The sequence below is a fragment of the Nyctereutes procyonoides genome, unplaced genomic scaffold, assembly GCF_905146905.1.
Source record: "Nyctereutes procyonoides isolate TBG_1078 unplaced genomic scaffold, NYPRO_anot_genome, whole genome shotgun sequence".
Lineage (NCBI taxonomy): Eukaryota > Metazoa > Chordata > Mammalia > Carnivora > Canidae > Nyctereutes > Nyctereutes procyonoides.
Window position 1 is genome coordinate 8,696,463 of NW_026575052.1, and position 141,668 is coordinate 8,838,130.

The following is a 141,668-nucleotide window of genomic DNA, read 5'->3' on the forward strand; positions in this document are numbered from 1 at the left end:
CACGGCTGAGAGGCAGTCAGGAGCCAACAACACACAGTAGGGGTTTGGCTGCCAGGTAGGACGGTATTACATCCAGGAAGCACCTGAGAGTTTTTAGCAGGGAAGCAACAAGACCTGGTGTCCACTGTTGAAAGGTCACTGGATCTGAGGGCAACAGGGAAGAGGGGAAGCAAGGCTAATTCAGCACCAGGGACACGAGCTGATGGGATAGACTGGGGTTCCTGTGGGAGTCAAGATCCATTATTAAATTAGCACTGACCACACCTTTGGACGGACGGAATGCAGGATGGGAGGGAAACGGAGGAGGCAGGGTGGCTCCAGGAGTCTGGGCTGAGGCAACCAGTGGTGTCATTTACCTAGGAGTGGAAGACGGACGGGAGAGCAGGCGTCAGGAACTTGGGTCTCCTCCAAGTGGGAAGCTAGATATAAGAGTCTGGAGGTCAAGAGAAAGGTCTAGAGATAGACATTTGGGAGATGTCAAGGTAGAAAGATTCCATCTACACCCTCAGGCTGGATGAGCCTACCTAGGGAGGGGACGGAGAGCCCTGGGGTGCTCCTACACGTATCCCTTTGGAAGGAGAGATAAATTCCAGAAGGGAGCCTGAGAAAGAGTGTCCAGGGAAGGAGAAAAACCAAGAAAGTGTGGGGTCCGGGGAGCCAAGTGCTTAAGGCAGGAGACAGAGAACAGCACCCCGAAACCCAGACTCCTTGATTCCCAGATCCAGCCACGGGCCCACCAGCAGCCCTGGGACCTCTCCTCGGCCCACACAGGTGTCTGGCAGAGGAGCCCAGAAAACATCAGGCCCCAGCAGGACGGACCATCCTCCCCGGACCAGCAGATGCACGCAGGGTGCAATTTCCCAGAGACGGGTAGCTCCCTCCTGCAGACTGCTGGGAGGGTCACGGAGCCTGGAAGGAGCCTCATCAACTCAAACAGAAGGTAGCCTGCGGTCCATAATGAGCTCTGATCATGGCCATAAGAAAAGAACTCTTCCTCCAACGCCATCCCCTCCTTCCCACTCCTCCCAGAGGCGACTCACCATCCCCGGGGCTCCTCCGCCACCCCCCAACTTAGCCATCTCTTTCGGGGGGGGGTCTCTTTGGCTGGGCCATTCACAGTTCACCCCAGGCACCTCAGCCTTCCTTCCCCTCCTCTGCTCATCACCATCTCCCCCGACCCCCGTCCCCCAGGGGAAAACCAAAGGAGGGCTGCAGTGAAAGTGAGGATGATGATGATGATAGTGATGAAGAGTGCCGCCGGCAGTGAGACTTCTCATCGGCCACCAAGGTAGGAGCTCTCCGAGGGGCAGAGCTACCCCTGATGCCAGCAGGACATCGGCGATGCCTATGGTCAGCAGGCACTTACCACGAGCCGCTGGCACCTCCTGCTCACTCCCTCCCGCTGGCCTAACATCATTGGTAGGGGATCCATACTCACCGTCGAAAGGCCAAGTTGTTAAGTAAAAGAATAAATCTTGGATCAGAATTCAAAACTCAGGGTGGAGGCAGAGAGACTCCAGAAATGACTGCTGACCATTGAACCCCCCTGAGTTCCCAGAGAAACGCAGGTGTGGGGCGTCCTGTGCATTGATTGGATGAGGGAGCAGAGGAATGCACAGCCCTGCTCCCCTGGGAGTCCTGCCCGGACAGAGGGACCCCTGGGTCCTTAGCTAGTGAGAGGAGCGGCCACCAGAGGCCTCGGTGACTTGAGTATGTCCCAGGGGGACTGTGGCGGTCTTTGCATTTTTGTGGCATGAGGTGGAAATTTGAAACAGTTAGGAAAGGGGAGGGAAGAGACAGAAAGGAGAAAGAAAGAAAAAGCAAAGAAACAATAAAATGTTACCATCTTGCAGGCGCCAGCCCGGGCGATGAAACCCCTAATGAGCCCAAGGTTCTGAGGAGCCCAGCACCTAATTCAAACCAGACAGATAACAGCCCCAAACGCCCCTGTCCAAGTGCTGAGAATGTGCCCCCGAAACAAGGCTGGGGTGGGTATCCCCGCCCCCAACCCTGCTGCCCATCCATCCAGCAGCCCAGCTGGCTCCGGTCAGGGTGGACGAGAGGAGAGGGGGCGAAAGGTAACTGGAAACAAGGTGAGAATAGACCCACCTGCCAGGGGTGGTCCTGTTGTGTCCTTGCCAGGGAACATTCTGGAGCATCACCCCAGGCCAGTCCCTGTTTCAATCAGCATTTCACGTTGGGGGATATAGAGCCTGCTAAACTTTTAAGGAGCTTTCCCCCCTATTCTATCTACCTTTGAGCATTTTAAGGATTTTTATTTTAGCTCACTTTTTCTTTGTTTTTTTTTTTTAAGGGGGGGGCGGGGTAGGGGCAGAGGGAGAGGGTGAGAAAGAATCTTCAGCAGGCTCCGTGCATGGAACCTGACACAGGGCTTGATCTGATGACCCTGAGATCATGACCTGAGCTGAAATCAAAATTGGACTCTTTTTTTTAAAGATTTTATTTATTTATTCATGAGAGACACACAGAGAGAGGCAGAGACACAGGCAGAGGGAGAAGCAGGCTCCATGCAGGGAGCCCAATGTGGGACTCGATCCCAGGACTCCGGGGTCACTCCCTGGGCTGAAGGCAGGTGCTCAACCGCTGAGCCACCCAGGCGTCCCAGGATTAGACTCTGAACAGACTGAGCCACCCAGGTGGCCCTAGCTCACTTTTTCTAAAAGCGCTTGCTCATGTGAATAATCAGCTAGAACTGTATCTTTGTCGCTATACTGTGAGTTTACTCTTTTCCAAGTATTTTGACTCCCTTTTAGGTGCCTTAGAAGCACGGTGGTGCAGGGGTGCCGGAGTAGGGCTACCTGGGTCTGAGTCCCAGCGTCACCAGTAGTAGCTGTGTGATCTTGGGCAAAGAATTAACCTCCCTGTGCACCAGTTTTCCATCTTTCAAATGGAGATCGTGAGAGTCTGTCGTCCAAACCTAAACGAGAGTCATCAGTGAGATGGTACATGTAAAACCCTTGTCACTGAGTAAACATTGAACAACTTAGCTGTTTTGTCTACTTTGACACATTTTATTTGTTTAAAACTCAGTATCGACTGAGCGTTTCCTGGAGTCGGGTGCTGGTCTGGGAACTAAGATAATGGTGAACACGACAAACAGGTCCCTGCCTTCCCGATGCTCCCTGTGCAGGAGGAAAGATGGGCCAGCAAAGAGATGATTACAGCGCAGGGTATCAGGGGTGAGGGGGCAAAGGTCCATGGCAGTGCACAGCAAAGGCACCCAGCCAGTCATCAGCAATCAGAGAGGGCTCCCTGGAGGAGGTGACGTCCCAGTTAAGATTCAAAGGACAAGCAGGCATCAGGCAGCACAGAGGGACTGGGTATCCCGGTGGAGGGGTTTGCAAAGGCTCAGAAGCAGGAAACACCAGGATGCTCTTAACAGCGACCAGTGCTGGAAAGTCGGGTGTGGGGACAGTCAGCTGGCCAGGCCATGGAGGGAGCCACGAGGGGCCTCCCAAGCCTCCAATGCTGGCCTGAGGAGCTTAAACACTCTTCTAAGGTTGGTTTGAACCTCATCTTTGAGCTCCTCCTTCCTCACCTATAAAGCCGGGGTGTCTCGCAAGCCGTCGGATGACGTGTCGCCAGCCCCGTGCCCCACACAGGCCCGCCACGTGGCAACAGTGCCACACGTGCAGACTGCAAGGAGCACTGACATTCCAGTCTAGCAGAATTATCGGGATGTAGGCAAGGTTCTCAGCACGTGAGAAGAGGGCACGGTCGTGCAGAACCTGGGTTCTGCAGCCAGACTGCATGGGCTCCTGTCCCGGACCCTCCCCCCGAGACCCTCCCCCCTAGAGGGGGCGAGCGACCCCTCCTCCCGAGCCTCCTCTTGGGGTCCGTTACATCGGCGCCAACCCCTCGTGATGTGAGGATGAAGATCGTGGCAAGGGCCTAAAGTGTTTCTGGCGGGTGACAGGTGCTCGGAGAAACTAAAAAGGCGGCGATTATGTGCACTTACCCATCACAACCCTACCTGCCTCTCGCCCCAGTTACACACAGTTACACAACCTTCGCCTTCCGATTACGCACAAGACTGTTTGAATAACTAGTTTATCAGCCACCAGGTTTGTTTGCTTTCAAGATGGTAGGAATAGATCCAACTCCAATCTCACCACTTTTCCAAGGTGATGAGGATCATAAACCCCCAAAAGTCATCGCAGAGTTAGCAGGTAACTAAGCACGAGTAGTTGGTAGGTAACTCCGGGTTCCCGCTAAATGCGGAGTCCTGGACATTCAGTACAAGCGGTCGGTGTTATTACCAACGAGCCCCTGCCGCCGAGCCACACATTTGAGGATGGGCTTTCTGTTTTTTTTTTTTTAAGATTTTATTTATTCATGAGAGACAGAGAGAGAGAGAGAGAGAGAGAGAGAGAGAGAGAGAGAAAGAAAGAGGCAGAGACACAGGTAGAGGGAGAAGCAGGATCCACACAGGCAGCCCGACGTGAGACTCGATCCCGGGTCTCCAGGATCACACCCTGGGCCGAAGGCAGTACTAAACCGCTGAGCCACCCAGGCTGCCCTGCCCAAGGATGGGCTTTCATATGCAGCCACCTTGAGGTGGGGTGAGGCACCCTCACTTTGCCTCGAGGAGATGGGGAGTCAGACGGGTCCCTTGGCAGCCAGCGCTTAGACCCCAAGCCAGGCTGTAACCTCTCCTTGGAGAAGCGTGGGCAGGGTCTTAATCTTCTTTACTGGCCTCCCCATCTCACTGTCCATTGTGAAGCTTATTCAAGGCCCAGAAGGGAGGACACTTGTCCAAATCACACAGGGAGAAAACAGGCTGTCTAGAGGTGTAGCTGGAGCTTCCTGGCTCTGGAGGAGGAGGGCAGAGAACAGGTGGGAATGGAGGGTAAAGGGAGGCCTCAAAGCTGGGAGGCTGGGGGAAGAGGGAGTCTGGGGAGAGGAATGAGGCTGGAGTTGGAAGGACCAGGCTGGAGTTGGAAGGACAGGCTGGAGTTGGAAGGAAAAGGCTGGAGCAGGGGGTGGGGAGGGAGGAGGAGGGAAGCTAGGAAGAGGAAGAGGAGCCTCTCCCTTCTGCCCAAGGCAACACTCCTGTTCACAGATGTGTCCTCAGCACCTAGAAGAAGGCCTGGCACCCGGAAAGTATTTAATAAATATTTGTCTGAGACCCTGAGGCAAAGGAAAGCCATCTGTTGGCCTTTCTGCCCTTGAGCGGAGCAGACCACTGGCTGGCCTTGGGGCTCAGGTGAGCTCACTGAGGTGGGAGCTGGGAGCAGATTCAGGCCTGCTTGGGGTTGAGTTTTTGGACTGGACCGTAGCTGCAATGAGTCTGAGAGGTTAGGCCTGGAGTTGGCTTAACTTGAGCTGAGCTTGAGACGGAGCTGACGTCAGGTTGAAGTGTGGACAGGGCTGGGGTGAGGTTTTAGCAGTTACAGGGGTCTTGGCGCTGGGGCCCTAGTGAGGCCAGAACAGGATTTTGAGGTGACTGCTGACGTCTAGCCTGAATTCAAGATGGTCTGGGAATGGCCCCTGGGATTCGGGCTAGGCTGGTTCTGGAGCTGATGGAGGAATAGGGCCCAGGGTCTCCTTCCCTCCACTGCCCCAGCCCCACTCTTCTCTCCACCAAGCCTGCCCCAAGGGTACTTCCTGGAGTCCTGCCTACAGCCACCAGGGCCCAAGCATGCACCACCTCTTGACCTGTGATGCAGGCACATAGACGTGCCCCAGGGGGGCTGGGCTGAGCCCCAGCTCACCAAGGACAGGGCACCCTTACAGCTCTCCTGGACAGGCCAGAAGCAATGGGGCCCTGCCCTTTACTGCCTTTTCACAAATAAAATATACCAAGTGAAACTTTTTTAAGGCAACAGTAAATATTTACCAGTGTGTGGCTTCCTCAGCCCCTGATTTATGGGGGAACTGGGCCATGGGGCAGGATTCCTAGCAGGGGCTGCCTCAACCCTGGAGCTTATGTGTTAAAGGCTTGAGTCCAGTTTCTACCCATCGGGGCTGGGCAGGAAGGTGCTGATGGGGCCAAGAGCAGCTCAGAACTCTGCCAGCTGGGAAGAGGGAACCCCATCATCTGAGTTTAGTTCCCACCTTTCTTTAGCACAGGCTTTGCAGTTAAAAAAAAGCCCAGTTTTAATCTCAGCTCTGGGACCTGTAAATCAGCTCTGTCACCTCCCTGAGCCTCGGTTTTCATATCTCTAAAGTAGGATATTCTCTCCCTCATCGAGCTGTGGAGAGGATATGCCCGGCTCAGTGTCTGACATACAAACTAGGTTTGCTATCCCTTCTTTCTTATAAAAGTTGAGAGATTAGGCTCTAGACTCAGACAGACCTGGGTTTAAATCTTGGCTTTGCCATTCATTATCTGGGGGTCCCTGAGCAAGTCACTTTACCTTTCTGAGCCTCAGTTTCCTCATCTGTAAAATGGGCAAAATAATAGTATCTATCTCATAGGGATACAGTGGTCAGAGCAAATGGTTGCAAGCAACAGAACCTGACTCTGTCGTGAGTGTACAAGCAAATTTCCTAGGAGCAAATTGGGGTCTCACAGACCTCTGGCTAACAAACACCATGCACAAAGAGTGGATAGAAAGCAAGGAAGGAGGAAGGGCAGGGCAACAGAGACCTGAGCAAGTGGGAGCAGCCCAGATGGAGGCCCCTGCAGCCACAGGGATGGCCAGGACTCCAGTGGTCCCTGGGCCTCCAATGCTCATGGCCAAACCTACATTATATGTCAATGCCCCATTTCTTTGGTTTCCATAGAGGACAGCATGACCTCCCAGCAATTCCCCAGGAATGAGCGGGGTGCTCATGAGAGGGGGTTTGGGAGGCAACCGCAAAGGTTCATAACAGGGGTCTTTGACAAAAAACTAAACACACATGGTCCACCCCACCTCCCAAGGCCTGGCACCAAGTAATGCTCCTTGAATGGCAGCCATCAGCTGTCGTGACAGCCTCTGCCAGCACAGCCCCTGCCTGCAGAGATTCCTGTATTAACGTGGCAAATGTGAACAGAGCAGGGAGTTTGGCTCATGAGGCAACAGTCTGCTCCTCAGGCAGCATGATGTGAAGGAACGAGCACTCAACCAGGAGTCCAACTCTGCTTCTCATCATCCCTCTGCCACTAATCAGCAATGCAGTCTTGCCTGGCCCTTCGCCCTCCCTGAGCTCCCAGTTTCTCAGCTGAAAAACAGCACCAATGCTACCTGCCCTGGTGGCCCTGGCACCAGAAGTTAGGAGGAGCAAATGTGATAGCACATGGGAATTTTGTTTAATGTTTTCTAACAGCTTTTAAACATTTGGAAGGTAATAAATTAACTCACATACCATAAAATTCACCCTGTTAAAGTGTACACTCTTTGGCATATTATTATATTCACAGGGTTGTGCAGCCATCACTACTAATTCCAGAAAATTTCATCACCCCCCAAAGAATCTTTATACTCCAACAACACCCGGCAACCACTAATCCACTTTCTATCTCTATGGATTGGCCTCTTCTGGACATTTCACATAGATGGAATCATGGAATATGTGGTCTTTTGCATCTGGCTTCTTTCACACAACATGTGTTCAAGGTTTACCTGTGTTGTACCATGTGTCAGTACCTCTCTCCTTTTCATGGTGGAATATTAGTCCATTGAATGGATATACCACATTTTGTTGACCCGTTCATGTAGGGTTATTCTTATTCACATTGGCCCAGCGCTGGGGACTCAGGTGTCCTCACAGGGACAGGGGTCAGCGCAGAATGAGGAGAAGGGGTCACATCTGTCTGGGGAGGTGTGTGTAGCCCAAAGAGCTCAATCTCTGGCCCTATCTGTTCTTAAAGTGCCTGAAGGCATTCCAGAAATTCTCTGGATTCCAAGCTTGGAGAATTATTGCTGCCTAGAATCTGGGCTTTCCATCACCTTTGCCTCAAACACCAGGTTGCTGTGAGCACCAGCAAGGATTTCCTGGGGGAGGAGAGATAGCTGACACAATGCCAAACCAGGCACGTGGTAAGTGCTCGGCAAATACTTGGATGGATAAATGGATTGACAGAGATATATGGATGGGTGGATGGATGGATGGGTGGATGGATGCACAGATGGATGGATGCACAGATGGATGGATGGATGGATGGATGGATGGATGGATGGATGAATTGGTGGATGGATTGGCAAATGCAGCTGGCTCTACATCTTGCTAACACCTATCTTATGCAGAGGAGAGAGATAAACTTTCTACCTGGAGAGCTATCCTAGCCCAAGGCATTCTTGAGCCACAGGACCTATCATTTATGTGCTAACTCCTATTCAGGAGTAGGAAGGATTGAGTCTAAAATCTTTGGAATTTCAAATTAAAATGATTTAGGGATGCCTGGGTGGCTCAATCAGTTGAGTATCTATCTGACTCATGATCTTGTCTCAGGTGTTGATCTCAGGGTTGTAGGTTCAGGCTCTCTGCTGGGCTCCATGGTGGGTGTGGAGCCTACTTAAAAAAAAATCTGACTGTGCTTGGTACATAGTAGGTGCTTTGTACATCGTGAGTTAATGAATGACTTAAACAACGGAACAAACCCATTTCCCACCCATTTTATGAATTAGGAAAGTGACACTCATTTATAAATGAGGAAAGTGGCACTTAAAGTCACCTGGAGACTAAGGGCAGAGTGCAGGGTGGAATCCAGACCAATTGGAGGTCCATCACCCTGTCCCCCAGAACAGGCAGGTTTCTGGCTCCTGATCTCAGTGGGGACATGTAAAATAGACAAGTCATTGGATTTTGTGTTCTCCTACCTGCAACAAGGAGATCACTGAGCTGACTACATGTCTGATATTTGTGAGAGAGTAGAGGGTGAATGTGCACACATATGCATCCTCAAGAACAGAAAGGCAAATATATCTTGTCAGCAGCCTCCACCTTTCCATTGTCCAGCTGTGGCATGTCAGGTGTATGGGACACTTGAGATAAGCTGGCTTTGACACACCGCAGATGCCTTCTTACCTCCCAGGGAGGTTGTGACAGCCGCATGTGACAGGTACAATGACATTCAACATCTGGGTAGCAGCTCATGTGAGCTAATGACTGCCTGGCACGTGGTAAGTGCTCAATGAATGGTGGCTGCTTTCGTTAAATAATCACAATCCCCCTGGCCCACACATTCGTATCAGGCTTATGCTTCTCAGTGCCACTGGACAGGAAATTGGAAGGTCTGGTTCTAATCCCAACTCCACCACGCACTCCCTGTAGGACCATGGGTGTCTAACCTTCCTGGGCCCCGGTTTTCTCACTTGCAGACTGCAGACAACCATATCCTCCTCAGAGGGCTGATGGGGAGATGACAAGAGAGATGGGCTAGGAGGGTACTTTGCAGGCTACAGGCTAATAAGCAAGGGGAGCAGACTACCATGGGCCAGATCTGGCCCACCACTTGTTTTTGTAAATAAAGTTTTATTGCAACACAGTCATGATCATTCGATCATTCACCTGTAGATTGGTTGCAGCTTCTTTTACACAATAACCACAGAGTTGAATAGTTGCAACAGAGACTGTAAGACCTGCAAGGTCTTAAGTATTTACTATCCATTCATTGGCAAGAGAAGTCGGCTGACTCTTGCTATTGAGCAATTATTCCCAGGTCTTAGCAGCACCTCCTCTCTTCCCCAGGAGCTTGTTGCAAGTATCACTCCCAGGCTCACCCCAAGGTTCTAATTCAGTAGATCTCCTTTTTGACAAGTGTTCCTCGTGATTCTGATAAAGGGAGGTCCCTAACCCAGATCCTGAAACACACTAGGGTAGACAGGCCTGGGGTCAAATCCCTGCTCCCTCACTTCCTATCTGTGTGACTGACTGTGGGCAAGGTACCTGTCACTCTGAGTCTTGGCGTCCTCATTTACAACATGAGGACAGCAATGCCTGTCCCTTCGGGCTGCTGGGGAGATCAAGCAAGAATCTATAAAGTGCTCAGGAGGGCCTGGGGGCTCAGTACTTGACAGCTCTCTTTCCTTCCTGCATCCCTGGACATGCGTTCTCCCCGAAGCCCTGGGCAGGCCTCGTCTCCCAGTTCTCTCCGAACCCTCCCAGCTGCCCTCCTCAGCCCCAGGGCAGCAGGCAGGTCCTGCTTCCCCAGCATGTGGTTAGAGGCAGCATCAGGGGGCTGGTCTGTCAGAACCTGGGGTCCTTGGCCTGTTCCTGACACCGAAACTGCCACCACCTCCATGCTGACACACTTAATCTCATAATATTTGCTTTCTGTGGCCATGATTTGCCCAGGGGCTGACGTCAGATGAAGACAATCGACTCCCCACTGGAGCTTTCAAAGAGCAAGGTCAACACCTCCCTGTCCCTGTCCACTGTCTCATCCCCTCTCCCTGTCTGAGTTTTCTAAAATGACCACATTCTGGGCGGCAAGTGGCTTAGCCAAATGTGCTGGGGTGAGACCAGGAGAATAGGCACATTCCGGTTCCAACCCGTCACTGACCTCGGGGCTACCTTGAGCAGGTCTGGACCTCTGCCTGGGTCTCCGCTGCCTCATCTCTGCCCTCAGAGCTCTGGCTCGCCGGCACCACGATTCCGTGGCTCTGGGACTCCAGGAGCTCCCCAGCTTGGAAGAGTCCAGAGTTCACCTTGCTGTCACTTCCCACCTTCACCCCTCCACTCTTCTCAAGCAAGGGAGGAGTAGGGAGGCAGAGAACAGAAATCGTGAAAAGCTAAGCCATACTTCCATTTATCTACAACCGTGCAAACAGCACCATCTTTCTCCCATGAAGATAGAAAATAAAAGCCAAGATAAACTACAAGCCTCTCAATCGGACCATCTCCCGGAGGTGTGTTTCTCTACCTCCACAAAGACCGTGCGAGCTTGGTCCCCTTGCAGGGGAAGCTACTCTGCGTCCCAGGGAGGACGAAGAGTCATGCCCAACTCCAGAGGAAGAGAAAATGACTATGAGAATTCGGAGTCCCCTCCCCTATTGAGATGTGCTTCTATATCAAGGACATTGGTTTGTGGCAAGGATGCTAGGAGGGCGCCCACACCTCCCAAAGACCACATAAAGGGCATCCATCTGAAACCTCGGCCTGGGAGACTTTAGTGAGTCGAACCATATTCCCTCCCACCTGGCCACGAGGCGATGTGGGGTTGTGTCGTGGTCGGAGGGAAGTCTGTGGCACTAGACTAAGGCTACCCCGTGGCTGGGTGACCCTGGGGAGGCCAGGTTGCCTCTGTGGGCCCGGGTTCTCCCAACTGTGAAATGCACACAATAGCAATTTGTACTTCCTAGGGCCATTGTGGGAATTTAGAGTGGCCTAAGGAGAGTGCCTCGGCCAGCTCTAAGTTCATAGCAGGCCCTTACCAAAGGCTGTTTCGCCTCCCCTGCAGTGGTTATGGAATGATTCTCTGAGGGTAACACTGCAACAAGAAATACTTACTTTGGCATAGACTACACACAAATCCTTGCAAGCACTCATACATGATCTGCCTTGATAGCATTTCTCATGACAAGCCCCTAGACATCACTGTCCCCGCTTTACAGGAGCTGAAACAGGCTCGGAGAGCAATTTACCCAAAGCTCACCAGGCACGAGTCAGTGGCAGGGCTTCATCCCCTGGCCAGTGCTCTTGCACATCCTTCCAGAGGGTCATGTCCTGCTGGCCTCATATGGCCTCCCAGGGGACAGGCCCCAGGCCTCCCAAATTTTGTCCCAGCTCAAGTGGACCATTGGTCAGGGCCAGTGGAGGGAAGCTCACCCAGAACTGTGGGGACACAGCACCCTCCAGTGGCTGCTTGCTGCAGTGAGGGACACCGAACTCCCGGGGAAAGCCCAATTTCCCAAGGGCGGCAACCCAAAAAAGAGAGGCACAGATCAGGTGCATGTTCCAGCTCCTACCCTCCCTCACCAGTCCACTAACTGCCGGGATCACTGGCTCCCTGACACCCCAAATAATCCCTCTGTCCAGGGCTCTTAGTTAAAACATCATTTTATTTTTTTTATTTTTTTTTAATTTTTATTTATTTTTTTTAAATTTTTATTTATTTATGATAGTCACAGAGAGAGAGAGAGAGAGAGAGGCAGAGACACAGGCAGAGGGAGAAGCAGGCTCCATGCACCGAGAGCCCGACGTGGGATTCGATCCCGGGTCTCCAGGATCGCGCCCTGGGCCAAAGGCAGGCGCCAAACCGCTGCGCCACCCAGGGATCCCTAAAACATCATTTTAATCTGGGAAGTAACTGCAGCACTTCCTAAGCATACGCTCTCTTTGCACAGAGGAGGTTATTGAACCAGGTTGGGGACAGCATGTCCAAGGTCACACAGGGAGTCAGGCAGCGTAGAGCCCAGAGCCCAGATCGCCTGCCTCCCCCTTCAGCTCCAGCAGGAAGCTCAGGGAGGCTGGATCCAATAATGCTGCTGCATCTGCCCCAACCCTCCCGCATCGTCCTCTCTGCTTCCTCCTCCGAGTTCCCCGCTGCCCTCTCCCCCTCACTGGCTGCCGGACGCACCAGGTAGAGGCAGACAAGCTAAGGAGTAAGAGTGACACTCAAACTGTTGATTGCTGTGTGACCTTGCACAGGTTACATAACCTCTCTGTGCCCGTTTCCTCCTCTTTGAAATGAGAAAAATAACAGTACCAGGATTGCTGCGTGGACCAAATGAGCAGCAAAGTAAAACAGATCCATAGTAACCAGCCCCCAAGCATGGTAACCCTTGCTACAGTGATTATTATTTGTTTGGTGTCTTTAATTCCCTGGCTCACAAGCTCTCCTGAGCACAGCATCTCTCACTCCGTTTCTTCTCACCAAAACCCAAGGAGGCAAATGAATCCCCAGCACCTGTAGCCCATGTCTGTCCTGCTAGAGGAGGTGGCCTGGTCAGGGACTGGAGGGCCGGCCCACGGACACAGCCCCCTTGGGGTTCAGCAAAGCCACTCTGGCCGGCGTGAGGTTGGCCAAGTTTGAATCTTGGAGAAGGGCCGGAACCCTAGAGAGTTTCTCTGGAGCCAAGAGGAGAACAGGTTGGAAGAAGCTGTCAATATCTTCCTAGGCTTCTGGAAGGCTTCCGAGGGCCCAGCTCTCACAATCCGATACCATCAGGCTCAGGCTTCGTGCTGGACGCCTTGAAAATGCCTCCTCGGTTTTTCCTTTGCCACCAGGTTTGGAGCAGCCGCTCTGAGCTGTGTCATCCTGGGAAAAGATGGGACGTCTCTGAGCCTTAGTTCCCTTGTCTTTGAAGTGGGGGTGATGATGGGACTGTACAGAGCTGGCCCTTGGCTTTGGAATAAAGTGCACAGTGCAGTACCTCGAATGTGGCACCTTGAGCTGCTTCCCCATCAGCAACTCCAAATACATTCACCCTCCTTTCTCCCAGGTTCCGCTCTCCCTCCTGGATTCCCTGGCAGATGGCAGCATCCACCCAGCCTTTGGGTTCCCCCTCCCCTCCTAGGTCTACACCTGCTGTCCTGCTGTCCTGTCGTCCTGTGGCACCCAGCTCCTGCCCGCCCGCACCTCTGCTCCCTCCCCCGCCCTGCTCTCCTTCTAGGGCTGGGTTGCAGCAAGTTGCTCCTCCTCGCTGGTTTCCTCCTTCCACCTGCACATCACCCCCTCGACGCTCACACTCCCGACCATACAGTCCCCGCAGCGGGGAGTCCAAACCGCTCAGCAGAACGGGACAGCCGAGGCCCCCCCAGCTCTGGGCCCCCCTCCCAGCCACCTCCCAGCACCTTCTACTCCCACCCCTGCCCTCTTGCTCTGGCCTGTCCAGAGAGCTCAGGTCCCCTGGCAGCACCTTGCTACCTCGTACCTCCAGGCTTCTGCCCAGGGCCACCGACATCCAGAGTGTCTCCCTTTTATTATTTTTTTAAATATTTTATTTATTTACTTATGAGAGACACAGAGAGAGAGAGAGAGAGGCAGAGACACAAGTAGAGGGAGGAACAGGCTCCACACAGGGAGCCCGACGCAGCACTCGATCCCGGGACTCCAGGATCATGCCTTGGGCCAAAGGCAGGCGCTAAACCGCTAAGCCACCTGGGGATCCCTGAGCATCACCCTTTTAGACCACACCTGCGAGCCCACTGACTGGCCTGGCCTCCCAGCCTTCCTTCATGGAGCTGAGCATCCCTCCCCCGGGTCCCCCTTGGACCTCCTTGATGTCCCTCCTCACCTGCATTTGGCACAATGACCAGTCAACCCCGGAAGTCATGAGAGAGCTCTGGTTGAGACCAACGCCCTGGGGTCGTGTCACTAGGTTGGGCTTAAGTCCTGGGTCTTTGTGATGATTTTCTGACAGGACGTGTGTAAAGCCCTAACACTGTGCCTGGGGCATAGTAGGTGCACAATAAATGGAAATCATTCTTTTTATTACTATTCCCCCACAAGCCTACAGGTTCCTGGAGGGCAAGACTTGGGTCTTCGTTATTTCTGCATCCGCAGCAACCGGCATGGGATCTGGCCCATCGGAGAAGTGTAACAGATGGACGAATGGACGTGGCTCAGAGGACAAAGGAAAAGTAAGTTAGAGCTGCCATTGGTCTGGTAATTAGGTGGTGACAAGAAACAGAGCACTTTACAAGGTGATGTCACCTAATCTTCACCCCACCATGGAGATAGAATCTATTTCTATCCCCATTTCCAGGGGGAGAAATGGGCTCAGGATGGTGAAGACACCAGTGTCCCAGACTGATGATGCTGGTGACAGAGCAGATATTCAGAGTCACCTCCCTCTGGCTACAAACCCCACGCCACGTCCGTTTTTCTGCGCTGCTTCCTTAAGGGGGGGGGGCAGTTGGAATAACAGCCAGCATCTGGAGGAAATAATCAGCAGCATGTATTGAGAGTTTGCTAAAATTGTCAGGTGTTTCACACTTATTTAATCCTCACAGGAAGGGAGGCTGCTTATCTCTCATCCCCATTCTACAGATGAGGAAAATGAGGCACAGGGAGTGGGTAACTTGCTGACAGATACAGGGCTCTTTGCTGTGGCATGAGCCATCCTGCCTCCCAGACGCTGGTGGTGCCTAACGCAGCGCAGGAGGGTGAAGCTGGTGGGGTGCATCCTGGATCTGAAAGAGAGAAACAGAGGCAAGGAGGCAGAGGTGTCTGCAGACGTTCAGGCCTCGGTAGCAGGGTGCCCAGGAAATGTCGCTGGTATTACAGTTACGAATAACATATCCTATTAGTATAGATATTATATAAGAATATACTATTAAATTACTGACATTGTTGAGGCACTTGACAGTTTTCAGAGCACTTTTGCACACACAACTAATTCTTCTTCACCGAAGTCCTTTGAGATATGTGAGGCTGGGATTTTTATCATAAACTTACAGAGCAAATGAGTTTCCGAGGAGTTAATATGAATCCTCCCAAGGTCCTAAAGCTAGTACGTGGGTCTCCCTCGGTCCCGATCTAGGCTTTTCCGACTCCTGATCTGTGCTGTCTCTCAGGCACCTGCAGCCTCTCCAAGAACCTCGATGATACAGTACAGGTGGCATTCAGCAGGTTGACGTGAGGGTTGATGGGGAGAGAGAGAGACAGCAGAGATGGATGAGAGGAGAGGATGCGGGATCATTAGAAACTGGGAAGGGAGGCTCTGCTGGGACAGGAACAAGACAAGACAATCCAGGCCTCTCTGGGGTTCTCCCTGGGCCCCAGCCTCTGCCCAGAGCCACATGCCACGCGGGCCACCCAGATGCTGGCAGGAGATGGCGCCCTTGGCTAGAGAACCGGCTGCAGTGAGCCTGCAGAGGAGGAGGCTATGGGGACTGCTGAGGAGGCGGCTGTGGTTTCCACCCTGCCTCTGCTGAGAAGGGGCATCTCTGCACATCAGCCTGGTTCAGAAGGGCCCTTTCCCGCCTCCTCTACTGAAATCCTAGATCTGTACTCAAATCCACAGACAACTGAGCCACACGGTTAATCAAGGGTTCACAGTTTTTACCAGGTAGGTGCATCTGAACATGGGGGGCATGCAGATTTTAGCCACAGTCCAGGCCTCCAAGGTATGTCTCCGGCACATGCAAAGGAGGGGGTTAGGCCAAGATCTTTCTAAAGTTTATTGAGCCCTTCTGAATCTGAATGGACAACCCTCCTCTGCATGTAAGGTTGTCAGATAAAATGCAGGACACCCAGTTAACTTTGAATTCCAGATCAATAAGGAATAATTTCTTAGCGTAAGTACGTCCCAAATATCTCACGGGACATACACCTACACTAAGAAGTTATTCCTCGCTTATCTGGGATTCAAAGTTACCTGGGCATCCTGTATTTATTTCTACTTGCTCAATCTGGCAACCCTACCTGTATTATATCATCCTCAGGGTCACCGAGGAAGAATTTGGAATTCATCTCCACTTTAACAGGCATCATAACCGAGGTTCCGAGGGGTGAAGGAACTCACCGGTGTTCACAGCAGGTGAGCAGCGGGGGCTGTAAGTCCAGTTCAGGTCTGCCCTGCTCCTGAATCCACACCCTCACCGGCCTTCTCCCTAACCAGCACGAGGGGCTGAGCAAAGAGGCTGAACGCCTCTGTTCTCTCAGGGAAGGGCCGGTTAGAACTGGACTCCAAAGGCGTGGACTATAAATATCCTCAACACGAGAGGCATAGAGGTCCCACTGCAAAACACGAACAAGCCTTCCAATCATCCAGCCGAGAGACAGCTCAGCTTTGGGGTTAAGAGGTGGGCTCTGGAAACAGGTTGTTGGATCTATCTGTTACTAGCTGTGAGACTTTGGGCACTTTACATAACCTTTCTGTGCCTCAGTTTCCCCATTAAGCATAGGAGGAAAATACTACCCATGTGGCAAGGTTGTAAAGTTTAAATGAGGTGATACACGCATGACACTCAGAACAGTGCCTGGCATTTGTAAGAGCCCCAGATTATAAAAATTACCTCCGTGTATACAGTCCAACCACTTTACTTCATGAAGGCCACACCGAAGCCCAGAGGGGACACTGCCTCACTCAAGGCCACACAGTGCATGAGTGACTGAGCAGAGTCTCAATCCCAGGTCTCCGAAGTGAAGTTTGTGATGTCGGCCTTAAAAGAAAAAGAGAAAGGAATCACCGTCCATGGCAGGCGGAAGCCCTGTTCCTGATCTTCCGATCCTGACTCCTCCCATGCCAGTTGGTACAAAGGAATCCTACTGCTTCTGAGGTCATTTATAGAATTTAAATCTTCCAGTTCTTTTTTGCCAGTACAATCTCGTAAATTTATTTCTTCTCTCCCTCCACAAACATTCGCTGGGGGCCGGCCTCATGCCAGGCACCGTTTTAGGTGCACAGGATGAAAAAGCAGGTAGATACCAAGAGACAGCAGAGTGGTTAGCGCCAGGAGTGGGGAGCCCAGGGCCCGTGGAAGCCAGATGAGGGATACTTGGCAAGGCAGAGGGGCAGGTGATAGTTGACCTGAGATCTTCAGGACAAAGATGGTTGGCCAGGTAAAGAAGAGGCCGCAAGGTTCTCCCAGACTGAAGGAATAGCATGTGTCAAACCCTAGAGGCCCAACAGGAAAATATACCATCTACCAGAGGGCCCAGACAAGGAAACCAGGGCTACATCTGGGTGAACCAAATGCTCCCCACAATACCCCTGACCTGTACAGGGTAGCAAGCCCCCTCCAGCGGGATGGTTCCCTCATGGTCAAGAAGCAGCCAAGCCAAAGAGGCTCTCATGTTGCAAAGAAACCACTGCTCACTGAAACTGCCAAGCAGGACCCCAATCGATGGCACAAGGAGGGATTGTCTTGGGTTTGGCCTTTGTGCTACTGCGGATACGAATTCCTCTACTACTGGATAATGGAACCTAGAATGGACACCAGGTGTCATTGCACCCCGAGAGTCCCCAGCAGAAAGGCTGGGGTGCCGGCTGAAGGCAGATCTTCAGCAAGTCTCCATCTGTTTCATCTTGATGCCCTCAATGCAAAGATGAATTCTAACTGCTACCAGGCCAGAGAGGCAGGCAGCCACACACTCTGAATTCAGGGTGGCTCCAGCCCTGGATTGGGGAGTTTCTTCCAACTGGCTTTGTGCTCACTTGGATCTTCCTCTGAAGGTCATTACCACCAAGGTCATCGGCAGTGCTGCATCTCTGGGAGGCCAGAGGTATTTGCTGGTTATTGGATGATATTTCTTCCAGCGTCCTAAGGGAGCCTCAGTTGTGTGAACGCCAGGAAGTCTGAAATGCCTGCATTGCTGAAACTGTTGACATCATCCATGCCCAGCTGCTCCCTCCACTGCAGGTGCTTTCTCCCCTCTTCTACTGAGAATTATTCCCTACCCCCACCCCCACTCCTAGAAGAAGATGGAGATGCATTTAAAGGGGGCATGAGTGTTTAGACAGGATCTTCTAGAATCACTGGAGCCACCCCAACATCATTCTCACTGGCTCGGGGTCTCACTTCTGGCTCTAGGCAGGTGACAGCCACAACCAGCCAGTTGATGAAGCCAAAGCTATGGAGACACGTTTGCCTCCTATCTGTCTTTCAACCTCCCCGGGTCTTCGAGTCCTGGAGCTATTCCCCCCTCCCAAACCTCTCTATCCACTTTCTCCACTACCTCTCACTCCCACCCTGGTCAAAGCCACATCATCTCAAGCCTAGGCACCGTGTTAGCCAACCTAGTAGCCTGTCCAACAGCTTCCAATCATATCCTGTGTGCTCTCTTTGCAATTCTACAACTAGAATGATCATTCTAAAGTTAGAATATGATCTCCCTGCCTGAAACCCTCCCCTTCATTCATTCAGTTGGTGAATCATTCACTTCTTCAATAACAATGTTTGGCCCACCACATGCCAAACTTTACTGATCATGCCATTAGGAACACATCAAAACAAAGCCCATGCCCTCATAGTATTTATCTTCTAGTGCATGTGCATCAAGAAATATATAACTCAGGGGCACCTGGGTGGCTCTGTTGGTTGAGCATTCAACTCTTGATTTTGGCTCAGGTCATGATCTCAGGGTTTTGGGATCGAGCCCCGTGTTGGGTTCCAAGCTTGGCACAGAGTCTGCTTATCCATCTCCCTCTGCTCCTCTCTCCATTCACTCTCTCCTTCTCTCTATAAATAAATAAATACATACATACATACATACATACATACATACATAAATAAATAAAATCTTTAAAAAAATCATTAGAAAAAAAGAAATATACAACTCAACGTGTGATAGGAAATACAATAAAGTGGAGGAGATAGAGAATGATAGGATGGCCATTTTCTAAGAGTAGTAGGGGAAGGTTCTCTGAGGACCATTTGTGTAGATACCTGAACAAAGTGGGGGCCTGGCCAGGTGAAGATGTGGAATCTCAGAGAACATGTGAAAACACTAGTTCTACAGTACATCAAACCTTGTTCTGAAATGCTAGAAACGGAGAGAGTCAGGTGTGGGTACAAAGACAGACAGACAGAAATCTAGAAGAGAATAGAGAAGCCAAAAACACGCCTGCACCTGTCTGGAGATTAGATTTATGACAAAGGGGTGGGTGGTGATCTTTTTGATAAATGGCTTGGGGTAAATTGAATATGTAGAAAAATATTTATCTCCTATCACTCCCCCTGCCCCCCCAAAAAAAAATCCAAGTGTGTTGTAGATCTTCGTGTGACAGACAAAACTAAAACTTTCAGAAGATAGTATAGGAATATTTATTCTCATGACTTAATGGTAGGAAAAGATCAAATAGCACCCCTTCTGCTTGGGGGAAATTCCATCATCTCTCTGAGCTTTGGTTTCCTCTTCTTTAAGGTGGGGGCAACATTATGCCTCTGGTTATTGTGAAGCTTAAAAAAATACCAAATATTGGGGCACCTGGGTGGCTTAGTGGTTGAGCATCTGCCTTCAACTTAGGTTGTGATCCCAGGGTCCTGGGATAGAGTCCCATGTCGGGCTCTCCTCGGGGAGCCTGTTTCTCCCTCTGCCTATGTCTCTACCTCTCTCTGTGTCTCTCATGAATAAATGAATAAAATCTTTAAAAAAAAAAAAAAGCAAATACTGTGCTTCAGACAAAGCTTGAGGCAGAGCTAGAGAATATTACCTCCGTCCCCTTCCTGTTACTCTTGCTCCACCTTTCTTAGCCACACCCTCTCTACAAAGCCTTCCCTAGGGAAGGAAGTCAGGTGGTGGGATTTCATTACCAGAACCTTCCAACCTCCATACACCTTCTTTTGTTAAAAAAAAAAAAAATGTTTCCAAATAAAATAAGGTAAAAATTGCACACATGTACCAGAGTCACTGGTCCAGGTAAGAGGTGGTTTGTAGCTGTCCAGGTGGTTTCAAGGTGAGGTTTCCAGACCACCTTTTGGAAAGCACTGTCCTGGAGCAGGAGGGAGCATGGACATTCAGGTAGGGATGAAGTTGGACAGACCAGGAGAAATGAGACACTGTAAGATGTGTTCTAAGCCAAACCTAGGTAAAAAGTGCAACAATTTCAGTGCAACATATCATAGTTAGTGAAAAATAATATCCCATAGGAGATAGTATAAAGTTTTCTGAGTACATAAAACTTAGCAAAAAAAAAAAAAAAAAGAGTAGGCTGGTCATCCTTGCAAAAAGCTAGATATTTAGAAAAACGTGTATTGGCTGCACAACCTTGAGCAACTGACTTAACCACCCCGTTACTCTGTTTTCTCATCTGCTAACTGGACATTCTACTCTACCTATTCATCGGGTTGTCGTAAGGACGAAGTGATTTTAAGCATATAAAGTGCTTTAGCATGGCTCCAGGTACATGTCAGCTATGATTGGGATCACCACCAGCACTTTTTTTATGGAGAACATGGACCCCTTTGAGACTGATGAAAAACGTGCACATGTTGCACACTCAATTCAGCACACAGTTTTGGAGGTTCATAGATTCCCTGATACCCATTCCCAGTAGTGGGGGAGGGTCATGTAGAAAGAGCTCAGAACCCTCCAGCTCCAGATTCAACTAGAGAAGCTCCATGTTCGCCTGTTTCATGCACCCACACATCGTATTTCTAGATGTGATTTCATTTGAAGAAAGGCTATTTTTTTAAAGTATGAAAAATGCTGGGGAACTTCGGTGGCTCAGTCGGTTAAGGGTCTGCCTTTGGCTCAGGTCATGATCATAGGGTCCTGGAATCGAGCCCCTCATTGGGCTCCCTGCTTCTCCCTCTCCCTCTGCCTGCCACTCCCCCTGCTTGTGTTCTCTCTCTGTCCAATAAATATGACAAATGCTCATCTTTCCCTTCTCGCTTTGAGGATGAGGCAACTGAAGGTTAGAGAGGGGAAGATAGATACACAGCCCGTGGTCATATAGTAAATTAGAGACAGAGTCAGGACTAGAGTCCAAATCTCTCATCTCCCAGGTCCGCAATCCTGCCCTCAGAGAGAAATTTAAAAGGGAAATTGGCAGAGGCCTTCATGGGTAAAAATGGTCCCATTGGAGTGGGCACAGCTCAGTGGATGAGAATATATGTCTGGGAGACAGGCCTGGGTATAAATCTTGAATCAGCCACTCACTCACCTTGAGTAAGTTTCTTAACCTCTCTGACCATCAATTTCCTCGTCTCTACAATGATTTAAAAAAAATACTAAGGTGTATCAAAAGCCCTTTCTTGGGAAGGGGCAGTGCTGAGTGTAAAATGGAAAAGGCGACTGTGTATAAACAGTTTGGCATCACTTTCAAACATGTCTTAAAACCTTCATGACCCCACATGTCTGTGTTCCTTCTGGATAAAAGCCTTGAGTGATAAGACAGTTGCTAAACAAATCTGTGAAGTTGAAGGCAAAGGTGTGCTTGATGGGAAAAGAGCATCAGGAGCCCCTGGGGAACAGGTGGGGGGAGAGCGGGGAGGCTCTGCAGGGCCTCTGCACCTGTTCCACTAGTTGTGCCCTGGATGCTGCTCTCTGGAAGCCTCCATCTGGCTTTGACAAGATAATTCTGTTGTTTTATTTATTGCTCATAAACCGCATGCTTCTGGGAAAGAATTTTTGAAACACTCTAATAATATCAACGTCATAGGATTGTTGTGGATGTAACGAGATTTATTCTGGGCTTAGCACGGAGTAAACGTTTTTTTGTTGTTGTTGTTTTTTGTTTTTGAGTAAACGTTTAATATGTGTACGCCAATTTTAGAAAGGTGAGGGCACTGTCATCCTGAAAGCAGAGACAAAAATTTTGAGGCATGGTCTTCGTCATTTGCCGCAGAACCCCAGCACTGAGCCCAGGACCTGGCACTTAGTAGGAGCTCAATAAACCTCAGGTGACTAAAGACAGAACTGAAAGTTAACCGCAAAAAGGAGAAATGCTTTTTAGGTTGATTATAAGAAATATATTGAACGGAACAGGAATATAATAGGAGTATAATGGAGAAATTTTTACAAAACTTCAGAGAATTCCTCATTCATGCAGTCAATGCACATTTAGTGTTTTCTCTGGTCCAGGCACTTTTCCTAATGTGGGGACGAGCAGTGAACAAAAGAGACAAGGTCTCTGTTCTCATGGAGCTCACCTTCGGGATAGGGTTGGGGACAGATAATGAATGACATATAATATGATATAATAGGTGCCATGTAAAATAAAGCAGAGTAAAAAAAACTAGGGACTAAGGGAGATGCTGTTATACACAGTGAAAGCCTGTCAGAAAAAAATGACTTTTGAGCAGACATATGAGTGAAGCCAGGTGAATATCTGAGGGAAGAGACTGCCACACTCAGAAACAGTTGAAAAAAGAGCAATTGCATTTCATCCAGTACCTAGGCCTCATTTTCAATGGACTGAAACAAAATGAAGACTCTTTGTAGCGCCTTGCCTGAAAGTTGAACAGAAATATCCTCAGCATGAAAGGCAAACCTTTAGTTAATCTGTTTTTGTTGTTATTGAAATCTTAAGTACCTCCTTTATCGCAGATGGCTCAAAACCTGCAGGGAAAGAGATACTTTCGGAACACAATTCCAAATGAAAAACAAAAAAAAAACCCAGCAATGATAATGGCCTCACAAGAAATAACTTGAAATTGTGAGTGTGCTGCTTGATGAGATTAAACAGTTGGAGGCAAATGATGCAAGCCCCAAAGAGGAAAATATTCATATGAATCATTACAGAAATCCCATGTTTTAGCACATCAGACTCTGCAATTTTATGCTTGGGGAATAGTCATCCATTCATTCAAGAAACATTGTGGAGCACCCAATTATTTGTAAAGCTGGGTGTTTTGTGACTTAAAAGATGAATTGAGCCCAGATCTACACTTAAGGATCTTTCATCTTGCTCCACGTTGGCACGTAGTTATTATTTATTTTTAATTTATTCTTTTATTTTTCAATTTAAGTTTTTCTGTTCATCTTCCACTTCCAGTCCATTCCCCCATCCCCACAGGCATGGTTCTCAGGCTCTGTGTCCATTTTATTTACATTTAATACATGCATTTATGTTTTAAATGCATGTATTTCTATTTACACCAAACAACATATGGTATTGTTTTGTGTGCATATTTCGTGTAGGTAAGTGATATATTGCCATATATCTCATTCTGTTTGTTTGAGATCTGTTCATGCTGATAAACATAGATCTAGGCCACTTCTTTTGACTGTTGTGTTATATTCCATTATCTACATGTATTATGTTTCATTAGTAATTCCTTATTGAGGAACACTTAAGCTATTTCCAACTCTGTTATTATAAACTAATGCTGCAGTAAACATCCTTGAACATATCCCTTTGTGCTTAAGCAAGAATTTCTCTGGGGTTTATAAACGAGACAGGATTTGCAGTATAAACTGATGTGCATTTTGTTGTTATCACTAAATATTTCCAAATTGCAAAATGCACCAATATTCCTTCCCCCTACCAGTGCATGAAAGTTGCATATTCCCCACATCTTTGGCAGTTCGATATTATCACATATTTCATCTTTGGATGCAAAGCAATATCTATTTCTCACTTTATCTCTCATTTCTGTGATTATTAATAAGGTTCAACATCTTTTTATCTGTTTGTTAGCCATTTAGGTTTCTGAGTTCCTCTTCCATGAATTGCTTGCTTTTCTTTCCATATTTTTATATAGAAATCTACTTTTTCCCCCCCTGCTTTGCTGATTTCAGATACTAATGACAGTCATACATATTGGAAATATATTCACCCAGTTTGTTGTCAGTTAACTCTGTGTATGGTGTTTCTGTGTTTTTGTTTTATTGGATAGCTACTGGCTATCCCCAATAACTTCTCTTTTTTGCAGTTGTTGTTGTTAATTAAAACAAACTGATTTTTAACTGTATACAAGGCTTTCTGACATAAAGACTATATTTCTCAGCATAATTTGCAGGGTGCGAAAATGGGGCTAAGTTCCTGCCAATAGGACATAAGAAAAGGTATGATGGAAAATTTGCAGGAAATATTCTTAAGGAGAAACAGCTCCCTCATTTCCTCTTTTCTCCTCACTGGTTGGTGTATTGGAGCATGAGTTGGGAGCCATGTGCTATCAATAAGGAAACCACAATAGAAGGGCTGAGTCCCTGATGCCAGCCATGAACCACTTATTTCCAGACTGCTTACTTATCACAGAGCTAAACCTAAATCTAACTCATGTGAACAAAAATCTTTCATTTAAAATAGTCTAATCATCCCACCCTGCCAATAAAAAGAAAAATCATCAGACCAGGATTGTTTTGCAGGTAAATTCTACCAAACTTTCAGAGAACAGCTAGTTCCCATATTATTCAAGTTTTCCCAGAGAAGAGGGGAGGGAAAGTCACCTAACCAATTTATGAGTCTATCTAAACCTTGATATTATAGCAGATAGGGACAGTATGAGGAAAGGTAATTTTAGGCTGGTTTTATTTATAATTATAGATGTAAAATTCCTGATTCAAACAACCCCAAATGGGATTTAGTTTAGAAATGCAAGGATGATTTAGCATCTATCAAGGTGTTTCAGATTAAAGGAAAAAGTATAATATTTCAACAGATACAAGAAAAAGATCTGTTTATGATTTTTTAAAATTTATTTATTTATGATAGTCACAGAGGGGGGGGGGTGCAGAGACACAGGCAGAGGGAGAAGCAGGCTCCATGCACCGGAAGCCCGATGTGGGACTCGATCCCGGGTCTCCAGGATCGCGCCCTGGGCCAAAGGCAGGCGCCAAACCGCTGCACCACCCAGGGATCCCAGATCTGTTTATGATTAAAGTAGCCTTCTTAACCTGATAAAAAATCTCCAACAAAAACTTACAACACACATCATATTTAATGAAAAAATACAGACTGCTAGTTATTATAGAAATCAGACAAGTATACTTCCCAATACCATTACTGTCCAAGAGAGATGGACTGGTGAGGGAGGTAGGGAGGAGAGGTGTGGGAGAAGCAGGAGGGGCGAGGGAGGGGGAGTGGTATTGCTTATTAATCACGTTTCTCAAGAGTGCCTAGCACTTAATAAGTACTCAATAATTATTTATTGAATGAATGGGTGAGTGGATATTTTATACAAAGATTTTTCTTCTTGTGCCATTTTAGGCATTTCATATTTTTCCAAGCACTTACACATTTTGCTTAGGTTTTCCAGTTTTTTTGTATCTAGATTCTCATAACAATAGCAGACATGTTGACGGCCTCACCAGCAGTCATCTCCCAATACTTCCATTTTTCTCCAGTTGGTCACATATGTCAGGAGAGTGTAGCCCCCTGCGGCCTTGGAGAGCCATTTGGACAGTGACCCAGATCTGGCCAATGCCAAACACAGTGGTTCCCTGTTCCTTGTCAGCGATTAGCTTAGACGTGAGTATATGATGCTATAAGGCGGAAGAGTACAGTTGGCGCTGGACCAACACAGGTCTGAACTGCATGGGTCCCTGGATATGAGGATTTTTTCACAATACAGTACTGTAAATGTTTTTCCTCTTTCTTAGAATTTTCCTAATGAACATAAGGAAAAAAACCTTTTTTCCTAATAATATTTTCTTTTCTGTAGCTTACTTTATTGTGTAATGCATATGACATACAAAATACGTGTTGATCGACTTTGTTATCCATAAGGCTTCCACTCAAAAGTGTGTTATTAGTAGTTATGTTTTGGAGGGAGTCAAAGTTATACACAGATTTCTGGCTCAGTCGGTTGGGGCAGCTGACTCTTGATTTCAGCTCAGGTCATGATATCAGGGTCCTGGGATCAAGCCCTGCGCTGGGCTTCCCACTCAGTGGGGACTCTGCTTGAGTATTCTCTCTCTCTCTCCCTCTGACCCTCCCCCCATTCTTTCTCTATCTCTTTAAAATAAATAAATAAACAATAAATTAAAAAAATATTTTATTTATTTATTCATGACAACAAAGAAAAAAATTATTTATTTATTCATGAGAGACACAGAGAGAGAAGCAGAGACACAGTCAGAGGGAGAAGCAGGCTGCCTGTGGGAGCCCGATGTGGGACTTGATCCCAGGACCCCGGGCTCATGCCCTGAGCTGAAAGCAGACGCTCAACCACTGAGCCACCCAAGCACCCTTCTTTTTTTTTTTTTTTAAAGTAACACAGGGGTACCTGGGTGGCTCAGTCGGTTAAGCATCTGACTCTTTTTTTTTTTTTTTTTTAAGCATCTGACTCTTGATTTTGGCTCAGGTCATGATCTCAGAGTCGTGCGATGGAGCCCCTGTCAGGCTCCACAACCTGCTGGGCTCCACACTCAGCAAAGAGTCTGCTTGAGATTTTCTCTCTCCCTCTCCCTTTTGCTCATCTCCCCCACCCTTTCATGCACCCACTGTCTTTCTCTAAAATAAATGAATAAATATTTAAAAAAAAGTCTACACAGATTTCTGACTGCATGGGGCTGGAATCCCTAAAGTCTGCATTATTCAAGGGTCCAACTGTATATGGTAGAGGATGAGGGGCTTAGCAAAAGATTTTTCTTCTCTGACAAGATGGGAAGCCTGGACCCACTAAGCTATTTTGTGTCTAGGAGGGGAGCTCATCTGTGGCTGAGTCTGCTGCACTGAGGATGCAAAAGTACAAGGATGAAAGGAAACTTGACTTTGATGTCTCAATGAAGGTCTAATTCACCAGTTCCTGAATTATCCTACTTGTGCACTTCCTGTTCTCTAAGGTAATAAATTTCTTATTCTGAAAATCAGGTTAGATCAATTCTTTTTTTATTATTTGTAGCCAAAAGCATCCTGATACAACAAAACTCTTTTACAGTTTTTATGTTTTATTTCAATAGCATTAAAATTAAATAAGAATTTCCATTTCTGCTGTAGCTACACTTATGTATTCATTTTTATTATGCATTTTGTTTATTTGTTCGGTCTTTGCTAAGAGTTTGTCTATCTTAGTTTTAGGGTTTTTTTTTTTTTTCAAAAAGCAACTTTTGATTTCGTTAACTGCCCTCCCTCCCCATTTCACTGATACTTGGCCTTCTATTATGTACTTTTCCCTTTCTTCTTTGGGGAAATTTACTCTGTTATTTGTTGTTGTTGTTGTTTTTAGCTTCTTTAAGATTTACTTCATTTTATCTATTTATTTATTTATTTATTTTTATTTATGATAGTCACACAGGGAGAGAGAGAGAGAGAGGCAGAGACACAGGCAGAGGGAGAAGCAGGCTCCATGCACTGGGAGCCTGACGTGGGATTCGATCCCGGGTCTCCAGGAACGCGCCCTGGGCCAAAGGCAGGCACCAAACCGCTGCGCCACCCAGGGATCCCCAAGATTAACTTCATTTTATTCACACTTCCTTTTTTTTCCTGAAAAATGCATTCAAAGTTATAATTTTCCCTACAAGAAATGCTTTGCAACATCTCACTGATTTTTACACACCTTTGTCTTTAATAGTATTTCTTATTCTCCCTTATTATATTATCTTTACCCCATGCATTATGTAGAGGTATGATTTGAAATTATCAGACATATGGAGTTTTTTCAGCTCTCCTGTTTGTTACTGATTCTACTACTATTGCATTGCATTTAGGCAGCTGACCAGGATGGTGCAGATTCTTAAGAATTTATTAAAAATTCCTTTGTAGCTTAGCATGTAATCCATGTTCACCTGTTTCATGTGATTTTGAGAAGAATTTGTATTCTGGGTTTGAGGATGCATTCATTGTTCAAATGTTCTTTATCCTTGCTTTTTTTTCCCTGCTTTATTAATTTCTGAGAGGGGTGTGCTAGTATCTCCAACCATCGCTATAAATTCAGCTATTTGGCCTTGTAAGTCTATCAATAAGTTAATATATTTGGGGGATCCCTGGGTGGCTCAGGTTTAGTGCCTGTCTTCAACCCAGGGCATGATCCTGGGGACCAGGGATGGAGTCCCACATCAGGCTCCCTGCATGGAGCCTGCTTCTCCCTCTGCCTGTGTCTCTGCTTCTCTCTCTCTCTCACTCTCTCTCATGAATAAATAAATAAAATCTTTTAAAAAATAGTTTAATATATTTGTGAGCTATATTATTAGATGCTTCTATGTTATGTCTCCTCAGTATAAAGTTCTTTTTACTGATATATGTGATCTTTTTTGGTCTGTATGGATGCTTTGATGTCCTAGTTTCCTTCTGATTTGTATCTGCTTGGTGTATATTTTTCATCTTCTTAGGGTTTTTTTTTAAGATTTTATTCATTTATTCATCAGAGACACAGAGAGGGAGAGAGGCAGAGACACAGGCAAAGGGAGAAGCAGGTTCCATGCAGGGAGCCTAATGTGGGACTTGATCCCGGGACTCCAGGATCACACCCTGGGCCAAAGGCAGGCACCAAACCACTGAACCACCCAGGGATCCCCCAAATATATTAAGCCTCCCCCTTCTTGAGTTTTTAAAAAGATTCTATTTATCTATTGATTTGAGAGAGAGACAGAGCGTGCACCCGAGAGTGCCAGCAGGGGTGGGGAGTGAGTGCGAGGAGCAGAGAGGAAGGGAGGGGGACAAGCAGATTCTGCACTGAGCAGAGTCTGTTGTGCAGCTTGATCCCAGGACCCCGAGATCAGGACCTGAGCCAAAGTCAAGAGTTGGATGCTTAATCGACTGAGCCACCCAGGCAACCCCTCATCTTCTTTTCATGAATTTGTTGAGTAAATAATATGTTTTTGTGATTCAAACTCAGAATAATATTTAAAGACATATAGTGAAAAGTTCTGCTCTTACCCAGTTTCCATCCACCTGGTACCAGCTATCATTTATTTGCCTCTACACACTAGATTGGCTCTACTTTATGTTGCTTTGTGATACTGGAACCAGACCCTGTAAACATTTGTCCTTTGGCAGATGGCATAATGTTAGGCCTTATCAGCAGAGGGTGCAGAGGGAAACTGCAAGAGAAGGAAGCTTGTCTTCGAGTTCTGGGGCTCTGCTTTCTGGCTCCCATAGTGTGATGGCTTCCTTATCAGCCTGCACTTCTCTGTCATAGGTATGTAGGAAACCCAGTGGTACACACAGACACCAGCATCCCGTGGGCTACAGCTACACCTTCTCCTATAGATGCAAATCTCAGCTTTGAGGGGTGAGGGCCTCTTCCAAGATTTTTTGTCCTAAAGTACACTCCCTCAGCCTTGGCACTGGCAGCTACTCTCCACACCTCTGCCCATGTGGTAGCCACTAGCCAAAGGTGGTTACTTGAATTTAAAAATAAAGTAAAATCAAATTAAAAATCCAGTTCTTCAGTCACAGTAGCTATATTTCAAGTGTTTAATAGCCACACGTGGTTAATGAGTGGGCAGTGAAGACATAGAACATGTTCAGTGTTGCAGAGCATTCTGTTGGACCCACTGCTTCAGGGGTCTCGCTATTGCTCTTAGGAGTTAATCTCCTTTATCAGCTAATAATTCTTTATATTGTACTAGTTAATATTATGCTAGTTATATTACTAGCTAATAATTCCTTTTTTTTTTTCCAAGCCCAGCCCAATGTGGGGCTTGAGCTAATGATCCTGAGATCAAGAGTTCAGCTGAGACCAAGCAACAGACACTTAAAGGACTGAGCCACCCAGGCGCCCCACTAGATAGTGATTCTTCACATTAAAGTTTCTCCATTCAGATTTCCCTGGTTTCCTGTCTCCTCATTGACCCTGACACACACTCCATTTGTCATATTATCTTTTCAATGTTATTTAAGCAATATAGCAAATACAAATATATGTATTCTTATATGCACACATACATACACACATACACTCATTTACACAAAAATAACAAACCATGCATACAGTGCAGTAGTCTGACAAACTACTGCCAGCAGGCCAAATCCAGCCCAATCTGGCCACACCTGTTTGATTATATATTGTCTGATTGCTTTCCGGCTACAATGGCAAGTCAGCAAGTGGAGCAGATGCAACAGAGATTGCATGGCCTGCAAAGCTGAAAATATTTAGTGTCTGGCCCTTTACTAAAAAAGGCTTGTTGATCCCTGTTCTATCTCCTGCTTTTTCAGTTTCACAATATATAATGGAGTCCTTTCCTTATAAGGGTTTTAGAGCTTCCTCACCTGTTTTTTTTTAAGCTGCATAATATTCCATTGAATAAATGCATCACAATATACTTAAGCAAGTTTTTTTTTTTGGTTTAGATTCCATTTTGTTCCTATTTCATGAATTATTTCTGGAAATATCCTTGTACATGCATCATTTTGTATACATGCAGGTACATGTATAAAATAAATACCCAGAAGTGAAATAATTGGGTTAAAGGGAAAATGCATTTTTAAAAAAGATTGTATTCATTTATTCATGAGAGACACACACAGAGAGAGGCAGAGACACAGGCAGAGGGAGATGCAGGCTCCATGCTGGGAGCCTGATGCAGGACTTGATCCCAGGACCCCGGGATCATGCCCTAAACCGAAGGCAGACACTCAACAGCTGAGCAACCCAGGGATCCCAGGGAAATGCAGTTTTAAATTGTGATAAATATTGTTAATCTACATAGGAACTGTACTACTTTATATTCCAACCTGCAGTGTATGACAGTGTCTGTTTACCATCACACTGTCAAATTCCAGAATTTTTCCTAATTTTATGTGTTAAAAAAAGATATTTCAGGGTGGTTTTAATTTGCAGTGCTCATAGTATGAATGGGTTGAGCATCTTTTTGTGTATTTATAGGCCATGTGTGTGGTAGGTCTTTTATGTCTTTGCCCATTTTTCTAAGATTTTTGGGAGAGTTTTGTTCTTGTTCTTATGAATTTCTAGAAGCTCTTCATGTACTAGGAAAATTGATCCTTTTAATATGAGTTGCAAATATATTTTCCCAGGATGTCATTTGTATTTAGACTTTGTTCATTTTTTAAAAGGATTTTTATTTATTCATGAGAGACACAGAGAGAGAGAAAGAGGCAGAGATACAGGCAGAGGGAGAAGCAGGCTCCATGCAGGGAGCCCCATGTGGGACTGAATCCTGGGTCTCCAGGATCACACCCTTGGCTGAAGGTGGCCCTAAACTGCTGAGCCACCCGGGCTGCCCCTTCATTTTTTTTTTTTCATGTGATTAAATTGGTCAGTCTTTTCTTATTTGGTTTTTGGACTTTGAGTCAATTTGAAAGAATTTCATCACCTCAAAGTTGTAAAGGAGTTTGCCCACTTTTCATTAGTACTTTAACATGTATAATTTTTTAACTTTAAATCTTTGATCTATTTTTAGTTACCCCAGCATAAGATGTGAAATACAGATAAAACATCTTTTTTCAAATGATTACCCAATTATCCCCAAACCAATAATTATAAAATGTACCTTTTCTCTCTTACACTTTTAGCATATACTAAATTTCCGTGTGTAATTTTGATCTATTCCTGGACTTTTTATTTTGTTCCATTGGTTTGCCTATTTGTGTGCTGATTGCCCATTATTCTGGTTGCTGAGACTTTAGAATATAGTTTAATATCTAGTAGAGCTGGTTCTCCATATTCTTTGTTGTCTATTTTTCCATTTAAACTTTGTAATCAGGGCAGCCTGGGTGGCTCAGCGGTTTAGTGCTGCCTTCAGCCCAGGGTGTGATTCTAGGGTTCCGGGATCAAGTCCCACATCGGGCTCCCTGCATGGAACCTGCTTCTCCCTCTGCCTGTGTCTCTGCCTCTCTCTATCTCTCATGAATAAATAAATAAAATCTTTTAAAAAAATAAACTTTGTAATCAGCTTCTTTGCTATTTAAGAAATGGTAAATTTTTTTTATTTTTTATTTTTTTTTTTTAGAGAGAGGTTAGAAAGAGGCCGAATTTAAGCGGGCTCCATGCCCATCATGGAGCCTAATGTGGGGCTCAATCTCATGACCCTGAGGTCATGGCCTGAGCCGAAATCAAGAGTTGGACACTTAACTAACTGCGCCATCCAGGCACCGAGGTACGTCTTTCTGTTCAGGTTTTCTGTTGTATCCTTCACTGATATTTTAAGTTTATACATTGGTATTTTTTTCTTTTGTTGCTATTAAATACAGTCTTTTCTTCTATTACCTCTTCTAACTGAGTTCTGTGCAAAGTTTACATATTGATGCATCAATCATGGTTCTCCAGAAAAAAGAAACCAATAGCATAGAGATTGAGACTGAGACAGAAATATATGAGAGGAGATGTATTTTAGAAATTGGCTCTCACAAAAAAAAAAAGAAGAAGAAGAAATTGGCTCTCACAATTACAGAGGCTGAGATATGCACTAATATGCCATCTGCAAGCTGAAGAACCAGGAAAGCTGGTGGTATAATTCAGTCCATGGCCAGAGGCCTGAAAACTGGAGGAGCTTATGGTGAGACCCAACAGTCCAGGACGAGGACCTTTGTCTTCTAGTTGGTTTCTGTATGTTTGTTTAAATCATCACCACCTTACTTTACCACCTTCCCCTTCCTTTCTCTTCTCCATCCCCTCTAGCTTTTTCTCCATTTCTCTCATTCCTTTTTTTTTTTTTAAGATTTTATTTATTTATTTGAGAGTGAAAGAGAGAGAGTGTGTGTGTCTGTGCAAGCAGGGAGCGGGGCAGAGGGAGAGAGAGAATCTCAGGCTGACTCCATGCTGCGCATGGAGCCAGATGATGTGCAGGGCTGGATCTCACAACCCTGAGATCATGACCTGACCAAAGTCCAGAGTCGGCCGCTCACCCAACTGAACCACCCAAGTGCCCCTCTCATTCTTTTTCTGATAATTGGTTATTCAGGAAATTCTTTAGGGTTTTCCAGGCATAAAATCATATTATCTCTCTTTTCACTTATCTGCTTGTGTTGAGTAATACATCCAACATAATGTAAAAAAAAAAAAAATAGTGGTGACAGTGACCATCCTTGTGTTGTCTCTAAGTTTTAGAGAAGAATGCATCAGGGTTTCCCCATTAAGCAGATGCACTGTGCTAATAGTTTTCCTCTTAAAAGGAAAAATCGATAAATTAGATTTCATGAAAATTCAAAGCTTCTGTCCTTTGAATGACACCATGAAAAATATGAAAAGGCAAGCCAAGATTGAAATATTCATAATACATAGACCTGATAGAGGACTTGTATCCTTATATCCAAAATATATAAAGAATTTTTATACCTCAGTAATAAGAAAAACAACAACATGCAAAAGGAAATGACAATGAAAACCAAAAGTGGATACCCACTTCACACCCATTACAGTGACTACATTTAAAATAACTGACAATACCAAATGTTGACAAGGAGGTGGATTAACTAGACCTCTCAGAATTGAAGTTGGGAATATAAATGTTACAACCCCTTTGGAGAACTCTTTGGTTATTTCTTATCAAGGTAAATAAACAAGCTACTACATAATCTAGCCATTCCATTTCTAGGTGTGTACCCAGGAGAAATGAAAACACATGCCTACACAAAGACTTGCACACAAATATTCACAGCAGCATCATTCATAATACCCTAAAACTGGAAACACCCAAGTTAACAGATGAATGAATACATAAATGGTGGTCTATCTATAGCAAAGGGCCCTGCAATTAGAAGGAATAAAGTCTTGATAAACTTAACAACGTGGATAAAGCTCAGCTAAGTTATGTGGAGTGAAAGAATCCAGGGACAAAATACTGCATACCATATAATTTCAGTATATTAAATTCTAGAACAGACAAAAGTCATCTATACCGAAAGCAAGTAGATTTGTTGCTGGAAGGGCTGCAGAAGGGCAGTTGAATAGGGAACGGGCACAAGCGACCAGTGCACTTTTTCAAGTGATGCAAGCGTCTCAAGACTCTGGTTTCTAGTCTAGCACAAAAGAACCTTGGAAATAGCTACTCTGTTCTAATAGTAAAAATCTGAATAAACTGAAAAATCCACCCTTCTTAGATCCATCAGAGAAGTGAGGTGACAGAGCAAACTGCTGCCCCCCACATGGAGAGACAGACAAACAGACACAGAGAATCACAACTCACTTGAGCAGAAACCTTAATGGAAACCAGCGTAGGGACAGAGAAACCTGAACTGTAGTTGATAAAATGTTGGAGGGTCAGTATGGACAAGTCTGAGAGTTAAAAACTCCAGGGGGGTGGGGTGCCTGGGTGGCTCAGTGATTGCGCGTCTGCCTTCGGCTCAGGGTGTGACCCCAGGGTCCTGGGATCGAATCCCACAATGGGTTCCCTACAGGGAGCCTGCTTCTCCCTGTGGAGTCACTGTGTGTGTCACACACATCCCTGTGTGTCACTCAGGAATAAATAAATTTAAAAAAAATCTAAAACAAAGCAAAAGACCCAAAAAAACTCCATAGGGACCAGTCATGGGGGAGGGTAGTCTTGTTGGGTATTGTTAGTTTTACCTTCTAGAGCTCCACTAACGAATACCAGAGAGAAATCCCTAGGTGCTTTTGCCAGGGGGAACGGAAAGGAACAATTTTGAAATACACCAGAGCATTCTGTTCTTAAGACTAAGGTCTGCCCTCATTAGGGAACCATCTAACCAGAGTCTAATCTGTTGAGGTTTCATCTGAGAGCCTAACTGACCTGGTGGAAGGAAAATACCCAGCTCCAACCCACTCTAGTTATCCTGTACCACTTAAGGGGGCAAACAAATTCCAGAGTTTATATGGAAAGGCAACAGACTCAGATTAGCCGACTCAATATTGAAGAAGGAAAACAGAGTTGCAGGACTGACATGACTCAACTTCAGGACTTACTGTAAGGCTACAGTAATCAAGACTGTGGAATTGGCAAAAGAATAGATCAATAGGACAGAATAGACCAGAAAAAAAATCTATATGGAGTTAACTCATATTTGAAAAAAAGTAGAAGAGGCAATACAATAGAGCAAAGATAGCTTCAACAAATGGTGCTGGAAAAACTGAACATCTTCATGCAAAAAAAGGAATCTAGACACAGACCTTACTCTATAAAATTAGCTTAAAGTGGATCACAGATGTAAAAGTAAAATGCAGAACTCTAAAAGTCCTAGAGAATAACAAAGGAAGAAAATCTAGATGACCTTGGGTATGGTAATGACTTTTTAGATACAACACCATAGGCATGATTCGTGAAAGAAAGAATTGACAAACTGGGCTCATTAAAATTAAACTTTCTGCTCAGCCAGAGACATTATCAAGAGAATGAGAAGATAAGATACAGACTGGAAGAAAATATTTGCAAAAGACATACCTGAAAAAGGACTATTATTTGAAATATACAAAGAACTCTCAAATCTCAACAATAAGAAAACAAACAACCTCCTGAAGAAATAAGTCCAAGGCCTTAATAGACACCTTGCCAAAGGAGACATTCAGATGGCAAGCGTATGAAAAGATAGATGCTCCACATCATATGTCATCAGAGAAACACAAGCAACAATGAGATGCCACTGTACACCCATTACAATGACCCAAGTTGAGAATAAAGACAACACCAAATGCTAATGAGGATGTGGAGAAACAGAACTCTCATTCATTGCTGGTGGGAATACAAAATGGTACAACCACTTTGGAAGACAGTTTGGTGGTTTCTTACAAACTACACATGCTCTTACCATATACTTCAACAACCGCTCCTTGATGTTGACTCAAATTCAGAACTTATGTCCACACAAAAGTGTGCACACGGATGTTTATAGCAGCTCAATTCATAATTGCCCAAACCTAGAAGCAATATGCTATGAATTCAATATGCTATGAATCATATTGATGATGGAATATTATTCAATATTAAAAAGAAATGAGCTATCATGCCTGAAAAAGACATGGTGGAAACTTCAATGCATATTGCTAAGTGAAAGAAGCCAATCTGAAAAGGCCACATACTGGATGATTCCCACTATATGACATCTTGGAAAAGACAAAATTATAGAGACAGTCAATAAGTCAGTGGTTAACAGGGATTGGAGGCAAAGAGTACAAATATAGTCACCATTATAGTATCACACAGGAGAGCAGTGAAATTCTTCTGTGCGATACTATAATGCTACATACATGCCATTCTATATTTGGCCAAACCCATAGAATGCACAACAAGAAGAATAAACCCTCATGTAAACTATGGACTTTCAGCGATAATGATGTGTCAACGTAGATACAATAACTGTAAGAAATGTGTCACGCTGGTGGGGATGTTGATGGTTAGGGGAGGTTATGCATGTGTATAGGCAGGGGGAATACCGGAAATCTATGTACCTGCCTCTCACTTTTGCTGTGAAACTAAAACTGCTCTTAAAAAATAAAAATGTTCTGTATCTCAATATTGCGGTGGTTACACAGGTGTATGCATTTGCCAAGACTCCACTTTAAATGAGTACATTTAAATGTGAATTATGCTTAATAAAGTTGATTGTAAGTGACATGAAAAACTCTGCTGGCTTGCATCTGCAGAAGGAGGCAAAGCATATCAAAAGAGGCCGGAGAATGAGGACATTACAGTAGGTGAGAGATAAAGGTCAACTGGACTTTGGCCATGGAAACGGAGGTTATATATTTAAGAGGTAAAATCAGTAAGATTAGGTGACTGATTGAGGTCAAGCAACAGAAGTGTCAAGGGCAACTTCCAGGTGCCTGACCTGAGCAATCGGGCAGAGAATGGTGGGTGGGTTGTCCTTTCTGAGCTAAGTTGCTGAAGAGGAGAAGCAGGTTTGGCTGGAAAATCATAGCTTCTGTGGATGCTCCATCTCCATGGAGATGTCAATTTCATTTCATCATTCTAAATGTAAAGCACCTTTTGTTTAGGGGGAAACCAAGGCAGGGGATTCATTCACAATATACGATATTGGTAAGACAAGACCCGTAGAAAGGCTCCAGATTCCATTGGCTGGGCAGCCCCTTTGCAGCAAGGCAGTCTCCCTCCTCCACGTCTTTTGTCTTTTGTGCCGGATGGATGAGCAGGCGCCTGACCTTTCTGAGTCATTCAGCAAATTCCAACAGCTTTCTCATCTGAGACTCACTGGTCTCCACTGGGCAAGATCTGAAGACCAAGCTTCATTTGGATTTGAGAAAAGGGTAGTGAAATTTGAACACATAAAAAGCCAGGAAAAAAGATTGCCAAGGCCCAGATACCTACTCTAACAAATAAAAAGCGTATGACAAGCATCTAGCAAACTTCACTTCAACAAATACCGCCACCGCCTGAGGGAACAGCAGAGACATTTGACCGGGCAGCAGCTGCGGAGAGGGTGCTATTTAAAGACTCTGCTTTTGCAGCCCAAGGACTCTGGGCTCAGGATTTGATTAGAAGGCGGAGAACAGACACAAAGACTGAGAAAAGAACCAGATTTGGGGAAAAACATCACCGGGTGGTTGGCTGCTGGTGTGAACCCTGAGTATGTGAAATGAGTTTATTTTAATAAAATTATGTCTGTGTCTCTCTGAGTAAATTAAATGTGTTAATTCATGGAAAGCACTTGGAACAATGTCCCGCACATAGTGCAATACTGGAGGGAAACTCATTATTATCGTTACTATCTGTCCATGTACCCACCTACATATATACCCAGGGATGGAGAAATGCTCAGCTATAATGATACGTTTCTGCTAAGTGCTAGGGTTTATAGTGATTCTGTTTTTAAATCTCTCATTTGTTTTTTTTTTTTTCCCCTGTAATCCTTGAACTCTTTATAATGGACACGTATATTTTGTAAAACCCCCAAGACATTATTCTGAGGGAAAAAAGAAGACTCTGGAGTCAGACTTCCTAGGTTTAAATCCCAACTCTACTGCTTAGAAGCTGTGTCACCTTCTCTGAATCTGTTTTCTCCTGCATAAAAAAGGACACTAAAGTCACCTATCTCTTCGGCGGGGGGGGGGGGTGATGAGAATTCAATGAGATAACCTAGATAGAGTGTGGCGTGGTCCCTGGCAGAGACCAGGGTGAGGTAAATGATGCCTGGCTGCTATTAGCAGTAGAAGTGGTGGAGGCTGTTCTATTTCCTATGGCAGGGATCATGTTCTATTCATCTCAGTGTCCTTGGCATGTAGTAGTCAAAAACAACTGGTAATTTTGCTGGAGCCTCCTCGGGCATCAGCCTGGGAATATTCTCTTGTCACGGTAGAAGAAAGGGTGAAAAGTTCTCAAGTACCTTCCTCCTTCAGGTCAAGGTTGGGTCTGACGATTGGGAAGCACAAGTTATTTCTCTAAAATCCTTGAGGCTCTCTGGAGAGATGAGGTCCTTAGAGGTTCCTGTCCTTGTTTTCTTATTCTCCCATGTGATGGCCAGCTGGAAGCCAGCGCCATTATTTCCATGACCCTATGCTTTTCTTCATGAACTATAGGCCAGGCAGTCCCTTGGGAACATCTAATAAAGCAAAACCTCAAGTAAGCAGTCATGGAGAAACTGCAGCCACTGACCCATGACTGTGTATGAGTGTGTGTTGAGGGATGGCATTCTTTGTCAGAGCTAAAACACTCCTTCGGAAAGAAAGAGTCCTTCCTATATTTCATAAACATATTCCTTTTAAAATAAGAAATGCAAAATTAAGAAATCCTATTCTTTGCAACTGTGATCCCAGGAATTCATGTACGTGGTAGCCACATTTCTCATGTCTTCTCCCAGTCCCTGTAGCATGCAGAGCCTTGTTAAGTGGAACAGGGAGGACAGATCGTGGCTTCAAACTCATTTCTATTGTTTCAGATGTTTGAACCTCAAGCTACTCATTCACCTTTACATACAGTGCATTGGCATTAATACTGGTTCGCAAAAAACAAATCCATTGATTCGAGAAATATTGTTTGAGCACCTACTATGTGGCAAATACCACGCTAGGTATTTGTGGTTTGTTTGCCAAATCTGGCAACTCTGTAAATTGAAGGCTTCTATTATTTTTTTAAAGATTCTATTTATTTATTCATGAGACACACACACACACACACACAGAGAGGCAGAGACACAGGCAGAGGGAGAAGCAGGCTCTTTGTGGGGGGGTCGGATGTGGGACTCTATCCCAGGACCCTGGGATCATGACCTGAGCGGAAGGCAGATAGATGCTCAACCCCTGAGCCACCCAGGCGTCCGGAGGGCTCCTGTTAAAGATGAATGCAGAGATGGTGGAAATGAATGACTGGGGGCACAGCATCCGTGGTGCGGCTCTAGTGACTACAAAAGTGACTGGACGTCAGCTCTAGTAAATCTGACCCTGCGTGTGACAGTGACGCGTGAGTACAATAGTGAAAGTGACTAATTGGGCAGTAAGGAGGACAGCTGTGTACCCGGCAGGGGCCTGCTAAATATTGGCTCGACTATGGGGCAGTGGAAGCAGCTGAATGACAATGACAATGAAAACAACCACAAGGCTGACAGCCGGGCGCAGAGTCCAATTGCTACACTGTACGGAATTTTTCTTAGTTCGTGGTCATGGACAGGGGTCGCCTATCGGACAGTGACAGTAAAACAATAATGAAGCCGACGGCAGCGGCAATGCAAGTGACAGTTCTGCCCAGCAGATTGCATGCACTTGTGATGAAAACCAGGGATGCAGTGGGAGTCCGCCTGACAATGACAGCTCTCGGAACGACCGAGTATTGACATTGCGGATGTAACAGCTGTAACCAGAGGGAACCCGGCATTGTACTGCGACTGCTGGATTTGGGCGGCATGACTGGCAGTGACAGAAAAATCGGCTGCGCGTCAGTGACAGAGTGACAGTGTGAGGTTCAGTGGGCCAGCGCTGATGTGACTTAACTTGTCTGATACTGTCTGGATCTGACTTCATCGGTTGGGCTGTACGAGGGCTGCAAACAGGAGTTCCAGCGTGGAACGCTCACGGTGCAACAAAGCGTGTGAAAAGGGAAACTGAGCCAAAAAAGGCTCTGATCACCCCCGCCCGCCCCCAAAAAACACCTGCCCCTAAATCCCTTAGGGGGAGGAGGGAGAGGCGGGACTATAGCCCTTCAAGACGCGACGATTGGCTGACACGAGCCCGTTAGCCTATCACGGCCGAGCGGCGCCGAGCCCGCCCACCAATGAGGATGCGTCTGGGGACGCGGCTCGGGTCACGTCTCTGCTCTGCACGTGAACGTGTTTTGGAAAAACGCAGAGCAGCCTTTTTGCGTCCATTCGTGAAATAAGACCGTAACCCGAACAATGCCGCCGCAAGAGTCCGTGGAACCCCACTAAAAGTCTCCAAAGAGGGTGTGGGGGAGGGAGGGCGTGGCTAAGGGTCAGAGGTCAGGGAGCCAGGCCGCCACCCGCCAGCCCCAGCGCCCCGGCGGCGGCGGCGGCGGCGGAGGTCGCGCGGGACACAGGCCCCGCCCCGCGAGGCCCGCCCCTCCCCCGGCACGTGACTGTGGCGCGCGCGGGGCAGGCCGGGCCGCCCCCTCGCCGCTTACACTCCTTACGCGCCCGCCTCAAGATGGCCGCCTTCTGGCGTCTCTGGCGCTGTTGAATGGAGAAAGCTTTATTGTTCCCTTCGGGCAGGAGTGTTCGTGTGTCCTCTATGGCGCTGTCAATAAAGAACGGCAGTTTGAATCGGTGCTGAACAGGTAACCATAGAAACGGGGCCGGGACTCCGCGTGGAGACCCCTTGAGCAGCCGAGGCCCGAGAGGCGCCGCTCAGGAGGGGCGCGCCGAGACCCTGCGGCCAGGCGAGCTCGGCGGGGCTCTGCCCGGGCCCGGCGGCCGGCTCTCCCCGGGACGCGGACCCCCGAGCGCGGGCTCGGCTGTAAGTGCCCGAGGGGGGCGCCGCGGGGCGCCGCCCGGGGCCTGCCCGCCGCCCGGGGCCTGCCCGCCGGCCGCCGCCTGGGCCTCGCCGCCGCGAGTCTCCGACCCGCTCTCCTGCGCGGGGCGTCCGCGCACTCCGGCCTGGGGCGCGTCCCCACCGCGCCCCGCCTGGGCCTGGCCGTGGGTTTTTTTTACCTTTTTAAACGGTTGCGGTCGGGGGCTGGGGGGGAGAAGACTTTAGTGTGATTTGTGAAACGTATGTGAAACCCAATTTTAGCGACCCCCCAAGTGAAGTCTTCTTGGAGCGCGGCCATGCGCATCGTTCGGTGCCGTCCACGGCTCCTTTCTTCCCGGAGTCTCTGCCGCGACACAGGCAGAGACGGCGTGGCCCGCAAAGCCCAGAATACCGCGGCCCGGCCCCGCCCCCCTGACCTCGACCCGCGCGGCCCAGCGGTTGCTGTGATCGCTTCCCGAGGGGCGGCCCCCTGCACCTGGAGCTCGAGCCCCTGCACCTGGAGCTCGAGCCCCTGCACCTGGAGCTCGAGCCCCTGCACCTGGAGCTCGACCCCCTGCACCTAGTGCTCGAGCCCCTGCACCTGGAGCTCGACCCCCTGCACCTGGAGCTCGACCCCCTGCACCTCGAGCTCGACTCCCTGCACCCGGAGCTCTGCTCTCAATGATCCGTTATTCAGCGTGTGAAGTGTTTCCCCTATTTTATTTTTAAATATTTTATTTATTTATTCATCAGAGACACAGGCAGAGGGAGAAGCAGGCCCCACGCAGGGAGCCCAACGTGGGACTCGATCCCGGGTCTCTGGGATCACGCCCTGGGCTGAAGGCAGATGCTCAACCCCTGAGCCACCCGGGCTGCCCGTTCCCCTATTTTAAACAACAGTCACCATGCATCATCCAGCGCTTGCAATAATAAGCCAGGCGCCTTACTTATATTCATACCCAGAGAGTTTTTTTTTTTTTTCTGCTGACAACACTTCATGAGTAAGTGCCCCTGTTTCCCCCCCAAAGAGAGGAAGCCCAGATTCTGAGGTTACGCTTCCTTAAGGGTGCACTAGATTATAGGTCTGGCACCTTGAGCCCCCTCCAGGGAGCCCTCTGCTTGGTAACCCACCTCTGCTGCTCAGCTGCTTTCTCAAGTCTCAACCTGGGGCTCCTTGGTTCTTCCTTGAACTTGTATCACATCTGTGTGTGGTTTATGGAGATATAATCAGAACCTCAAAGGGAAAGTTTGTTTTTTACTTAGCTAAAGGACAAACTTATGTCACACCCTGCTTTTTTTTGAAGGTTTTATTTATTCATGAGAGACACAGAGAAAGAGAGGCAGAGACACAAGCAGAGGGAGAAGCAGTCTCCATGCAAGGATCCCGATGTGGGACTCGATCCCCGGTCTCCAGGATCACACCCTGGGCTGAAGGCAGCACTAAACCACTGAGCCACCTGGGCTGCCCTGCTTTCTAATTTAATAGATGCCTTTCTTCTATGGCAGTAGTTCCCAAACCTAGCGATTCGTCACTAGTTTAACGAATGATTTCAGAACACCCCATGCCTGCCTGCCTGCATGCTTTCATGAATCATTTAAGTATTTGTTGAGCACCCACTATGTACTAGGGATGATTCAAATCCCTGGAAATAGGGATCCCTGGGTGGCTCCGCAGTTTAGGGCCTGCTTTCAGCCCAGGGCGTGATCCTGGAGACCCGGGATCAAGTCTCCTCACAGGGAGCCTGCTTCTCCTTCTGCCTGTGTCTCTGCCTCTCATGAATAAAGAAATAAGATCTTAAAAAAAAAAAAAAATCCCTGGAAATACAGTGGTGAACAAGATTAACATGGTCTTTACCCTTTCACGGAATTTAAATTCAGTAGGGTCTTGGACAGATGGTATGTGGGTAGGCAAAAGTAATTCTAAAAACAGGTGTCATAGCATCATAATAAAATTAGTAGTTAATATTAAATGATTTCTGCATTGCTAATACACTACTGCTTTATTTACATGGATTATCATTTAGTCCTCATGCCAACACTACAATAAAGGTAGTATTAATATTTCCATTTTAAGGGAGGCCTGGTTGACTTAGCATTTCAGCATCTGCCTTTGGCTCAGGGCATGATCTCCCAGTCTCTCTCTGCATTGCGCTTCCGATGAGGAGCCTGCTTCTCCCTCTGCTTTGTCTCTGCCTCTTTCTGTGTGTCTGTCATGAATAAATAAATAAAATCTTTAAAAAAAATTCCTATTTTAAAGCTGAGGACAGAGACTCAGGAGAGATTACAAGCTTACATAGTTAATATTCAAGGGAGCTGAGATCTGAACTTTAACTGATCACACCACCCTGCATTATCCCATCTGTTTATTATCTTTTTTTTTTTTTTAAGATTTTATTTGTTTATTCAATAGAGACACACACACAGAGGCAGAGACACAGGCAGAGGGAGAAGCAGGCTCCATGCAGGGACCCCAACGTGGGATTCAATCCCGGGACCCCAGGATCACACCCTGGACCGAAGGCAGGCACTAAACCACTGAGCCACCCAGGAACCCCCTGTTTATTATCTTTTATACCAACTCGGAGATGCCCTCAAGGCAGGACCACACCTTACCTGTTTTTGTATCAGTTCCTAGCCAGTGCCCACAGCCTGTAGTCTGGTAAGTATTAAATCAACACATTCAGGCCATTGGTTGAGCAAATATTTGAGTGCCTGCTATGTACCAGACACCACTGTGTCTTATGATTACCACGAGGAAGATGGACATAACACCTCGTGTCTAACACAAATTGTGGCATCTGTGGGAGATCCGTCTTACCGGGATGGCCCAGTAAGCCACTGGAGAAAGGTATTTGAAGCTGAAACTCTTGAGTGACAGGGATCCAGTCCAGCAAGAAGGGAGAGGGGAGACAACTAGGAAGGAAGAACTTTTTAATAGGATCAGAGATTGTGAGGTTGCAAGAATTTGGGGTGTTGGAGACCTGGAAGAAGTGAGTAGTGGTTCTGTGATTCAGTCGTGTGCTTCCAAGTCCCTGTCCCTCCCTGAAGCCAGCTCTACTGTTGAGAGAGTGGCATGCCCATGGGCGGGAAATGATGGTACCTCCTCAAAGGATTATTATGTGGCTTAAATAAGAGAAAATGTAATAACAGGTTGGGTGTTTCCTTTTTGTTGTTACACATGTTGCTAAATTCCGGTTAGAGGGAACTAACCAAATTTGGCCCCAGATGGAAATTTATTTGAAGTGCTAAATAATAACAAAAGCCCAGGATTCTGTTACCAACAGAACTGAAGGTGTGTCTGTCTTTAAGTTTCTGTCTTTGACAGAGACCGGGGACAGGAACAGGTCTTACCTTTTCTTAATGTTTCTGTTGAGATAGAACTCTTCCAAACGGCTTTTAATTTTCTTTCAACCAAATTATACAACTGTTTATTCATGGCACTTTTCATTATTTTAGTGTGTTCCTCCATTGAAGACGTGCATTTTTTTAAGTCAGTCTAAGAAAATGATAGGCTTCTTCTAGTTGTTAGTCGTTTCAAATGGTTTGTTTGCAAGTGGTTTTGAGTTTCCTCTGAAAGTTCTCAAGATGATGCATACTTTATGCAGGGCATTGAATGTTTTAAAGCATGTAGCAGAGTTTTTGAATTGGTAAAAATAAAAAGGTGTTTGGGTTCATGAACGTGAAAAATTGCAAAGGCAGTAAGAAATCAAGCAAACTGTATAAGATCAGCAATGTCAAGTTTTGCTTTAAACTGTGTCTAGTATCCAGATTGCACATGTCTTTAGAAGGTGTAATCCAGCCCAGCAAATGGAGCAAGGAACTGGACAGAGATTGGCAGGTTAAACAATAAGCCTTGCATTAAATTGCTATTTTAGGTTTGGGTGGGACGTTCACATTTCAAGTATTCCAGTTTTACTTTGTGATTTGGGGCTGTTAGGTTCCAGTAAAGAGAAGGTGGTAACACTGGTTTTGAAGGATAATATAAAACTGCAGGAGGAGCGAGGGCATACCAATTTGTTTTTCAATCTATTTTATTTCAGTTCAAAGCAACATTGCAGACAGGCACTGCAGGAAAACGAGCCACACCTTGGTAATACTCAACTGCTTTTGGAGATTGAAGAAGACTGAGTATAACCAAAGTGTGACTTGTTTTCTTGGGCTATCTGTCTGCAAAGAAGCTTTGAACTGAAATAAAATAGATTGAAAAACAAATTGGTATGCCCTGTTGCCTCATACTGAGTATTTATGTTATCCTTCTGGAGTACTGTGTGTACCAGCACCCCGGAGGAAGGCAGTGACCCCTCAGCCGCTTTCAACTCTTCAAGAGAGTGAGCTCTTTGATTTTCACAAGGAAATTGAATTGGAATTTATGGTTTTCCGGATCTCCAATAGGCTGCCTTCTAAAGCTATCATCTCGATAATACGAAGAAAGCAAGCCGTAACCATGTAGAGGAAAGAATTAAATATTAAGGGCATTTAAATTCATAGATGAGATTGTCACTTTCTTTAAGTCTTGGAGGGGGTATGGTGTGTCATTTGCAGAGACCATTACAGTTTTGAGGCTTCTGCAGCCCTCAAGGGAAAGGGTAAGGAAAGAATACTAGCTTTCCTTATATTTCCCTAATGTTACTATTTAACTCCAAATCTTCAAACTCTTGGCACCAAGTATTTCATTTCCTTAGATGAACTAAATACATTATTGCTGATCTGAGGTGGTTAATCTGGGGTAAACGGTTGAGTTGCAAGGGACCCACAGATTCTTTGAATTTGCCTGCAAAATTTTTCTGAATGTCATTTTCCTGGGGAGTGAGCCCATTTCTCTGATCAGGTCTCAGAGGGATCCTTGACCTTCAAAAGGTGCAGAGCCAACGATGAAATGTTACATGTAATACCACTGGCCCAAAGTAGTATTGAGAATCCCCCCTGAAGCCAGTTACTTCTTACTGCTGTGTGTTTTTGACTTCAGTTTTGAAAATACCTTTCCAGGCCTCGTTTCCTGTCGAAAGTGGCCAAGCATAGTTGAGTGATCACGTCTGATAGAGGTATTTACCCCATGAGGTACTTTAGAAATGCCTCAGAGGTCATTGTCATGATTTTACAGGAGACTGCCACACTGGTGATGTGTTGTCTTGGCAACCTTGGTAGCAGTTGCCCTATTTGTTTTTTTTTTTTTTTTTTTTTTGACAGGTGAAAGGAAGAGGCTTAGCAGCCTAATACTTTGGCTCTAGGCATCAAATTTGTGCAACTGGACTCGGTTCCTCAGTACCGTAAGAAAGTAGGATTAGGAGGGAGAGAGGAAGAGGAGAGGGATGGATTCAAGGAGGCAGAGACAGAGGAGTGAAGGAAGAGAGATGCTTCCTCTGCATTTGTCCTGGCATCCCTCTGTGTGAAGGGAAAGAGCTCTTTCTGAAACCAAACTTACCTCACTTATCTAATACTAAGGACCTCTGAAAAAGTTGTCTCATAGATGCAGTTTCTGGTTTATTAGTACTCAAATGGAAATAAAAGGAACCATCTTTAGGTCTTTATCTTGGGGCATTTTGTAAACATGGGACCTCAGTCCAGAACTGTTGTGGGCCACGGTTTGGCCCATACCGTGTTTATCAATGTTTTGCTTACATTTACAGAGAGATTTTGCATCTGCCTGACGCCTGGAGGTATTTGCATGAGTGACTTCTGCTATCAGCCGAGAGTCTAATTCTGGGACTCTCGGTGTTTTACAAAGTACATTTTTATGAAGGGAAGGGCCTAAGAAGGAGGAGGGAGATGAGAAACAAAGGATTACTAGCTTTTGGGGCTCTAAATATTGGTTACTTTTTTTTTTTTTAAGATTTTATTTGTTTTTTTTTTTTTTTTTATAAATTAATTTTTATTGGTGTTCAATTTACCAACATACAGAATAACACCCAGTGCTCATCCCGTCAAGTGTACCCCCCAGTGCCCGTCACCCATTCACCCCCACCCCCCACCCTCCTCCCCCTCCACCACCCCTAGTTCATTTCCCAGAGTTAGAAGTCTTTATGTTCTGTCTCCCTTTCTGATATTTCTCACACATTTCTTCTCCCTTCCCTTATATTCCCTTTCGCTATTATTCATATTCCCCAAATGAATGAGAACATACACCGTTTGTCCTTCTCCGGTTACTGTGGCCAAGTTCAAAAAGGGTGTTGCCTGAGTTCTCCTCTGGGATTTTGATGGAATCTTGTCTCACATTTAGATCTTTCATCTATTTTGAGTTTATCTTTGTGTATGGTGCAAGAGAGTGGTCCAGTTTCATTCTTCTGCATGTGGATGTCCAATTTTCCCAGCACCATTTATTGAAGAGACTGTCTTTCTTCTAGTGGATCGTCTTTCCTCCTTTATCGCATAATTAGTTGAGCATAAAGTTCAGGGTCCACTTCTGGGTTCTCTGTTCTGTTCCATTGATCTATATGTCTGTTTTTGTGCCAGTACCACACTGCCTTGATGAACACAGCTTTGTAGTACAACCTGAAATCTGGCATTGCGATGCCCCCAGATATGGTTTTCTTTTTTTAAAATTCCCTGGCTGTTTGGGGTCTTTTCTGATTCCACACAAATCTTAAAATAATTTGTTCTAAGTCTCTGAAGAAAGTCCATGGTATTTTGATAGGGATTGCATTAAACGTGTAAATTGCCCTGGGTAACATTGACATTTTCACAATATTAATTCTGCCAATCCATGAGCATGGAATATTTTTCCATCTCAAGATTTTATTTGTTTATTTGAGACAAGACCGTGAGTATGAGCACAGAGAGGGGCAGAGGGAAAGGGAAGAGCAGACTCCCTGCTGAACAGGGAGCCCCATGTGGAGCTTGATCCCAAGACCCTGGGATCATGACTTGAGCTGAAAGCAGATGCTTAACTGACTGAGCCATCCAGGCGCCTCTAAATATTGGTTACTTGAAATTTATTAAAATATAAAAAAGTGAACAGTATGTGGTTCTGATTTTGAGAAAATATTGCAAGAGGTCATCTACCCTGGTAGTTTCATCTGTTTCTCAGCTTTCTGAGACTGCAGCCTGATTGTTGGATCTTCCTCTTTGACTCCTTTAGCTCCTTGTCCCCACTAGCTCTGAAGGGTGATGTCAGGGGCTCTGGCAGCAGTGAACTTGCCATTATTCTTCCATCTGGTACTTATCTTTGGTTTCCTCATCTCAGTGGATGGCACCACACAGTTGGCAAAAGGCAGCAAGTCCCCCCATGTTCTTCCCCTTCTGTCAACCCACCACCCTCCTTCCACTCCCTACACATAAATAGTCCACATTTATTTATGCTACAAGCCTATTGATGTCCCCTTTCACTTTTGGTTAAAGCTACTGTAATCTCTTGTCCTGAATTACTACAACAGCCTCCTAGCTGGCCAGCTGGCTTCTTCCTTTGTTCCTTTCTAATCTATTTTGTACACTGTTGCCAGTGATCTTTATAAAGCACAGATCACATGTTACTGTTTCCCCCTTGCTTTAAACTCTCAAATGGCTTGCCTGCCCTCAGGATAATACAGTTCCTTGGCTTGGCCAGCACTGTCCTCAAGCTCTGGCGAAGCCTGTCTCAAGCTTTATCTTCCTCTACCCTCCCCTCTCACCCTTCTTCTACTTGAGCACTGGTCAGTCATGCTCGATGGGCCACAGAACTTCATCCTTCCCAGGACATGTGGGCCAGCTGCACTCTGGGGCTTTGCATTTTTCTGGTCATGTTACTAACCAGGCTTGCCACTATCTGCACTGATCATGAGATCACCGAATGTTGTGTTTTTTTATGTGGTTCCTTTGTCCTTAGATTATGTGCTGCTTCAAATGTGTAGTCAAATACTGTCCTGAGGTCAGTTGACGTATTTATTTTCTGTGTGTGTATGCCACCAACTTGATAACCTTTTTCAACAGGCTCTTTGAAATTTTAAGAATTGCTTTGAAAAAAATCTAATATTGTTTTTTAACTAGGTAAACCATTTATATGGTTCCAAAATCAAAACTATACAACAAGGTGCATTCACAGAAGTTTTTATTTCATACTGATCCTCCTTCTCTGTTCTCTTGAGTCTTGCTATCAAAGTTTTGGGGGTTTTGCCCATCTGTTAGGTAAGAAATAATTTCAGTATAGTTTAAATTTGTTTTCTCCTTTAATGAGATACAGGATACCTGCCCAATGTCTGTGGCATAAATTGCAAAAACATTTTTTCCAATTTGTCATATGCCTAACTTTGCATATGTTGTTTTATTGCTGTATAAAAGTTTTACACCTATATATAGTTATATTTGTGGGTCTTACCATGTATTGCTTTAGATTTTGAGTCACAGGAAGTTTGCCCTTCTCTTAATTCATGGGGAATTCATTAATGTTTTCTTCCAGTATATGTGTGGTTCCCCCCCCCCCTTTTTTTTTTTTTTAACATTTAAGGTTCTTATCCTTCTGGAATTTATCTTGATATTTGGTTTGAGAAACAGCCAGGTGTTCCAACGCTATTTATGAAAAGTTCTTATTGGGGCGCCTGAGTGGCTCAGTGGGTTAAGCATCCGACTCTTGATTTCAGCTCATGTCATGATCTCAAGGTCCTGAGGTCAGGTTACATGCTGGGCCTGAAGCCTGCTTAAGACTCTCCTGTCTTTGTCTTCTCCCGCCCCCCTTCCCCACTTTCTTTCTCTCTCTTCAAGACAAAAAAAAAAAAAAAAAAAAAAAAAAAAGAAAAAGAAAAAGAAAGAAAGGAAAGTATTTTTTTGTCCATTGATTTGAGATGCTGTTTTTACTGGATACTAAACTGTTGCATGCATTTGAGTTTCTTACTGAATTTTCTATTTTGTTCCATTGGTTAGTCAGTTCATATGCTGTTGTAAAACCATCGTAATTTTAGAGGATTTGGAATTTTTTTTTAACATTTGGAAGGGCCATTTTTTTTTTCACATTGCTCTTAGTGTTTTCTGGCTGTTTCTGCCTGTTCATTTTGCCACATAAACTTGATAAATCAATTTGTCTAATTTCAGGCATTAACAGATGGATGGTATTTCTATTAAGATTATGTTAAATTTATTAATCAGCTTAGAACTGACATCTTTAGGATGTTGAGTCTTCTTCTCCAAGATTGCGGCCTGTCTTTCCATTTGCTCAAAGCCACTTTTGTGATTTTTCAGGAATGTTTTATGTTTTGCCTATAAATTTTGTATGCTTCTTGTTAAGTTTATTAGATTTTCATTTTTAATTATTATTTTTTAAAGATTTATGTATTTATTCATGAGAGACACAGAGAGAGAGGCAGAGACACAGGCAGAGGGAGAAGCAGGCTCCATGCAGGGAGCCCGATGCGGGACTTGATTCCAGGACCTCGGGATCATGCCCTGATCCGAAGGCAGGTGCTAAACTGCTGAGCCACCCAGGCATCCCTCATTCTTAACTTAAGAAAAATAAATAAATTTCTTTTAGAATTTTAGAATCCCTCCAGAACTTCTTGGAGGAATGTATATACCACACACTCATATACGTTTATATATCATTTCAGATGGTTCATAGTTGTCTTCCTCAGCCCATCCTGTTGGGATTGTCCCCTCAGAACCCCTTCTCTTGTCTGTCTTTCTCACATTCCCATTCTCAGGACATAGCTCTGTGTCCTACATACAGTAGGCAGTCTGTACACATTTGTTGAATGGATAAATAAAGCAGGAAGGGGAAGATGAAAGTGGATCAAAGAGCAGGCCTGTAAGACCCGTATATGGAAAGGTTGTCCTTGTACAGACATCCAGATATCCCTAAGTATACAGTCTGCAGCTGCTAATTCACTTTGTTTGTAGTATGTTGTTCTCTTTACCCTCATCCCAGAACTTTAAAAAATAGCATGTTGATAATGATAATTATCATTTATTGAATACTACAAAATGCTAGTCACTGGCTAGGTCTTTTCCATAATTATTTCTTGTCATCCTTATAGCAACTAAGCAATAGGTATTAATTAGTTTCTCCATTAAAATATGTAAGTTTCAAATATAGAAAAATGTAAATAGCATTATGAGTTCCCATTTACACATTACCTCCCTTACAGTTGAGGAAACAGATTTTGAAAAATTAAGTAACTCCAGTTTACAAAGTTAAAGTCAGGTTTAGAACCCATCTCTTTTTAGCTCTTACTAAGATTGTTTTTCAAATTTTAAACTCTCAGCTGGCTAGGGAAAAGCAGAAACAAGGATGACGGTCAAGAAGCTACTCCAGTCTAAACTCCAGCTCATAGTATTACATTAGTCTTCCCTTCTATCTAGTTTAATCACAAAGATTTCCCTTACTTGTTTGCAAACAGTAAGCCCTCCGACTCCCCCACCCCCTGCCCCGCTTCTCTTATATGTTCTGCTCACACTTGCTTTCTCTTGGCCTAGTTTTATTAGTATAGTCCAGTACTAGTTGATTTTGAAAGGCCTGCCAGTGTTTTGAGTACCTGGCCCCCAGCATGATATTGAGAACATAGCAGGAACTTAGGAATTTAAATAATGGTATAAAACTTGCTGCTCTTATTTGTTTAGGCCATAGTTTTAGTGAGATCCCATAACTTGTGAATGATGCTCTGAAGTCATTAGCTCTGACCAACCTAGATACAGGCTGCTTCTATAGCCGGCACTCTGCTGTCAGCTGCCCTCAGTTCCAGTCAGGTTCAAACCAGAGGGAGACTTTTGAAGGTCAGAGTCCAAGACAGCAGAATAATTGGCCCCTAGAGTTCTGGATTTTTTTCTCAGGCAGTGAAGTGTTGAGGATGAAATTTTCCATGTCTTTCTTTGAACATTTTTGAGCAAATACTATGGAATCCCATAGGCTCTTTCCCAAAGTTAGAAGCAATAGGAAAGTTATCCTCTTTTGCATTTTGTTGTTGTTGCTAGCTCAAGTTAACCCCCTCAAGTCACGCTCCCTGGTGATAGAAAAGAGAAAGTTGGAGAGGAAAATAATCTCTGCTTCTTCAAAGACAAGAAACTTCTAGCACTGGAGGAGAGAAGAATGGAGTTCATCTGTGAGTGTGCACAGAGGTCTAGGGAAGGTTGGGTGATCTGCATAGTGTCACAGGACAGTAATGTAGGCAGTGGGGGAGCTCCATAGTCTTCAGTGCGCCTGATACTACTGAGGTGTAAAAAGAATAGGCTTCTAAGCTAAAAGTGATGTTCTTACCTGTGCCGTGAGCTCTTTGAGAGCAGGATTATATTGAACTTCTTCTCAATGTAAGGACAGCTTTAGTTAAGGGTGTTTGGCTGAGCTCAGTAAAGATCTGTGGGATGGACAGCCACACACTGACTAAGGAACTGGGGCCTTAGAGCCCCACTAGGGCTGCGTGAGCTCCATCTGTCCCAGCAGCACCATTACTCGCTTCATGGCTTCAAAGAAGTGTGTGTGGTGCCCATAGAGCACAGAATAAGTAGCCTCAAAATTAAAGTCATCTCCTCTTACTTTAGAAATACTTTATGTACACTGTCATGATGAGCACTGGGTAATGTATAGAATTGGTGAATCTCTATTGTAAACTAATATAACACTGTATGTTTACTGGAATTAAAAACAAACAACAGCAACAACAAAAGCCCTACTTTGTTTACTATGTATCTCTGCCCTGCCTCTGAACAGAGAAGTTACCAAAAAAGTGGGAGAAAGACTGAGGGATCAAGAGCTTTACTGCTTTTTCAGTTCCCACGCTTGGGCAGCATCCAGCAGTAAAGGTTCCGGCTCTGGAGTCAAACAGTGTGGGTTCATTTACGGACTCTGGCACTCATCGGCTTTGTGGTTTGGGGCAAGCTGTTTACTTTTTTTTTTTTTTAAGATTATTTATTTATTCATGAGAGAGGGAGAGAGGCAGAGACCCAGGCAGAGGGAGAAGCAGGCTCCATGCAGGGAGCTCGATGTGGGACTCAATCCCCGGTCTCCAGGATCACCCCTGGGTTGAAGGCAGCACTAAACCATCGAGCCACCTGGGCTGCCCAACAAGCTGTTTACTTTTGATAGGACTCTACTTTTTCAGTTGAAAGTGGAATTAATAATAGTAACTACCTCACAGGTTTTGCAAAAATTATATAAGGCTACCATGCTAAGTGCTTGGCACAGTGCCTGGGATATAATAAACTTTCGCGAATGTTAGCTCCTATTGTTAGATCCCTACCTTAACCCTTCCGAACTGTGTCTTTTTCCCTTTCCAAAATGTGTTCTTCATTGCTTAGAGTATATACCAGAAACATAGGTAACAGGAAGAGTCTTATTTCTGTCATTAGTTACCTGGAAGATCTTGAGACACATGTCAACACCTCCATTTCCTCATCTACAAAATGAGGGAATTGGACCAAATGATTTCAAAAGTTCTTGTATCACCTGTTAATTTTCAGTGAGTTTAAGGCTTTGAATTCTCTCAGATTATAGCCCAGCACTCTTTGTTATATACATACAGTGGCTTATTAGTACTTAGAGCTATCTCACTAACAAGCACTAATACCTCCATTTTATATATGAGGAAACAAGCCTAGAGAGTTAAGTGGCTTGCCTAAAGTCACACAGCCTTTGAGAGAGACAGTACTGCAATTCGTGATGATTCCTAATTTGCTGTGATTTACCACCAGGGTGGGCGATACATAGTAAAGCTGGCTCCAGAGCTTTTTTTTTTTAATTTATTTTTAGATTTTATTTATTTATTCATGAAAGATAGAGAGGCAGAGACTTAGGCAGAGGGAGAAGCAGGCTCCATGCAGGGAGCCCAATATAGGACTCAATCATGGGACTCCAGGATTATGCCCTGAGCTGAAGGCAGACACTTAACCACTGAGCCACCCAGGCGTCCCTAGAGCTTCTGACCCCTACTGTAGGCACCTAGTCTCTAGAGTCACCTAGCCTGGTTTGGTATTGTGTAGTTTCCTGACTGCTCTAATTTTTATATTAAATGGGTATCTTTGGATTTGAACTTTGGTCTGCTGTTACTGTGTTCCTCTGTGTGTCTAGATTGATTATTCCCTGCTGAGGAAAAGCATGTGTATTCTCATAATCAAGTTGGTGAAACCTCAGAACTTATCCACATCTTCAGGTCACTGCAAAATGCCTGTAAGTACCAGTGACAAAGCCAAGAGTCTTTTTTTTTTTTTTTTAACACCTAAGAGGTAGGATATAAAAGCATTGGATTGATGATTGCTTGTTGAGACTCTTGACTGTAGGATGGAAGAGTTGCAGTAGGTGGAATGCAGTCACAGTCCCCAGCCACTCATTAGATGACTGTGTTGCTCCAGAGATTTTGCAGTTTGGCCTGTGAAGAGCCATCTTGGGTGAGCTACTGAATCAGAGCAGCATGGCCGGGAAAGGCACGGGAGAGACAGATAAGCCTCTCAAAGCCTCCTTCCATTAGAATAGCCTTGAAAAATCGCTTGTTTCTGGGAGTTAGAAGATAAGAGGACACAAGCGGTTTATTATACCGAACATTTTGATGTTTTTGTCTCATTGTATTTTATACAATGCCTCAAAAGAAGAGTTTCATTAGAAATTGAGAGAATCTAGAAAAAGAAATGAGTTTAATGTAATGGTTTTAATAGGCCTATCAAGAATCAGATGCTGCCAGTTTAGATGTGGCAAACAATCTTTATAGTGGCCTTTTGTCCATCCAGTCTCTACCTCCTTGAGAATTCAGTGGTGGGATGGTGGCAGTGATGGTGATTGATAGTGGCTGGCGGCTAATGAATTTATTACACACTTAATATGTCCTCAGTGCAGAGTGCTGGTGCTTTAGGTGTTAATTTATTGACTCTTCTAACCACCCCGTGAGAGACGTACTATTATTGCCCCTATTTTGTAGATGAGGAAACTGTGCCCCTTGCAGGTTAGGTAATTTTCCTAAGATCACACACTTTGCGATTGGACTGTCAATCTTCACACCAGGTTGTGTGGCTCCAGCTCCATCCTTTAACCATTAAGCTGCACTGCTGCTCATGACAGCAGTGGGCTCTCCGCCCTGGGAAGTGTGCAGTTGGGACGACATTGCATGTAATTTAAAGAGCACATGGACTCTTCTTTCCCTTCCAAATCCATAGACTCAGGTTTAAACCTCATGCTAGACTTGTGGAAATTCTCTGCAGGCAGAGATAATATCTTCTTTAATTTTGCTTGGTACATAGTAAGAACTAAATAAATGTTTAATAGTGAATAGGTAGTTGGAAATGACACTGGCTTTGAAGCCAACCAGGCATACCCTGGGTTTCTATTTTAAATTCCCTTGTTCTAAAAATAATGCATGCTTACTATAAATAATTGTGAGATGTGTGAAGAATAAATCCCCCATCGTTACACTACCTAGGAACCCATTTTGATATATTTTCTGTCTTTTTAAATGCAGATGTGTACATGCATGTACAAATACTTTTAAACCAAATTGGAATTTGGAATATCAATTGCATGCTGTTTTTTTTTCCTTTTAGTATATTAAAAGCATTTCCTCATGTTATTAAAAATCTTCTAGAGTCTAATTTTAAAAAGTTATTTAGATATAATGCACATTACTATACAATTTACTATTTTAAAGTATACAACTTAAAAGTCTGTGTAACCATCACCACTTTCTAATTCTGGAATATTTTCATCACTCTAAAATAAAAACTTCCATATCCATTAACATTCACTCCCCAACTCCCCCTCTTCCCAGCCCCTGGCAAGCACTAATTCACTTCCTATTGCTGTGGATTTGCCTATTCTGAACAGTTTGTGTAAATGAATCCTGTGGTATGTGGCCTTTCGTGACTGGCTTCTTTCACAGAGCATAGTGTTGCCAAGTTTCACTCCTGTTGTATGCTTTCTGTATTCCGTTTCTTTGTATGGCTGAATAATATTCCATTGTAAGGCTATATAACATTGTGTTTGTTCATTTATCAGTTGGTGGACGTTTGGGTTGTTTCCAGTTTTTGTCTATTACATATAATGTTTCAGTGAACATGAGCATGTTTTTGTGTGGAAATGTGTTTTCATTTCTTTTGGGTTAGACCTAGGATTGGAATTGCTGGCTCATGTAGTATCTCTGTTTAACTTTCTGAGGAACTTGCAAACTGTTTTCCGTGGTAGCTGCATATTTTACATTCCCACCAGCAATGTGTGAGGGCTCCAATTTCTCCACATCCTCAGCAACACTTGTACTTTCTGCCTGTGTGTGTTTGTTTTATTATAGCATCCTCATGGGTGTGGAGTGGTAGCTCCTGGCAGTTTTGATCTTCATTTCCCTAATGACAACTGATATTGAGCATTTTTTCATGTGCTTATTGGCCATTTTTAATATCCTCTTTGGAGAGAGATTTATTCCAATCCTTTGCCTGATTTTAATGGGCTTGATTGTTTGTGAATTTCATCTGTTTCCTTTATGTGTAAGAAGGCCTTTTACATCATGACCTCAGTTATATATTCATTAAACATGTTATCTTTTAAGTATCTTAAAGAGTCACTTTAAAAATGTGGTTTTTCTTTCTGTTGTTAAGTCACAAATCTACCTTCTAGTTGTATTAATGATAGTGGATCGGGGAAATTGCAATCATATATTCCCTAAGACACTTTTGGGCAGTTTTCCGGCTTGAGGATAATTATTTTCTCATTGAAAGAGCTATCAGTGGTTAATACTTAATCAACATTCAATGGAAAAATAGTAAATGTGCTGTATAACAGGCCTGCTGCTAGTGGCTACCAGTCTATGAGATACCTGGGAAGCCCTCCCCACTGAGCCACTCCCTTGTTGTGTATACTTAGGGGTTTGGTATTTTGGTTCAAGTACTGGCTTGAAAATCTAGAAATCTGGGTCCTGGGTTTGGCCCTGCCATTACTTAGGCCTGTGACTTGGCAGGTCACTTAATTCTATCAGCTTTTTTCATCCGTAAAATGACAGGCCTGAATTATATATAGTCTCTAAGGATAATTTTAGTTGCAGAATTCTCAGATTTTTATTATCCTTCTGATCAAGAGTCATCTCACATATGTTTGGTATTGATAAATTCCTTTTATAAAGTTTTTTTTTTTATAAGAAACTCTTTTTTTTTTTAATTTTTATTTATTTATGATAGTCACAGAGAGAGAGAGAGGCAGAGACACAGGCAGAGGGAGAAGCAGGCTCCATGCACCGGGAGCCCGACGTGGGATTCGATCCTGGGTCTCCAGGATCGCGCCCTGGGCCAAAGGCAGGCGCCAAACCGCTGCGCCACCCAGGGATCCCTCTTTTATAAAGTTTTAATTAGTGATGGGTGGCAGAGTGACTGAAGGCAGAGTGACAGGCTACAGAAGTGCATGGGAGAGGGGAGTGGGTGAGGAACCCGGGGAAAGGAAAGGAGTGAGGACTGAATCTGATAATAGCCAGGGAGACATTAGAGGGTGGATAAATTTGAAGTGAGCTGAGAGCTTCATTGGGTGAAGCTCCTTGCAAGAAGAGTAGTTCTGACTCGATAGATGTTCAGAGCACCGAGTGAAAAGCCTGTGGGCAGGGGCAACAGGAGGGCACTGCTTGCATTCTGAAAGAGACTGAAAAATTAGCACATGGTCAGTGCTACTAAATACCTGCACAAGGTTACCTCAAAGACAAAGCTGAATCCAACTAAATCAAAAGAGAGACTGGAGCCACAGAAGAGTCTAGGAAGTTGGTGATGGAACGGACAAGATCGAATGTTAGTTGGTGGTGCCGGTGTTGTGGACACTGATGCTCAGACCCTGTCCGCCCAGTCTGGGGCCCAGCTTTTACTTGCAAGACGAAGACAGATGTGGTGGGTTTCCGTTGAATTGGTAGTATACAGTCTCTTCTGATGGTACTTGGTTTTTTCACATCTAACTGTAAAGAGAAGGCCTATTTCGCTAATAAATGAACTAATAAATTCACTTTCTGATTTATATTTCTTTTAAGTTCAGACTGTGTTATCCAACCTCCCAACCAATTAACTGTGAGACTTTTATAGGATAGGGTGTTTATATCTGCAAGGTTGACAACCAGACTAGACCTTTTGGTAAATTAAGTTCAAGCCATCAAGGGAAGTTTCTTGGCAGCCAGCCAACCATCTCCTGTTCCAACAGCACTCTTTCCAGATAAGCATCTCCATCCATCTTTCAGCAGAGGCCACCAGAAGAAATAAGGCATCTCAGATGCAGGTGCTCCTGTCAGGCCAGCCAGCAGCACATCTCTGTCTGTGGAGAGGGGTTGAGGAATGCTAACACCGAGCCCAGAAGTTCTTTCAAGGCTAGGGTAGTAATTAAGAACAGGGAGCCAGCAGAACTGCATTGGTACCATGCTCAGACTTACTAGCTATATGGTCTTGGGCATAACCTGTTAGACATTAGTTTCCTCATTTGTACGTTAGGGGTAATAATGGGGATGTTAGGGGAATTGAAAGGAAAAGTGTATGGACAGTGCTTAGTACGGTGCTGGACATTATTACCATCATGGAGCAATTGATGACCTTGCAAAAGGCATTCAAGAGATTCAAGCATATGAAGAAGAGCCAGTGGATTGGGCAAAAAAGATATTTCAGGACTTCTTATTCACCCTGTTGCTGAGCAAGGGATTCCTACCCTAGGGTTATAGGGATGGTTGAACACACAACACTGGACACTGGCTGATGAGACTGACCGTAGCTTATTAGTCACATATACTCACAGCCCCAGAGAAGGACACAGGCTTGCCCGCAGGAGCAGAGTGAGTAATCAGGTGCTGTGGGAGGCAGGCTTTGTAGTATCAAAAGGATGGGTTGCCTCCCGGTTTCTTTCAGAGGATATGACTGGCTTGCTGGAATAATTTTGGGGGTTGATAAGGAACTGAAGCCCACTACTCAGGGATAAATAGGAACTGGACCTTAGTCCCTTTGATAAGGAGGATTGTTTGGCTCAGGGACCTTGTCTACCAAGCAGAGTGGGTAGTAGAGTTTGTAATTAGGTCATTTGAGGCCCTCCTGATTTTACCAGATGTTAAGGCAACACATAATATTGAGCTTGATTTTAGGCTTTGTGCCAGAAAAGAGAATGCAGGCTTTGAAATGCTGTTGAGTACAGCTTTCAGGGAAACTGGGTAGAAGGCTATAGAGTTGTCTGATTCTGGGGAAGACAGATGGGATAGTGGCTAAAAAGGAAATGACACAGTAGTTCATAATAGTGTTATAAGCAGAGATCTCTTCATTGTTTTCAGTGCAGCATACGTTGGTTGATTGGCTGTACTGTCTTAGGCTCTTACAAGGCTTAACCAGGTTCAGCAGACCACTTTGGATCAGGACCAGTTTGACCTCTAGTTACTTTAGCAGCAGCCAGGGAAGCCGGACTAACCCTGGAAGACCAGATTGCTGAAATGCATTCTCAGGATTTGGGGTTGGTGTCAGGCCATAGAGCTATTCACCTCAGACATGGTTATTGGAGTCCTCCATATTTTGTAGGTTTTATTCCCAGAGTTGTTAGGGAGTTTGTTTTTCTGACTGGAGCCAAAGGCAGGTGCAAAAGGAAAGGATTTGAAGAGGACTTGAGATTTTTTACAGGTGAAAAGTTACTTTAAGACATAATAATTTGATACGAAAAAAGTGATTGAGAATAGGCATTGTGTTAGTGCTTTGTTCCTCAGAGGGTTCCTGGACCAATAGTATCCATATCACCTGGAGCTTATTAGAAATGCAGAATTCAGGCCCTACCCCAGAACTTCTGGATCAGATTCTTTTCTTTGACAGAATCCCAGGTCAGAAACCTTTCTAGTAGATAGAAGGGCAAGAGCTTTAGGTTGGGCCGACTGGATTAAAATCTCAGTTCCTCTACTAATTTGCTATGTGATTTTGGGCCTGTTCCTTAACCTTTCCACTGTTAGGACTTACGGTAAATTGGTTTTACCTATCTTGCTGGATTGTTAGTATTAAAGGAGGTAACGTAAAAAGTGGTTAGAAACATAGTAAAGTACTTGTTTGTAGCTCTTATTAGTAGTCATTTGATAAATAATATCTTCATATAATTTGACAGAATATGAAAAGAAAGAGCAGAATATCATTAGGGCTAACTCTGTCATGAGACCTGAGTTGATAATTGAGAAAAAAATATGGTCTCCTGAGCTGATGGGGCAATGGATGTGGTTGGCTCTAACCAGTTCCCTCAGGGGGAGACTAAGTGTACTTTTTAAGCAACCAAAAGTTGACAGCTATACTTCTTAGTGGCCGCTGAACTCTTGGAAGGGGAAGTTATCTGCAAAAGTGGTAGCTAAGTTGGCATCTGGCGAGGCCTTCACTTTATATGGGACAGAACCATGGCTTGAGAATTGAGACCTGGGCTCACTTCTACCCCTTGCTAACTCATGACTCTTAACCAGGCATTTAACATCGCTGAGCCTTAAATCTTCCTCTGTAAAACGAAGATAAATGGGATGAGGTGTAAATCTCAGTACACAAGCAAGGGATTATGATCTCTATATCTTCCTTACTTAGTGTCTACCATATTGCTCACTGGATAGCATCCAAATCCCCAGAGGTGAATTTTATACTTGATGCCACCAGCTACTTAAGAATCTTCACTCTTGGGGTTCTTCAGAGCTATTCAGGTTACTTGGATTTCCCAATGACCAGAATGTACCTTAGGAAAACACACAGGCCAGTCAGGTATTGCTATAAATCTCAAGGCCTAGAACCACAGGGAACTAGCATTTGGGATGGAATGAGGATGATAGTGACGAAGCGTTAGAAATGATGACGATACATATAACAGGATACTACTATGAATCCAGGAGTGCCAAATACAGAAACTTCCATCCCTTACACTGCACGTTACTGCCTTTCAGGTCCTCTGTGTAAGAGACAAGACCAAATGACAGCTGCTTTTGAACTTGAGAAATCTGGGCCCACTAAAAGCTGCAACCACCCTTTTCTGACCTCACCCATCCACCTTGTATTCTCAGAAATAATTGCTAGTGGTTCTCTTTTAACTTAACTGATTCCTTAGATACCTTACATTTTAAATCATCTTTTTTTGCGTGTAGCAAATGCCCCCTTTCTTGTCTCTGAATGTGTGATCTTTGCTCTAATTATGTAGAGAGTGCCTGTTATTTCACCTGACTCTGGTTGTTTGTGAGATACTAAATAGCCATGGGGTTAAAGCTGACTTGGATCAAAGAGCAATTCAGCCTCCCAGGACCTCAGTTTCCTCCCTTAAAAAGGAAAGAGATTGGACTAAGGTCATTTGGTCATGCGACAAGAGTACGTGATAGATAAAGTAATGAACTTCTGTTTGCTCAAAGCGATGAATAGGGCTCTCCAAGGTCTCTTCCAGCTCTCTGGTTCCAGCAGAGTCCAGACATCAAGGTAGAAATAAAGATTTTATTCAAGAGAAAGGGATTATCAACAGCAACAGAAACAAAACAAAACAAAACAAAAACCTTTAAGCAGATAAGATTGCATTGAGCCAGACCATAAGAGAGATGTTTCCTACCATGAGATAGATGTGCCCAAAGGAGAGTTCAGAATTGTTAGGGCAACCAGAATCAAGGACCGTTGATTAAGTAATAGAATGGCTCTTCTCTCTTGGATATTGGAACATGGAAATCCAGGCAGAAGTGGGCCCAAATTCTCCATGGAACTCCACAATATAGGATGTCCAAGGCAACAACCTGTATAGACAGCCAATATAGACAACATAATAGAGGAGGCCTGTTCTTCCCTTTCCATTGCTAGGCACGTTGCTTATTAGCCCAGCCCTCCTGTCACTGGGAAAGCTCTGCTTTAATGGTGCTAGTCCTATTGCAGAAGCTCCTCCCTCAAAGCAGGTGGAAGTTCCTCTGTTCCTTTTCTGTCCTGCCTAACCTAGGTAGCCTTGTGCTCCACACTGCCTCTTCCGTGAATGTTTTTGGAGACCCGCCCTCACCTGTCCAATGTCCATAATAATGATGGCAGCTAGTTCTTGGATGTCCTTCCAAAGCCACGTGTAGCACCTGTGTCCTATACACACACGATGTCCAGCCCACATGCCAGGTGTGCCTCTTCTGGAGCTGAGTTCATGGTTCTTCCTCTGTCTGGAGTTCTTTACCTTTCACCCTGGCCTGTTGAGGTTGTACCTCGCTTGCATTTACCAGCTTGCATTTACCCGCTGTAGCTCTTTCCTTGTCCTTGCCACCCACTGGGATAAGTCTGTTTGTTGTTTTTCTTGCCTTCCTTTCCATAGGTCTCTTATGGATTGAGTCCTTTTAAGAGAACTATTTTCAATCATTCCAGCTTTGGGTCAACTTTATTACCAACTCCCTGTGGACAAAGATCTTGTTTTATATTTCATTTGGTTGCCTCATAGCACCTACCGATGTGCTGAGTAAATAATAGGCAAATAACCCATAATTAGGAATTGGATGACATGTATGTATAGTAATTGAAGAATCGTAAGTCCAATTCCTGAGGTACAGAAAAGAGCCTCCTGCTCTCCAGTAGTGACAGCAAAGGTCTTTGAGTGCTTTGCTAAAGACATCATCAGCAATTATGGGTTTCAGAGCATCTGTTTTATTTAATTAGGCAGTGCATATCAAGAGTGTTTAGCGTTACATTCCTCCTTGTTCGTTGAAGGGAGTCCATGTTTCTTATGAACTGTGACTTAGTTCTCACTTTTGCTCTTTCTGGTTTTTCTCTTGTTTCTTTTTAACTTAAAGAATCCCTAAACGTTCAAATCTTTTCTGGAAGTAGACAGAATAAAAATTTAAATAAATAAATTAAATAAATGAACAATAAATAATAAATAAATAAATAAATAAATAAGCAAATAATAAATATTCTTTGTGCTCCTTTTAGAAAGCTGGCCTACTTTCCACTTTGTATTGAATTCCCATTTGTGTTTTAGGTCATTATACAGCACTTGGTTCAGCCAATTAAGTTTTTTCTAAGTATCTTTATTCTCTATCAGTATAGTCTTTTCTTGAGGCTTTAATATTGTTCCTTTGAGGAACATCCATCTTTCTGGTGCTCTTTTGTTGCTTAAATGTTCTTCCCTTGGGACCTTTAACAATTTTCCCAAGCCTGACAATTTCAGAAAGTGCTTAATAACATAATTTAGGATTGCCTCTATACAAGAATCTATAGGACTTCACTTAAGAGATTCCAGCATGCAGTGTTGTAACTCTGAAAGGTACACTTTCACGACATTATCTCTAATGCTGTATTCTCTCTCCTCAGTTTAACTTCCCTACAAAGGGAATTAGGGGAAACAGTAAAATATATGTTAGAGGCTCTTATATTTTAGTTGTGAGATCAGCAAAGTATAGTTTAGCCTCTATAGTACATGTCAGTAGCCCCCAAATCACCAGTGTATCCCTCATGATTATATATTAGATTCATTGAATAGCAATATTCTATACCTGAAAGTGGTCTACAGAGATTATAGAGTTTAATTGTTTATTTACAGATAGGTACTTCAGTTGTCGAGTCACATGGCTAGTTGTAAAACCATTTAATGAGGATGATTCACAGTTTAATAGTAGTAACAACTACCACATGTATTAGTTTCTACACACTAGGCACCGCTTTAAGTGTAAACACACCTACTCATTTGTTCTAAGTAACATATAGCTGATTTTTTTTAAACCCAATCAGAGAATCCAATCCCTCGGCCTTTTAAAGATTTTTAAAATTTATTTGAGAGAGAGAGATTGAGAGCTCTGAACGCAAAGATGATGCAGGGCTCCATCTCATGATCCTGAGATCACAACCTGAGCTGAAAGCAAGAGTTGGACGCTTAATTGACTGCGCCACCCAGGGGCCCCATCTCTTTGCCTTTTAACAGAAAGTTCAATCTGTTTCTTTATTGTGATTACTAATACATTGGGACTTATTTCTGCCATCTTCAGTTATTTTCTGTTTAATGTAGTTTTCTTGTGCCTTTTTTCCTTTTCTCACTTGATGTTGGATTCATCACATTTTCTTTATTCTCTTTTGTACCCCCTGTTTACAAATATTTATTTTGCTTCTATTCCCCTACATTCTTACCTTTTTTTTTTTTTTAAGATTTTACTTATTTATTCATGAGAGACACAGGGAGATAGGCAGAGATATAGGCAGAGGGAGAAGCAGGCTCCACGCAGGGAGCCCAATGTGGGATTCGATCCCAGGACTTCCAAGTTCATGCCCTGAGCCAAAGGCAGATGCTCAACCACTGAGCCACCCAGGCGTCCCACATTCTTAACTATTAACATACAAACTTCACTTAGGCTAAAGGTAAAAGTCAGTCATTGTGCTTGTCATCCTCTTGACCGTTGGAATACCCTGACTCTGGTTTCCTCTCATCTTCCATGTTGTTCATTGTTAATTTCAGAGAGGCATTGGATTTCTACAAATACAGACGTTAGAGCCTGGCTGCCTGAGTTTGGACCCCAGCTCTGCCCCACATAAGTATAAACCCGAGGTAAGTTATGTACCTCTTTGTGCCACCGTTTTTTTAATCTGTAAAACGTGAATAATAAGAGTAACTACTTCATAGAATTGTTGAAAGGATTAAAGAAGTTAATGTATGCAAAGCATTTAGAACTAGTAACTGTGGTTGTCATTATTCTACCTTGTTTTTAATCTCTCTTTCCAGTACCCATTTTTAAACAGCCAGTACATTTTAGGTATACCAACACATTTCTTAATTTCTTTTTTATGAGATATAATTAATATCTGAGCTTAGGTGTTATATTTGAAGAGTTTTGACAAATATCTGCTCTTTAAACAGCACCCCCCCAAAAAAAGCACCCAAAATAAGATATAGAACATTTTCACTCCCCAGAAAGTTATTTAAAAAAAAAAAGATTTTATTTATTTATGAGAGAGAAAGAGAGAGAGAGAGGCAGAGGGAGAAACAGACTCCATGCAGGGAGCCTGATGTGGGACTTGATCCCAGGACTACAGGATCACGACCTGAGCTTAAGGCATTCTCAACCACTGAGCCACCCAGGCACCCCCTCTAGAAGGTTCTTTTGTCTCTCTTTTAATTCATTTCCCTACCCTATGCCATCCTCACAACCTCCACACTACTATCTGATTTTTATCACTGTAAATTAGTTTTGCCTGTATTTCTGTTTCCTATAAGTTGGGTTGAGTCATATATATAGACTTTTCTGTGCCTGGTTTCTTTGACTTAATAGTTTTAAGGTTTATCCATGTTGTTGGATTTATTACCAGTCTCTTCTGTATTATGAGAAACCTCCACACAGTTCTCCCAGATGGTTATGCCATTTTACATTTCTACTAGCGGTGTATGAGAGTTCTAGTCACTTGACATCCTCACTAACATTGATGTTAGCAGTCTTCCTGATTTTAACTTTTCTGGTGGGTTTGTTTAGCAATTTCTTTGCTTGCCACTTGCTATTTTTTCTTAAGTTCTGTCCCTTTTTTTTCTGGCTCTGTTTTCTTCTTAAAGTAATTCTTTCAGTGACGTCTGTGTTTGAAGATAATTTTATTTCAACCTAGATATGGATACTTGTTATTTTCCTTAATGTTCAAAAATTGTTAATTGCATTTTCTTCTGGCATCTGTTATTAAAATGGAAAGTCTGTATCCAATTGTCGTTCTTTTATAAGTAATGTCTTTTCTGTTGGTTTCTTTACAACTTTTTCTCTGTTGTTAATATTTTAAAGTTTTCATTCTGAAGACATGTTTGTCTCTAATTTGAGAAAATTCTCAGAAAGCATATCTTCTTGCTTCTCCTGCATGTTCTCCATTGTTTCCATTTGGAACACCTTCTTATCCTGTCCTCTGTGTCCTTTGACTTCCATTTCATATTTCTGTTTTTTTATAAATTCTGCTACCTTCTGAGTAATTTTCCCAGACTTTTCTTCCTAATCACTGATTTTCTCTTTAGCTGTATCTAGTCTACTTAATTTATCAATTAATGAATATCAATGAATTAATTTTTTAAAATTAAAAGTTTCTGTTTCACATCTGATTATTCTTTTTCTATATTATCCTATCCTTTGGTTATGACTTCCTTCATTTTGCCTGTTTATTAAAATGAAACATAATTTATAATATTTTTCATAGTATTCTATTATTTTTATGATTTTCCATTTTTCAGGCTGCTATTTGTGCTGATTCCTGCATTTAATGACTTTCCTTTTAGAGATTCTCCTCTCTCCATGTTACTTTTCAGTTTTACTTTTTGCCTTTTGAGGGTGGTTTCAGGGAGCCTCCTCATCTGTGACACTCTAGTATTTATTTCTCTGTCTGGGCAAGGCTCTTCATGTTTGATTTTATTTTTCTTTCTTACCTCCAACACCTACTCTCATTGCCCTCCCATACTGCATGCTTCCCCTTTAATGTATTTGATAAAATGTCTTTGGCTGCGTATGTAGCTTTGTCAGATATATAGTATTATTTTGATTGCATGTTTTTAACTTATATAAATGCTATTATGCTCTAGATCTCATTGTGGTTGTTATTTTTTTCACTCAACACTGAGTTATCTATCCATGTTTCTGTCTTAGTAGCTAGCTGTTACTTCTTTCTAATGCACTATTTTCCATAGTATACCTCTTGCACATTTACTTACATTCTTTTCGTGATGGACATCTAAATTGCCTCTCATCTTCCTGCTACCAAAAACAATGCTCCAATGATTTTTCTGGCCATTCTTCCTTATGGACCCATGTAAGAATCTTTCTAGGATATGTATGCAGGAGTATGATTGATTACTGGGTCACAAGGCATATATATACACACACACACACACAGAAAATTTCACTAAATATTAGCAGAATGTTTTTCTAGAACAGCTATATCAATTAATATACCCACCAGTGATACCTTAGATTCAAACTCAAGTTCTACCATGTGTTACTATGTGTTACTATGAGACTCTCCTTAGTTTCTTTATCAATAAAACGGGATATTACAGCATCTGCCCCATCAGATTGTTGAGAGGGCAAAATGATTTAATATATGTAAAGCATAGTCCTGAGTATAATAAACACTTTCTGAATATAATAAATATCAGATAAATACTAGCTGCTATTACTGCATATTTTTTTTAAGATTATATTTATTTATTTGAGAGAGAGAAAGCATGAGCAGGGCTGAGGGAAAGAAGCAGACTCCCTGACTGACATACGGCTCCATCTTAGGACCCTGGGATCAGGACCTGAGCTGAAGGCAGATGCTTAACTGAGCCACCCAGGTGCCCCTATTACTACTATTATAACAACTACTATTATTACTTGTCAGTTAATTACAAGTAAGCTTCCCTTCTCTGAATTGTCTGGTTACATCATTTCCTTTTTTCCCCCTTGGATTTTAATTTTTTTAAGATTTGCAGGAATTTCTTGTATCTTCTAGGTATTAATTCTGTGTTGCCTTTAAACTTTGTACAATATTATTTCCTGATTTTGCCATTTGTCCATTGTCTGTTAATCATGTCTTTGATAGAAACCTTTACTAACCTGCAGTCAGACTCCTCATTTCCTTGTTTTTTTGGCATTTGGGGCATTGTTTAAGAAGTTTCCCTACCCTGCTTCAAAGACGCCTGACATTTTCTACTGTTAGCCTTTATAGATTTACCTTTCATGTTTGGGTCTTCCTCATATGGTTTGTAATAGTGAGCTCTGTTCTCTTTCTTTTTCACTGTGTGAGTCTGTGCCTTGGGTTGTGAAAGTACTGTTTTTGTTATTTTTTTTTCCTGCTGCATGTCAAAGACCAGTTTTTATGTTATTTTCTCAGCTCAGGATTCCTGTATGATACAAATTTGCATATCTACACATGCCTCTGTATGGCATAGGCCTACATTTTAGATTTCTTGTGGGTGCCTTTTCCTCTTCTAAAGGCCCAGATAATTAACAACTTCTATTGCTGCTTCTCTGAGCCAGTAAGATTTTTCAGACCGCATATCAGGGAAGGATGGGTATTTGAGGCTCTGGGTTTTGTGCAAGGGTATCAGTTTCACCTCGCCCACCTTCTACCTGCCTGAAGCTATATTTCTAGTTTCCATGTGAGGATTAATGCTTTCTCCTCCAAGCCCAGGGCCTGAATTGGAGTTTGAAACCTCTGTGGGCCACCATGGTCTCAACACCCACTTAATGTTCTAGTTTTCATTTTGATGTCTCTTTCATTTTAGATGCCTGGGGATTTCCTTTTTTTTTTTTTTCCCTTAAAGCTTGACTATATATTTTAAAAGGATTTTAAAAATGTTTCATCCAGCATTTCTGTGTGAAGTGGGAGAAAAGATCCATTTACATCAGCTTGGCATGCCGTTTTGCCAAAAGTTTATTCTTCAATTAGTATTGTTATTAATCTTAGTAAAATTTCAGCTTTCTACATTGCCAGCTTATAGTCATCAAGTAGCCCTTGATCACCCTTGAATGTTTTCTGCCATTCCTATCCATCCTCCTTTTATTGCAAGTTTATAATCATGTTTTTAATATCTATGTATAGGTAAGCCACATAATTCCGTTCAATTTTTTTGAACCTTGCTCAGTTGCTTATTCTGCTACAGTTATTCTATTATTTTTCCCATCTAATTTTTTTTTAAAAGATTTTATTTATTTCAAAGAGAGTGAGCGAGTACACGCAAGCATGAATTGTGGGGGTGGTCTGAGGGAGAAGCAGACTCCCTGTTGAGCAGGGAGCCCCATGCTAGGCTCCATGCTGGGATCAATCTCAGGATCCTGGGATCATGACTTGAGTCAGAGGCAGACAGTTACCTGACAGAGTCACGCAGGCGCATCCCATCTAATTTATTTATTTTATTTTATTTTATTTTATTTTATTTTATTTTATTTTATTTATTTAATTTTATTTTATTATTTATTTATTTATTTATAGATTTTATTTATTCATGAGAGACACGGAGAGAGAGAGGCAGAGACACAGGCGGAGGGAGAAGCAGGCTCCATGCAGGGAGCCTGATGTGGGACTGTATCCCGGGACCACGCCCTGAGCTGAGCCACCCAGGCATCCCCCCATCCAATTTTTTAACAAAAATATGAAATAGGGATCCCTGGGTGGCACAGTGGTTTGGCGCCTGCCTTTGGCCCAGGGCGCGATCCTGGAAATCCGGGATCGAGTCCCACGTCGGGCTCCTGATGCATGGAGCCTGCTTCTCCCTCTGCCTGTGTCTCTGCCTCTCTCTCTCTCTCTCTCTCTGTGTGTGACTATCATAAATAAATAAATAAATAAATAAATAAATAAAATAAATAAATAAATAATGAAATAGCTCTGACCACAGGGTTCTGTAGTTAATGCTCAAAATAACTACCTCTGGATCATTGCTAGATCTTTTTTTTTTAATTTGATGAAAGTTGTGGATAATTTCCCCAGAAAATGACCAAAAAACCTCTTAAGTTTTAGCTTTCCTAAAACTATAATCCCAATTACTTGTTTCATATTAATAAGAATATTCAAAAAACCTTGTTTCATATTAATAAGAATATTCAAAAAAACCTAATGTGTGTCCAGATAAGTCTTTTGATTTACTGAATCCATAAGGCCTATGGGGGAAAAAAATCACATTCTATTGATATAATTCACTCTTTAGGAAAAACATTAGTGCCCATTTAGTAGTTCATGCTTTGTGTTATTTGCAAATTAAAGTCTTGTTCTGATTTTTTCCTCAATTGTTAAAATAAGTTAATTTACAAAATTTAAGAATTATCTTCTTAAAAAAGATAGTCTCTACTTTTGCCTCTTTTAAATCTTTTTTTTTTTTTTAATTTTTATTTATTTATGATAGTCACACAGAGAGAGAGAGAGAGAGGGGCAGAGACACAGGCAGAGGGAGAAGCAGGCTCCATGCACTGGGAGCCCGACGTGGGACTCCATCCCAGGTCTCCAGGATCGCGCCCTGGGCCAAAGGCAGGCGCCAAACCGCTGCGCCACCCAGGGATCCCTGCCTCTTTTAAATCTTACAGAATCTTTTTTAGTTTTGTTTCCCCCAATACCAGGAGATAGGAATTCCAGTCCTGCCCCTGCCACTACTACTAGTTTAGCAAGTTAGGTAGCTCCTTGATTGCAGTTTATTTGTTTTTAATAAGTATGCATTTTTATAGTATAGGTGTTAAGACAAATTGTACTCAAACAATAGGGCTAGATGTTCTTAAAGATACTCTGAGTAAACTAAAAATATTGTATGAATTCATGAATGTTCCATAATATTAAATACCATATAATAGGGTTTGGGTGGTTAGAACTGAAAATTTACATCCAGTTTATCAAGTTTTATAAATAAGGAAGTTTTATTTTTTAGAGCAGTTTTAGGTTTACAGGAAAGTTGAAAGTATAGAATACAGTAGAGTTCCTCACACCCACACAGCCTCCCCCACCATCCCACAAGGCAGTAATAAATCTATTACAATTAGTGAACCTACATTAGCATCATTATCACAGTCTGTTGTTTTCATTAAGGTACACTTTTGGTATTGTATGTTCTTTGGATTTTGACAAATGTATAATACATGAATCCACCACTGAAATCATAAAGAATAATTTCACTGCCCTAAAAGTCCTCTCTTCTTCACCTCTTTATCCCTGCTTTCCCATCCACTGGCAACCACTGATTTTTTTTACTGTCTCCATGGTTTTGCCTTTTCTAGAATGTCATATAGTTGGATTCATACAGTGTATAGCCTTTCAGATTGGTTCCTTTCACTGAGCTGTATGCATTTACATTTCCTCCATGTTATTCTGTAGCTTGTTAACTCATTTCTTTTTAGTGTACCATAATATTCTATTATCTGGATGTACCACAGTTTATCCATTTATGTACTGAAAGACATTTTGATTGCTTCCAACTTTTGGCAGTTATTAATAGAGCTGCTATAAATAGCTGTGTGCATGTTTTTGTGTAGACAGTTCATTTGGGTAAATACCAAGGAGCACAATTGTTGGAGCATATGGTAAGGATATGTTTAGTTTTGTAAGAAACTGCTAATCTGTCTTCCAGAGCAGCTGTACCATTTTGGATTCTCATTAGCAATAAATAGGAGTTCCTGTTACTATAAATCCTCACTGCATTTAGTATTGTCAGTGTTGTGGATTTTGGCTATTGTAATAGGTTGCTTTAATTTGCAATTCTCTTATGACATATGTTGAACGTTTTTTATACTTGCTTTTTTATACTTGCTATTTGTATCTCTTTGGTGAGATGTCTGTTAAGGTTTGGTACATTTTTTAATCAGATTGTTTTCTTACTGTTGAGTTTTAAGAGTTCTTTGTATATTTTGGATAGTAGTCTTTTAATAGATGTGTCTTTTGCAAGTATCTTATATCAGTCTGTGGCTTTTCATCTCATTTTGTGGACATTACCTTTCACAGAACAAAAGTTTTTAAATTTTAATGAAATCTAGTTTATCAGTTATTTCTTTTAGGTACATGCTTTTGGTATTGTTTATAAAAAGTTGTCACTGTACTCACGTTCCTTTTTTTTTAAAAAAAAAAAACAAATTTGTTTATTCACGAGAGACAGAGAGAGAGGCAGAGACACAGGCAGAGGGAGAAGCAGACTCCATGCAGGGAGCCTGATATGGGACTTGATCCCAGGACTCTAGGATTACTCCCTGGGCCAAAGGCAGGTGCTAAACCTCTGAACCACCCAGGGATCCCCAAGATCTTTCTTTTCTAATATATGCATTCAATGCTTTAGACATCCCCCTAAGCACTGTTCTTGCTGCATCCCACAAATTTGGTAAGTTGTATTTACATTTCCATTTAGTTTATAATATATATATATATATTTAAATTTCTACATCCAACGTTAGGCTCAGACTTACAACCTTGAAATCAAGAGTCACATGTTTCACTGACTGAGCCAGCCAGGCACCCCCTATTTTAGAAAATTTTTAAATTACTCTTGAGATTTCTTCCTTGACCTATGTGTCATTTAGAAAAATGTGTTTAATCTCCACATATTTGAGGTTTTCCAGCTATTTTTTTGTCACTGATTTTTTAAAAAAACAGTTTTATTTATTTGAGAGAAAAAGAATGCAGATAGGGGGAGGGGCAGAGGGAGAAGGAGAAGCAAACTTCTGCTGAGCAGAGAGCCTGACAGGGGCTTTGATCCCAGGACCCTGAGATCATGACCTGAGCTGAAGTCAGACCCTTAACTGACTGAGCCACTCAGGTGCCATCATTGATTTCATTGTCTGAGAGCAGAGATTGTATGATTTCTGTTCATTTTAATTTGTTAAGGGTATTTTATGGCCCAGAATTGGTCTATGTTGGTAATATTCCCTGTGATCTTGAGAAGAATGTGTAATCTGCTGTTGTTAGATGAAATAGTATAGATGCCCCTTAAATCCAGTTGACTAATGGTGCTCTTGACTTCCACTGTGTCCTTGCTTACGTTCTTCCTGCTGGATCTATTTCTGCTAGAGGGATGTTTAAAGTCTTTTTAATTTCGTTTAATTCTCTTTACAGTTCTTTCAGTTTGCCTTACTTGTTTTGATACACCGTTGTTAGGCATATGCACGTAAGAGATTATGTTTTCTTGAAGTATTGACTCCTTTTTCATTAAGTAATGCCCCTCTTTATCCCCGATAACTTTCCTTATTTGAAATGTGTTCTGTCTGAAATTAATATAGCTATCACTGTTTTCTTTTGGTTATATTATCACGACATAGCTTTCTCTATGTATTGCTTTATTTATTTTTGTTTTTTTAAAAGATTTGTCCATTTATTTTAGAAGGTGGGGAGAGGCAGAAGGAGAGAGAGTCCCAAGCAGACTCTGCTGAGCACAGAGCCTGATGTAGAGCTCGATCCCATGACCCTGAGGCCACAACCTGAGCCAAAACCAAGAGCTGGATGGATGCTCATCCAACTGTGCCACCCAGGCAGCCTGCATTTACTTTAAATCTATGTGTGTCTTCACATTTGAAGTGGGTTTCTTGTAGACAACATAGAGTTGAGTCCTATTTTTTTTTTCTTTAAATCTGTTTTGACATCTGATTTTTAATAGATGTATTTAGACCATTGATGTTTAAGATGATTATTGATAATGTTGGATTTATATCAGTCATGTTTGTTAATGTTGTTTATATGTTGCCTTTGTTCTTTGTTCCTATTTTTGTCTTCCACATTTTTTCATCCTTCTGTGGTTTTTAATTGATCATTTGACATGATTCCATTTTCACTTTCTTAACATATCAGCTATATTTCTTTTCAAACTTTTTTAGTGGTTGCCATATGGTTTGTAGTATACATTTATAACTAATCCAAGTCCACTTTCAAATGACACTGTACCACTTCACAGGTAGTACAAGTACCTTATACTAATCAAATAATCCTAGTTCTTCTTCCTATCCCTTGTATCAGTGCTATCATTCATTTCACTTATCTCTACACAAGTATATCTAAAAATAAACAAACATAATAAAATAAATTGTTGATGTTATTTTGAACAGTTACATGTTACACCATTAAGAATTAAAAATAAATGTTTTTATTTTACCTTTACTTATTCATTTTCCAGTGCTTTTCATTTTTGTAGTGTAGATTCAAATTTCTGTACCTTTTCATTTTCCTTTTCTCTGAAAAACTTTTATAATGTTTTTTGCAAAGCAGGTTTAATGGTAACTAAGTCTCTCAGCTTTGCTTGTCTGAGAAAGTCTATTTCCCCTTCAGGAGAAGGATAATTTTGCAAGGTACAGAATTCTAGATTTGTTGGGCTTTTTTATTTTCTTTTCAGCACTTCAATTATTTTATTCTTACTCTCTTCCTACTTGCATGGCTTCTGAGGAGAACTCAGATGTGATTTTTATCTTTGCTCCTCCTCTATAAGTAAAGTGGTTTTTTCCCCCTCTGACTTTTTCTGAGGTTTTTGTTTAAGCATTGATTTTCTATAGTTTGAATATGATATGCTTAAGTGTAATATTTTGCCATTTATTGTGCTTGGTGTTCTCTGAGCATCCTAGACCTTTGGTTTGGTGTCCGACATTAATTTTAGGAAATGCTCAGTCATTATTGCTTCAAATATTGTTTCTGTTTTTTTTCTATTTCATCTCCATCAGATATCCCCATTTGTAGTTGTCTCACAGTTCTTGGGTATTCTGTTCTGATTATATCCTCAAACTCAGAGATTCTTTCCTCAGCTTTTTCCAGTCTACTAATGAGCACATCAATGGCATTCCTAATTTCTGTTGTTTTTTTTTTACTTACAGCATATTTTTTTCATTTTTTAAATTTCCATCTCTCTTCCATTGTTCATCTGTTCTTGCATATTGTCTGTTTTTTTCCATTAATGCTCTTAGCATATTAATCACAGTTTTTAAAAATTCCTGGTCTGGTAATTCCTGACATATGTGACTGTGGTTTTGATACTTGTTCAGTCTCTTCAAACTGCGTTTTTGCCTTTTAGCATGTCTTGTAATTTTTTCTTGAGAGGTAGACATAAAGTGCTGGTAAAACGAATTGTGGCAAATAAGTATAGTAATGGGATAGTAAGGTGTGGGGGAGGAAGTTTTTATAGACCCATGATTAGGTCTCAGTCTCTTGGTGAGCCTGTGTCCCTGGACTATGAACTGTACCAGTGTTTTTCAGCATATCTCCTCCCCCACCACCACTTAGAGTGGTGCAGGCTAGGAGTAGGCTGAAGGTATTTCCCTTCCCCCAGTTAGGTTGGAATCTGGTAAAATAGTTTTCCTGAAGCCAGGCCTTGTTAAGAACAGAGTGCTCTGGCATATTTCAAAATGGTTAGTTCTCCCCACCCCCTTCAGAAGCAGGAAGGAATATTTCTCCTGCATTTACCCCTTAGAGCTCCTGGAGGTAAAACTCACAAAATTATGACTTAGTCCCTCCAGAGTTTTTAACTCAGACTTGTCCACCCTGAACCTCCAGCAGTTTGTCAGTTTCAGTTTAGTTTTCCTTTTCTGGTACCCATGGATGTGTCTGTTGGTGGGTTTCTCCTCTGAGAAGTTAGGATTCTCTGTATCTGTCTGGTTTTTTTTTAAATTTTTTTTAAATTTTTATTTATGATAGTCACAGAGAGAGAGAGAGAGAGGAGAGGCGCAGAGACATAGGCAGAGGGAGAAGCAGGCTCCATGCACCAGGAGCCCGATGTGGGATTCGATCCTGGGTCTCCAGGATCGCGCCCCGGGCCAAAGGCAGGCGCCAAACCGCTGCGCCACCCAGGGATCCCTGTATCTGTCTGTTTTATCCTCCATTTTGGGGGACAGCAGTTTTGCCTTGTGACCTCAATTCTCTGACAGATCTAAGAATTGTGGACCCATTTGTTTAGCTTTTTAACTGTTGAGGATGGTGGAATGGTGACTTCTAAGCGCTTATGTGCCAGACTAGAAACCATAACTTGGAAATATATTTTTTTAAGATCAACTATTTATTTATTTATTTATTTATTTATTTATTTATTTATTTATTCATTCATTCATTCATTCATACATACATACATACATACATACATATGTGCACACATGAGCCAGGGGGAGGAGCAGAGGGAGAGGGACAAGCAGACTCTGTGCTGAGTGTGGAGCCCAATGTGGAGCTCAATTCCATGACCCTGAGAACATGACCAAAGATGAAATCAAGAGTTGGGCATTCAACCAACTGAGCTGCCCAGGCGCCCTTATTTTTATTTTTATCTGTCAGCTTCAGATGTGGGAAAATAAAGAAAGAGTGGTGGAAGGGAAAGGGGATCGTATGCAATCTTGCTTATAACAAAGACAACCAGTGTTGTTTTGGCATTTGTCTTTCCAACCTTTTACCAATGTATTTTCTTTTCTTTTCTTTTTTAATTTTTAATTTATTTATTTATGATAGAGAGAGAGAGAGAAGAGAGAGAGAGAGAGGCAGAGACACAGGCCGAGGGAGAAGCAGGCTCCATGCACCGGGAGCCCGAAGTGGGATTCGATCCTGGGTCTCCAGGATTGTGCCCTTGGCCAAAGGCAGGCGCTAAACCGCTGCGCCACCCAGGGATCCCCCCTATTTTCTTTTCTTTATACAAGTGAGATGATAGTATTTGGCTATCATCATAAGATCCTCAAACCCAAAACTTAACTACATGTTCTCTTCCCAAGACTGTTTTCTTGTGTTACCTGGGTCATCTTAGCATTCATTCCCACTCACCAGACCAGGACTTGGGAACGGTCTCTTTCCTCACATCCACTAAGACTTTAAATCATGATAGTTAACATTTTCTAAATATTTTTGGCTGTCTCTTTCTCTCTTCTCTTGCTACTTCTCTGGGTCAGAGTCCTCACTGATTTGTCTCTGAACTCCTGCAGTAATCGAGCCTATCTCTAGCATTATCCTCCTTAATTCTGTGCAGTGGCACTTAGGTGATATATTTAAGATGCATCTCTGACCATGTCACTTCCCTGCTAAAAGCTTTTCAAACCCTTCAATGGCTCCTTGTTGTCTTTCAGATAAATCCAAGCTCCTGACCATGGCCCATGGATCTCTGTGTGGCCACAGCCTGTGCCTGCTAGATTTAGCTCCTGATACTCCTGTCCCCTGCTTATGTTCCAGTATCACTGAATTCCTTACAGTCCCACCTGCTCCCCATCCTCCCCACTACTGGGGATGTCTTTTTGTCTCTGTGCCTCATGCAGGCTCCCTGCTTGGAGCACCTGTTGTCTCACTCTCTTTACCTCGTCAGTGCCTACTCATTTCTTGAGGTAGGTCAGCTTCTCCTCCAGACCTTACTCTAACTTCTTGACATCCCTTTTCCCCAAGCTGGGTTTCTGGGTGCAGATCTCTGCCATTACATCTCCTTCATTTATTCATTCTACCAATTAACAACATTGTGTGAGGCAGAATTTTAAGCACTAGGATATAGCAGACGATTTTTAAAAGTTCCTTCCCTAATGGAGCTTACATTCCGGTGAAGGAAGATACATGATAATAAGTAAAAATATGTGTTAGTAGGTGATAATGCTGTGATGATAAATAGAGTGAGAGGGATAGAATGTTCTGAGGTTGGAGAAGAAGCTGCTATTTAAAGGACGGTGTCAGGGGAGCCCTCAGTAATGATGTGGCCATAGAGCAGAGACCTACTGGAAGAGAGAGTGAGCCATGCACACATGTGGAGACACCTGTAGATGAACATATCCAGAGTGTTCTGTGATCGGTAAGGAAGGCAGTGTGCTTAGGGCGGGTGGGTGAGAGGGAGAGTGGTAGAAGGTGGCATAGAGAGTTAATGCCAGCCAGGTAATGAGGGGAGTGTAGGCTATTAGAAGACCTTTGGCATTTACTCTGAGACTGGCAGCCAAGGGGTCTTCTGTGCAAAGAAGGGACAAGCTCTGACTATATGCTTAAAAACATCCCTCTGACTACTAGATTGAGGGAGGATAGGGTAGGGGTAGTGCTAGAAAGGGCCAGGGCTTGGAGACCAGTTAGAGGAGATTGTTACAGTAGGCCATTTACAAGGTGATGGGGGCTTGGACTCACCAGAGCAGACAGTGGAGGCAGCAGGAAGTGATAGGGTTTTGGACGTATTTTGAAGGTAGAGCCAACAGGATTTATAAAGGATTGGATAAGGAGTATGAGGAAAAAAATAGGAGTCAAGGATTACTCCTGGGTTTTGGTCTGAACAACTAGAAAGACAAAATTGCTGTGAAGCACGGAGATGGCAGGAGAGTTTTAGATGTAAGTTTAAGAAACCCATCAGGCCTCCGATTGGAGATGCAGAGTAGGTAGTTGGAGGTGTGCATCTGGACTCTAGAGGAGAGGACTGAGCTCGAGATGTCAACTAGTCAGCATTGTTGATATTTCAAAAATAAGGAATCAGATGAGACAGAAGACGAGAGGGGCAGGACTGAGTCCTGGAGCATTTCAAACTGTAGAGGGCAATGTGACGCAGAGGATCCAGCAAAGAATGCTGGGAAGGCATGGCTAGGGGAGGTCACAGGAGAACCGAGAGAGCAAGAGCAAGTGAAACGTGTTTGAAGCAAGAGGGAGTGATGATGCCGTGTTGCAGATAGGTCAAGCAAGATGAGGACATTATATTTTAGATCTATTATATATTTGCCTCCCTCCATTGGCTTAGAACTCACTGGAAGCAGGAACACATCCAGCAGTGTATTACCTACAGCTCTGAGGTGGGTGATAGGCACATGCCATTTAAAGGCTGTTGTGCCTCAGGCTGGTTATCTCATTACCCTTGAGCTTCAGTCTCATCTGTAAAACGGGGAAGGTAGAGAGTGTCTTTTTCCATTGAGTCATCGTGAGGATCCAGTGAGACTGTCCAGATGAAACACAAAACATAATCCCTTTCATAGTGTTAAGCCCGTGACCGCTCTCCTCCGCATAATTAATTTAGCGTACCTGGCGCAGCGTGCCTCCTGTGGAGCAACATGGGTGAATGCAAGAGTGAGTTGCCTGTTTGTTGGAATATTTCATTCAAGGCCTTTCCCTGTGCACTTGTGATGTATTCACATGGCACTTTTGGGGTCTCTCTAGGAGATAGCGCTGATCCTCCCAGAGTGGGTCCTGGAAGAAGAGAGAGCGAGAGGTCGTCCAGGCGGGACAGAGGCGATGGAGCTCCCCAACTACAGCCGGCAGCTGCTACAGCAGCTCTACACGCTGTGCAAAGAGCAGCAGTTCTGTGACTGTACCATTTCCATCGGCGCCATTTACTTCCGGGCCCACAAGCTTGTCCTGGCTGCAGCCAGCCTCCTCTTCAGAACCCTGCTGGACAACACAGACACCATCTCCATTGACGCGTCTGTGGTGAGCCCTGAGGAATTTGCCCTCTTGTTAGAAATGATGTACACTGGCAAACTACCCGTGGGCAAGCACAACTTCTCCAAAATCATCTCCCTGGCTGACAGCCTCCAGATGTTCGATGTGGCCGTTAGTTGTAAAAATCTACTGGCCAGTCTTGTGAACTGCTCTGTTCAGGGCCAGGTGGTGAGGGATGTCTCCATACCACCCTCAGAGGCATACAGGAAGGAGCGGGAGAAGCCTGAAGTAGAAGTCCTCGCCTCAGAGGGCACTGGAGAGCCTCGTCCTTCCCTGGAGGCTTGTGTCCCTCCAGGGGCCCCTGTGAAAGCCGAGACTGAGGAGGATGTGATCCCTACGGTTGCAGGAGAGATGAGTGTGGGGCCTTCCATGGCCCGGGAGATCCAGGGGAACACAGACGCCCCAGTGGAGACTCCTCCTCCAGCTGAGGTTTGTTCCCCCTCCCCTGCTGTACAAGCCTTCAGTGAGGCAAAGGAGGCAAGCGCAGAGCCAGGTAATCTTCACTTAATAGTTGTCTTGTACTCTGTCCTTCTGTTGTCAATTACTATAGTCAGTGATCTTTATGAATTTTTTTGTTTCACTGGTGAATTTACCAAAAACCGTTGCTGAATAGGAAACCAAAATCCAATCCAATCCAACACAAAATCCAAAGCAAAACTCTTATTGGAGCATTCTTCTTTTTTTTAAAGATTTTATTTTTTTTAAGTGATCTCTATACCCAACATGGAGCTCAAACTCATAACCCTGATCAGTAGTTGCCTGCTCCCCCAAATGAGCCAGCCAGGCACCCTAAGGGGAATTCTTTTATTAAAATGTGTGTTTTTGAGTGATGGAAGTATAAAGATGAGCTACTAGAGCAGAAAAACAGTACTGAAATAACAATGTATCGGGGGTTTGTTTTTGTTTTTTGTTTTGAGGGGGTGGGCGCCTGGGTGGCTCAGTTGGTTAAGCCTCTGCCTTCAACTTAGGTCATGATCTCAGGGTCCTGGGATTAAGCCCCACATCAGGCTGCCTGCTCAGCGGGACGTCTACTTCTCTTTCTCCCTCATGTGCTCGCTCTCTCTCTCTCAAATAAAATAGAGAGAGAGGGAAAGACAAAGAGCAGGGAGGGGCAAAAGCAGAGGGGGAGAGAGAATTCTCTCTCTCTCTCTTTTTTTTTTTTTTTTTTAATTTATGATAGTCACAGAGAGAGAGAGAGAGGCAGAGACACAGGCAGAGGGAGAAGCAGGCTCCATGCACCGGGAGCCCGATGTGGGATTCGATCCCGGGTCTCCAGGATCGCGCCCTGGGCCAAAGGCAGGCGCCAAACCGCTGCGCCACCCAGGGATCCCAGGAGAGAGAATTCTTAGCAGGCTCCATGCCCAGCACAACCTGGGCTTGAACTCACGACCCTGAGGTCATGGCCTGAACCAAAATCAGGAGTCAGATGCTTAACCAGCTGAGCCACCTAAGCACCCCCAATGTGCCAGGTTTCATGCTTACCGATTATTCTAACCAGGATGAGGATGACTCAGGAGGAAGCTGCTAGGCATACTGTTTTCTGTTACCGACAACTGACATGCTAGGTGTCAGAAATGCAGTATGTGACCTAAAGGTTGTCAGCTTAGACTTTTAAAAATAATCTCAAGTAATGAATCAGTGATATTTTTTTTATCGTGTTTTGTTCTGCACTCAGAATATGAGAAGAAACACTATCAGCTGAATTTTCTTCTAGAGAATGAAAGTATCTTCTCCGATGCACTCTTGGTTACCAAGGATGTTTTAAAAAGACTAGAAGAATGTTCAGAAATTAAAGGTGCACAGGAGGAGGTAGGTACTGTGAATTTTATTTGTTTGGGTGTAGTTACCCTGTACCAGTATCTCTGGTTACCAGATCAGCTTCCCTTATGGGCAGAACTATAAAAATGCAAAATACTCCAGGGTGTCCGTTTTTTCAAACTTTAACTTTTTTTTTTTTTGACATTTATTCTCTAACAAAGAGGCCTGCAGAACTACTAGGCAAGATGTTTTCAAAACTAAGTTATGTTTTGATGACCAGGCTTAACAACCAGTTTTGATCCACGGTACTTAACTGATGGTATGGTTTCCTCCTGACTAATCAAGGATAAAATGAGGCAGAAGGTAGTCTTGGATAACCCCAAATCAAGATCAGATGATAAAAACCAAAGCAGAACAGGAAATACTCAAAACATGATACGAAAAGGATTTAATGTAAATCTTACATAAGTAAATCGCATCTAATATTTAGGAATACAGTGGCCATTTTCAGACATAAAGCCACAAATGGTGAACATTTATTGGATACTTACCTGTGCTATGCTTAGCACACATTATCACATTTAATTCTCATAAAAATCACCAGGGTGGATACTATTTTACTGTTTTTTAGCCCTGTTTAACAGATGAGTAACTGGTCTCAGGTGTATAACCTGACCAAGCCACCGAGGTTATAGGACTGAACAAAAATTCAAACCTAAGCATTCTGACCTTAGAGCTGTTCCCTTGCACACTGAGTTTTACTGCCAGTAGGTAGAAATGACATATGTAAGTCATGTATGTATAGGTGTTGAGGAACGGCCTGACAGAAGAGTGCCCAGTGCTTCTCATGTTCTTATTTCCTAATAGACCTTTTCTTTCTTTCAATATCTCAGCGAGACCTATCCCCACTAGTGGGCTTCCTCACAATCTGCTTCTCATCCCTTGAACCTACAGGATCCATTCATAGCCGCTTTATAACTCTTCTTGTTTCACCTTTCACCCAGCCATGTCTTCCGTGCTGAGTGATGCTGGCAGAGCCAGTGGGCACTGTCCCCGCAGGCTTGCTCATCTGAGCAGTAAGTAGCGGGGTACAGGAGAGGCCTCCCATGTCTCTGTAGGCAATTGTCTGTTAGTTACCTTAATCTAAGCAAAAAAATGCCATCTACTATATGTGTTTCCCCGATTCATAGCAAGTTACTTTAAAAAAAAAAAAAGCAATTCAAGGTCAAGTATTTCTTTTAACCATGGTTAATTAACAGTTGATGTATAAATTATTTTCTTGGGAGAATAGCTTTTTTTTTTTTAACACTGGGCTAACCCTGATGACTCTCTTAGGGAGGTTGCAAATTGTAAAACCTTGATATTCTTTGTGTCAGTTATGCTGAAGGACATTATGTTTTTATATTTTTGCACGTGGATGTTCTCTTAACTGTTGAATCTATCATTTTTGTCATGAGTTTGTTACCTTGGTAGCTTATAGACACACCTCTTCATTTTTCCTCTTAGGACTTCCTCTCCACTTAATTTTGGTGACAGAGCAGCGGCAGCATTCCTTAGATCAGCAATAGTCAAATTATTAGGGTTGCCTGTGTACTTACTTGAACTGTGTGTTAAGCATTTTTTCTAACACTAGTACCTAAAAGTGTCTGGCACATAACACGTGCTCAAGAAATTTTTGCTGTACATGGTTTCATTCAACCTTTTTCCCCCCCTCCCAATTCTTTTTTTTTTTAAAGATTTTATTTATTTATTCATGAGAGACACAGAGAGAGAGGCAGAGGCAAAGCATAGACAGAGGGAAAAAGCAGGCTTCTCATAGGGAGCCTGGTGTGGGACTCCATCCCCAGACCTGGGATCACATCCTGAGCCTAAGGCAGACACTCCACTCTGAGCCACCTAGGCGTCCCTCCCCTCCAAATTCTTGTCCTAATCTTTTGGTGACAATAATATTAGCAGTACTTACAAAGAACACTGATTCATTGTTGGGAATCATTATAGGCTTATGTTATTTCTTCCTCGGTTTTAGAGGTCAGAGTAAGAGCTCTACAAATCTCTTGGTGGCTGTGTTTAGAACTGATTCTGTTACATTCCATAATAAACCTTTCAGCTGCAGAAAGAAAAAGAGAAAAAATACTTAAAGAGCATAAGATTAAATTAAATACAGAGTTGGTGAAGTACTGATTTGTACTTAGGCCCTGTACTTCTAACTTCCTTTTAGATAGGTTTATTAAGGTATGATTGACATATAGCAAGCTGTATGTATTTAAAGTGTACAGTTTGATAAGTCTTGAAATCTGAAACCATCACTACAAACAAGATACTAAACATATCCATCACCCCTAAGTTTCCTTATGTCCTTGATCATCCCTCCCTCCTGCTCCCTTCAACTCACCCATCCCAGGTGACACTGACTTGCTGTCTCTCTGTGGATGAATTTGCATTTTCTAGAGTATTATATATAAATGGAGTAATATAGTGTATATTCTTTTTGGTCCAGCTTTTTGCATTCAGCATAATTCTTCTGAGGTTTATCCATGTTGTTGCATATTTATTCCTTTTTATGCCTGAGCAGAGTTCCGCTGTGTGGACATATAATTATTTATTCAGCTCTACCATTTGCTAGTGTTGTGACCTCAAACAGTTTAATCTCTGTAAGCCTTAATTTCCTAATTTGTAAAATGGGAATGTTATCACCTATATCACAGGATGATTGTGAAATTAGTAAAGATTATTGATGGAAAATGCCACAATAAAATGCCAGGCTCATAGAGCTCAATTGGTGGTACTATTGTTTGTTTATATATTAACTTTGTATTTTTAGACTTAGTTGACCTTGAAACCCCTTTTTTACTTAATGCTTTATAATACCCTAGTGCCATGGTCATTTGCTCTGACACATGAGATAGATTGCTGTTAATTTAAGCTTAATTTGCAAGTCATGCTTTCATTACCATTACCCACTTGGAAGTACCTTCCTGACTGCAGGTGTAGTGTCTGGTACAAAGCCATCAGTCTCCAGAACACTGGTTCAGTGTATATAAAAATCATCCGGTGTACTTGTTAAAATGTACACCTCCAGACCTCATTTCCAGAGAGTCCGATTCTTAGGTTGTGGTAGAGCTTTGGGGATCTGCATCTTTAACAAGCTCCCCGTGTTGCTGTTCTGGTATCTATAGACCGCATTTCTGAGAAGCACTGCTAGAGAAGTTAATGGCTTACATAGTTCTTAGTGTACGATGGTAGATATCACAGTGTCTATGCTGACACCTTAGTGTTTTGAGGGGCCACCAAGTACACATTTTTCCCAAGTGTTACTCTTTACTTCTTGATTCAGCAAATATTTACTGAGCAGCTGGTGTGTGCCAGGCATTGAGCTGGTTCCTAGGAAAATAAATATAAATAAAAATGGATCCCTAGCCCTATAGCGTTTTGACAGCAGAGAAATCCTGCCACATATGTAATTATTTTTTTGGAGTCACCAAACTATGGAAATCCCCAAAAGGCTCTGGTATTGAAAGCATTTGCAAACTGCTCACTTGAAACATCAGTCTGCATTTCAGCTCCAATTGTAAAGGTTGGGGATTTGTTTGCTGTTTTTCTGTTTAAATAGTTTTAGCTCCCAAGGAGCTTTGAATGCTTTTTGTTGTTGTTACTTGGTTAATCTGCGTACATTAAAAAGGCAGCTTAAGGGGATCCCTGGGTGGCGCAGCGGTTTGGCGCCTGCCTTTGGCCCAGGGCGGGATCCTGGAGACCCAGGATCGAATCCCAACATCGGGCTCCGGGTGTGTGGAGCCTGCTTCTCCCTCTGCCTGTGTCTCTGCCTCTCTCTCTCTCTCTATCATAAATAAAAAAATTTAAAAAAAAAAGGCAGCTTAACATTAAAAATAATATGTGCTTCGATGTAAAATTTGAGATGTGTTAAGGCTTGCGAGTGTTTTGGTTGAGATGGACCAGCCTGTTCCTTTTCAGAAACACAGACACAAGGTGTGCAGCTGGCCTGGACTGAGTTTCAGGAGGACACCATGAACTCGTGTCCTGATTATTTTATTTCCTGAGATAAATGATGAAAGGTGGCAAAGCCATTCCCTGAGCAGTGATTGCAGCAACACAGGATGAGGCTAGGCCGCTTGGGTTGTGTGAAACCAAAGCCAAAACTGATTAAGGAGAAATCTCTTGGGTGCTGGGATAGGAAAGTGGCTTCTGCCTGTCTTTATCTCAGTGTAATATCCCTCCCCATTAGAAAAAGCAGATACTGACCTAACACGTTTTCTGGCTGAGCTGAGCAAAACCTGTATTTAAAGGCATGCTCATAATTTTTTTCAGCTTTTATGAAGGAACTTTTAATTGTCTTCTTTCTTTCTTTCTTTCTTTCTTTCTTTCTTTCTTTCTTTCTTTCTTTCTTTCTTTCTTCTTTCTCTTCCTTCCTTCCTTCCTTCCTTCTCTCTGCTTTTAATTAATTGTGTACATAGCAAAGTGAATCATTGAGTAGAATAAGGAGATAATTTCTACTATTGATTTCCTTGCTGTTTGATCCACTTTTCACCTAAAGTTCTAGAAAGACTCTCAAAGCTTAAGGCCTAGTAGCATTTTTTTCTCTTTCAACTTTGTTTCAAAGGCAAACAAATCTCCTCTGCTAAGTGAATCTGATGTTTTTAACCATGTCACTACTTTGGAGGTTTGTCAAGTAGTGCAGGTCTGTGTTTTGTGGACTGTGTTCACTGATAGCATAGGGTAACTCATTGAGAAGGGAATTAATAGGCTTCATTTTACAGGTCTGAGAAATGGAAGTAAGTTGTTGTTTTTCCATATCTCCTCTCTACTGATTATGAAGTCTGAGATATGCAGCCATAGATAGAAGGGCCATTGGTTTTATAGCCAGGGAAATTTATCCAGTTAAACAAATATTTATGAACCACCTACTGTGTACCAGTCTGTGTACAAATCACTGGGACCAGGAGGAATGGTACAGATTGTCTAGATATGACCCAGTGTTCAACGTGATGTTGATTCTAATAAGTCTAGTAGAATGCAATGTAAATGGATTTGGTTGCACTCAAATCTGGGAGTGGGAACTAGTGAAAGCGGTACCAGGTCACTGGAATTAGATCATGGTTTTCTCCAGGGTACTCTACTTACTGGCCACACAACCTAAGGTGAGTCACTTCATCTCTCTGACTCTCATTGAAGTAGTCATAGTAATAATGCTCCCAGGACTGATGTGAGGAGTCAAGTAGGTGGCACCTGTGTACAGTGGTCTGGGATGGTGTTGAGCTCTTGTGGTCTGTGTCATGAGTTCCATTGTCTGGCCCTTGGCATTCAGGGGAGGCCCGAGTAAATAAGAGCACAGCATAACTCAAATCTAAGGGCAATAGGCAGACAGTTGGGAAAATAAGTAAATTCAATTAAAAGACCTTAGCAGAAGGTGAAGATTAAATTTTAAAAGGAAACTGTCCCATCTTTACATATTTTGACCTGTAGTTCATTCATAAATCAAAGTACATTGATTACATGTGTGACCATAAGTTGATAGGAACTTATGGAAGTACCTTTAATTCTAAGAATCAAAGGAATTCCAAACGTTTGCTTAAAGCACAAAACTGTTTTGGATTCATGTCTTAGAGTTCTGTTACGCGGTGGCAGTCCATGAATCTGTTTGCCACAATACGGGACACCCTCTGTTTAGGCAGATTTGCCATTTCAGAAAAGAGCTCACTGCACAGAGGAGCCCCCGGCAGCTCAGGGGGCTGACGGAGTAACAGTTAAAGCACTGGCTCTGGTGCCAGGTCCCCAGTCGGTTCTGGAAGAAAGAGCAAAGAGCAGGGCTGTCCAGGCAGCTGACTACTCCCTCCCGGCCCTTTCATCAGCTCACCCCTGCTCCTCTTCCCAGATGGTCACACCCTAGCGTCACTGCTGAGCAATGAAGTTAACAAATGTTTTAATTTCACTGCTGAGCAGTTCTGCAGAGAAGGAGACAGCCGAGAGGATAATGAGAAGCACATCAGACGCCACCACTGATGAAAGCTTCTCTTCCCCACCGGCTCAAATGATAATGTCAGACAAATTGGATACTAAGAGAGGTGGATTCGCGATATTCAGAGAACTTCAGGTGAAAGCACCCTGGCCTAGGGTAGATGATGGCTAAATGCCCTGCCATATCAGTTAAGCATGAAAGAAAGGAAGGGAGGAAAGGGGAAATAAAGAAGGAGAACATGTTTACTGAGGGCATTAGCATTGAGTGGGTCTGTATTATATATCTATTGCTGCATAACAAATTACCCTAACATTTAGCAGTTTAAAAGAATACACACTTATTATCTCACCATTTCTGAGGGTCAAGAATCTAGGCATCCTTAACTGAGTCCCTAGCTCAAGGTCCCTGGCAGGTCTGCAGTCAGGGTGGATGGCCAAGGCTGCAGACAGCTCAGAGTGGGTGGCGAGGGGCAGGGAGTGTCTCCTTCTGAGTACACTCACGTGACTGTTGGCAGGGTTCTGAAGATTCACTTCCAAGCTCACTCACTGACTGTTGGCTGGAGACATCCGATGTCTGTTCCCTGCCACGTGGGCCTCTCTGTAGGGCAGCTTACAACATGGCAGCTTGCCTCCAGAGCAAAGGCGGAGAGTACCCACACAGACAAGATGGAAGTCACGGTGACCGAGGCTCAGAAGTGCCATCCATTATTTTTGCCGTGTTCTTTTCCTTGGAAACATGACATCAGGTTTAGCCCAAGGGCATGAATACCTGGTGGCAGGAATATTGCAAACCATTTAGAGGCTGCCTACCGCAGGTCCCTACTGCTGTCAGGGAAAAGGCATTCTTTAAAGAGATTTTAGGCCCACTGACGACGAAAGCACAGAAGGTTGGATAAGAGTGACTGAAGGCAATTAAGCATTCAACTGTTAGTTTTTCATTTGTTTATTATTTTTAAAATGGAAACAAGAATTTTTCAGGTTCATGGAAGTTACTTAGTTAATGTGGCTTCCTAAACTGGGTTTTATCTGAATTTACTTTTGTATGTGACTAAAAATCTAGGAACTTTATTTTTGTTTCTTAAGTTTGACTTGGCTTTATACGGCCATTCTATGATCAGGAAGCAAGCTCAAGCAAAGCCAAGAAACACAGTCTAACCCGTTCATAATTCCTGTTTATTTGGGAAGAGGAGAGAAAGATCAAAATCTGTCTAAACAAAAATTTTAAATCTATAATTACCAAAATTTATAAGAACTGTTTAGCTGAATTTTGCAAGTGTAGATATTCATGAGATCCTTTCATGGTGTGTGTGTGTGTGTGTGTGTGTGTGTGTGTGTGTGTAGAAAACCATAACTTTTTGCTTTCTTGTAAGGAAGCTCTTAGAGTATCAACACTAAAAAACCATCAAAGGTAAGTTGTAGATTTGCGAAGGAGAAATATAAAGACTATGTACATGAAATTAATTTTTGGTTCCAGATTTTTCAAAACTAAATTCATTATTGCTAAAATAGAAATGTTAACCCTTCCTTCCATTTGGCTTTCCTCCCTCTAATTTCATTTATTTTACCACTGGAGTTGCTGATATTTTGGTACTCTGGGGTTAGAAGAGCCCAGATGGTCACATGTGCTGCCAAGACCTCTGGAGGAAAAGGCATCTCTAGCAGAAACTATGTGGCTCTAAATGTATTGTATTTTATTTCTTTAAAGATTTTATTTATTCATGACAGACACACAGGGAGAGAGAGAGGCAGAGACACAGGCAGAGGGAGAAGAAGGTTCCACACAGGGAGCCCAATGTGGGACTCAGTTCCGGGTCTCCAGGATCCGGCCCTGGGCTGAAGGCGGCACTAGACTGCTGAGCCACCCGGGCTGCCCTGTGGCTCTAAATTTAAACAGAAAGCTTCAGATTAGGGAGATAGTTTGCAGGGTTATCTGCCTAGAGGTGACATGAAAGCTGTATATGTAAGAGCTATTCCAAACGGAAAGCATAACAGGAGAAAAAATAGAGTTGGGACCAGTTTTTGGTACTGCTTATGGTTAGAGATTTGGAAGGAGAATCCTTGAGGAAGTCCCAGAAGGAGGGGTGAGAACGGCGGGTGCTTATTCATCCCAGTGCTTCAGTGCTACCAAATCAGAGAAGCCATGATGCAGAGACTGTCAAAATGCCAAATATGACGAAAGGCCAAAGTGGCAGGGATCAAATTCTTGAGGGCCTCACTCACCAAATCCAAGGAATGTGGCTGGCTGATCTCTCTTTCTGGTTACTTGTGTCCACAGACTATAATGGGATGTCTTGAGGGTGAAGAAGGTCACTCAGCATTCCAGAGAATCCTGGATAAAGTGAGAGATGAGAGCCTGGATGTTCAGACTGTTGTGTCGCTGTTGAGGCTGTACCAAGATTCCAATCCTGCAGTAAAGGCAGCATTGTTAGGCAGAAAGCCAGAAGGTGTCGAAGCAGTGCAGCCAAAAGGTAGGAGAAAACCCTGTCCACCTGAGTGGCTTGGGTTTTATTCTGGAAAGATGCTGTCAGGCTTGCTCTGCTGATACATTTCCTCAGTGGCTTCATTATCATTACATGATTTTCACATCAGTTCTACACATAATTCCAGAAGCTGCCTGTTAAACACACATACAACCTCAATTGGAGTCTCTGTTGCTATCCCCTAGCGGACTAGTCTGACACCTTGAGGCTCGAGACGACCATCGGCCTTCTCCTGCCCTTCAGAAGCCACACATCCCAGTCGGTGTTTTGAGTGCCCAGAGTGAACTGGTTTGCCAGCAGCATTGACGGCTGCACTTTCTCTCGTTTGGGTTAGGTACAAAGCAGTGGCCTTGCCAACCAGAAGTTAACCTCTGGCTGGCTCTGCAGCTTTGTGTTTCGACAGATAAATGAAACATTTTTCCTTTCATAGAGTTTAAACAGAATAATAAAGTATTTTCCTCTCCAAAAAAGAGATTCTGCATTCGGGTGCTCAAAATAGGCTGAGAACCACTTTACTATTCTGTTAGATCTCCCTTGACAAACCATGCTGTCATTTTCTTCAAATTGACTAGCTTCTTCTGTGCATCTCTAACCACCCCCCCCCTCCCCAGGGAGCACAGAGGAGGGAAAGACCTTGTCTGCTCTGTTACTAGAACACAAAGAGGACCTGATCCAGTGTGTCACACAGCTGAGACCGATCCTGGAGTTCCTGGAAACAGCCGAGGAGGAATTCCTGACTGGCACTGAGAAAAGGGTAACCGTGGTGTCGAGCATCTCCTCCTTCCTTCTGAGTTTATGCAGCACTTTTTTAAAGCTCTTTTGCGGCATGTAGTGCTTCTTCCCTTGCAGTGTTTTTGCACACACTGCATAGTAAGCATCTTGAAGTTCATGTTCTTGATCCATGTCTCTTTGTACCCTTGGCAGCAGCTGGCTGAGGGGCTCACAGATCATGTCGTATGATTAAATGTTGAGATATGTGGATAGGTGCATAGTCCTGCTCGGACTTGATGAGTTTTTAATGTAAAACAGTTGCCCCAAGAGTTAAAATGTTTAGGCACATTTGTAATTATAATTTTGTCACTTCCTTATAGAAATGATACACTGTTCACCTGTAGGAAAAATTGGGGAAAAAAATAAGAAAAAAATTAAAACCTCTCACCATCTCGTCACTCAGAGATGATCCCTGCTGACATTTTGGAACATGTGCCCCTAATTTTTCTCACTTTAGCCAATCCCAGGATAGGCTCATGCAGAATAACTTTGGGTTTTTTATTTAACATACTGTGAATATATTTCCACCTCTATAATAGGGGGTTTGGTAGCTGCATTGTATTCTGTTTCATGAACATACCCTAATTCATTAGTTGTTGTTGTGCATTTGTTTCCAATTTTCTGCCATAATAAATGATGTAGAGAACATCCTCGCACACAAATCCTTGCATACTTCTCAAATTATTTCCTTCGAGTAATTTCTAAGAAGTGGAATTTTGGAATAGAGAATATAAAAATTTTCAAGTGTTTGCTGTATATTGCCAAATTGCCCTTCAGAAAGGTTGTGCCAATTTTCTCTCCCACCAGCCAGCTACTAAAATCCTCATAAAACTGCTGGCATGACTTCTCAAGTCAACTAGATAACTGTATTTGTTGGTGCTATTGATTTCAACTTTGTGCTAAAAATATTTATATATCTGGAAGGAAGGAATAGGGACAGAGAACTTCTGTGGCATCAATTCTTAAATCTGTGGGAAGTGGCTTACGATTCGGGAGAGAAGATACTTGGAAAGCAGTTGTAGGATGGCTGAGTGTGGGTCAGTTGTGAAGATGGCATCCTCCGTTCTCTTTTTCTCAGTGATCTTAAATTGTTTTTTCACATAAAATGGGAACAATCTTCACTCTCAAAATTATATTTTATAAATTACACTTTTCCCAAAATTTTAACTCCTTTGAATTTATTAGAGAAAGATAATATACAAAATAAGATTAAACCTCTGGTTTCTCCTTAGGCTTAAGACTGAATGTAATTTCAGGCACTCCTGTTTAAGTAAGTTGCTTATAGCTCTACAAGTTCCTGATTCCCTGTTTAGGATTTCATTCGATTACTCATTCAAACCTTTTCCTTATTAGCTAGATTGAATGTGTCCTTTGAACTGTTTCATTATCTTGGTAAAACAGCATTTATAGGAAGAGCCCAGACTCAGCCTCATTCTCTGCACCAAGACACCACACTGTCATTTTCCTCTGTCACTTTCAGTTTATTTGATGGAAAGGACCGCAGCACAAGAACTTAAATTAGTTATAAATCACAAAAACACCTCTTAGAATCAGGGTTCTACCGGACCTCATTAAGCTACTACTTCTCATGAAAATTGAAGCAAAAGAATAAAGCAGGAATGTAGAGGTGAATGTTGATCAAATAGCCACAGTTTTTGGGCGTTGTGTGGAACACTCACTCAGGCCTTTTAGAACTCTCTTCTGTGACAGAATGATGCTAATCAAGGCACGTGGCCCCTATGTATACATACCCTGGGGGGTCCTATAAGAATTGGTAAACAGAAATGTTTTTACTTCAAGATTGGAAACAGATACTAAAATAGGAATTATGACAGTTATTGCTTACCCATACACTGTGCCCAGCAGTGTGCTGAGATCTTTTAAACATTACTAAGTTCTTCCCTCGCAGCAACTTTACAAAGTCACAGATATTACCCTCATTTTAAAGACGAAGAAACAGGACACTTAGACACTTAGGTGAAGAGCTCAGCCAGAGACACAGCTGCTGGGCACCAGTACCGGAGTTCAGAATTGGAAACATGGCACATTCTCTTAAGCACTGTGCATACAGCTGCCTAAGGGTATCATTACCCATTGTCATGTAAAGATCATATATGTCCTAGACGTTATGTCAGGCTCTACAAATAGCAGCTTCACTTTAGGGGCTCCTAATAACAAGTGTGCAAGAGTTGGTATTGTTCACTTCTTTCACAGATGAGGAAGATAAGGTTCAAAGAATGAAAGAACTCACCCAGGGTCATACCAGCTGTACATTTTAGGACTGGGGTTCCTACTAGGCCTGTCCAGCTTTAAAGCCCCCACCCACTCTTGACCGTCTTTGGTTGCCTCAGCATGTATCAGGTCATTGCTTAGGAACTGAGAGCACTAGATCAGAATGGATTTTATTTTTTTTTTTCAGCATGGATTTTAGATATAGACACTTTAATTTTGAATTATGATTCATTTAGTAGGAATCTAGTATATATTAGACATTAAACAGAATGACTATGTTCTATACTGATGAATATGACAACTTAATATATAATGTATGCATTCCTTTCATATACGTAATGTAGATATTCCTTTCATATACATAAAACCAATTTGGTCTTATAGCTAAATTTATTTTTAAATGGGAGTTAATTTGATAATGGCATCCTCTGGCATGCTACTGTGACTGATCAGCTTGACTATTTCTCCTTAAAGCTGTCAATTTCCCAAAGGAAAGCTCAAAATTTGGTTACTAGGAATCTGTAAATCATATGTGTTGAAATAATCTCCCATAAGAGCCAAGTTATACATAGTTACTTGTGGTTTATTTGGAAATAGTCCTATTGTAATAGGAAAATATCTGTAAAATAACAGACATGTATTTTGCTGGAGTCCGGTGCCCTCCTGACTCAGAAAATCCTCTAGCACACCAAGGAAGAACGAGGGGGTGGATGTGGGGGATGATGACTGGAGCCGATGTGTGTGTAGAGCTGATAAAAGAGATCAAGAATACAGAATCTACCAGAAAAATTATCCAGAAATGTACTTTAAATCTATTATATTGGAGGCCACAGACTAATGTGTAGCATATCTGGGCATTCAAATTGCTATGAAAATTAAGCAAAAGGAAGTAAGATAATAGGATTGCCCTGAAATTGCAACCTCTTGCCACAATCATGTAGTTATTGAACAGAGACTGGAAACCACTGTGACCGTATTCATTAATTGCCAGTCTGTTTCTCAGTCTGTGTCCGAACAAACGAAATCTGAAGAACCAGTGAGAGGTAGTCTACTTGCTCTGCCAAGTGGGCCTGTGGTAGGCATCTTCTCACAAAATGCAGACTGTTGGGGCACAAAGAGTACATACAGACCTGCAGTTGAGCAAGAGGGATTTTCACAGAGCTGTTTGTTTGGAGAAAACTTGGGCTTTTTACTGACACAGCACAAGGCAGAGACTATAGAGGAGGGGCTGGAGACTGTAGAGGAGGACCTGGGGACAGGCGCCTCGTCCCGCCATGTTGCTGGGCTCGCCAGTGGTGTGTCAGATGCACTTAGAAGTGCCAGTAACTGCTGTCTGCCTGATTGCTTGCCGCTGTAGGTGATCCTGAATTGCTGCGAGGGCGGAACACCCAAGGAGACAATGGAAAAGCTGCTGCACAGAATGTCTGAAGACAAGACTCTGACTGCAGAGAGTTTGGTAAAACTCCTTCAGGCTGTGAAACCGATGTCCCCAAACTTGGGCCTTCTGCTGGAGAATTTGCAGAGATTAGCCACTTGGCCAAGCACCACAGGTATCAGTTAATTGTCAGCTTTCTGAACTGGAACCTCTCCCACAGAAAATTTGAGCTTAGACACCCTTTGGGCTCCGTGGTGGGGAGATGAGGTAATGGGAAGAGATGCCCTTGTGAAACAGAAATTAGCTGTCAGAAGTCAGTGATCCTCAGTAGTTGGGGAGGCAAGATCTGAAATCTGAGAACTGCCCTTATCCATCGAGCGCCCTCCTGATGTTTCTGTGCTTGGGGGGTTTGTGAGGGTGTGGCCTTTCCAGGGCCAGAGGCTGGCAGCTAGCCGCCAGGAATGCCGAAGGAGAGGCGGACTCACAGACACATGAAGTTGTATTGATAAATACAAGGAGCAAAAACCCCGATCTTGATTTGCCCACTCCCGTGTGAGTGCTGTTTGGTTCTGGCAGTCCCCAGAATTACCCACCCCTCGTGTACGTACACGCAGTCTGGAGGAATGAGGCCCTGTTCCAGTTCTTAGAAGAACGGGCCAAGTCTAGCCAGTTCTCCCTTATCCCAGAGCATTTGAGACCAAGGTGGTTTTCAGAAAAAAGGTAGTTGGAAAAGGAGGGAACTTTCTTCTAGCTTATAAAAATAATGAATACCCGTACAAACTTCAGCAATTTATAAAATAAAGACAAAAACAATCTCAAATCCTACCACTTGATTTTTTCAGCATTAGCACATTGTCATATTTTGTCACATTATTTTTACAGTGTTGAGAGATTCTACTGTATTTTAGAATTTTATAATTTCTTCCATTTAACAGTATAACCTAAACATTCTCCCCCACTTTCCAGGAAACTCTATAGGTCTATTTTTTGAAGGCTATGTGGTTTTTCTCATAGGGATGCATATCATGCATTACTCTTGCCCTGTTTAGGGGTGCAGGTAGTATAAGGTTAGGGCTTCAGCTATCAAGACTACCTGGGTTTGTATCCTGACTTACTTTGTAGCCGTGTGACCCTGAGCCAATGACTTAACCCCTCTGAACCTTGTTTTCTCCTCTCTGATGAGACGGGGGTGAGAATAGTATCCATCACATTCATTTTTGAGGTGACTGTGAGATCATATATGTACAACATTTAGCAAATCAGAGGTCCTCAGTAAGTATTAGGTGTTCTCTTCCTCCTCCTCATCACAGGTTATGCAGTAACAAATATTATCATACACAGACTTTTTGCCTCCACAGCATTTCTTAAGGTATGATTCCCAGAAGCAGAGTTAACTGGGCCAAAGAGGAAAATATATTTTTAAATATCTGTAAGACTAAAGGAAATGCCTGATAGTTTTTATTTTTCTTACTTTCAAATTAAATATGATCTCTTAAAAGAGAGTAACAGATTGGCTCAAAGGGCATATACACAGAAGAACGATGGGTCAGCTTCACTACTGGAGTCCTGACTCACGCCTGCCTGTATTTTGGATTGCCACATAGACCTTAACCTCAGGCTCAAGGAATAACAGCCCTTGAATCTGTATGCTGAATCTCTTACAAGCACGCCTTGTAATTACCTCCCTGTTGAGCAATCACTAGCTTCTACCACCAGGCGCTGCCTTTCAAAGTGTTAGTGGTTTTGTGACCCTGAAGCACCAAGTGATTGAGGGTAGACCAAAGGAGATACGAACACATAATGTATGAGGCCCCAAGCCAGGAACCAAACTTGCCTTCTGGAGGAGACAGAGCACTTGCGTTATAATGCTCTTCCTCTGTCATTTATAACTCCCCTAATCTTCTGTAGGAGAAGCCTGGAAGGACATTTTGTTGTAACAGACATTACTGTTTTGCTAATATCCTTGCAGTCCAAGCAAGCCCTGATGATTATGGGACTGAGCTGTTGAGACGGTATCATGAAAACCTCTCGGAGATTTTCACAGACAACCAGATGTTACTAAAAATGATACCACACATGAAGGGTTTAGCCTCTGGAGAAAGAGAGGTAAGAAAAAAGGGAAGAGGGAAAGAGGGTGGGTAAAATGAGAGAAGGAAAAAAGATGAACATTAAATACATACTTTAAAAACACATTTATATTTTTACATAAATATACACATGCATCCGTGCGGAGAAACGCTAAGGGGTCAGTAGAGAAAGAAAAAAACAAGGTAATTTAATTTATAGGGCAGCGTGATAAGTTGGAATTTCTGCAGTAATAAGAAAGGCATTCAAAGGGAAGTGTGAAGAGCTTGGCAGGTATAAAAGTCTCTCAGGCTGAAAGGTGAAAGATGCTGAAAAACCCCTCCCCAGAAATATGTCCACTGTAACCTAGGGCTCAGATTTGCAGCTTTCCAGCTGCACTGGTAGCTAGGAAGTTCCTTACATGTGTTTTTGTGCCACATCTTGAAGGTCATGGAGAAGCTTGTGAAACATGACTCTGGCTCGAGTGGTTTCAGTTCTCTGATGTCAGCAGTTCTAGAAAAGCAGACTCTCTCTGCAACAGCCATTTGGCAACTGCTGCTGGTGGCTCAGGAGACAAAGACTTGCCCACTGAACCTGCTCATGGAGGAAATACGAAGGGAACCTGGTGCCGATGCCTTCTTCCGGGCAGGTAGGCTCCCAGATCTCCATCAGATCTTCGTCCCCGATAGAGAGGGGCGCCAAGTCTCTGGTGGTCATCTTCCACATCCCCACCATTGGAAGTAAGTAAGGACTGGCTTTTGTTCAAGGACGTGGGAGTTTGTTTGTAAAATAAAATATGCAGTAAATATTCTAGGCTTTTATTAATTATGGTCTAAGTACAGCCCATTTGCCATTTCCCCCACTCCCAGCCCCAGGAAGGAGATCAGTGAGTATTCTCACTGTGAAGAGTTGAGTTGAGAAAAGGTGAAGGAAAAATGGTGCTCGTAGTTTCACTCATGAGTTTTCAATCCCCCTTTCTTTCAGTGGTCAGCCCAGAAAGTGCGGTCTTGGAAGCCATCCTGAAGCATCGCAGACTGATCTCAGAGGCCGTCCGGCAAGGGATGGAACTCAAGTGCTTTACTCCAGAGGAGGAGCAGCTGGCAGAGGCTGTGAAGGAGGTGCGGTGGGGAGAAAAACTCATTGTTCCAGAGAGTTCTACCAGACTGATGCCTGGGACTGTCTCGTTCCTAAGGGAGGCACCAGATTCTGCAGAGTGCCTTTTGCCTGTGGAGCCCCATGCTGAGCTAACACTTCTTTGTTTTTTAATTCCCCCAACTCTGCGTGGCTGGTGATGTCATCCACATTTTACAGATTAGGGAACTCGGGCTCTAGGGGGTTCAATAACCTGTCTAGGATGCTCCACCTGGTCAGATTTGAACCCAGCCTCTGAACCCAGGCTCACGTGACTCAAACATAGATGTATTTCATTTGCCTAAACCTAGGTAAACTCAAAGGGAACCATGATACTATTCCCTAACACATTCTAAGAAGCAACTTCTTTCAGAGGAAGAAAAGTAAAATTGCTCTTATTGCATACTTTGTTCTGGTGTCTAGGAAGAGCCAAGATAAACATAGATAGAACAAAGCTTTTGCCCATATGGGGTAGCAAATAGTGCCAGCTCATTTTCTGTAAGGCTTCTCAGTGTGGCCAGCATCCCAGAAAAACCAGGTGGGGACTGGGGGGGGATTCATGGATGTCCAGCCCAGGATCATGGGCATCGCAAGTGGGGCAGAATTATAAAGGGACTAAAATCAAACTATAGGTTCACCTATATGTGCTTTTTAATCCAAGTAGGTGTGGAAGGTAAACGGAAGGGCGGGCTTCTAGCACATCCACACAGGTAACAGCCCCACCTTGGTCTCTCAGATGGGAAGAAGGTGGCACGTATTTCTGTGGGGCTTCAGAGAAAAAATGCATCTGCTAGACTCTCTCCAGTGTGCCTTGCGCTTCAGAGACAGCGCTCCTGCGGTTGATGAGTTTGAGCCTCACTAATGAGTCTCAGGCCTGCCTCCAGGGACATCAGGTTTATTTAGATAGACTTGAAAAGAGCAGAAATAAAATGTCTTCCCAAATGAAAATTCCATTTGGCCATCTGTGGATGGTTTTGCTTTATTTTCTCAGTGTACAGACTCTTTCTGCTGATAGCTCTAACATTCTGAAAGAGGAGGGCTTTGAAATAAAATTCTTGGCCTCTTTAAAGCCCCTATTTGAACCTTCTTTAAAAAGCTGAGTTTTTTTCATGAAAGAAAATGTTTAAAAGGGTACATCTAAGTGTCTAAAAATGTGAAGCCACTGATCATGCAGAATTACTTCCAGACACTGAGACAATTATATATTATAAAAAATTATCTTGATCTTCAGGACAGAGCCACCAACTACCAAATCCTACAGCTTTCCAAACTTTTAATATTAAGATCTAGAAAAGTTCTTTTGGAGACTCCTGGCTTCTGAGAAGATATTTCTCATAGAAAATGCCCAATATCTTGCTTTGTACCTTCTTTGTGTTTGCACGTTTGTCTTGCCATGTGCCTCCCTTTTCTTTTTTTTTTTTAATTTTGCCAATTTCCCTGTTCTCTGGAAAAGAGGGTTCTCCACTACATTTATCACAAGAGATATAAACTTGTTAGAGGTGGAGCAGTGCCGTCCTGAAATTAGCTTTTTTACCCCCTAAGTTGAAAACTATGGAGAAAACTGCTGATATTAACCACAAACCTTTGTCTCATGGTGTTCATTTAGATTCTGAGCATTTCCTCTGAGACAGCCAGCCCTGAAGCTTCCCTGAAAGTAGTGCTGAGCAGAACCATGGAAAAATCTGTCTCGGCCATTGAAATATGTCATCTCCTGTGCAGAATCCACAGATCTTTCCCAGCCCTGCAGCCTGTCATGCATGAGTTAGCATACATTGGTAAGGAACAGCATATACTGGTAAGGAACAGAGTGGGGTAGGGGTCCTGTCAGACCCACCAATTGGGTCTGGATTGGAAAGAAGAGGCCGCAGTTTATAACCTGAGTTCATCCATTGCTGCCTTACTTCTTTGATATGCTCTTAGTACCTAGAGAAGTCACAGGCATAGATGTAAAATGATGCTACGTATGTAAAGTGTGATAGCAGTATTTCTCTGGAGTTTTAGAGGGTCCCACAGAGTTTGCGGGCTTCTCTAAGAAAAGTTAGGAAACAAAGTAGAAAATACAAAAGTTCCAGAGCCATGCTATTTCTCTTGTATGCAGGCTTCCTTACTCAGGAAAGTGGAGGGAAGAAAGGGTGGAAGGTGAGCAATAAATTTCACCGTGAAGTCGACGACAGAACAGAGGAGAAGGTAGCCGAGCCAGCGGAGGAAGGCTGCCAGTCTGGGAAACAGAGCAATCAAGGAGAGACTGGTTCCTTGCCAGAGCAACAAGAGAAAGACACATCTGCCTCCCCTGACTCTGCCAAGAAGAGCTTCGTCTGTAAGGCCTGTGACAAAAGCTTCCATTTCTACTGTCGTCTAAAGGTGCACATGAAGCGCTGCCGGGTGGCCAAGAGCAAACAGGTGCAGTGTAAGGAGTGCAACGAGACCAAGGATTCTAAGAAAGAGCTGGAAAAACATCAGCTGGAGGCCCATGGTGCAGGAGGAGAGCCCGATTTCCCAAAGAAGAAGAAGAAGAGGCTTCCAGTGACGTGTGACCTCTGTGGAAGAGAGTTTGCCCATGCCTCAGGTACTTTCAAGGTGAAGTCATTTCAGAGGGTGAGCATTCTGGACATCGTAGTTTGGATTCTAGGCCTTTCCTCTAGTTGTAGACATTAAGGGATACAGGTGGGCCTAGGAAACAGCAGGCTCCTACAGAGGCAGGACAGTGTTTTCAGAAGAGCATGAGCTTTGGAATCAGCTCTGAGCTTTAATTTCCCCATCTGTTAAATAAGCACCCTGACACCACCCACTTTTTTGAATTGTAAGGATTTAAGATAATACAGTTAAACACCTACATACAGCACCTACGATAGAGTTAGTACTTAGTAAATTGTGGTTATTATTATTCGCAATGATAACCAGCTATTTAACACCTGACTCTTAGGTTTCCATGTATCACTTGGGATGTGTAGTCAGAATTGTTTACCCTTGTCCCAGGTGTCGGATACACCTAGTGAAACATAAAAGTGAGTTTTGTTTCACAGTTCCTGGGTAGTGGGTCCTGTTTAAGAGAGGGGATGAGAAAGATAAACCCATAATACTTCATGCCTGACTCAAACAGGAGTGGGACTGAGGTGATTTAGAGTGCTGGGCAGTAGGTGGATGAGCAGCACGGTTGTGTGAGGTCAGAGTGAGCGTGGCCTGGTGTCCTGTGGTTCACGCTGTGCATCTTCTTGGGGCCTGGACTCAGACCGTGCTGGTATGTATCCTCATGCTGGATTCATAGCACTGATTACTGGTGTCCCTCTGGCCCCCGGCATGGCTTCCCTAGGCATGCAGTACCACAAACTGACAGAGCACTTTGATGAGAAGCCTTTCTCCTGTGAAGAGTGTGGGGCAAAGTTTGCAGCCAATTCTACCCTGAAGAACCACCTTCGCCTTCACACTGGGGACCGCCCGTTCATGTGCAAGCACTGCCTCATGACCTTTACCCAGGCTTCTGCCCTGGCCTACCATACCAAGAAGAAGCACTCGGAAGGTAAGGCGTGCAGAGTTTCCTCATTCTTCCTACCAGCTTTAGCTGTGTGAACTGCCTAAAAACCCATTTGGAACTAGGCATGACCTGTATCTCAAGTAGATTAAAAACAAAAAATAGTGCAGTCTCTAGGGACACAGATGACCAGGAGTAGGTAGGTCATGCCTACCTACAGGCAAATAAAATGTTTCTGGTGAGAGTTTGGGAAGAGAGGCTAGCTAATGCAGGATTGTGACTTTAGAGTTACAGAATTGGTATAAAACTAGGAGTTCCTTGGGCTTTGAGGTGGAATTCAAGCCTGAGAAAAACCCTGGGCGAGCACCTGCTGCAGTTTGGGCAGCAGCGGCGGCTGAGTGATGAAGTTGGAGCTGCCGTGCACACAGAGCTGATGGTCCAGGGCGTCTCTGGTGTAAAGACCATTGCAGTGCAGAGCCACTGGCGGCAGAGTAGGGAGTAACCCCAGTGAGATGGAAGGATGGCGGAGGGGTTTCCAGTCCGGTCAGAGCAGAGTAGGTGCATTGTCAGAGAGGGCTTCTCAGAGGACTCTCTGCCTTGTTCGGTACCTTTATGCGTAAGGAGAAATCCTGCTGTCATCTTACCTGGATTGTGGTAGTGGCCACCTACCTGGTCCCCTTGCTCTCATCCTCTCCCTAGGTAGTGCTTTTGGGACACAAGACCCTGTGGTCCTTCCAGTGCTAACCCACATCCTGTCATTTCTGTGCTCAAAACCTTCTTGCAAAGGCTCTTCACCTTGCTCGGTATAAAATCTGAAGGCCTAATGATAGCCCCACAGGCACCCTGTGACCATGTTTCCTAAGACCTTCCCTCCTACTCCTCTCCCCCACCCTCACCCTGATCTACCCACTGCAGCCTCCTTGTGAGGCCCCAGCCCTACAAGACCGGACCCCTGCCATGGGACCTGCATTCTTGCACTTCCCTCTGCTTGGAGTGCTTTGTTTTCATCCCGCCTCATCTCCTTCGGGAATTTGTTCACACCTCTTCACCTCTTCCCCGTGAGTCCTTTCCTGACCACCCTGTGGAAAAATCTCAGCCCCAGCTCCAGTGCCCCTGCATCATTTTCCTCCACAGGGCTGTCATAGGATATAGTATCTACTTCATTAATTCCTTATGTTTCTAGTTAGCTCCCCCTGTTAGAATGCAAGCTCTATGACGGTAGAGCGATCAGTCTTCCCCCTGCCACTGCTGTTATCTTTGGAACTGAGAATAGTGCTTAGCAATAGTAGACCTTCAGTAAACCTTTCCTGAGCGAATGAGTTTTTTGAGCACTGTTACAGGCACCAGGGATCGTGTAAGCATACAGACCTTGCTTCCATGGAGTTTACATTCCTGTGGGTAAGAAGACTGTAAGCAAATAACTGTGTGATATAAATTCAGATTGTAGTAACTGGTATAAAGAAAAATAAAATGGGGTAAGCAGCAGGAGAAAGGCAAAGTTCTCTTATCATCAGAGAAGGCCTCGGAGAAGCGGGGCTTGTGTAGGAACCTGAGTGACATGGCAGTTGGAACCAGTGGGAGATTTAGAAGAGCACCATAAGCGCAGAACCCCCTCCCAAGTGGGAATGAGCCTGACCTGTTTGAGAGGCCAAGAGAAAACTAGGAAGGGCCAAAGCAGAGTAAACAAGGGAAGAGTGGTGAGAGGGAAGGCCAGAGAGGTCGCCAGAGGCCAGGTCTTATAGGGCCTTATAAGCCAGGATTAGAACTTTGTTTTTTGTTGTTGATGTTTTATTTTGTTTTGTTTTTAGGCTTTTGGTTTTTATGCAGAGTGTGCCAGTTTCTATTGCTGCTGTAACAAATTACCACATGCAGTGGCTTAAATCAATGCAAATAGGAGCACCTGGGTGGCTCAGTTAAGCATCTGCCTTTGGCTCAGGTGTCATGATCCTAGGATCAAGCCCCACATTGGGCTCTCTGCTCAGCACATAGCCTGCTTCTCCCTATCCCTCTGCCTACTGCTCTGCCTACTTGTGCGCTCTGTCAAAAAAATAAAATAAAATCTTAAAAAAAAATCAATGCAAATGTATTATCTTGCCACTTTGGAGGTTAAAGAACCAAAAGAGGTTTTTAACAAGGGAAGAGTCATAGTTTTGGTGAATGTGGTCCTTCTGGAAGGTCTAGGGGAGAACTGATGCCTTGTTTTCCCAGCTTCTAGAGGTTGTGTGCCTTCCCTGGCTCATGGCCCTCTGTTTCTCCCATTGTGTCTCCTCCTTTGACCCTTCTTGCTCCTTCTTCCAGAGACTCTGTGGTTATGTTGGGCCTGCTGGTATAATCCAGGATAATCTTCTCATTTCAAAGTGCTTAAGATAATCATATTTGCGAAGCCCCTTTTGCCATGTAAGGGAACATATTCCCAAGTTTTGGGGAGTTAGAACATGGGCATCCTTGGGGGCCATTATTCTACGGCAGGAAGCCATAGGACAGTTGTGAGCAGAGGAGCAATAGGATATGACATGTGTTTTGGAGTTAATTCTGACCACTCTCAACAGTAATTGGAGTAAGGCAAGAGTAGTGTTCACAGAGAGTCAGGGAGGGCCAGTTGTCTGGTGTGGAGGTGATGGAGCTCTCAGCCTGAGTGTACCAGGGGCGGTTGTCAAATGTTCAAGTTTGGGTATGTGGCATTGAAGCAGAAGTGATGGGACCCAGGTGGGTGTAGGTGTGAGGGGAGAAGTTAAGGGTGGCTGTGGAGTTTCTGGCATGAGCAGCCAAGTACATGGCCCTGCTGTTTGCTTCAGTGGAGGAAACCAGAGTGCATGGGGGTTGTGGCCAGTCTCAGGAGCTCTGTCCAAGGTACCAGTTAGACCTCCAGGCAGAGGACAGGAGTAAGAGATTGGATGTGTAACTTCCTATTCTAGGGGAAGCTGGGAGCCAAAGAGAGAACTGTGGGCTCTATCAGAGTACAGATGGTATCTGAGCTCTGAGATAAGGTCATTTACAAAGGGAGGATAAAGAAGAAGGCCAAGGACTGAGTCCTGGGCTTCTGAATAATTTCAGCTCTTGATTCTTTGAAGAAACCCTTTTTTCCCTAACAAAATCTTATTTCAAAGCCCAATATGTAAGAAATGAAAATGTGATGTTGATTGCTCTAACTGAAGTAGGCCCGAGGATTTGGGGGATCTGGACCCTCAGCTCACTGATTTCTCTGCTTCTCTGCTGGCCCATAAAGGAGCCTAGAGCCTGATGGTTTCTTACAAATGCCAGTTTTCCAGCCTCGCTCCTTACCTCTATTTCCCAATAGTCTTTGGTAGTCTGGTCATTGTATTCTCATTATGTGGATGAGAGAATAGAGAAGCCAAATGATTTATAATAACTTCATAGCAAGTCAGCAGGGGAAGGCTTCCCTTTTCTGAATCCCCGTCTGTCACCTCTGTGTGCAGTCACGATTCTGCATAGTGTATGTGGCGAGGGATCCAGACCTGGGAATTTCTGGGCACGAGGATATATCTGTTTCCTGGGAGTGGAATGAGCTCTTCCATACTTGGGGTGGCCTGGTTAACAGATGGGTAGTCTTGTGTGTGAGAACTCTGTCCTTATTCCTCAGGGGAGGGAGCCCACACTGTGGGATGAGGTGTGTGTGAGGTGCCATCTGATAGGAGGGCCCAGACCTCTCACCCAGTGTGTTACAAATTGCTTGTGGTTTTAACGCCATCTCCCAAATAATATTCTCCAACATGTGCCTTATAGTGTGATCTTGTGTTTAGGAATGCCATATATGTTGGCACTGTTTCTAATAAGGAGACTCGTGTGTGCTTCCAGGGAAGATGTACGCCTGCCAGTACTGTGATGCTGTGTTTGCCCAGTCCATTGAGCTTTCCCGCCACGTGAGGACCCACACTGGGGACAAGCCATATGTCTGCAGGGACTGTGGCAAGGGCTTCCGGCAGGCCAATGGCCTGTCCATCCACCTGCACACGTTTCACAGTACGTACTGAGATTGTGGCTGTCAGGCACTCTGCGCCAGGCCCGGCTCTGGGAAAGCGTGTAATGATCATGACAGAAGTTGTCACTCCACCAGAGCCAGGCCCCAGTTGGTGCCTTCCCCTCCTCTGTTCACCTACGACACTGAGTCCCTCGTTCCTATTTCACCATGTCATTGTGTAATGTCCAGGCTGTTTCCTTATCTCCTTTTTAGCCCACCTGGCACTGCTTGGCTGACAGAGGCAAAGTATGCTTGAAGGAGCGTCTCAGTAACAGGCCACAGAGCATCAGCATATTCCCATTAGTCCACGGAGTGGCTCTTCCCATGCCTCCACCTTCCCCACTCATCTGTATCCTCCCCGCCTTCCCCATAGGAGCAGCTGGATGCTGTCTGCGTTCATGTGTACCATCGTGAGTGGTCTCTGCTCGCACTCCCCTGAAATCCTTCTGCCCAGCATTCTCTCCCCAGGGCCCCTGTAGCCACGCAGTGGGGTCTGCCCCCACCTTTCTCTCCTTCTACCAGAACTGTTGTAGACAAAACACACTTCTGTTCGACACACACATAGGAGGGAGAAGAAAACTGCATCCTCATTCCAGCTTTGGGAAATGGCACGCATGGCATCTGGTGGCCGCATCCCATCTTCCCCAGCAGCCTTGTTACAGAGGGAGCGTGAGCAGCATGGTGCTCAGATGGTTAGGAACTTAGGCTCCAAAATCACACGGGCCTGGGCTTGAAACTCACCCCTGCCATTTACTTCCTTGAGACCTTAAACAGATTTCTTTACCTTTCCAAACCTCCGATACCCCTTCTGCAAAGAGAAAAAGTGATAATACTGCCACCTTGGATTGCTGTATTAGTAAGGTATCCCATGTAAAGCATGAAACTCCCTGCCTGACACACAGAAAATGCTCAATAAATGCCACCCTCTTAGGTGCCATATGTCAACATTAAAGCCTGTCCTTTCTGACACGCCATGCCCTCTGCATATCCTTCTCTCTTCCTTCCTTCTCCACCCCTGTTTCCCACACACCAGTTTCTAGCTGTTGGCAAATACGGGACCTCACAAACATGGGCTTTATTGTCAACACATTCAAATATATTATCAGCCAGCCAGCAAAGAATGTTGTCAGGGCTCCTATGTGCCAAGCATGGGCCTGGTAACTGGGTGAGGTATATACAGTTTCCCCCAGAGTGCCCAGGTCCCTGTATCCAGCTGCAGTAGACTTCCAGATGAGTGAGATCTGGCTTGGATCCAGTGCCAGAATTTCGATGTCCTTTCAACCTTTTTATTTTATTTTTTATTTTATTTTTTTTAAGATTTTATTTCTTCATGAGCGACACAGAGAAAGAGCGAGCGAGCGAGCAAGAGAGAGGGAGGCAGAGACATAGGCAGAGGGAGAAGGAGGCAGAGACACAGGCAGAGGAAGAAGCAAGCTCCCTGCAGGGAGCCTGACATGGGACTCCATCCTGGGTCTCCAGGATCAGGCCCTGGGCTGAAGGTGGCGCTAAACCGCTGAGCCACCCCGGCTGCCCTTTCAACCTTTTTAAATGACATTCTGCTCTAGTCTCCTTTTTCCTGATAGCATTACATGGGAGTGAGGGGAGGACAGCACGAATCAATTGTCAGGACAAGGGGAGCCCAAAGACTTCCATGTCTCAGGAAATGTCACTGGCAGCAGGCCAGTGTCCAGGCCCCTCTCCTGGATCCCTCCTTGCTTGTGTCACAGGCCCTTGTCCTAGCATATGGAGAACTGTTTCAAAGTGCCTTCGGAGACAGTATAAACTGAGATTTCAAGAGCTCATGTCCATGGGGACACTGGTTAATGACACCGAGTGCTGCCGTGTGTCCAGATTCCTAAATTAATTGGACTCAGGGCACACATAAGATTGGCTTGTGGGCAAAGGATTTTATTATTAAAACATTCTGCTTTCTGTTGCTTTCAAAAAAAAAAATAAACTGAAGTCTCTTGCCATAGGGACAATGAATGCATCCTTCATCAGTGCTAGTTCTTGTTTTTGAGGCCTCACTGAAGACTTGGCATGTCCAGTTAAGCAGGCAGCTCAGAGCATAGCCTTGGGAGTGAGAGCTGGGACTGTCCCCCGGTTCACCCAGTGCCCCACTTGTGTCACTGGACACTCTCTAAGGCTTGCTTTTCTTAATCTCTAAAATAGTATGAGAATAGATCCCACTCACAGGGTTACTGGAAGGATAAAGTGAGTTCATATTTGTAAGGCACTTTAAACATGCCTGTCATATAGCACTCATTAAACATTGAAAATGTTTTTATTGTTGAATCTGAGGTGAGGAGCAAGGAAGCATTCTTCCTGTCAGTCATATGCTGACAACAAAGGCAGTAGTGATGCTCTGGGGAGTATGTTGGAAATCTCTGCAGAAAATGAGAAAATGCAGAAATGCCCAGTGCAAGGAGGGGAGGAGCAAGGGCAATACTCCCTGCAAAGTAGTTAAATGGAATTGAACTTATGGGATGTAAGGTGAGGAATGGGAATGAACCACTTGATACCCCGGGGGTGGTTAGTACAGAAGCCTCAGAGGAATCCTACCTCCTGGGACAAGGTGGTACTTGGGGGTGGTACTTGGAGTCTGTGGCCATGCCTGACCTCTGAACAGGGCCCTGCACCTGGAGCTGTGCACAGCAGCCACATCTCACTGACTCCTGCCTGTGGTATTTCTCTCCCTCCCTCTCTCTCTCTCACGGATGCCCGTGAAACCAGACATAGAAGACCCGTACGACTGCAAGAAATGCAGGATGAGCTTCCCCACTCTGCAGGACCATCGCAAGCACATCCATGAGGTGCACTCCAAGGAGTACCACCCCTGCCCCACATGCGGGAAGATCTTCAGCGCCCCTTCCATGCTGGAGCGGCACATGGTGACCCACGTCGGAGGCAAGCCCTTCAGCTGCGGGATCTGCAACAAGGCCTACCAGGTGACCGCAGACTGCCAGGAGTGCCTCCCCTCGTCCCCAGCCTGCCCTCCCTCACATCTGCCAAGAGTCCCAGACATGACGATGTGGCTGCTGTTTGTGAAGGATGCAGCTTGTAATTACTCAGATTCTCTAAGGTGATCTGGTCAGAGTCATGCAATTGGGCACTTTAATTGGAACTGGGAATTCTATACCTCTTCTCTTGGATTTCAGCCCTGTCGTGAACTGAATGCTGCTTTTCCCCTTGGACACTCACACTCTGTGGAGCCTCTTGACCCCTTGTGTCAAGGGATGTGAGAGTGACACTGGGCTGTGGAGTTGCCTTATTTAGCACTGGATTGTTGTTTTTAAACTCCTAGGGAAGGGGTCTGCTTTTTTACCATAGGATTTGATATGTAATTAAAGGGAAACCCCATATGGAACTAAAAAGAAGCCCCGTATGAAGAACTCAGCTCTAAAACTAGAGAGAGAAAAAAAATGGTTCTTGTGACATCTATAAGATTTTGGTATATAGACCAAAGCACAGCAACTAATTTCAGCTCAACAGAAATGGAGAGCTAACTTTGTGCCGTGCCTGGTGCTGTGACGTCAGGGTTAACGTCAGGGTTACAGAGCTGTGTATGGCCTGGGCTTCGTCTCTAGGGAGTGTCCCATGGCTGCTCTACCTCGGAAGGAGGAGTGGTTGCTGATAGAGCAGGGACACCACAGGCTCCTGTTTCAGCAGGGTTCTCTGCTGCTTTCCTGGGCCTCTGGGAGATCGTGAGATATAGCTCAGACACTCCAATTAGAAGGCCAGGGTTTGAATCCTGGCCCTGCTGTTTACTAATCATTGACACAGTCATTTAACCTGAGTGTGCCTCAGCTTCCACCTCTGACACCTCCCTCCTAAGCTTCTAGGGAGAGTTGAGAGTTTCTGAAGGACCAGGCTGGGCCCTGCCCTATAGCAGTCTCTCAGCAAACACACAGGTACCGTATTCCCACTAGCACTAGGCTTGCCTCTCATGTGAGCACTCACATTCTAGATCCATAAGCTCATTAGTCTCACGAGGGCCTTGTGACCTCCTCAGGTTGCTGGAACCTTCTAAGACTTAACATTTGCCATATTCCTTGCAGCAATTGTCTGGTTTGTGGTACCACAATCGGACCCACCACCCTGATGTGTTTGCTGCTCAGAACCATCGATCTTCCAAATTCTCATCACTTCAGTGCAGCTCCTGTGACAAAACCTTTTCCAACACCATTGAACACAAGAGGCACATCAAGGCAGAGCATACAGGTGAAGTTTGGGTGCCTATACACAGGGTATGTGAGCTGATGAGTGGGAGAGGCTTGATGACAGCATCCTGGGCTCCATCCAAAAATCCCAACTTCCAGTGCTTCAGTGTGGTGTGTCATGACAATTGCCTTTATTCTGTCCCAGCACACCAGAGGGAGGCTGTGCTGGCCCATCAGTAACAGTAAACAGCAGCTTAAGTGGCAGTGGTTCTCAAACCTAGAGGCCTAGGGCATCGTAAGTTCCTACCAGCCAGCCCCTGAAGGACATTGGTGCATTGCAATGCCTGGGAAGGGTGGAGGTATGGTGGCAGACAGGCTCCCGTGGAAATCCTGACTCCCACGCTGATTAGTTGCATGACCTTGGCAAGTGACCTCTCTTTCCTGAGCCAGTTTCCTTCTCTTCAGAAAGTCCATTAATACCTACCTTGCAGGCCAGTCTGGGGATAATCACCACAGTCATGAAGCATCTCCTGTGTGCAAGGCACATGCTAAGCACTGGTGGGCGCGTTTTCATTCCATTCTCATAGCAGCCCTACTTCCATTCAGGCAGCCTGGCGCAGATCTGGTGCTCTTTACACTAGCCTGTGCTACCTCACAGCTGTGGTACCTCCTGACACTTGGTAGACGCTTGCTAAGTGTTAGCCATCGCCCCCATCCCCAGCCCTGTTCCCTTCGGCCATCCTCTTGTTTGTTCCCACCACTTCTTCTTTGTGTGCTTTGCAGAGATGAGATTCCATGAATGTGACCAGTGTAAGGAGCTCTTCCCCACACCAGCTTTGCTGCAGGTTCACATCAAGTGCCAGCACTCAGGTCAGTGCCCCTTCCAAGATGCTCCTGGGCTGGGCTGCACGGATGCATCTCACCTTCACCTTTCACAGCTGTGCCGTCCAGGCCAAGTAACTGAACTAACTTGTGCCTCAGTTTCCTCATCTATAAAACGGGGACAGTTAGAGTGCTTCTTTCCTTATAGAGTAACTACGAATTGAGTGTTAGAACGCAGAAAGCACATAAGGCCTGGCACCAGAGAGCATCCCTCTAGTGGTACCTGTGATTATCGTTGTTGCTGCCGTATCCCATCAAGTCTAAAATCCTAGTCTTTAATGAACCATTGAGAAAGAAAAACTGCTGCCAATTAAACTGTATTTCATCGTCACTTAGAATTCACAGGTAATTCTAAGTGCTGTTCTGGACTGAATTTGACACAGACTGTACATACTCTTGCACATGTACATCAGAGGGAAAATATGAGAAATGAATCATCCAGCTTCTCAGAGTAGCTTTCACTTCCACCTGTCCAGGTGCATGTCATTGCACGTGGTGTGTGCTCTACCGTCAGCAGCACTGGTGATGGGACACAGGCAGGCCGTCAGTTTGGGTCCCTCAAGCATTATGTGAAACCAGTTTACTCTTGCTGCTCTGGGGATGTAGCTGAACATCCATCCCTTACCTCATCCTCCTAAACCACTGGTTCCTGGGAGTTAAAAACATGCACCAATCCCATCTTGGGGATGTTCTTCGAAGCCACGGACATACACTCTGCAGGTCCTGGTGCTGTCACTTTTGATGTCCGTGTGTGCGTGGTCATTGGTGATTTTACACTGATGCCACTGAGGCCGTCAGGGATGTTAGTGTGTGCCTCTGGGACTTGATAAGGTCCTCAGCATCCTGACTTACAGTTGCATGATGGATGGCCTTCAGCCGAGGCAGAGTTAGCCTGGAGCTAATGCTGAGGAAGCCGCATCTGCAGAGCCCCTCACTTGCTGGGGACCTGCACCTGTATTTGTAATGTTGCCTTATTTTTCCTAAAGAGGATTCCCCCCAAATTGTACACGCTTCAGGTCCCACAGCACCTGAAGCCACCTCTGCACCTCGGTCCTGGTCACTTCCTCTCTCCTGTCCCACAGCCCATCCTTTCTGTCCTGCCTCTTCCAGGCTCACAGCCGTTCCGGTGCTTATATTGTGCGGCCACATTCCGCTTCCCAGGAGCACTGCAGCACCACGTCACCACGGAGCACTTCAAGCAATCAGAGAACACCTTCCCCTGTGAGCTCTGCGGGGAGCTCTTCACCTCCCAGGCCCAGCTTGATGCTCACTTGGAATCTGAACACCCAAAGGTGACAGGCACTGAACCCCAAGCAGCAGCCTCACAGGTGGTACAGGTGATTCTGGGGCCATCAGATATGAGGGTTTCTCTAGAGGCAGCTCTGTCACACCAGCCAGCCTTTCTCTCTGGGGCTCCTGGAGAATCCTATAGGTAATAACGTGCATAACCAAGAGGGCCTTGTAGAAGAGTCTCTCTGGACTTCTTACCAAATGGAACAGAACATTCTGGTGTCCTGGGGAGCACATGCAAATGGTCCCTGGGTAGAGGGAGCCTGGAATGTGAATTTCCAAAAACAGAACAACCTTGGTTTCTCCTCATTCACACACTCCTCCACCTTCTGCAAAACACTGTGGGTTGTGGCAGGAGCTGCAGGAAATCTCAGAGAAGGGGATTGCTCCTCTGATGCTGAAACACCTTGCTAGTTTCTCTAGGCTGGGCACAGGACACTAGGTATGTCAGGACCCCTCACCTTTACCTGGAAGGAAAGCTCATCTTTTCCTATCTTTTGCAGAGAGGGTGGGCAGAAAAGGAAAAGAAACTTCAGTTCTGTGGATTGTCTCTGGGTAGACTGGAGCAGCATTGTTAACTGGACCATCCCACTGTCCAGCCCCACAGCAGAGTCCTTGATGGACCATGTTCTCACGGGCCTCTGCGTGAACAGAGAGCGAGTCAGGTGGGCAGGCTGCAGTGAAATTCCTGCTGCCATGTCACCTAGAATGGCTCTGCTTTGATCTTTTTATATATATTAGGATTCTTGGTCAGATGTCCTTTGAGGAAAAAAAAAAAAACTTCCATTGCTGAAGAAAAGAAAAAAACAGTTTTTTCTTTTCTTCAGTTATCCTAGATGATTTTTGATTAAACATCATAATCAGGCTTCTCACCCCCACAGTACAGACGGGCGTCTGAGCTCTGCTTCCCCACTTCCGCCCACTCAGGCCTAGCGCTCCGCTCCCTACTCCTGGCTAGTTCTCAAGGGCCAGGGTGGCTGTGTCCTCGGTGGGTTCTCTGGTTTGAAAATATCGGGGGGGGGGCACCAGGCAGTCCTGAGCCCCCACAGGTCACAAGTATCAGCTTGGAGGTTGGGGCGGGAACTGAGTATGCTTCACCACAGACTGGTTCTCCCTGGGAAGGTCATCTTAAACAGGAGCCGCAGATTTGGAAGAGGTCTGTGTGGCCTTTGCAGGGGGCCTGCCAAGTGAGGGAGTTGATAGAAGTCCCATTTCCCCTACTCATTACCGCTCCGAAGCTCTGTAGCAATGCAGCCTCCAAGGAAGGCTCTTCACCCGAGAGCCAGAGACACCACCTTGAGCAAGCCAAGGCTTCTGATAAAGCTTTCCATTTCGGTGGTCAAGCATTCCTAACCACCTTCTGTAGCATTCCTTTCACATGGCGCTTACCTCCGCAGTGTGATCCTCCAGACAGGAAAACCCAGCGTAAGAAACTGAGCCGCTATTCACTGGTGTGTAATCATAGAGTCCGGGCACCCTGAGATAGCGTACTGAGTTAAATTATAGCAATTTAGCACACAGAGTTATTTAAATTGTTTGCCTGCCTTCTCTTTTGCATCGCTGGTGTGTTAGACTTGCCTCTTCCCATTAGGTGCATGTAATTGCTCTCCTCAGGTGAAAACATAAATATCATCATTACAGCATGAGACAAAAACCATGTAAATTCTGGGGAGCTCCCTGTGGACACTGCCAAGAGCAGCCTCACGGTCTTTCCCTTTCAGGTGATCCAGACCCCAGAGCCAGCGGCCCCGACAGAGCAGGTGATCACTTTGGAGGAGACCCAACTTGCTGGGTCACAGGTGTTTGTGACATTGCCAGATTCGCAGACATCTCAGACCAGCTCTGAGCTTGTGGCTGTGACCGTGGAGGATTTGCTAGATGGTACTGTGACCCTGATCTGTGGCGAGGCCAAGTGAGTGGCTCCTTGTCCTGGGGAGGGCCTGCATTTGCAGCAGAGAGAAGGTTCCACAGCTTGCCATATGCCCTCCATCCCTGGCTGTCCTGAGTACTGAGCATCTCCGCCTCCACCAACCAGAACACTCACTTTGCTCTCACAGAACCAACAGCGTTGGAGTCATTGGCACCGACGCCACTGCCCACCACAGGGGCCGGGCCTACTGCTGTGGCCTCTATGACGAGCAGTGGGGTAGGAGCTGGTGGCCAGGGCTCCAGGGAGGTCCTTTGGTTGGCAGCCTTTGCTGTACAGAGTGGCAGGTAGACGTGGGGCTGTGGCCCACGGACTGGGCCTGCCAATGCTGCCAGTGCCTCCTGGCCATTTAGAAATGAGAGAGAAGCACCAACGCACCATCCAGAGGACACCCCCCCCCCATCCTCCAGGCTGGAGCACACTTGGCTCCTTCCTCACACTATCATCCTCCCATCCTCTTGGGTGGCCCAGCCCTCTCCTGGTGGCAGGAGGACAGGGAGCAGCGTGTTAACACAGGCAGGCCTCCTCTCCACGCCGAGTCCCACCTCATCAGTACAGTTGGCCCTCCCCCAAGCAAGCCTTGCAGGGTTTTTGTGGGACAAGGTCAGCTACAAAGACAGTCCCTGCCTTTCCAGGATCTTCTCCACAGTGTCCTGTACCTGAGGGCTGTCCCCGCAGCTTTCTCATGTTCTCCTCATCCCCCTGTTCCCTGTCAAAGTTGAGAATGTCTTTGTGGCCTGGAAGCCTTGCCCCCTCGCTCTGGAGCCTGTGGCATGGCTAGTGAACCAGCGCTGGGTGCCGTGGCACCCTGGCTCTTCCTCCTGCCACATGCTCCCTGCCTTGTGAGTGGCCTGCTGTCCGACTCTTCCAGGCAACTGCTATTACTGCAGGGTAGTGATCCTTTGGAGTCTGAATTTCACGAAGCTTTTTTATTTTCGGTTCCTAAAATATAATCTGATAATTAATGGTTTGTGGAATCCATTATGAAGTGCAATTAGATGGATGTAAATTCCTGCCGTTTGGAGGGAATGACTAGCATTTATCTTCCTTTCCTCAATGCCAGAAGGTCGAAGTCTGCTAGTGTAGTGTTTACACACCAGGCAGGGCTGCCTGCCACCTCATGCGGCCTCACCCCCTGCAGAGGTAGTGCGGAATTTCATCACTCAGCCTCAAGCTACAGGTCGGCAGAGGACAAGCCCACGCCTTCTTTCCAAGCACATTTCATGTCACTGGGTACAAGCAGGGGCAAGGGGTCAATTTGGGACACAGTCGGGACTTTGCCTCCCTCCACTGCTGGAGGGACAGAAGGCAGAGCCCTGCCACTGACCGGCGTGTCTGCTGTGGCCATCTGGCTTTGTGCGGGCAACGAGTTCCAGCACAGGCCTGCACACTCTAGGCAGCTAACTCCTCCCGCCTCCAGTTGTGTCCTCATTTTGATATGCAAGTCACTTGAGCTTGTCAGCTCAGGGATCTTCCCGTTCTGGAGTAAATGAAGTTTGCAAAGGCAAGTCCTCAAAAACCAAAACCTGACCAGAAGATGGTGCTCAAACCTTTAAGACGTGGCCTCCACATGAAGCCCTCACTGCTCCTGCCATGGCCGGCTATCCTTCAGGTTGTTCAGTGCTGTGAGCTATCAGACCAAGAGAACTCTTGATCTGCAGGTGGCACCATGTCACTGAATCCTTGGCACCAGAGAAAACCCTCTCAAAGGGAACAGAGTGGCCCGGGCTTGCAGGGCCTCGAAGCCCAGCCCAGCAGTCAAGGATACTGCTCCACGCTGGTGGTTGGCGACTACGGCACCATCAAAATTTCTTCTAGCCAAAAGACAAATAAAAACTTAATTGCTAGGACCTGTAGGGGAAAGTGACTTTTCTTCTTAAAAAATCTTCTGATGAAAGAAAGCCGTTAAGTTTTTAAACCGAGTTTCGGATCCTTGACAGTACCAAGAACTCCCTCCTTGGGTTTCCAGTGGAGCCCCAGATTGGGGCAGGGCAGGCATTTCCTTAGAATTGCGGCCTGGGACCCGCAGCTCACTGCACTGGGAGCAGAGCGAGAGGTCGGACCTGCCCCTAGAAGCGCTCTTACCCTGCGGCCCACCGGGCAGGAGGCACAGGTTCTGTGCTGCCTGCAGTCAGGAAAGAGGAAAGGTACATTCTGAATTTTGTCTCTGCTCACAGTGGACCTCTGCAATGTGCTCACTGGCACTGATCTTACAGTGTCCCTCCCCAGAGGTGCCCGAGTGTGGCTTTTATTGTAGGAAGATGTGTTCTAGCTCTACTTGGCTGTTTTGTTCTTTCCCTCCACTGCTGCCCAAGAGACCTGATTGCCACAGAGGACGTTGTCACTGTGCTCTCCTTGGTCCCCATCACTTGCTTTCTTACAGCAGAGCTGTCTCTTCCTCGTTGCCATGGCGCATCCTGGTGGCCTCCAGGCTGAACCCCAGTGGCATTCATGGTGGTGTGGAGGAGCCCGTGGTCTTCTTGGGACTCCTGCCTGCATATGTTCACTGGGATCCCAGACTTTCTCTGCTTCCAGAGCTCGTGAAGCAGCTGGTGAAGGGGGAAAAGCAGTCCGCTTCGAAGCTGGAGTCTCATTTTGTGGGAATAATAGGGATCATTTAATAGAACAGGATTTGCCATCCCAGGTAAGTGAGACGGCAAATAGGAGATTGAAGAGCAAGAGTTGCCAGAGGAAGATGGGACCATCCCAAGTGGGTGAGCAGCCCCAGGGCCGCAGGGGCAAAGCTCTTTCCTTGTCTGTGTGATAAAGCCTGTCTCTGTCTCAGAAGCTTTATGTTTAGAAAACCTTGAGCCCACCAAGTAGCAAGGACTGTGCTGTGACTCCTGGATTCCCCTGGTGACCAAGGCTCCTCTGCGGAAGCACTCTGACTCTCCCCTCTTACCAACCACTGGCATTGGCCTTGTCCCTCAGGAAAGAGTTCTGATGGTTGGGTGCTGAGGGACAAAATGGGGTCCCCGTCTGACGGGGTGAGGGAGGGGAAGGTCCCCTTCTCTGCTCATGATTTAAATAAGTCAGGTCTACTCCCAGAAACAAGGAGAGGAGGAGATATGAGCCCTAACAGTTTGTCACCGCAGGTGATGTGACCCGCAGATGATGTCACGGTCACATAGGCTGATGACATATTAATGAAATGGGAGGGCTGTGCCTTTAAATCTCAGGTGCCTGAGATCTATGAATTGCCTAAGGGTTGGAAGTAACTGCTAACCTCACATAGAATGGTTCTAGGGGACAAGCTGTGTTTGTATGAAACTGGGGCTAGAAAGCAGGACAGCGATGAGGAAATGGCTGGGATGCTTTAATTATTTCTCCCAAAGGAAGAGTAGCAGCCTCAGCCCTGCTCCACTTGATCCAGTGTATCCCAGGGACCCTTGGGAGGTAGGGAAAAATGGGAGTAAGATTTGGGGTTGAAGGGGGTATCGGAGGCAAGCTGATGATTGTTGTGTTGCCATGGAAAACCTTGGGGCTGGCAGGACTTGGGCCAAAAGCTCAAAGCACAGCCAGAGCTCAGCAGCTTCCTGCATGTATAGCTGTGCCTATAAGGACTAGAGAAGCACGAGGGAAGCTGCCTGTGCTCTGGGATCACACTGTTGAGAAAAATTACCCCCTGGGCTAATTCACATTGTGTCCAAATCATGGAAATGTTCATCATTTCTCTTCCCAAGGCCAGCCACACCTCCCACCACAGTCGGGACAACCAGCCAGCACCTGATGCTGTATAAATTAGATTACAAACCATTATTTTCATTTAACTTGCACTATTCTATATAAATAAAATGTGTACTTTGAAAAAATTGTGCTGCATGAGTTTCAAATGGACTGTGATGAGACCTGTTTCCTCTTTGGTTCTGGCCGTCACTTGGGCACAGGCTTGACAGGCCTGGATTCCTAGGGGCTCTTGTACCTTCAGGCCACGCTAACACGGCTGGGGGCGGGTGCCGTCCTGTCCCGGGGAGGCTCTTCCCTCAGCCCTCTTTCCCAGGGAGTGAGTGTGGTGCGGTGTCTCAGAGGTGGGCATGGACGTGCAGCCTGGGTGTATATATCCGTGCTGTGCCACTTGCTGACTGTGTGACCTTGGGGAGACGCCGTCTCAGCCCCCTCCTCCCAGCTCCCGTCTTTAATGGGGGACAGTGCCGCACAGAACTGTATGGGGAATCCCAAGGATGGCTTTAATGAACTTAGTGTTGAGATTGTAATTGGTAGCTAAGTCCTTCACGTGGCGGTCAGCCATTCGCCAGAATTGCTGGCACTGAGGTGGATGTCCTTTCCTGCACCTTCACATTTCTTTTCTCCTTTCTCTCTCTTTCTCTTTCTCACTCTCTCTCTCTCTCTCTGAACCCACAGGGGACCTTATAACACCCACCACTTTTCATTTATCTCTTGAATCTCAACTGCCCAAAAGCCCAAAGTGCTGAGCAGATGAGTATAAAATAAGCAGAAGCCTTTTGTGGTAAATAGCTGAAAATGTCACGTTGCTGGCATCCACCAAGGCAGCACATGGATAGGGTATACATCATTTTTGTGAGAAGAATCCACTAGAAAAGGCAAGGGGAGGTACAATCCGTCTATTCTCTCCCATCCATTTTGTCTTCTAGTCCTCTAAGGCCAGGTCAGCCCCGAAGCTGGGGAGGACAGGGGTGAGGTGGCTGTGCTCAACCTGGGACAGTCCTAGAGTGGCACGAGTGGACCCTTGTCCAGAGCCCACAGGGCCTTTATTGAAGGAGTGCCTCTGCCTAAGTGGTGTCTTTGGAGAGAGACCAGAGCTCTCTGTTGTATTTGGAGCAATAATCCTCACGGTGTCCGAGGCAGCTCTGGATAATTGTAATATACCGCGGGACTCCAGCCATGAAGGTGAATGTGTATAAAGGTAGGAAGTGGGCTGAGTGATCCCTTGGCGATCTAGTTATCTTAGCCCTGGGCCTGGGGGGCTGCTGTAGGAGGCTAAGCAGTACAGTGGGAAGGGCATGGACCAACTAGATGGATGACCTTGGGCGAGGCCTTCCTGGACCCCCTGACGGCATGTAGATGCTTTGGAAATGACGTCTGTTCCTATTTCCAGTACTTATAAAGAGCCTGGGGAAGAGGGCAGAAAAGAGCAAGAGGGAGTATGCACTACAGATCTCTAAGATAGAGGGCCTGGAATAGAGGGCTGGAGTGCCCAAGACCCACCTCTCTGGGCTGTACTGTAGTAAGCTCAGGGCCTCCATCCCAGATATAAGTGAACAGGGGCAAGGGGGGAATGGCTGTCCAGGCTTGGAACAGAACCTCTCAGAGCCCCTCAGTACAGCTGAGGGGTCTTGTCTCGGTACAGGTACAGCCTCTGAATGTCAGGTGGGAGCACATGTGGTGAGCACCAGGGAGTGGAAACACAGAGTATGTCATGATGTCTGGCCTTCCCACCTTACCTCTGGAGCGTTCTTTTTTTTTTTTTTTTTTTTTAAGTATTTATTCATGGGAGACAGAGAGAGGCAGAGACACACAGGCAGAGGGAGATGCAGGCTCCGTGCAGGGAGCCCGACGTGGGACTCGATCCTGGGACTCCAGGATCATGCCTTCAACCACTGAGCCACCTGGAGCGTTCTGTTCATTGTTCATCTTACCTTCCATGCTTATGCTCAGGTTGGTCTTTGGATGAAAAGAGAAATGCAGCTTCTAGCTGCCTCTCTGTGAACTTGTCCTAGACCAAGGAGCTTCACCCTTTGTTGGCAAATAGCCCAGTACTCAGGGCTTCACTAGAAGAGAGGGTCTAGGACAAGGGCATTTCTTCTTGTGAATGCTCTTGAGACTTTATTCTTGTGCATCCATCTCATCTTCTCTGCCCTGTCACCCAGTGCGACCAGAGCATAGGTCCCATGCCCACTGAGACACTTGTATCCGCTCCGCACACTTGGCGCACTGGACAATGCGCTCAGGTACTTAGTAGATGTTGCTGCTGCTCATCTCACTTGCCCTCATGCCCCTGGGGGAGAAACCAACTTCCACATCTCACCCCTGCCAGCCAGGCTGTTCCCCCGGCTACCTGTGGGCTGGTCTATCAGAACATCCTCCTTCTTTTGTCCTCTGAGGAGAGATTAGCAGAAGGTGAAGAGCAGCCAGCCAGGCCCAGAGCTCCCCGGCTGCTCTGATCAAACACCACTCCTGCCGGCTCTTCTTGCACGGGTTCCCCCAGCGTAGGCCAGAAACAGCTGATCAAACACATCAGGACAAGGTCAGTCCAGGGACCCACAGTCCCCTCCAGGGGAGATTTCATAGACTTGCCATCAGGAGAGTCTGATAAAAATGGGCAGGGGGTGGGGAAGGGGGCCCATGGGGCTGGCACAGGACCAAACAGCATTTCATTTCCTTTTAAGGTTGAAACCTCTCTGCTCCACCACAGGGTCCAGACCAAAGCCAGCACTTGCAGAGAGGCCAGGGTTAGCACTGCCTGTGAGCCCGGGGAACTGAGGTAAAGGAACAGGGTAGCTGTGCCCACACGCATGATGGGGTGAAAGATGTCAGGCAGGAGCAAGTGTGTGTTTGGGAGCATGGGATTATTAGATTGTCACAAGGTAACTTAAGATCCTCCCTCACTAAACTGTGACCCTTTCAAGGGCAAGAGCTGTGTGGCATCCTTGCTAACGCACACACAGCCAGGCACATCCGGGTTTTGATTGCCTGCGTCTCTTCTCCCCGAAGTTCTGGAGTCTCTGAGGTCCTATTATGTGCTCAGTCCCATGCCTGGTGCTGTAGACGTTGGGTTGTACTGGGCTAAAATGGTGTGTGGTTCCTTCTCCTAGGGACTGTCATCTTGTTGGCCAGGCAAGGATTATTTATGAGAAATAACCAAAAACATCCTTGTAGGTCCAGACCAAGACCTACAGAACCTATAAAAATGCTATGTATCTCACCTATACACTCTCTTATCTTTTTCATGGAGATGGTCAATATTTTTTAAAAGTCTCATAATAAATGATGCCTGTTAGGTGATTGCCGTATGTTGTACATGGGACGGAGAGCTTTGTGTAGTTCTTCCTTCGCCAGCGTCCTGTGTTACAGACGAGGAGACCAACACGTGAAGTGAAGTCACGTGATCAATGACAGGGCTAGTGAGCTTGGATTGGAACACGGGCAGTCTGACTCCACAGCCTGCTCTTAGATACCATGCTACCTCCAAGCGTTTCTTGCTTAATACCTAGTCAGCTAGAAAAGATCCTGTCCACCCAACTTCCCAGCCCTTAGCAGCCTGATGTGTCACACCTGGACTGTTGTCACAGGACCTAGCAAGGCTCCCTGCCAGCCCTCTCCTTTCCCTTCCCCTCCATCCATCCTACCTGACACAGCCAGTCAGGCCTAAGGCTCTGCTTTTCTCTGCTAGAGATGTGGTGTCCTGTAGCAATGAGTCATGTGCTTTGCCTTGGCTTTGGGACTAGATGGTTTGGGACTAGGATGGCCCGGACTAGTGGGCCTGGGGCCCACTCCTGTTTCACCAGTCCTCAGTGTGGGCTCTTCCCTGGAAAGCAGAAGGACGGCCGCCGCACCTGCCCGAGCCCCCCCGCAGGGGCAGTGGAAGTCCACACAGCCTGACTGACCAGTGTGTGAGGGTGGTTCCTCCACCCACACAGCTCCGGGAAGCATCTGGATATCTGGTTAGAACCCAGGAGATGAAATGCAGTGGTTCAGAGCCACCGTTTCAAGTTATTCAGTCCTGAATTCATACCCTGCTCTGTCCCTTGTTAGATGTGTGACTGGGTAGGTTAGCTTCTCTTTACCCTGATTCTTTTTTTTTTTTTTTTTTTTGGTCTGTAAATGAGAGTAAAAACTCTTACGGTAATTGTGGAGGTTAAAGGTAATGGATGTAAGACTTTGGGATAGGTCATGGCATGTAGCAAGTGCTTAAAAACAAAACAAAACCAAAAAAACCCACTCATGCTAACAGGGGACCCAGGGCTCTGGAGTGGTCCCTGCCCCAATGCAGAGAACCCGTGGGTGCCTCTGAGGCTCAGGTGAGGTGGGTTTCTGGGTGGGGGAAGCAGATGAAAAAGAAACCAAGCTGGACAGAGTCCCAGGAGGGCAGGGCCTCATCAGCCGCCTCTCTGCCCCATTTCCCTGCGTCGTCGGTGCCTGGCTGGTACTCCGGAAACACCTGCTGTATGACTAGGTGAGCAGCAAAACCAGGAATAGAGCTGGGGTCTGGATATCCAGGAGCCTGGGGCTTATGCTGCGTCCTCCTGCTCCGCAGCGCCACCTGGAGCAGGATCCTGCCGCCCAGTGCGGGAGCCACACAGGCCGGCGGCTTGGATCTGACCACCCCTGAGGCCCTGGCCATGTGGCCCCAGTGCAGTTGGTATCTTGTTCTGGCATCAGCAGAACAGGTTGCCTTGGTCCCTTGGAGCATTTCTGCTCCAACGTGGTGTGCTGGCTTGGAGCAGGAGGTCTCTCAGCTGGTGGAGTGGGACTCTCAGGCAGGTGGAGCAGAGAGAGAAGACGAGGTGACAAACGCTTGGCCCAGCTTGGCCTCCCTTGTTTCTTGTGCAGGCAACAGTAATCCCATAATGCCTTATTCTTGAGTAGTGCTCTGCTATTTTCAGGTCGTTACTGAGCCTCACAGCAAGATGAAAGTTGAGGTGTCTTCATTATTCCTCTTATGGTGAAGGAATTCAGACGCAGCCTCCTCTGTGGACATTAAGGGTCCTCAGCTAATAAGAGGTAGGATTGCAGTTGTCTGACACCAGAGGCAGACTTTTCCCACTCCACTGTGCTATCCCTTTTGTCACTCTGGTCCCCATATTTCAGAGCATTTTGAATCATTTACTTGCTTGACTCTGGCAGCAATATTCTGAGGCTAAAAGAGCATGAATTATTATTTTGCCAATGAGGAAATTGAGGTTCCAGGAGGTGACCTCACTCGGTCACCCAGTAAGTCAGTAGCAGAACTACAATCAGAGCAGCTGGACCCAGCATTCCATCCACTTTGCAAGAAAAAGCACTACTTAAGCCCTGAGAATAAGGGGACTCGGGACTCAGCCAGAGTCTTCACGGCAGGGACAGGCTTGGCTGTGTGCATCATCCCCAGTGCAGAAGTCACATCTCCGTTCAGGTCGCCAGATGAGCGCTGCCCAGTAGGATCCCCTGTGGTGAGGGAAATGGTCTGTTTTGCTCTGTCTGATGTAGGAATCACTAGTCAGATGTGGCTTTGAACGTTTGAAATGTGGCTAGTGTGACCAAGAAACTGAATTTTAAATTTTAATTTAAATAATCACCTGTGGCTAACGGCTATCATGCTGGGTGAGAGTCTTATGGGGAGTGACTGAACCCAAATTCAGGTCCAACCCTATTGGTCCCCAAAGCCCATGACATTTCCATGGGTGCCCGGTGCCAGGGGGACAGGCACTTGAGTGGTAAGCAGCGGCCACCAGGTGGAGAGTGCCTGCTCTTGCTCACTAAGGCTAGCTCTCGCCTCCTGCTCCTGGTCAGCAGGTCAGCACCGTCCCCGTCCTGTGCCCTCCTCCATTGTCGTCAGCCTCCTCACTGTCCACACCAGGGGCTCCACCTCCACCGCGATGGATGCTCGTACACTGTGGTGACGTTCCTTTTAGCCCATTTTTCAGGTGAGTACACTGGAGCTCACCAGGGTTGAGGAACTTGTCCAAGATCACCCAGCTTTTGCTGGAAGGTCACACTGCTATAAACACAAGATGCCTCGTTCCTGTTCCTGTTTGTCACCAGCTCCAGACCAGAGCTCAACTGAAACAGAAGGTACCCCAATGCCACCAGGAAACCCTCTCCCTTCCCCGTCTTCGAGGGGATAGCCTTACACTGCGAGTGCTGCCTGGGCGCCAACCGTCAGCGCCGTGGAGGGAGCAGCTGGGGCCCATCGTGCTCCCCGGGGCAGGCCTACCTTCCTGTATCTGGCATTCTGACGACTGTTGTCCTGGAAGGTACTTGTTTCAATTAAGCACACTTTTTTTTAAAGCGTACCATAAATTTACATGCGACTTTTGTTTCTCTTGGAACTAACAAGACTTGTGGCAACGTGTCAGCATGTTTATAAGAAGTCCTAGGAAAATTAAATGCATTGTCACCCGTGAGCCGTGTGACGTCAGTCTCTACAGCACCCCCATCCCCACCCAGTGACTGGATTTGACAGCCTCCAGGGGCCTCTCTCCAGCTGCCTGCAATTCCTCCATAGCACTGGAAGCAGAGAAGTCAGGGCTCTGGGCCTGGCGCTGCTGTGTGCACGTTCTGCAACTCCCCGAGCCTCGGTTTCCTCATCAGCGATGGTGTCACCCCTGCGGTGTCAAGCACCGAGCCCGGCCCAGGGTTGCCACACGGTGAGCGTGTGGTTGAAGGCCCTCCTGGGCTCTGTGCTGCGTGCACAACCCCCAGCTGTACCTCCTGCCCCTCTCGGGGAACACACACTGGAAGAACTGCCGCCTCAAATGGGAGGGGAAGTGTGTCCCTTTGGGCCAAAATGCTGGCACAGGTGTGGCGAATGGTGCCAAAGAGAGGCTCCCGTGGCGGCTTCTGTCCAGTGCAGCCTTGCCTTCCCTCACCGTAGTTGAGGGCTGAGGGGACTGTGCCCGCCACCGCATGGCTGGGAGGGGCTGGTGGGGACAGGTGACAGGAACATCTAGCTTTCCAGAGCTGGGGGGAGGGGCTGCCCCAGGAGGAGAGTGGGACCCGGGGCCAGTGGCTCTGCCTGCCCTGCCGGCCCTGGTCTGAAGCAAACCTAGAGCTCAGGGTAGCCCAAGGCCTGAGTTACTGTCAGCTTCCCTGGGCCTGACCCTCCATGGGGCAGCTGTTGCAGGAGGAGGCTCACAGGGCAACAGCGAGGAGTGGGGTCCATGCCTGGTGTTCTCTTCTACCCCAACTTCGCTGACGCTCTGGCCTTAGTACCAACAGGGAGACTCAAGGTGGGAGGCCTGGTGTGTCTGTGCCCTGAGTCTTCCAGGTTAGGCCTACCTGGCAGGATGAACAAGCCCGGAACCCTGGGACTGTGGGGACATCCTCAGCCCTCCACTCAGCAGGCCTATGGAGGTAGGATCCCCTGGATACCGTGAGCTGCTCCCTATTTCCTGGTCAGAAGCTTCCCCACAAGCCTTCCTGAGGGCTCAGATCCAGGCTGGCAGGGAGAGGGAGAGGTGACAGGGCTTCAAGGTTCCCAATGTGGGGCCACGTGTACCCCAGCCAAGCCCACACACAAGGCCAGACTTACCTTCAAGGCCCATCCCAAACATCTCCCACTCCAGAAAATTGCCTCCAATCACACCAGCCAGAGCATTTTCTGGGCTTCTCTGATACCTTGTGTGATCCACGATATGGAGCATGTGGTAATCTCGGTTGGTTGGGTTTGTTTTTTTCTTTCCATCTTTTTTTTTTTTTTTTGGTGGTAAAATATACAAAACAAAAAAATTTTCCATTTTAGCATTTTTAAGTGTAAAGTTCCATGGCATTGAGTACATTCACACTGTTGTGCAACCGTCACCACCATCCATCTCCAGAACTTTCTCATCATTTCATACTGAAGCTCTTCCCACTAAGCATTTTCATCACCCTGAAAGAAGCCCCAAATCTGTTAGCATCACTCCCATTCCCCCCTCCTTCCAGGCCCTGGAAACCACTCTACGTCCTCTCTCTATGAATTAGTCTGGGTTTCTCACAGAAGTGCAATTATATAGTCTTTGTGTTCATGTCTTAGCCCTCTATAGATCCCTGGGCCTCTGCTGAGTGAGCGAGCGGAGAGGGCACACGAAGTGGCCAAAGAACAAAGATCATGCCCTGCCGAAGGCTTCTGGAGACAGGCATGGCCCCGCCACACCCCTCTCACATCCCTGAACCAGAATTCATTCATTCATTCATTCATTCGACAGGTATCAATTGAGCACTTACTAGACAGCGTTCTGGGTGCTGGAGCCGCCACAGTGAACAGAACAGAATAAAATCCCTGCTCTCATATTTTAGTATGGGAGACAGACAATAAGTAAAGTGCATAGAATGCTGGATAATGCCGAGTGTCCAGGAGAACGTTGGCAATGCCGCAATGTTGTAGTTTTAAGTAGGGTGGCCGGGACAGGCCTCGCTAGCAAATGACTTCAGCAAAGACCTGATGGCTTGAGGGATTGGCCATGTGAGTGTCCAGGGGAGGGACCTCCCCCACCCCCCACAGAGAGAACAGCCAGTGCAAGGGCCCTAAGGCATGAGTACACATGGCCTGTTTGAGGAATACTGAGGAGGCCGTGTGGCCAGAGCAGAGTGGGCAAGGGAGAGAGTAGTGAGAGGAAGCTAGGAAAAAAAAAATCAGGATCCAAAAGATGTAGGACCTTCTAGGTCACGTTAAGGATCCAGCCACTGGTGTGTTTTGGGTGCGGTGTTGAGACTGTGGGTCAAGAATAAATGAGAAGGGGGAATGCTGGGGGATTACTTAAGGGCTGTTGTCATATCCCATCACAGCAGAATTGCTCGGAATTTTAAAATGAAAATGAGACTGTGACCAAAGTCAGTTTCTGAGTGGCTCATTTGTTAGCCAAGCAAGGGAAGGGATGATGGCTTGGACTAGGGTAGTGGTGAGGAGTGGTCAGATGCTGAAAGTAGAGCCAGTAGAATCTCTCTGATGGACTGGATGTGGGATCCGAGGGGAAGGGAGAAGAGCCAAGGGTGACGCCCAAGAATTTTGGTTGAACGTTGCCATGTGCTGTGATGGGGAAAGCCACAGAAGGTGAGTCCTAGAAGGAAGACAAGGAGTTGACTTTGGGGCTTGCTAGGTTTGAGATGTCTGTTGAACGCCCAAGTAGAGGGGTAAAGGGGGCAGTTGAAGTGAGTCTGCAGTCAGGGGTGTTAGAGATCACTCTCTCCAGTGTTCCTATTTTCTTTTCTGAGGCCCACCTGGCATCACCAAAGCTTTCTAGAGACCTGAGCTGCAGCTTGGACTCCGCCTCCTCAGTGTGGGGAAGGATCGGGCATCAGTCTGCTCTTCCTTTGTCCGTCCACGCATCCATCCATCCATCCATCCATCCATCCATCCATCCATCATCCATGTGTTCATTCACCACACCCTGCACATCTAACCCCCATCAAACACAATGTCGGGCAACGGGGATACAGGAACGAGTAAGACATGGCCTCCCCTCAAAAGACTCATAGTCTGGTTACAAATTCTCTAACCCCCAGGCCTCCACATGCCTTCTTTGGCTTCAGTCTCTCCATCAGTGAAATTAGTCTGGACCAGACAATCTTTAAGAGCCTCACCAACTGAGCCCTCCCATCACCCCAGTGAGGCCAGCTTGCCCTTGCCCTCCTCTGAGCTGGGCCCCCACAGCTTGGGCAGAGCTTCCTGCTCCCAGAACACCACGTGAACAGCAAATGTGCCCTGACTCAGTGTTGCCCTCTTCATGTTCCACCAAGAAGTGATTAACTGTGGTGAAGCAAGAAAGTCCACCCAGCAAGGGCGGCTTGCAGTCCACAGGACTCACAAGTGCCTTGGGTTAGGGCTTGCATTCTCGAGGGGGATGATGCTCGGCTGTCGGAGGGTGAAAAGAACCATACTCTTCACGTGTACGGCGCAGACACACGTACGGTACATACACAGATACACGGTATGTCTGTGGTACTAGAATTTCACGGGGGTGGAGACGAGGGGAGAAAATGTCTTACAAGACTCCGTGGGGAGCAATACTGAAATAAAATGATAAGAAGCACTAGGTTAGGGGAAGGAGGGGAGGGTCAGGGCTTAGAGCACACACTCATTTGACCACAATAATAGAGGGCTCAGTTCTGGTGCTGGGGACAGAGGGGACCAGCTAAGGGGCACTGCCCTGAAGCCCACAATCTAGCAAGAGGCAGACAGGGAAATAGGCAATCATTATACTCAATGACAAGAGCCATGCCAGGGGCAGGGGGGTGGAGGAGGGGCCGTAGCATCAGGAAGGTTCCAGAGATTAGGCAAGGCAGGATGTCAGCCGGTTGCTAGACAGTGCTGGGAAGGCCAGTGCATCAGATCCCAGCTCCCTGTCTAGGGGCAGAGAATGCAGATGCGTAGGTAGAACGACCGCTTTGGGTAAGTGGGATGCAGACTGAGTTTGGGGGAGACAATATCCTCCTGGTGTATCCTCAGCTCAGAATAACATTGAGCTACTGGGAGTTACTTGGAATCCCCGCATTAGAGCTTCCCCCTTCAACTTGAGATACTGATGTTTAACGACACCTAATAGAGTGGGAAGAGTTCTAGACCAGGTGCCAAAACAGGACCTGAGTCCTGGTCCCAGCTGTGCCCCTGGTGTGCCGAGTGTGCTTGGACAGACCGCCTCCCTTCAGTGTCAGCTTCCCTGTCCCTCAAATGGGACAGAAGCACCATCCCTTCCCCTGCCTACTTCACACGGGTGCTAGACAGAGGGAGGCTCACGGAAGCCCTCGTCATGGCCGCTAGATAGGGGAGCTCACACACACACAAACGAGAAGATTCCTCCCCATTTTACAGGTCAGGGACTGAGGCAGGAAATTAGTCATTTGCCCAAGACCACAAAGGGAGTAAGTGGGGGAGCCGGGGTGTGGACCCACCGGCTGAAAGCAGGCACGGATCGGGTGAGAAGATGCAGGGGTGGGTTTAGGGAGGCAGATGCACGGGCCCAACCAGGTCCTCTGTGCTCTGCTTCCCCGAGGGTGGCCCGGGCTGTCCATCCCAGAGCCACGGTCTCTCGTTGTCCTGGGGCCGTTTCCAAGTACGGGGGCTGCCGGGCTGCAGAGGAGATGGGAGGGAGGCAGCCGGAGGCCCTGGGGACCCCACGCCAGTAAAGGAAAGGCCTAAGGGGCCCTAAAGCTGTCTTCACTGACCTTACAACTGTCAGAGGGATCTGACTTGGTGGTCCCCTGGCTCCAGCCGCCGCAGCGCCCAAGATGAAGTCCTGGCAGCTTAGCCCAGCAGGGCCCCCCGAGATCTGACCCCTGCCGGCCTCCCCTCTCTGCCAGCCTCCCAGCCTCCTCATCGCTCACCACGCCCTCATACTTCGCTGCCCGGTTACCAAAGTGCCGGTAGCCCCTGCGCCAGCTCTGCACCAGCCCCACGGCCGGGCGGAGGCCGAAGCAGCACCCGGCCCCCCGGGCCCAGGCCGGAACCCCCAGCCGCCGGCCTCTGGGCCGCGGCTGCACCTTCTCCCTTCCCCGGTCCTGGGACTTGCCGCTGTCGCCGCGGAGGCCTGGCCAGAGGGGCCGCAGTGGCTGGACTGTCCCCCGAGGGGCCCCACCGGGAGCCAGCGCAGCCTCGTTGGTGTGCCCGTCCCCAGAGTACAGGTGAGGAAACGGGGTCTTGGGAAGTAAAGGGACTTGGCCGAGGTGGCACAGCTGCGGGCGGGCGGAGCTGGCCTGAGCCCCGGAGGTGCCGTGTCAGGGCCTCCGCTGTGCGGGCAGAGCCTGCCGGGGGGCAGTGGAGGGGCCGGGGCCCCGGGGGGTGTGAGGTCGGCGGCCCTTGGAGCCTCTCCAACCGCAGGATCCGCGGGCGGCGTCAGCACCAAGCGCGGCTCGGGTGCCTCCTCCGCCCAGGGCCCTGCCGTCCCGCCACCCGGGGCCGCCTTCCACCCCCCCTTCCGTTTCCTGAGCGCACTCAGCATGACCTCAGCTTCCACAAGGGACCCCTGGGTGCCGGCACCCAGGCCCTGATCGCTGGGCCAAGGCGCCCCGTCGGCCTGTCATCTGCCCATCCTCCCAGCTGGGCAGCTCAGCCTGCAGCCTCACCAGGCCTCGAGGTAGGAGTGGGACACGCTTCGCAGATGAAGAATGGGGGCCCCAGGGAGGTTAAGTGACTGGCTCAGGGTCACGGGTAAGTGGCAGAGCCACGGCCGGGTCCGCGTGGCCCCCAAGCCTGCCCTCGTAGACGCTAGGCCACAAAGGAGGAGGCAGGCACCCAGAGAGGCTCAGGGGCCGGCCCGGGTCACCCAGCCAGCTCTGCTCTCCACACAGCCCCCTGCGGGTCCCCTGGGGGTCCTCGTCCAGCAACAGCAGGTCGTGTTTTCAGGGCTCTCCTTTGCCCTTTTTTAACCACCTAAGCACCGCAGCCTTGAGAAGTGCCCACAGTTCCAGCCTCGCCTCCCCCCTTTGTCGATGAGCTCGCTCCTCGGGTGGTGGCAGGGGTGCCACTGATTCTCCGGCCTCTGTCGTGGGGCGACCCCAGGTCGGACCGGCGCCAGCCCCACTGGGAGCCCTTCCCAGCTCCTCACCCTCCCTGCAGCTGTCGGGAGCTCGGCCTTTTCCCTCCCTGCGGCCCAGCTGGTGGCCCGCTCAGGCCAGAGGAGCCCACGCTGGTCTCCCCAGCTCTGCACCCGATGGCTACGTATGAATCTTCCAGGTGCCCCTGGAGCAAGTCCCTCTGCTTCTGGGAGGGGCTTTCAGGGGTGGCTTCAGTCTCCCCTCTGTCACTCCCAAGCAAAGTGGATGTTTGGAGTCTCAGCTGTCTAGATGTCCTAGAACAGCACAGTCCCATAGAAAGATAACTTGAGCCACATGGAATTTTAAATTTTCTTTTTTTTTTTTTTTTGGAATTTTAAATTTTCTTTTTTTTTTTGGAATTTTAAATTTTCTATTAGCCACATTGAAAGAGTAAAGAGGAACAAGTGAGATTAATGTGATATATTTTATTTAACCAATGCATCCAAATTATTTTCATTTTAACACGTAATTAACATTAAAAAGCTCATGAGCTTTTTTTGCATTTTTTCCATACAGAGTCATTTCATTTCAGGCTCCCCTACATTTCAAGCGCTCGATAGCCACGCGTGATCAGGGGCTGCTAGCACAGCGGTACTGGTGGTGCTGCGCTGGAACTCTCATCTTGCCCTGCCTGCCAGCCTCCACTCCCACGCACCCACGAGGGCTGTGGTCCCGTCGGGGGCTGTGGGCTGCCTCTCCCTCCCAGTCCCTCCCCACCCAGCAGAGGGCCCTTCTGGACCACAGTCACAGGGGCTCTGAGGCGGGAGACCTGCGTGGCCTTGGAGGTAGGAGCTGCCCGTAAGGCTAGCCTCCCTGCCTCCTGGCCTCCTCACCTTCCTGCTCAGCTTGGAAGGAGAAGACAGGGGAGATGGGCAGTGCCTTCCTCCTCCCCCAGGAAGAGCGACTTCGTGGGGAGAACCGACCTCAGAACCCAGGGTCCGTATGTTTGGATGCGTGTCCCTTCAGCTGAGGTTCACCGGAGCCAGGGCTGGACTGAACCTTGTGTGTGAATGACCTCCCCTCACCCTCCCGAGGCCCCCTGGATGTGAGCTATTCTCTCCCGAGCTTCTGCAGAGGAGGAAGCTGCACGCAGCCCAGAGAGATGGAGTGACCTTACCTTTGCTCCCAGGGCCCTCTTTCCTCCTGTGTCTCCCTTTCCTCTCTCCTTCCCAGTGCTGGGGGGTGGGGTTGCAAGTGTGGGTGCATGTGTGTGTGTGCACACACGTGGGGCAGGTTCTGTGGAAATGAGCCGCATCCTGCACACTGCCCTGGGATTGGGCCCCAAAGGTTGCAGGGCCCGGGCTGGGGTGGAAGGCGGTGCTGAGCAGCCCGGGTGGGGGAGCCCCAGGGCTGCGCACCTCACCCCTGGAACAGCACCAGCTAAGGTGGGAGGGGTGGCGGCGGGAAGGGAGGGGCTGGGTGACCTGACGCTCCTGTCCTGCCACCTGATGCCCCCACCCTGTCTAGTTCCCCCCGGGACCCTAGCCCTGCCCACAGGCCTGGCACTGAGCTCACTTAGCAAATGCAGCATCTTTCCCGGGGTCTCCTCACCCCCCTCCCATCCTCCCTTCCCTCTCCCGCCTCCCCTCTGCTGTCTTCTGTGTCCCCATGTCCACCCCTGTGCTCGGGCTTCACTGTCTGTGGGGTCTCTCTGGCTCCCTCCCTCGGTCTGGATTGTGGCCGTGGGTCTGTCTCTCCCTTTCCCCCTCCTCTTGCCTTTTCCCCTCTGGGTTTTATCTCCCTGCCTCCTGCCTCCGTGGTTCTCGTTGTTCTGGGAGGTTCTCAGAGGCTCTCCTGCCCACAGGGGCCCCCAACCTCACCCCTGTTCAGAGGCCCCTCCCTCCCCTCCAGCCTCCTGCTTCTCTCCGATCCCTGATCCCTGATCTGCTCTCCGGGTCCCCTCCCTCACCCGCCCTCTCGCTGTCACTCGCGTGTGCCTCTCCCCCTGAGCTTCGGTGGGGCCCCAGCTCTCAGCCCCGTCTCTCCTCCTCGGAAGGCAGGCGGCTGCGGCAGCCAGCAAAGGCCCCACTGGATGACAGCCGAGCCGAGCATCCCTCGGAGCTGTCACCGAGGAAATCACACACCAGCGCCTGAAATTCAAATTAGAGTTTTGCTGAAGCTGCTAAAACTCATCAAATACTATCTTTGAAGTCCCCTAGCAAGCTGGTCATCGCTCTTTAAAGAGTCCCTGTTGGAAATGAGATGGTGGCCAGGGGGTTTGGACAGGGCCACCACGCCAGGGTCTGGGCTGGGGTCCCCACATGCGGCCTCCCGTGGTCACCCTCTGGGGGCTCCCTCCGAGCATGCTCACTGGCTCAGCCTGCAGCCTCACCAGGCCAAGAGCCTCTGCCCACAGGCCCCCCACCCCTCCCGGGACACCACCGAACCGAGGGCTTCTGGAAACCAGGGGCTGAGGGTCAGGAAGGAGCCCTGGGCAGAGAGCCCCAGGCCCTGGGGAGAGGGCTGAGTGTGGGCGCTCCACACACACCGCTTTGGGGTCCTTGGCTCTCGGCTGCTCCCTGGCTGGTGACCCGGGGCCAGTGAGCACGCTCTAGGGCTCCTCGAGTTTGCACGCTGAGTGTGATGAGGACAAAGGGAGCTCTTACGTGAGTGGCACCTGGATGCCGTCGCCACTCCGTGAAAGATCACCGTTACTGTGACGATGCCAGCAGCCCAAAGGGGCATCGGCGACGGTCGCGACGGCACCACAATGCATCAGGCATTGTTCCAAGCTGTGTCTATGAAAGCTCATTTCAACCTCACAACCGCCCGTGGGGAAGCTACTAGGATCCCCATTTTACAGATGAGGAAAGGGGGACCGAGAGGTTAAGTAGCTCGCTCGTGCCCCCTGCCTACTGACTGCCCACCCCTGTCCCCCCACCCATCCTCCCCTCCTGGGACTCTTCCAATGTGTCCACCCTCAGGGGCTCCACGTCTGTCTCGAGCCAACTGCCTGCACGTGAACTTCCCCTGGCGACCCTCTGCCTGTCCTCCGGTCCCTCCCGTCCGGATCATAGGCCCATCACTGTTCCCTCCACCAGCCTGGAGTCTTGGACCTTCCAGCAGGCCCGCTCCCTTCCCCGCTGTGACCTGTCCCCCCCCCCCGCCCCCACCACCACCAGCCTGACTTTTCCTACCGCAGATAATCCCTTGCAGTTTGGTCTTATTACAAGCCACCACCAGGTAAGGACAGGCAGTTTTCTGTCTTATTACAACCCCCGGGAAGGTGCAAAGTCCCTGAGTCATTTGGAAGATGGGGCCCTGAGGCCCTCGTGAGTGGGAGAGAGGGCCCCTCCCCACCCCAGGGAGGAAACAGCACCCGGAGGGAGCAGCCGGCTCTTGTGCACCGGCCTGTGCCTGACACTGAAGAACCATCCCCAGCTGAGCCCGCCTGCAGCCCTGAGCTCTCCACACAGGCAGCCACGGAAAGCATCTTGGCCCCAGAACGGGCCGCAGGTGGCAGGCCCTCGGGTGCCTGCAGAGCCGGGTGGGCACCACGGTCACGAGGTAGGAACCAGTGGGAGCCACAGGACTGCACACCGGAATCTGCAACCCTGAGCTGCTCTTGGGTCATTCATTCGTTCGGCAAGTCCATGTGGATGCCCACGTGCGCCGGGCCAGCCTTGGGGGAGACACCACCCCGGCCCCCACACCCCAGGTGCCTGGAGAGGACAGATGCGGCCCAGCAAGGACAGGTCACTGTGATAAGTTCTGTGATGGCAGATGTTCAGAAGGTTGGGCAGCATGAAGACACACCTCAGCCAGATGTGGGGAACCAGAGGAGGCCTTCTGGAGACCTGGGGACCGGAGGTGTGAGTAACCCGGGCAAAGGGACAGGGCAAGGGAAGAGGAGTGTACCAGCCAACGGAGCACAGTAGCCGGGGCGGGGAGCAGGGCCCTGCAGGTTCAGAGTAATTGTTGCTCTGAGTGGGGAAGTGGGGGTGGTGAGACCCTCACCTGGAGAGGAAAGCAAGAGCCAGGACACAGAACTCTCTTGATGGGGAGCTGACCCAGGAGAGACTCCCCAAGGCTTCCTGAAAATTCACTCTTACAGGATTCGGCGGCTACATCTAGACTAACCAACCCTCCCTGAGTCTATTCCACGTGCCTTTGCTAAGTGCCGCGTGAAGGAAAATGCTGGTCCGCGGAGGAAGCTCCCTTGTGGGGCCGCCTCAGCCCCCGGTGCCCCGCAGGGTGGGGGCGCCCCCAGGCCCCAGGCCAGGCCAGGCTGCAGGAGCCCCAGGCTCCGATGCTCCCACGGTCAGGGCAGGACAGGAACTTTCCCTAATGCCAAACAGGGGGAGGCCTTGGTCATACAGGGGCCAAGGTCGCGTAGGAGCGTGTGGCAAGGCCAGAACTCAGCGCCCAGACTCCCCAGCCCGGGCTTTCGAGTCACCCGCGTGGGCCTCAGACAAAGCGCGAGGTTCTCAGGAATCCCCCGGATGGGTGATGCGACCGTCTCCCGTCCCAGCCCAGGTCCTGCGCTGCGCTGTGGGGCGGGAGGACGCGTGGATATTGCCCATCACAGCCTCGGGGGAGGGTGCAGGGGACCGGGGAGCCTATGCATATACGGGGTGAAAGGGGAGGCGGCCATGAGGGCCCCAGGCTCCCCATCTTAGACCAAGGGGACTTCCGGTCCTGTCCCACCCTTCTGTGGTGCTCACCGAGCCTGTGTGTGCACGCACGCGTGTGCACGCTCCCGAGTGCACGCGTGGACACAGCCTGCACGTGTGCTGAGCAGGAGCTGCTGACAAGTGCCCCAGGTGTATTCCAGGGGCCGTTAAAGCTCCGTGTTTAATGGCTGGAGCCACAGTGGTCACGGCTGTCATCGGGGATTTCACGGGCTCGTTTACATCTTTAGCTTCTTCCTTCTGAGACGACTTCATCATCCCCAGCCCCCCCCCACCCCACAGCCCCTTGGCAGTGGCAGCGGTGGGGAGAGGAGGTGGGGCCAGAGCGCCAAGCTCCACGTGGGGTTCACAGCTCTGGTGGAGGGACCGGCTGACGAGCAAGCCCAAGCCCAGAAGGGCCGGGGACAGGGCTTCAGGCAGGGTCCAGGGTCCGAGATGCTTCTCCTCCCCCTCCAGCCACCCCTGGGGGCCAGGGGGCCAGCGAGTGGAGTGGGGTGGGGCCAAGAGCCTAGTCTGAAGTGTGGGGATAGGATTGCACGCAGGAGGCAAAATCTGGAAGCCCGGAGGTCACTCCTGAGCGGGGTCAGGAACTCCAGGATCTGCTGGGAGGCTGCAGAAAGGGGCCAGGGGAGCTCAGTGGGGAGAGGCTGTGGACTCCCAGCTACTCCGGGAGCCTCTGTCCCCCCTGCACGTGCCCACCCCGTCCAACCCCTACCTTCCATGGAAAGCTGCTCAGAGGCCCAGGGCACCCCGGTGCGGGGGGGGGGGGCTGCTGGTCCCTGCCAAAGACTGGCTGAACAGGGCTGACCTCCAGCCAGAACCAGGGAACAGCCAGCCCCAGACGCTGAGATACCAGGGGTGGCATATGGCACCGAGTGTGGACAGTCGGGATCCTGGAATTCTTGGCTCACATCAGCCACTTACCTGCTGGTGCCTGTGAGCAATCGCTCCCCCCCCTTTATAAAGTGGGCACACATGCGGCACCCCAGCTTGCTGGGTGGGATAGCCACACAGGCCTCTCCCACGCTCTGGTCAGAGCCAGGATGGAGCGAAGCGATGTGGGCACTTAGCACACGCCCCACACGCGTGAGTGTACCACAGCCAGCTGTCAGGACGAGGAGGATGACGAAGGGGTAAGTCCAGGGACCCGGGGGGCCCTAACCCAGACTGCAGGGCTTCTGTTCAAGGAGGAGGTGAGTCCAAGCTGCGGGAGGAGTAGAGGTTAGGCCCCCTGGGGAGGCAGCAGGGCGCAGCAGGGTGCCAGGAGGAAGGAGGAGCAGGTGCAGGGGCCTGGAGCCGCAGAGAGGAGTCTGAGAAGGAGCCCCTGGGAGGAGCAGAAGCCAGACTGCGAAGGGCTCCCCTGCAGGCCAAGGAGCTTGGCCTTTTCCTGGGGCGGTGAGCAGGGCCCCGGGGTTTAGAGGTGGGGCACCTGGAGGCAAGGAGGCCGTGGCCAGGAGAAGGGGGGACAGACGCAGGGGATGGTCCTGAGCTGGGTGATTCCGGGGGAGCCTCTCAGGAGGAGGCATCAGAGTCGGAGGCCCTGCCCAGAGGCCAGAGCTGGATCGCGGTCTCCAGCCAGGGGGGCCAGGCTGTCCCCACCTCATCAGCACTCCCTCCACAGCCCGGGCCTGTCACCAGGAGCCCCGGGCAGCATCCCCTTGGAGAGGCGCCTGATGGACCTGTCACCACAGTGCCATCCCGCCCAGCCGGCCCCTCACACTCACGGGGTAATCTGCTTTCACCGGGAACATTGTCCTTCAGCCTCCCGCTCGGCTCAGAGCAGGGAGGGCGGGGCACGCAGGGCTGAGAAGCTGCTTTCTTCCCTGAACAAATGACCTTGGGCCCGGAGCCGGAACAGCCTGGCGAGAATTCAAACAGCCTGGGCCCGGCAGCCCTGGGCTCTCGGCCCCTCTTCCACAGGCATCCCAGAGTAAGTCTGCTTGGGGGACAATTCCAAATCAAACTAGACCCTTGGGAGCTCCTTGTAGGTGACCCCAAGCCACCGAAGGTCTCTAGCTTCCAAGTCACACTCTATCTCCTTCCCAAGAAACCTGCCCCCCCCACCCCGGGTGGTTGTCTGGCGGAGGGGGACAAAACCAGAGTTGAGGGTCCCACGCTCTTGGGTGCACATTGCAGTCTGGCTGCTTCCTGGCCGGGTGACCTTGGACAGCTTGCTCTCCTTCTCTGCACCTTCTGGAAGCCCTAATGTAAGAGAAGTGATACCCCTGAAGCCTTGGAGCGGGGTTACTGGAGAGGGGAACTGCAAAGCCTCAGCCCACCATGGGCACCCCACAAACAATGACCCCTTCCAGCTGACTATTTCCTCCCGCCTTGCTGGGAGCAGGACAGGGACTCCCCCACCCCGCCTCACCCCTAGGCTGACGTGTGAACAAACCCACAGCCCTGCCCTTTCTCCTTGTCCCAGCTGCTCCGAGGGGAGACGGTCTCGTGTGGAGCACTGGGCGAGGAGCCGGGATATTGGGTTCTGGTCCCATGTTTGTTGCTGGCTGTGTGACCTTGGGCAAGTCAGCTGCCCTCTCTGGACCTGTGGTCCCCCCCTGCCCCTCCCCACGTGCACACCATCACCATGCTGTTTAGCTTTCGTTCCTCTCGACCCTTTCTTAGCATCTTGGGGTTCCTACACACGGCCAGGCCAGGAAATGACCATGGGGCTGGCGGCTCCCGGAGAGCAGTCGACGTGCCATCCGCACCCAGTGCCCCCGCCCCAAGCCCCCACACTGCCCAGCCTCAGAAAACATGGATGGAAGGACTGGGATGCAGGTGGGACTGGGGTCCTTTGCTCCTAGGACAGAGGAGCCCGTGGGCCTGGGAAGCGGGGGGCAGATGGCGGGCCCACACGGGGCCCTGGGGTGGCTGGGTTCGCAGCACCAGCTTGGCCACCGGGCTGCTCGGTGACCGAGATGGCCTCTCGGAGGGCCAGGGTTTCCCCCGGGGGCTGCGGTGACCAGTGACGGTGATAGTGGTGGCAGCTGGAAAGGCGGCCGCGGCCTCTGCGTGGTCGTGACCCCGGCGCTGGCTCCTGTCATCAGACCTTCCCAGGCAGCCTCGGAGCCGCTGCCCCTCCCAGCGCACCCTCCGCCTCAGCAGCTTTAATGAAAATCAGGCAGAGATCTTTAGAGCTGCTTAGCATTTCAATACTTTCAATAATGGGGATCACCAAGTCACCCTCCTAAAACTATTCCCCTGCTAGAGAGAGGTGCCATCCCCACCCACCCGCCCGCAGCCCCCACACTCCCACCCACGCAGCCCCGGCCTCCCCACCCACAAGGCACTGTCACCCAGGCTCTCTCCCTCTCACACTGTGTCCTCCCTCCCTCTCTCTCTCTCTCCCTCTCTCTCTCTCCCGCAAATACCCGCAAACACAGAGAGCTGTTCCCATCTGTCAGAATGCTGATGTGGGCTCGTCTCCTCCCGACAAGGCAGAATGATGATAAGGTTATTTTTTAATATCAGGGATATTAATACTTCTCTTTCTGATAATGAGCCATGGCCTGCTCCCTCCTGCTCCCTGGGGGAGGTCTTAGGGTTGGGCTGGGGGAGGCGGGGGGGCGGGGGCGTGGGGCGAGGCTGAGATGCAGGAGGGCCTACTGTGCGCCACGAACCCTTTCAATCTTCACAATATGAGGGCAGGTGGCGGTGTCCCCGTTGGACAGGTCGGGGCCCGAGGCTCGGAGAGGGGAAGCCAGTTCCCGAAGCCACAGGGCAGGCGGCAAGGGTCAGGCCAGGGGTCCCAGCCAGGTGTGACTCCAGAGCCGAGCCCTTTGCTGCCTCCCAACACATTTCGAGGCTTTCCCCCACCTGCTGCCAGGAGCCCCGACATCCTGGGACCCCATAGGGAGGGGCCCTGCTCCAGCCCATGGTCAGGCTGAGAGCTCAGGCCCAGTGTGGCCCTGGCCCCAGGCCTGGCCCGACGATCCAGCCTTCCAGCAGGGTGTGAGGCCCTCCGATCCCATACTTAGCAGAACCTCCCTGCCCCGTCCCCTGTGGGTGCCCGGTGGTGGTCTCTCCTGGGGGCCATGAGTTCCTCTACCTTCCCCCAGAAGCCTGAGGAGCTTAGGGAGGGTCAGCACACCCACCGGGTACCCCACAGATCAGTAGCCAAGTGGCATCTGCTCTCTCCCTCCCTGCGACCAGCCCCACATTCTGCACTTTCCCTTCTTCTGAGCACCCACCCCTCTCCCCCCTTCCAATGCCTCACGACTAAGCAAGTGGGCACTGGAAGCACAGATCTGAGTTCAAATCCCCAGCCTGCCACTCAGTGGCTGTGGCTTCTTGGGCAAATATGTCACCTCCCCCACCCCCCATTATTCTCATTTTAAAATATAGATAATAATAGAATTTACATCAAAGGGCTGTCGTTAAGATTAACAGGCGTAGTGAATACTGTGCCATGTCATCCTCGATGTCAGGAGCCCTTGGAGACCTTCCCCCAGGCTGAGCAGCGCCCCAGAGAGGTAGTGAGATTTGCCTAAAGTCACATGGGCTGTTAGTGGACGAGAAAATCTAGCACCAGCTCCAGGCCTGGGCCAGGCCTCCAAAGGGAGCCAGGGACAAGGCAAAAATCCTTATAGAGGGCGGCTCATGTGCCGGGCGCTGAAGGCTTGGTGTCCAGCAAGAGCAGAGGCAGTCCCTGTTCTCACAGGACAGTGGCTCGAATCAAGGAACCACACATGTGCAGGTAAGATTCCAAACTGAGCCAAGGGTGCTGATGGAGATGGGCAAGGGTCTGTGAGAGCACCGACCCGGGCATGGCTCCCTGAGGATGAGCAGGGGGTACAGAGGTAGGAGAATGTTCCAGAAGAGGGACCGGAGGACAAAGTGTGTGTGAGAGGGTGCAGTACCTTCAAGAAAGCAGAGAGGGAATTGCTGGTGCCTGGACTGGACTGGGCCTTGCAGGTATGATAAGGACTTGGGTCTTTATCCAGAGAAAAGAGTGGAAGGCTCTAGAAGGGGAGGGGAAGGTGTGGGGCAACAGCTGACCATGATCTCTGGCAGTGAATGGCCTTCTGGCTGGGGTGTGGTGTGAGGCTGAAGGGACCCAGGGAGTGCACCCGGAGGCCAGTCACCCTGGTGAGAGGTGATGGGGCCTCAGACCGGGCTGGTGACCATGGCAAGGAGCAGAACCCATCCCAGATGGGTTCAAGGTAGGTTTTGGTGGTAAAATCAAAGGATTTGGGATGTCCTGGATACTCGGCTGATGGAGAAGGAGACAAAGTTCAGTTTCCTAACTTGCACAGCTGGGTAGACGGTAATGCTGGCCGACCCCAGGCACAGGGCAAAGAGCCGGGGTTGTGGGTCGGGGGGCGGTGGACAGTGGAGGTGGTAAGAGTTGAGGAGGAATGGAGAGAGAAGGCAGTGAAGTCTACAGAATACACAATTCCTTCAAGAAGTTTCCTGGGAGTGGGGAGGAGAGAGGGGGACAGCATAGGCCAGAGGAGTGAGGAACAAAGGGAGGGTGTGGTTTGGTTTTCAGGACAGGAAAACCTTGCACACCAGCCCGGTCCTCGGAGGCCTACCCCAGTGTGGTCCTCTTTCTACCCGGTTCTGCGGCCGCGGGAGCTCCAAACTGTGGAAGTGATTGATTATATGTAAACAGGGGGAAGCAATTAGTCTGTGCATGCCCAGCCATTAATAAGCCTCTTAGGTATTTATAACAACACCTCATTTACCCTCCAGCCTGAGAACAAATATCCTGAGAACAGCCAGAGGTACCGGAGGAGACCCCCGGGCAGCCCCGTCCCCGACACTAAGTGGGCTTCACTAACAGGGAGGTCCCTCGCTTAGAGCCCACGGAGTCTTACTCTACATACAATTCTAATAGCATGCGTGGTTTTTCGGTCCACATTAGAAGCAGGAGGCAGCTGGGGACTGTCACAGGCAGGAGCCCAGCAGCAGCGGGAAGGCAGCTGGCGGCCGGGGAGCCAGGGAAGACAGGGTCACCCTAGGAAAGCAGAGAAGCCCGGGGTCACGTGGCCCCCAAGGCCAGCTGGTCCGCCACCGGTGGTCCTGCAGTCGCCTCTGTCCGACTCTGTCCCACCACCAGTGGCTTCAATGAACTCATCTTGAAGTCCTTTTCCACATCAATATTCAATGATTCTTTGTTCACCGTGATGATTCTGAGCCGCCGAGCAAGGGCTAAATTACATTCAGTATTTTCTGCTTCGAGAGGACTTTTTTTTTTTTTCGGTGAAATATTTTAAATTGTAAATTTTATTTTAAGTTTTCCTACAGTTTCTGAAATATTCCCTTACGTGGAAAGGGATTTTGTAATTGCCTATTTAATTATCTGCTTCCCCGGTAGGCTGAGGCTCCGTGAGAACGAGGACCGCGTCCGTGTGGTCCACCACCTTCACCCCAGCTCCTGGCCCGGCGCCCCGGGACGGGCTCGATACGGCCTTTTTGAATTAGTGAATTGATCAGTAAATTAATATTGCGTACCAGGCAACCCTCACTCAACAAATATATTATTACGTTCAATTTGGCCTCTGTTCTTGCTACTTTTTTTAATACAGCTACCGGGGAAAAAAAGTGAATTACGAATGTGGCGCACGCTCCATCTCCGTCTGACAGGTTTGTCTTAGGCATTCCTGCCCTGGCTCCAGAGGCAAAGTAGAGTGTAAACACATTCCCCCTGCTGCCCTGCTGCTCGGGTAAATCTTTCCTATGTAACCCTGAACTACTTCCTCACTCCTGTTGGGGACGGGGGGGGGGGGGGGGGGGGCGGGGGGGCGGGGGGCTGCCTCCCCTCCAGCCTGCAAGCACGTCCTGGGCACGGTCCTACCTCCAGTGGAGTGCCAGCGCCACGTTCCCTTCGTGCCCACTACAACTCGGGAAAACAGGTGGAATGGGCGAGTTACAGATGGGAATGCTGAGGCCCTAAGTGAGGCCGCATGCTAGGAATCTGGTTCTTCCCAAGACTTCAGGTGGCTCCATCCTCCCACCAGGGGAGGAGGCCAGGTTCCTATGCAAGGATGAGGCATGTGCCCCCTCCAGTCCCCTCGCAGAATAAAGGCAGGGGAGGATGAGAAGGGGCTGTGGGTTGGGGTTGGTGGGGGGGTGAGGGGTAGGGAGGGGGCTTCTTCACAGGAGTCTGTGTGAGACAGCCTGGTGCGACAAGACATCCAAGGCAGGGGTTAGGGTGGGAGTTAACCACTAACCGCTGCCCCCACTCAGAGCACTCACACCCACCCACCTCCTGCTAGAGCATCTCGTCTACCTGTCCCTGGGCGGGGGGAGGGGGGCGCCCTGTGAAGTTCTTCCCTTGGGGGTGTAGGACAGCCTCATCCTCTAAAATACAGTAGTAGCCCCCCCCATCCCAGCTTCTTGACAGGTCCCCAAGCATGTTTGCAACGGTGAACTCACGCGAGCCCCATAGCAACCCTCTGAGTTGGTCACATCCTCATTATCCTCACCTAGTCTGGGAAACTGAGGCTCGGAAAGGCGAAGTGAGAAGAAATAGTCCTGGGGGGGGTATCTCTCGCAGGAAATGGGGAACATCATGGAGCTTGTGTCATGCTCCCTGCACCTCCCCTTCCCACTCCCCGACTAAGGATGACTACAGAAGTGTCTCAGGTTGGGGGCAGGGCTGTGAAGTAGGGGCAGGAGTCAGGGGCCGCCCTGCATGGCCACGTCCAGTTCTGCCCATTTCACCCCCACCTCCCTGTTCTGTTGGAGCGGGGTCCCAAGGGGCCCGGGTGCTGGTGGGAGAGGGTGAGCATGGGCAGATTCACACCCCCCCAGAGCTGCGTCGAGCCCACCTGGCAGGCCTGCCTGGCACACCTGCACAGGGCTCCAGAAAGCAAGCCACCCTGCAGCCCAGAAACAGCCCTCGGCGATGGTGGCCTCAAGTCCTCGGCCAGTGGGGGGTGGACCCCTGGACGGCTGCTCGTCCATTCATTCAGTCATTCAACCATCGATCGTTCTCGTAGCACCCAGCCAGGATCCTCCGTAGGAGCCCAGTCCGGAGGGGAGACCAGCATCCCAGATCCCGCCCAGCTTCCTGTTCCATTCATCGGTCCTCACGAATCTCACTCTCCTTGCCTTTGAAATGAGGGAAAGCAGGGGTTGGGTGAGAGAAGGGATGCGGAGTCTAGCCTGGGAGATGCACCGAGGGTCATGGTGGCGGTGACAGAGACAGACGGGGGAGGGGGTAGCCTTGCCCCCTGCCCCCAGCCGGGCCCCTCTGCAGCTGCCTGCTGGACCACTCGGAGAGGGGGGGCGTCACTCTCTTCCCAAAGGCTCTGCTGAGACACCCATTTCTCTAGGAGAAGCTCTAACAGCTCCTTCCTTCCCATTAGTGAGGGAGCAAGCTGCTCCTTTGAAACAGAGAAGGGCCGAGGGATAGGGGTGGGAGGGAGGGACCCGGGGACAGGGTTCCCCTGGGCTGGGCCACCGTGGGGGTCTCGGAGGGTGAGGAGATGCTCACATGCAAGCTGCTCCTACCCCCCGGAACTCTGGCAAGGCGGTTCCACTCTAATCCTGCTAAAGAGGATTTGGAATATGGGGCAGACCCCTGACAGAGAACCGCGAGATGGGCAAGGATCCCCCAACGCCAGAGCCTGCGAAATGGGCAAAACCCAGGCTCGGCTGGCTCCACCTTGACCTGGAAGTGCAGAGCCCCAGCCACCACCACCACCACCCCCTTGCCCCTGGCAAAGCCTCCCGCCCATCAACAAATATTTCTGGGTGCCCTGGCTGGGGTAGGAGGTGCCCAGCAGTGCTGGTGACTGCATCCTGCCCTCGGGGTGCAGTTTTCTATCCTGCCTTGCTCGCTGCCCCAGTGCCCCAGAAGCGAGCTGCCAGC

The 141,668-nt window shown here is 46.9% G+C and overlaps 1 protein-coding gene across 3 annotated transcripts; it reads left to right on the forward strand.

The window, feature by feature from the left end:
* Positions 1–40,625: 40,625 nt before the first annotated feature.
* ZBTB40 (zinc finger and BTB domain containing 40) lies at positions 40,626–112,987 on the forward strand. 3 transcript variants are annotated; one of them, XM_055331865.1, is made up of 19 exons: positions 40,626–40,762; positions 64,193–64,282; positions 78,253–79,027; positions 80,210–80,343; positions 88,538–88,730; positions 89,354–89,496; positions 93,103–93,295; positions 95,090–95,226; positions 95,632–95,833; positions 96,169–96,302; positions 97,922–98,090; positions 98,414–98,881; positions 99,626–99,832; positions 103,601–103,765; positions 106,497–106,711; positions 107,822–107,984; positions 108,707–108,793; positions 109,916–110,142; positions 111,817–112,987. In XM_055331865.1, exons 3-19 carry the CDS (start codon positions 78,328–78,330, stop codon positions 112,009–112,011), a joined length of 3,732 nt encoding a protein of 1,243 aa, XP_055187840.1. In that variant the 5' UTR covers positions 40,626–40,762; positions 64,193–64,282; positions 78,253–78,327; the 3' UTR covers positions 112,012–112,987. The 3 variants fall into 3 exon arrangements, with proteins under 3 accessions (XP_055187840.1, XP_055187841.1, XP_055187842.1); XM_055331866.1 differs by having other exon boundaries at positions 109,916–110,133; XM_055331867.1 differs by having other exon boundaries at positions 109,916–110,097.
* Positions 112,988–141,668: the final 28,681 nt, after the last annotated feature.

What these genes read in the sequence shown, in the direction of transcription:
- ZBTB40 (XM_055331865.1), top strand. Translation starts at nt 78,328, where the DNA reads ATGGAGCTCCCCAACTACAGCCGGCAGCTGCTACAGCAGCTCTACACG. An exon ending in GGAGGCAAGCGCAGAGCCAG is followed by an intron (nt 79,028 to 80,209) that starts GTAATCTTCACT and finishes TTCTGCACTCAG; the next exon opens with AATATGAGAAGAAACACTAT. An exon ending in TTAAAGGTGCACAGGAGGAG is followed by an intron (nt 80,344 to 88,537) that starts GTAGGTACTGTG and finishes TTGTGTCCACAG; the next exon opens with ACTATAATGGGATGTCTTGA.